The sequence below is a fragment of the Ambystoma mexicanum genome, chromosome 2p (genome assembly GCF_040938575.1).
Source record: "Ambystoma mexicanum isolate Mex_15411 chromosome 2p, UKY_AmexF1_1, whole genome shotgun sequence".
NCBI classification, from domain to species: domain Eukaryota; kingdom Metazoa; phylum Chordata; class Amphibia; order Caudata; family Ambystomatidae; genus Ambystoma; species Ambystoma mexicanum.
In genome coordinates, this window is record NC_090923.1 from 1,128,513,707 (window position 1) to 1,128,657,885 (window position 144,179).

A 144,179-nucleotide genomic window follows, 5' to 3' on the forward strand; every position below is an offset into this window, starting at 1 on the left:
AAGCCTAGTCACCATATGAGGGGTGCCGTGAGTCAGATGAGGTGCGGTTGAGGAGGAGCAGGGGGGCAGAAAGCACAGAAAGCAGTGGGCCAAAGAGGAAGAGGTGGGCCAGAGAGGGAACAGTGAGCCAAAGAGGGAGAGCTGTGACCCAGAAAGCATAGTGTGCAGTGGGCCAGAGGGGGAGCGGTGGGCCAGAGGAGGAGCGGTGGACCAGAAAGCAGTGAGGGGAAGCAGTGGACAAGAGAGTAGAGAGGTGTGGGCCAGAATGTGAGCACGGCAGGTGTGAGTTGAGAGCATGATTGAGTGTATCAGGGACTAGGCAGTGCGATGTGTGGCTTGGGCAGTGTGGCAGAGTAAGCATGCACATGTTGCGAGTGAGTGGTTTGGGAGTGTAAGTTCTGATGGATAATTGGTGAGTGTAAGGGTGCTGGTGAGTGGGGACGTGACAGTGCTTGTGGGATTGGAAAACATGTAAGGGAAATATTTGCTCCATTACAAATGAAATGATAACGATGAATAAAGTTATTAATATAAAACAGGCCTGTACAATAAACCAGACAAGTAGAAGTAGAGCAAAACAAACAATCATCAGCCAAGTCAGGGGTATCTGGGGCTCTATTACCTTGATAGCAGAAACTACATTGCCTCTATTGCAGCCTCACACACGACCTTTTTTGCAACCTAGTTCTCTAGCAGCTCCCATCAATACACCCCCTCTAAAATCGCCCTATACTACCCACCTATTTGTTAACCCACACACAGTCTTTCGCAGTCAATATTAGATTCCCCTTTAAATTAGTCTACTAAATTAGCCGACTTTAGGAGCCCACCTGGCCAGTTTGAACACCGACATCCATTGTCCCATCCAATGTGCCTTTCCTGTCACTTCATACCAGGGGCGCCGAGTGCGGGGGGCTCCGGGGCCCGGCCCCCCCGGCAAAATCAAGTCGGGGCTGAGCCCCCCCCGGGCTGGAGACAAGTGATGCAGTATCGATGGCCCTTTCCATCGATACTGCATCACTTCACTCTGGCCCGGGTAAAAGCGCGAGAATGTCCGATTAAGCCCTCCCCTCTAGGACTCATATTTGTGTATGGTCCTGCAGGGGAGGGCTTAGGGGCACTTAAGGTCAACATCCGACAGAGCGTGGGTAATAAAAGTGACACTAATTATGACAGTGCTTGGAACTGGAGGCCTCTGGCACGAGGAGCTATATAAATCCCCACATTATTACCAGACTTCATGGAGTGTGAGGAGCAAGGCAGCGAGAACGCACAGTAGTGCAAGTCTCTAGTGCTTACATAAAGGTGATGCTGAAGTAACAGGCAGCGCTGCAGGTCAAGACTGGGAGTGCTCTGTGAGATTACAGTAATTAAACAAGCATTGCCAATGCCAACAGTTTGAGCTTTTGTGTAAGCATGGGGAAAGCACTGCCGTATGCTTTTAACTGCCCATTGATGGTAGCAATTGCAAAATGGTGCGAGTATCTGGGCATCTAATAGCAGTGCCTGCCACATGCCTAATGCTTATACATAACTAATACTATAACTTTGCCAATGCTGTTTTTTAACAGGACTTCAGTGAAGGACGTAGTACTTCCAAATCAAGCAGCTCAAGGCAGACCAGATTACGATATTGGTATTATACCAATCGCAGGTTTAGAGCTGCAGTAGCAGCACGTTTAAAGCTCCAATTAAGTTGTTAACTCTCACAAGACTGCTTTGAAAAAACATTGGCAGGCACTTCAAGTGCAAACTTTGATAGGAAGGCTTGAATAAAGCAAGCTTAAAGAGTTATTATGAGGAGGTATTTTGGGCAGTGAGGGGCAGGCACTGGGTGGGAATGGCCACAGGATTAGCATGGCCATGGCTCGTCAATGGGTGGGCAAATAAACAAATAACACCTATCAGCTTTGTGCCCCTCCTCATATGCAATTTCTCCCTATCTATACTCTAATGCAATAGTTTCAGCTTATAGGTGGTGTAAGCACACACCTAACAGCCCAAACCAAAAACATATGATATTCGAAGAAAAGAGTGATGTGCATTGGAAGAGCTTTGTAAAATTCCAGCTATGAAATAAAAGGCGCTTCAGCAGGTCACGATTTGGGTGCACTGGACGAGCTATCAAGAGATTGCAGTACTGAAATCAAGCACCGTCGAAGGTTCACTGTAAAATCTCCCCTCTGCGCCCTTTCAGATCAGCCACAGCGCTTTCAGACCATGCAAATGACAGTTGTGTGTGGTATAAATCCCAGTAACACAACATAACATCAGAGGAGATGTTGCAGGTTAAATTTGAGGAGCACTGGAACAAAAAACAATGATGCATGTCAGGAATGAGGTACATTGGAAGAGCGATGCGAGATTCCAGTACTGGAATAACAATCAATGCTGCATGTCAGGAATGTTAGGTGGGCCATGGTTAAGGGGGTGGGCGGGAATGTCATGGGTGCAACCCCGGGGTGCATGTCAGTCCTGTTAGGTGGACCATGGTTCTTCAAAAGGGAGGCGAAGGATATATCCGGCAGTGTTGTGATGATTATTACACAATGTAATGTTGGATTCCCGAGGGACTCGAGAGTGTGCTTGGTTTCTCCTGGCAGTTTTGGGCTCATTTGCCTGGGCACCTCTACACTTTGTACCCCAGGTCAAACTACAGAATGTTAATTCTGTGACTGCGAAGCGTGAGCCATGAGTGGCAGAGTCCAGGACAGACTGTGTATAAAGGTGAATGATGTTGGTAACAGGAGGCACAGGAATGGAGTGGCCAAGTTAAAAAAAAAACAGGCACCTTGATGGTAGAAAGTTTATCAAGAGTGTGTTTATATCATGTTAGGCTGGTTATGTTGGTGGTACAGCACTCACACAGTGGTAGAGCAGTCTCATAGCTCTGAGGTGAAGGGTAAGAGAGGGTGCACAAGAGGGAGGATGAAAGCAACAGGGGAGGGATGGACTGAACCAAGAGAGGAGCGCTCTGCTTTCAAATGCTCCAAGAGACTGCATACATGCAGAACCCATGCACTCACATGGTGTAGAAGGACCGTTATTTTGTGTTCTTAGCAATTTGGATTACAAAAATGATCTGCCTCTTATTTTTGTATCACTTTATGTGGTTGATGAGTTCCGCTGAGCCCATGAAGATCGGACAGCTAGCGCTTGAATTGGGAACTTGTTTTTATGGTGGTGGTGGGACTCCACCTTGCAGCTGTACCTTCTGTTTAGCAAGCATTTCATTCTCCCATCCTAGTTGTGTTGCTCTGCCTTTTGAGGGAGGGCTACTACAACCTGGATGATTATAGAGGGGTGGAGTAGGGGCAGTGATGGCTTACTGGAATGCAACTCGAAGGCTTAAATCTCCTTCTTACTTGACTTTAGTATATGCAGTACATCCTAGCCAATTTGCGGTCATATAACTGCCAGTGATGTCACTTCCTGTATTTGCCCCCTCCCCCAAAATTCATAAGTCGGCTCCCCTGGTTCATACCTGTCACATTGAACAGATGAAGTGGATGCTGAAATATAATTTTCGCCCGGCTCCCCCTCTAGTGGCCAGCACGAGGCTTTGGCTTCCACGGGAATTCCCGATCTTCGGTAAAACAAGCCAATAAAAAAGCAGAGCCCGCGTAAAAGCACGCACGTTTCCGCTCCTGCTGCAGCCAGCAACTTCCCGCTCTACAGGACGCGATGACGGGTTACGCTACGCGCATGGCAGCGAACGCAACGTGCCTAAGTCACGTGAAGAAGAAGAGGCGGAGCGTCTTTCGGGTTCGTTTCTCGGATGGGAAGTAGATACTACCGACCTGGAAGAGGTGAGTTTCGGCACTCTGACAAACGTGGTTTGTGCTAAGTGAAGTGAAGTGAGGTGAGGGGGCGATTTAGTTGTAAGAGAAGATACTATGAAAGGGGAGATCGGAATTGAGGAAGTGGTACAGAGATGATGGGGGGGGGGTCATGACAGGAGATATAGAAAGGGGATCCCAAGAATGTGTTGGGGTGGATACCAAGTGTGCAGGCGAGGAGCTCTACGAACAAGGGTGACATCAAAACAGCATAGGGGCTAGCACTATGATGTTTGGGGGGATCGCGAAAGTGGGGCAGGGAAGCGCGTTACCCTCAAAGAGGGTGGAGGGCTCAATAGAGGTGAGCATGACTTGGGCATATGATATATGATTGGGTTGGGCCAGGAGGAAGAGGAGTTCCAAGGTTGGATACGAACAGCCAGTTGGTTACCTGTGGCAGGAGATCGAGAAGTGAGGTGCGACGGGCGTATTCGATACCAATTGAGTCACGTGAAAATTAACTGTAGTCCACCCCTCCACTGAGCATTTTTTATTTTGTTTTGGTGACCATCCAGGCCACCGAATTGGACAGTGTGGTTTGTTGATTTCTTTTGAACCTACCTCTTTGGCCCTCTTACGACCTTCTCACCCCATGAACCCCTCACTGAGGCGCATAGGTCACCAGAGTGAAGCTGCTAGTGTTATCAGCTGTCTGGAGTCTTATAACGTGGGCAGGGCCGCTCCTAGAATGTGCTGGCACCTGGGTAGTGAGAGATGTCCCCCGCCCCATTATTTGCTTATGAGTTGACATACATTTGACACAGATTGCGTCTTTAATATTCGTGGAGACCATAGGCAGTTAAGTTAAAACAAGCTGACAGGAGTAAACTAAGATATTAAAAGTGAGAAGTCGTATATAGGGCATCGCAGTTTTATTGTTGAGACTTCTAATATTGAATTGCAGATGAGGGATAGTGAGATTAAATGATTTACCCCTGGGTGCGCACACCTTTTTAAACTTCCTTCTCCCTCCTCACCACCATATTTGGCTTTCAGCAAATGTTTTTTTAATGAGTTGAAAAGTACACACAGCATAATAAAGTACAAACACAAATCTATAAATCCAAATGAAAGCAAAAAGACAGTACGATTGTGGCATAGTTTCCACCCATTTTTGAAAACTACAAATACCAGAATGCAATTCGGCAGATAGCTTGATATATTTTATTTATAGCACGCCTAAACACAAGTGTTTCAAGGTGCGACGAGGCAAGAGAGGGGAACAGGGGGACAAGACAACGATCTTACTAGGCCCAGTGACATTGAGATTGTGCAAGGAAGAGGAAAGGGCAGAAGTGATGGGGTAAGGGGAGGAGGAACAAGTGCAGGACATGGGATCGAAAAACAAGAAGTGCAGGTGGCAGTGCAGGTAGAGGGGGACTGTAGGGTTGCCAAGTGGCAGTGCAGGTGTACAACTGGGAGGACAGGGATCTGAGTCCGTGGTTCAGAGAGTAGCAGCCAGGTAACCAGTGCAATATCAGACCGGAGATCAGCAGGGAAGAGGAAGAGAAAAGGCAGAAGTAAAGGGGGAAAGCCTTGAGCTGCTTCCGGGAACCGGAGAGGGTTCTGCTGAAGTTTCAGAGAGGCAGGAGACTGTTCCCAGAGGGAGGCGCCAGCCTAAGAGATATATGCCTCCAGCTCGTTGCTTGAAAAAGCGACTGACCCTCAAGAAGTTGAAGTTGGAGGAGCAGGAGCAAAGAGTGCGAGTAGAAAGATACTTCAGAAGAGAAAGCTGAAGATATTATGGTCCCAGGCCCCAGATGGCCTTGTGGACTATGCAAAGGGTCTTTAACTTGATCCTTGCAGCCACAGGGAGCCAATGGAGAGATTTCAGTGATCCTATATTTGGGTGTGATCCCTCGTAAATGTTAATGACTTGACAATTCATACAGGTGTCAAACTGTTGTTGACCCAGGTACAGAATTTTCAAACAGAAGAATTGAATTTCCCACTTTTATTAAAATCGTGATCCTGGCAGATCACCTTCTCGCTTTGTATCTTCAACAACTTAAATGTCGAAATTGGGAATTCATAAAAGCAGTAACCACCTTAAAAGTGCTATATAACAGTAAAACTAGACATGGCAAAGCTACTAGTTCTGTATGAGCAGTGAGGCAATGAGGGGGGTATCGAGGGGAAAGCGGAGCAAAGAAAGAAGGATGGTGATTAGCGAGGGGAAAGAGTGGAGTTTTTATGTTGCTGTCTGCAGGTGTATGGTCGGGGGATCACGGCCGGATCAATTTATTGGGATAGACAAAAATCAACTCTACAACTATCTTCAAAGCAGTTCAGTAGATATACAAAACCATGTATGTTAGTTAGCCACTGGATCCAGTGTAAACAGAATGTGAAATAGTAAAGTGGAAAGCCCCTAGGTCAAAAACCTAAGACGACACCGTTTAGTTATGGGAGGGGTGCAGTATCCCAATTTGTTTTGTAAGCTGTAAGTAGTTTATGCTAGTAAACCTCTGATTAAAGTTTAAGAACTGATTTCCATTGGATCCGGTTAAAGCGCATGGGTTTTAACAATTCACCTGAATACAATAATTAGTATTTACAGTCACCCATTTATAAGCAAATGAATTAATTTGGAAATGGCTTCTGTTTACAGTGAATGTTGGAGACATGTAATCGTGTATAGTTCCCATCTGCCACTTGTGGTGGCCTTGCTCTGTAAGGGGAAGGTGCTAGAGGGTCATTAATGAAAACATTAGGAGAGTTGGATGTGAAACCTGTGGTGGTGTTGGGTACCGGCTGGAATTCCCTGCTTCCCGTTTGCCGGTCTGCTTTCTATGGGTTGGCGGAGACACCTCTGTCATTCATAGGGAAGAGCCCACGATCGGATAGAATACAGTGTTTTGGGTTTCATTAGCCACTGACATGCGAGGGGTACTGTGGGGCTAAAGAGGAGAGCTTAGTCATGGCTCTATTAATGTGCTAGCGGCCAGGCCTTTGGTGGTAGGAGAGCTTAGAGTAGAGACGTTTAGTTGGAGTTGGAGGAGTAGGCCTTACAAGGTCTATTTGGCACCCAAAATAGACTATTCATGGCTCTCAAGTGACCCTCTGTTGGGGATACAGTCCTAGTTACTTTTTTTTCTGGAAGCATTTAGTGGCATGTGGGTTTTTGGTCACCTGCACTACCATGGCAACATGAAGTTGATTTCCTCCTCAGAACTTACATAGGTACTTGATGGTGTCCATTAATTGACTGTAACTTGATTATTGCTGCAACACTGTCTTTGCTGTATTTGCAATTATAACAAATCAAATTCAGTTTTTCTCGCAAATGATGTTGGCACCACTGGGCCAGTGCAAAAAATAGTAAAGGGGGCCTCGCAAAATGTTTGGTTCCAGGTCTCGACTAATCATGTGAGGATAGCGGGGTGGAGAGTTAATATGCGAGTGTACTGAGGGGGTGCAGAGTGGGATGACAATTGGAATCAGTAGATATGAGGAAGGCAACAAGACTGAGGTTGAGAAGTACAATACATTACTAAAAGATGGAGACTAGAAGCCATAAATGGAGCATTTCAAGGATTTTTGGGAGAGCAAAGGAAAGCTATGTGGACTGGGTAGGAGTAGACCAAGGGAAGCTACTAAGGTGTAGAGAAATGGGAAGATGCCAAGTACATTTGGGACAGTGATGGAGCAAGTTTGATATACAGAAAAAAATGAATTGGGAGCTGATAATCATTTGTCGGTGGCAGAGAATTGAGAAAGAATTGTAGGTGAGAGTGGCCAAATAAGGCCAACTTGTCAAGAGACTTTTGTGTGGGGCAGAGGAAGTGAAGAAAATTAAGGAACCTAAAGGAGGGGGGAAATGCAGTTTGGAGGACGGTACTGAAATAAACTCGGGCAGGGTAAGTGAAGAGTAAGATCCCAAGAGAAATAATTGGGGCAGCAAAAAATTACAAAGCAGAATTGTGGTATTGCTATCTTGATTGAGAGAGCTGGGGGAAGGTCGAGTGACAGTTGGGTTCTGATCATGCATTTACCTTTTCTTCTCCACAGGTAGCAGGTACCATGGCGGAATTCTCTGCACTTGAGAGCCTGTTGGAGATGGGTTTCTCCCAGAACAGAGTGTAAGGAGGTTCTAGAAGCCAGCATGCCTAGTTTTTCCAACAATTGCCACTACAGCCAACCAAGAAAAGAAAGCGCCTCAACCACAGTATAGAAGTGCTATGAGAATGAGTTTTCCTACTATCCTCAGTATGGTCGATGATAACAGAAAGAAAGCTATTGTCCTATGCCCCCATCAGAGTAGACCTTCTTACACTCGAAAGCAGGGACGAAAAAATAGCAGAGTTGTCCGAAATGCTTGGATTAGCCCAAACTCTGAGCATTGTAGCCAAATATTAGTCCTTTTGGTTGACCTATTCCCTTGCAGATTATCTTGGGAGTTATTTTTGCACACGTTAATGTCTATGTAAGACGGGAATGGGGGGAAAATATATTAGAACCCATCTCGTTTTGTTAGGAAAAGTTGCATTTAAAATGGAAGAGAAGATTTCCTACACCATGTCTGGCATGTTCCATGGTAGCTATTTGCAGCTCCAAAAGCTAATATTTTCATGTTTCTGAACTTTAATGTAGCATTAAGGACTTTCATAAATAGCGGCACGAATGGATGATCGGAAGTGCGATATTTTGTGAATGTAGACAATGTAGAATGATAGGGTATTGTAGCATTAATATTAAGGAGCATGTTGGAAAACAAAAGGGGCACTGGAGCTTAGCTGGGGCAGGACATTTAAGAGGCACGGGGACATTGTTAGCTAGTTCTATTGGAATGCATAGCTAAAAAGATTAGGTAGTAAGAGCCTGACTAATATCTGCCCTGGCTTTCTGCATGTGCATACTTTCGCCTTTGGCACATGAAACGCCCACCATTTTATCACTGCTTTGTAATGTTCCTTTCCCCTTCTAATTGAGTGGGGGCTGAGAGTGCTGCAACTGACACAAGCACGTGGTCTGTTCTAGCTAGTTACATGCCTCTTTCCTCCCTTTGTTACAGAGAGAAAGCCTTGGCAGTAACAGGAAACCAGGGCATTGAACGGGCGATGGACTGGTATGTATGCCACATTAGTAGATGCTTAGTTTGATGCAGATTCCCTGATCTCTACCCTTCTTGCAACTCACTGCTGATCCACTGTCTGTGTGTCTCCTTCACCAGGCTAATGGAGCATGAGGCTGACCCTGACATTGATGAACCATATGTCCCGCCGCAGGGTAACGTCTTAGGAACTCAAGAACCCCCTGAAGGCCGGATTCCAGAATCTATGGGTTCTATTTCAGGTGAGCTGTCACTCCTAATGGGGCCACTGTCCATGGAATGGTCTTAAATAATTACTCCTACAGGAAAGTAGTGTGTCCAGAGGACGACTCTGAGATTAATGCTGCTGTTTCTGGCCTGCATCTCTATAGATCCTGCAGCGGGAGGGTCCGTGGATGAGTCTGCTGAAGCCAAACGGGTGCTGACAGAGAAGGAGCGGGAAGAACAAACCAGAAGGTACTTGGTTGAGTGATGAGGCAGAGGGGTTGAGTATATTGGGTCTGTTAGTCTGGGGTTCCCGGGATTCAGCCTTGCCTCTGGTACACTGTGTTGTGCTGAGCAGCATTTCATTGTGGTTCCCTAGGAGCCATGGAATTTCTAATTTCGTTTTATGCAGACACGCTTTGGGCAGGCTAGTTGGTCTGGTATTTATTTGCAGCTGCAACAGGATCCCTATCTTTGTGTAATTTGATCATTCGGGGCTCCAACTCTTTACTTTACATTCGATATTAAATAGACTTTTTGAATCTTTTGAGTTGCCAAGAGTTTTAACGCATTAAAAAATGACCTTTCAGTTTTATAGGCAAACATCTACTACTCCAGGGGATTAGAAATGATGAAACACAAATGTTAAAGGCATAAAATGTAAATGCCGGTTTAAAAACTAATTTTACCACCACAGGGAATTCTTTGTTGTGACTGGCTGTGTGATTGTGGGTAACACAATTAGTCTTCCATCTGTCAAAACCGAATGTTTTCTGCTACGATAAATGTTTCGTGCTGACTGCACACCATTGGATTCCTATGCTGGTAACCAACAAAACCCTTCTTTGGCCAACCGCTCCTCTTTGGCAGGGTAAATCCGAGCAAGCAATACAAAAATAGGTGCCTTTGTAATAATTGCAATTCCAATCTCTGGAATGGTCCGGAGTAACAACGTTTTATTACGGGTTAAAAAAATGGACAATTAGATTTTGATGTGGCACATGATGGGGGAAACTCTGGTTCAGGTTTTGTTTTGGTACTCGGCTCAGCCAGCAGTGCTTTCCTGCATCAGAACTTTGATCCACTTTTTGCACCAGGATTCGATTTTTGGTAGTAGAATTAGGCTGGTGAGCATGCAGGCAAGTCGGATCATCTCAGTTAAGGTTTTCTGATATGGTTGCATTCATGCTTGAAAGTAGGAGCAAAACCGAGCCTTCAGTGCCAAAGGTTGTAGTGTAAAATGCCAGCAAGTGGATGCGGGTTCGGCAGACCCTATGGGAAGCCTGAGAATGTGCAGCTACTAAAGTCTGCAGTTGGTGTTCTTCCAATACCGGAACTGCTTCCGCAGTGGTCTGTGCTTTCAAGGCACAGCAAGCATGCATTGCCATCAGGTGCCATTCAGATCAATTCATGATTTCTAACCCTGGTAGGTAGGGGACCTTCTTCCTGTTGTTGTCAGCATACCATTGATAAATAATGCTACCTGTCTTTATGACATTGTGAATTTCAGCGTCTGGCCCTACCTCATGCAAACCTTTCCCCTTTTTAGCCATTTATTGATCATTGGCAACTGCAGATATTCATCGGGAAAGAAACGGTCTGGCAACCGATGTAGGGCGACCATGGGTGGACATTAAAAATAAATACCCTTTTATTTTGTACTGCTAGGTGGTGCTTGCGCCACCTAGGAGTCAAAACTATTGCATTATAGTACAGCTGGGGAGAAATGGCAAATGAGCAGGGCTTTGTGTTTGGATATTTGACTGCCCATGCTAATACTTATGGCCATTCCCACCCAGTTCCTGCTCTTCCCTGCCCAAAACACCACCTCATGGTAACTCTTTGAGCTCGCTTTAATCGAGCTGTTCCATCAAACCTGGCAATGGAAGTACCTGCCAGGCATAGTAATGCAGCTGCTTGTCTTCCCCCTCCTCATCATTGTCTTGCACTATCTGAAATGTCGTCAGGCTGATAGTTATTTTTCACTTTGTGATTGTATCAAGGACTTGTAAGAATGTCACTGTATTCTCCCATGTTTCTCCCCTCCGTCCCCTGCCTTGAAGCGCTTTGAAACACATTGTGTATAGGCGCTATATAAACAGGGCCTTTTCAAAACGGTTTTCTGAGAGTTACTGAGCTCTAAACCCACTACTGGTGTAATTAAAAATTTCTTAACCAGGCCTGCCTTTAGTCATTTATTTTATAAGCACTATGCATGTCCTTCACTGATGTCCTGTTAAAAGCAAAGCCAACAGGGTTTCTGCTCGCCCACTGTTCCTATCGATCATCAACCATCCCACCCCTCTCCAGTCTCCACCCTCTCCCCCAACCCCCCTCCGCTGCAGCTCCGACACCAACCGCACCTACCGAAGTGAATTGCATCCTATTTAATGCCCGATCCGTAGCAAAAAACAGACACCGCATCTTTGACCTCCTCGCCTCTGACAAACCAGACCTGGTTTTCATCACCGAAACCTGGTTCTCTGACGACTTTGCCCCAATCTCCAATGAAGCCCCCCCCCACCCCCTGACTACTCCCTCATCCCACTGAACCGACCCTCTAGAGGAGGGGGATTAGCATTCGCCTTCAAGTCTCACTTCCACGCCTCCAATCATTGACAATCAACCTTCCATTCCTTCCTGAGAATCACTCCTCGTTAAACTATCCCTCTCCCCGTCGTTCTCACAGTTTCCTAATAATCTATAGACCCCCTGGCTACGATAGACAATTCTCAACCAACCTTTGCGACTCTATTGCCACCCTCCAACTAAACCATCCCAACCTCACCCTTCTTGGAGATTTCAACATATGGCTCGACATCCCCACCAACCCTATGACACACGCTCTGGTTGACGGTCTAGACGCAATTAACCTCCAACCTCACATAAACGGTCCGACTCACTATAAAGGACGCACCCTTGATGCTATCTTTAGCTCTCACAACCAGATACATCTAAATCCCCCCCCCCCCCCCAACCCCTATCTGGTCCGATCACTTCATTGTTTCTTTCACAATTCGCTCACCAGCCCCGCTTCCCGTACTCGAACCCAAACCTCCAAATCTACGCAAATGCTGGAAAAAACTAATAATCGTTCCTGACCTAGCCGACGCACTCATCCAGTCTCCTCTACCTACTTGCCAACTCGATAAACAACTAACCCCCAACGCCTTCGACTCATGGCTCAACACCTCACTAATGTGGCTCACACCCTCTTGCAAACCATCAGCCCGCCGTGGCCCGTTCCCTAGATGGTTCACAACTGGTTTGAAGACCACTAAACAACTATATAAATACCTAGAACGCAAATGGCAGAAAGACAAAACCCAAGAGAGCAGAGCCACCTTGGCCCGACACCTTGATCAATACAGGGCCGAAATCCGGAAAGCAAAAAAAGCCCACTACAACTCCTGAATCCTAAACTGCAAAAACCCCAGCAAAGAACTGCACAAAATCAACGAATTTACCAAACCGGCATGCACTACCACCGTCCCGACCCCCTCACAATCACTGTGCGACTCACTCTCTCCACTTTTACACCACAGCTCTCGATAGAACATGCGCTAACCACCACTGGCTCTCTTACATCCACCAGGCAACCCTTTCTCCCCCCCCTCCCCCATACCGGCCAACCCATCGCCTGCAACCTCTGTGCAACCAACGTTCGACTCCTTTAGTCTAATATCACCTGACCAATTTCTCAAACTTCTCTCTGCCCGCAAACCATCCGGCTGTCCGCTAGACCCTTGCCCGGCCACAACCCTCAAAGAAATTTTCGCCTCTACCTGCGCAGGAGAACATGCAAGATCCATCATAAATGACTCCCTTTCCTCGGGTATTTTTCCCGATGCATTCAAAACTGTTCATGTCAAACCCCTAATAAAAATAAAAAACCTTCCCTCGACCCTCTCGAGCCCAAAAACTACCGCCCATCTCAAACACCAGGTTCCTTGCCAAACTCATTGACCGAACCGCCTATACCCAACTAAATGCCTTTGTCGAAGCCAACAATCTCCTAGACCTGGCACAATCAGGTTTCAGAGCCTGACACAGAACTGAAACCACCCTAACCTCAATCTAGGATGACCTTAAAATCACGGCAGACTCTGCGGGATGCGCCGCATTAATCCTTCTCGACCTATCCGCCGCCTTCGACACAATCAATCACTCGATCCTCCTTGACCGCCTCCACTCCCTAGGAATTCGTGGAACCGCTCTCAAATGGATAGCTTCATTCCTCAAAGATAGGTACCAAATAACGACACTCTCCACCTATTCCTCCCAAGCCCGACCAGTCGACACAGGAGTTCCACAAGGAGCATGCCCATCTGCCCTCCTGTTCAATCTCTACTTGATCACCCTCCCACCAATAATTTGTTCACACAACATCCTGTGTTATAACTACGCTGATGACACTCAACTAATTCTACAACTCTTGAACTCAAAACCCAACCGGCAACCTGACCCTGCCTCCTCGACATAGAGCTCTGGATGACCCGAAGCCACCTCTTGTTAAACCCCTTCAAAACTGAAATCATGGTATGTGGCAACTCCGAACTTCTTCCACACCCACTACCCTGGCCATCTGCCATGGGAAACTCACCGACTCCCTCTAACTCAGTAAAAAAACCTTGGATGCACCCTTGACTCTGACCTAACACTCTCGCGCCAAGTCAACGTCGTCTCAAAGTCCTGGCACTACCACCTTAAAACTCTTAGGCGCATCTTTCCATATCTCTCCTTTCCCAACACTCTCCGCGGTCCAATCAATTGTTATATCAAGACTGGACTACGCTAACCCCCTCTACCTCTGAGTCCACGCTTACCAACTGAATAAACTTCAAAGAGCACAAAACGCTGCAGCCAAATTGCTACCAGCGCTCTGCCCGAGAGACCACATCTTCTCAGCCCTTAAAACTCTGCACTGGCTTCCAGTGGCCCGAAGGGTGACTTTCAGAACCTTATGCATTTCTCATCGAGCAGTGCATAAAACCAGACCTCCATAATTTCAAGACAAGCTAAAACACCATCACCCTCCTCGTACTCTAAGATCAAGCTCAGCCGGCCTCCTAGTCATACCTAAAACAAACTCAGTCAGGTTAGGTGGATCATCATTCTCAGCCTTGGCCCCCACGCTGTGGAACGCACATCCACCTCCACATCCGCCTAACTGAAGATCTAATGTCTTTCCGCAAACTACTGAAAACCTGGCTCTTCCCCTAAAACCAACCCGTACGCAAATTAACCCAAACTGAATAACAGCATCTCAATGACACCAACCCAACAAACTACTAGATCCTGAATAACAATTAAGACAAATAACAATACAACATCATGATCCATGCGAGGAAAAGACAACTAATAACCGCTAATGTAAAATAAAAGGACAAACGGAATAGAACGAGTAAAGTAGAGCAAAGCAGTGAAGTGGATAAAAAGAATAAAATCGTACGAAAACAGTAATGAGGTTTAAATTAATGAAATGGATGTAATGAGTGCAATGGATAAAATGAACAAAATGGTCGAAATGAATAAAGAAGAGGGTGGAAAGATGAATAGAAGAGACTGAGTACACACAGATGATCACACCGACTGTGAGTACATGGCATAAATGAAAAGTACAGAATAGACGACTCAAGTACATGAGACGGGTGTAGTGCATGAAACAGATAGAGAACACGGAACGGATCCAGTGCGTATGACAAGTGACATGGCCTGAATCGATAATGCATGATGAATGAACGAAGTGAATCGAGCGGATGAAATCGTTAGAATGGATGAAGCGCGTGGAACAGATGAGCGCTGAGCTGATGAATGCGTTGAGCAGATGAGTGTATAGAATGGATGAGTATGTTGAGCGGATGGGGTGTAGAGCGGACGAGTGTGTAGATCGGACGAGTGTAAGTGCGAGGAGTGTGTAGAACGCAGGAGTGCATAGAGCGGGTGAGTGTATCGAGAGCAGATGAGTGCGTATAACTTTGTAGAGCAAAGAATGTGAGTGCGTGCAAAGAACGAGTGCGGGGAGCGGAGGAGTGTGTGGAGTGGAGGAGTGCGTAGAACAGACTAATGGGTACAACGGACGAGTGTCAGACGAGTGCGTAAAGCGGGTGAGTGCGCCTTGAGCGGATGAGTGCGTAAGAACGGAGGAGTGTAGAGTGGATGAATGTGTAGAACAGATGAGTGGGTAGGGCGGACGAGTGCGTAGGGCGGACGAGTGTGCAGAGCATGTACAGCGGATGAGTGCCTAGAGCGGGCGGAACGGGTGAAGTATGTGGATGGATTGGATGAATGCAGAGCGGATGAGTGCTTACAGCAGATGAGTGCCTAGAGTGAATGAGCGCGTAGAGCGGATGAGTGCGTAGAGCGGACGGAACGGGTGACGTATGTGGATGGAACGGGTGACGTATGTGGATGGAACGGGTGACGTATGTGGATGGAATGGGTAACGTATGTGGGAGGTACTGGTGTAATATGTGAAAGTTACCGGGAAGTATATGGATGGTACGGGTGAAATGCATGGATGGAGCGCTTAAAACAACTTATAATACACGGAACGGATAAGAATACATGGAACAGATTTGAATACATGGAACGGACCGGAGTGCGTGGAGCGGACCAAAATGCATGGAACGGATTGGAACGCATAGATTTGCACTACTTACATGGAATAGTTTGGAGTGCACGGAACGTTGTAACCCATCATATTACATCACCAAGCTTACTCTCTTCTTTACACCACCATTCAACTAGAACACAGATACTATGACACCATTCGGTATAGCTGTTCTCATACCAACATCTGCCTCATACTTCCCATCACTCTAACTAAACACCGCTGGTTACACCCCCCCCAGCCAGGCGTTCTCCTCAGGCTTAGCGCAGCCACAGGCTTAGCGCAGCCACAATCGGTCTGGATACATCCTGCCAGAACGAACACATACACTCAACCACCACACCTACCGCTAAGAAGCAGCTGTTACATGAATGCCACACCAGCTGCACACATATCCGGTGCACACACGCACCTTTGACTCTCTACTGACTCGAACTTCGGTTCCCAAGGGCGTTCAACCTTCCAGCGCCTTCAGACCATACCAATGGTATATAAGGCGCTATATAAATGCAAAGTAACATAACATATACACATTGGGCCTTTGCCAGGCACTGTTACTAGATGCCCAGCTACTCACTATTTTGCGCCTGCTACCATATATGGCCAGTTAATACCACTATAGCAGTGCCTTTCCCGTACCTGCATAAAAGTGCCAACTGTTGGCATTGCCAGTGCTTGTTTCAACTGCAGTCTGCATTCAGCTTTTCTCCAAAGCCTTCATTTGCATCTCTGGCTAGACATTAATATGCATTGGCATTAAATGTACTTTACGCTGTATGGCTGTTCTTGAGACAGATTTCTTATGTTATAAGCCGTTGGAAGGATAACATCTGTAGGTTTTAGCCATTAAATCGGGTCTTTTACATCCAACAGTGATTTTCCCCGATTCACTTTTATGGCCGTGTCCTCTAACGTGGAACATCAGCATTTCTTTAGGGGTTATACTGGCTTGATCATAAAGATCATAGAGGTCAGTAGTTGATCCTCCAAAACTTTGAACAGGGTCATAAACCAGTGAACACTTCAGTTTGGATGCAGTGCAATCTTGGGACTGATCCACATTTTCTCATTAAGAAACGTTTCTGTATCTTAGTTCTTTGACACTTGCATTACCTTACCCCTAGGATGATGGAGCTCATCGCCCAGAAGCAAAAAGAGCGCGAGGAGCGAGAGAAGCGGGATCAGATTGAGCAAGAGAAGCAGCGGCGGAAACAGGGCCAGGAGCTATCCATGATCAAGCAAAAAATGCAAGAGGATGAGATGAAAAAACTGGCTGAGGACCGACGGCGAGAGAAGATGGAGGAGAAGATGGCAAAGTAAGATGGCTTCAGTGACCCTCTGCAGCAGGAGCCAACCTCTACGGCACCACGTTCAGGCCGCTGCTGTGTGGCCGGGGCCCGATTAACTCTAATCTCTTCCTCTCTTAGGCAGCGGGTACGTGAGAAAATTGAACGTGACAAAGCAGAAAGGGCTAAAAAGGTCAGTGTGAGTTTGTGGATGGGGTTGGGGGGGTAGCAAAGAAACTATTGTGGCTGAAGGCATGGCAATACAAAGGCTTGCCATCCTGCCCTTGCTTTGATTTTCTTATTTGAAGTTGTTCAGTAGGATGAGCTTACATCAGGTCCTACCTCTGGAGATAATTTACTTTTACTTGTTCACCATTTGTATGCTCAAACTAAATTGTTTCTTGGAGCACCCAGCTCTGTACACTGATCCATTGAACTACCTTTCCACTTTACTGCTCTCCTAAACTCTTGGCTCAAGGAGCCTATTGAATGACGGCTGTGTGTCTGACATTTTGTCTTTCAGTTTGGGAATGCGGCGGCAGTGCAGCCATCGCCGCCAGCGGAGCCAGCTCCTCCTCCGGCAGCGCCTTCCTCGCCTACCTTAGAGCCTCCAGTCAAGAGAGAGTATGACCAGTGCAGGATACAGGTACATTCTTGTACTGAGTAACTTGAAGAGCATTGTGGGATTAAAGTACATAGAAATATATGTTGAAGAAAGCAAATACTTGGTTTGCACCACCTGACCTTTGCCTGTTGATAGGTGCGGCTCCTTGATGGCAGTTCCCTCACTCAGACCTTCCGTGCCAAGGAGCAATTAGCAGCTGTGCGGCTCTATGTGGAGCTGCATCGCCAGGACAGCGCTGACCCTTTCATCCTCCTGACCAGCTTTCCTCGTCGGGTCTTCACAGAAGAGGATATGGAGAAGCCTCTGCAGGAGCTGGGTAAGTGTGCCCTCCCCCTGACCCCCACTTGAATGCCCAGCATAATCTTCGGCTCTACTTCATCCCAATGAGCAATGCAGCTGATCTCAGTTAGCTGAACCATTAATGTGGGCTCTCCTATAGAGAAAAGCAGCTGATGTTGAATTTGTATGCATGGCTTTATTTACTATGCAAACTCAAATTGTCTGTCCCAGCTGGCTAGCTCACAGCATTTTCCCCCCCGATGATGGCTTTATCGTCCCCCTCCTCTCTACCCCTCCCTAATAACTCTTCAGCAGAAACCCAGGTAAATATTATTGTCTTTCCTGAGGCTCATAGAAAAGTAGACTTCTTTTAGCACTAGCACAGAAGTCTGTAATAACGGGCAGAAACCTAAACATACACTGGTCCAGCTTGCAAAAAAAGCCAATGTCTCTTGTAGTTCATGCACACTATTCTGCTTGAGGCAGATTACATATAATGGGGGAAAACATCAAAAGCTGGACATTTGCTCTACAATATAAGTTAGCTACAAAAGATAATTTGCTATTGTGTAGATGCAGAGGCTCAGCAGACGTGAAATCTGCTTTACCAAAACAAACTGTTCACCTCTGCAAGGTTTGAAATTTAGATTCAACAAAGAGTTAAACGAGCTCCTGGGTGTTGGGCATCACCCTGAAGGCAGAAGCTACCGTAGGGGAACCAGGAGCTACCATAGATGCTCTTAACGTTTTTGTCCGTTTTGTATGAAACATTGTGTTTAAAGTGGTTATTAGATGTGTTCTACTTTTATTAACATTCTCAAGTACTCAGTTAATGTCACATTTACATGTTTGGGAGGCACCAGTTTGCCCTAGGAGCCAAAAGTAGCTCCTGGTAGCTGTTGGTTTCAAGCTAACCATGCTCTACTATGCTAGAACCAGGAGCTAAATAGCTCCCCTCGGTTTCGAACCCTCTTTTTGTTCTTTCACTCCGATCTGGGCTATTCCTTAGTCCTGTGTACTACCATTGTTAGTGCTGTACTGTTTGTATTCTCTACCGGTGAGAAGCTTCACAAAACTGGGCTTTACCAGCCCATTGTCTTCAGGCAGATTAATCTGCAAAGGCTATGTGGCGTAGTCATTTCACTGCCATTGGGCTGGTGTCCTCTAGAGTGTTCACCTTAAGTACAGGAAAGGTCATTACTCACACCTACCCTTTGGGTTACCTCGTTCCGGGGTACTGATTACAGGATATTGAGCTACTGAAGCTCAATATTCACACTTACTGGGTTTTTTTTCTCCTTACTATGCAAAGGTTTGACCAATACGTGTGGTGCATTAGTCTAATACTATTTATATTTCAGGGGTAAACCTTTCAAATTACCTGCCAGTCCTAAAGTCACTTGTCTCCTCCCCCCGCACCCCCCTAATTGTCGCATAGACACAGCGCTCTTTAGAAAAATAAATATATGTATTTTTTTTAATTGTATTATTCGGCTAGTGGCAAGTGTACATTTTGAGGCTTGGGTACTTTTGTGTAGGCTGTTTGAAGTTGTTGTAAAAATCCTCCCTTTTGTTTTTTTGATGGGTGGCCTATCTGTTTACATAAAATGTACATATTTCTTGATGCTTCACTCTTAGAACATATTTGTGTTTGCTTATATAACTGTGGACAGTACTACTTAGCCACAGCTACCTGTGTGAGTCCGAAATAACTTGTTGGGAAGCCCCTGCCTAAAACTACAAGTTAATCTTTCTGAGCCCTCACTAGAGACTGTTGAAAAATCTCTAACGAGTGTAAACCCTGTTTTCTCCCTCACTCTGGCCTTTGTGTTCAGTCATGTAATATAGGTAGACTGAGGTAGTAATCTGGGCCACTGCTTCGTCTACCGTTTCAGGAAAGACATAGGGCTGGATATCCTCCCATCCGTCACCTGGGCTTGTATCGGGACACCATTAAGGCAGCAAGGTGGCTGAGCCAAATAACATAAAGGGACAACCTTTTTGTTACCAATGTCTGTAGGTAAATCCTTTAACCTGCTTTCTGGATCATGTATGCACCATATCTGTCGACCGTCTCGATCAGGAGAACCGTTTACCATCTGTCCATAATGTTGCTTTTGGAGTATCTTACCTTTGCAGCAGACTTCTTCTCATAGTTGACGAAACCTCTCTAGGGGGATCTCCACACACCCCCGTGCCAGAAACCTGAAGAATACAGTTCTTGGTGGCAGTCCCTTTCCACAAAAGAACATTAAACAGTTTTTCGGAAGTGGTTTTGCTGATGCACTCATTCCTTTTGAAAAGAGCTGTCTGAATTTCGCATCAGCCAGGAAATTGTTGCTACTTTATTTGTGTGCAAACCCTCCTTTTGGAGGATGAAAAAGCTTGCTGCTTGATGCAAAGACCTCGGATCTATTGAGTGTGTGTGTGGTATACATTGTGCCCTCTAATCTGTGTGCATGAGCGCTTGCGCAGCTTCCATTTGGGTGCTGCTCAGAAGAGTTGGCTGTGCACATTGACCATTCCCACCTCCTCAATTAATAAAGCACAAGCCACATCAGTACATTTGCTTTCTCACTTAATAAAGCTAAATGATACTAACTAGCCTCGCTATTCTGGCTTGGCCAACTATTAATTGTTTATTTATTGGGCATTTGTATGGCACCTATACGCAAGTGTTTCCAGGCGCCACAAGACAAAAGGGGTGGGCATGGGTGGGGAGGGACAAGATGAAAAAAAAGGGAGGGGAGTGGGGGTGGGACCAACAGTAACATTCGTACTAGGCCTTGTGACATTTTTACTGTGCAAGTGCAGAGAAAAAAAGTTGCAAGTAAGGGAGGCAGTAGGGGGCCGTGCTGGGGATGGGACTGGAGGGGGCTTGGGGGCAGGAGTAGGGGACACAGGGGGCAGAGCACATGTTGAGGGGAACCGCAAGTGCAGTGGGAGAAGGGTGGGGGGGTGCAATGGATGGGGGACCATAATCTGGCTAGTCCAGGAAGGGTGCCCGAGGTCAAGTGCTGGTTGGGGGGACGGGTCAAGGAGGGCTTGGCCCCTGTAAGACATGTAGGGGACCAGTCGCAGAGGCACATTACTAAAGGAAAGTCTTGAAGAACAAGTTACTTAACCCTGGGGGGTGTGTGTATGTAAACTATTTAAAGCACCAAAAGGACGGTTGGAGTCAAAGGCTACCCTAGTCATGGGTGTTATGGGCAGGTCACCCAACTACTGGCCGTGGAGCTAGAGATAAGCTGGCCAAGAGCAATGGTAAAAGATCACCAAATGTTAAAAGGTCTGATAGTTTATCAACAGAAGTAGGGTTTTAATTCAACATAGCATGAAAGACATAAATTCATAAATAGGCAAGTGCCTTTAGGTAGCACATTTCGTATGCATATGGAAATACATTGCGATATGCTTAAGGGTGGGTTAGTAGCATAAGTGACAATTATTTCTTGTATTGCTGGACATCAATCATGTAGCAATACGTTAACATTGTCGACACATTGGTTGATGGTGTTTCTAGTTCGGTGCTTGATAGAAATGGAGCAGTGGCTGTTTAGGATGGAGCAGCGCTGCTGATGGGCCCCGAACTGTCTTCAGGACAGAGACTCTGTTGCAGAGGAAGTACGTGTGCCTAAGGGTTAAAAATCTGGAATTAAAAGACTTGGTGACCTACAAAGTACCAGCGAAGATGAGAATTGTAAAAAGAGGGTGACCTACCAGGGTTATTTTAATAAACGCCATGGCAAAGAGTTTGGTAAAGGACTGTCTGCTGGTAAGTAAGTGCGGCTTGGAGGCGGTCTGCGACGTCAGACAGCCAAATCTAAAATGAAAATGCCCATTAGGTACTGTTAGGTGCGTGATATTTTTGATCGAGATAGTGTCTAGTTATTTCGACTGGTGGACATTGAGACCTAGGTGGTAGCAGATGAGTGACCATTAAAGGATGTGCAAGGTCAATACACATAAGGTAAATATTTATAGGAGTGGTTAAAGTGTTGCCCAATCATTGTGGTGGATTTTAGTGACATCCGTAATAGATGCAGAGAAATTTAGCATAACATTTAAAACCAAGGTATTGTCCATTTTTCGTGGTAGATGATTCAAGCCATCCAAAATGGATGGAAACAAATGCGTGGTCAAAATGAGGCAGATCGTGTGAGCCGTGTGCTGTGCCTGGTAAGAATGGAAGCAAGCAAGCAAGGAAGGTGGCTGTTGGAGACGCGCACGCTTGTGTGCAACGTGACCAGGCAACTTGATGGCGGTCAGTACTGCCTTAGTGTGCATCACAGGATCCTGACTGAAGGTTCTATGCGTGGAGCCAGCGAAACGCTTACCTCTTGCTCGGAGCTCTAGCAGACGTGCTTGTGCGGATCAGATGTGCGCCTGCGTGTTGAAGTGCTTTTTTATTCTAAAATAAGGTGATCTAGTGCGCATGTGCCAGCGCGTAGTGTTTATAATATACGTGCTGTATTGCGGCATAGGAGCTGCTTCATTATGTCGGATGCCTGAGCCTCTGGGAACGTGGATAACAGGCAGCAAGTGAAAGTAAAGGTCTTAAAAATCTTAAAAGGACAGCCATACAAAGTAGTACCCTCACAGCACTGGTGAATGCTTGATAACAATTAAGGCATGAGTAGACTTGCTTGTAATTAATCAAAGTTGTGATGCACGAAAAAATGGCTCAAGGCTGTCTGGTGACATAGTTTAGTTTACATGAACATTTAGTTTTGAAAATTCTGATGTAACATTTTTGCACCATTTTTATAGGGGCACAGTGCACGATGAAAGCGGTTAATGCATTGTCAATGGTAGCTATAGATCACGCATAAAGTTGAATGGGAGCATAGTAAAGGCGATGCATTGTGATTGGTCACCATTATTCACGCATTTTGTTGTGGCTCGGAGTAAGTACGACCCACGTAGCAATTCAATTTTATACCTTCTGATGTGTCATTTTGAACATTATTTTCGAAAAATTGAGTCAAGGGCACAGTAAGAAATCAAAGCAGGCAATACATTCTAACGGTGAAATTGGTATTACATTCTGTGCTATGTCTTTGTTGGAAATAACTAGACAAATGGGCATAAACTGCAAAAAACACACACGCCGGGGGTGCACAGCTAGGTCAGTGTTCAGGACAATGTTGTATGATCCTTAATGGGTAAAAAACAGATTCCACTGGATGGAAATGTTTAGGCCGTGGTTGACGGAATTGAGGTGGTAAATCCACCTCTGCTCTAGTTTACGTAGAGCCAAGTCTTGCTTTTCCCCCCCTCAAAATGGATTTCTTGCTGCTTGTATTACTGCCCAGAAGATATCGTTATGAGTATTGTTTTTCGCCTTGAAATGGGCCACTAGGGGTTCTATCTGGTTTTTTACGCATGATCGGTGTTCGCAGATGCGTTGTCTATTCTCTTTTTTGTATTTTCCAACATATATAAGATTGCAAGGGCATCTTATAATGTACACGGACCATTTGGTCTTACAGTTCGTGAAGGAATCCAATGTCCAAGGTGTGCCTTTTTAGATAGATTGTTTTTATATTTTCAGTTAGGGAGCAAACGGAGCAATTGCCACATTTTAAAATGGCCTTTTACCGGATGGAGTTGCCATAGCGTAGTTTGATGTTTTTTTTGCAATTCAATGGCCACTTATGTGTGAACGAGACGGGTCTTTCAAGTTAAATGCAAATCTGGGTTTCTCAGGCTTAAGAGTCAGTGTGGAGTTTATCCCAGTGTTTGAGGACAACTTTCTTGATTGAGTTACTCATCGAGGTGAAGGTGGTGACGCAGATCAACTTGGAGGTGTGTTGTTCTCTCGGTGTTGGTGTTAGGCAAGAGTCTCTGTTTGTATGTTTTGCTCTTTTTCGTGCTTGACGTACAATGTGGCTGGGGTATCCTCGTTCTTGAAGTCTGGTGGCTAGTTCTTTGCTCTTGAGATCATAATCACTGATGGTTGAATAATTGCGTCTTACTTGAAGTATTGTCCGTAGGGTAGTAAATTCATTTTCAGGCCTGAAGGATGAAAGCTGGAAAACTAGAGCAGAGTATTTTTTGTTGTCGGTTTTCGGTATAGGGTTGTGCTCAATGAGTTGTCCAAGTTTTTGCATATTTCTAGGTCGAGGAATGTTATCCGGTCATGGTTGTGATCAATTGTGAATTTGATGCAGTTGTTGTGAGTTCAGCCAACTTAGGAATTCGTGGAGTGTTTTCCAAACCCTTCCAGATCATAAAGACGTTGTCAATATAGCGAAGTCCGCATCCGATTGAATCTTTGAAAGTGTTTGATTCATGGTAAACCGAGATTCTTTCAAAGGAGTCCATGAATAGATTTGCTACGTATGGGGCAAAAGTGGCCCCCATACTGGTTCCGTGGCATTGTTGGTAAAAGCTCTGTTTAAAGATTAAGTAATTCTCCATGAGGGCAATTCTTGTGCACTCTAGTAGGAATGCTGTCGGTAGTTCGAGAGAAGTTCTTCGATCTAGGTAGGATTTGAGGACATGTAGACATTCCATTTGTGGGATGCTTGTATATAGCGACTCAACGTCGAGGGTGACTAGATCTCCTGGATTGATTTGACATGGTCCTTAATTTTTTTTATCATGGACGTGGTGTCCTGTATGAAAGAGGGCATCTGGCAGATAAATGGCCGGAGAAAATGATCGATCTAAATTGACAAAGGTTCCAGAACGAATCCAATACCAGCCACAATCGGTCTTCCGGGCGGATTTTCAATGTTTTTGTGAATATTTGGAAGTAGGTCAAATGCTGGGGTAATCGGATGATGGTTGACTAAGAATGCCTTTTCGTCTTCGTCTATCCAGCATTCTTCGCATGCGTGGTACATAAGACTTTCAATTTCTGAAAGTATTCTGGATGTAGGATTGGTGGTTATCTGTCTGTAGAATTTTGTATTTGATAGTTGTCTGGTAACTTCTTTGTCATGTATATCATTGCTCCAGAGGATGATTTCCCCCCCCGCCTTTGTCTGCTGGTTTGATTAGGAACTCATGGTCACCTTCTAGTGATTTGAGTGCAATCCTTTGAGACTGGGATAAGTTGTTGTTCAAATGTTTTTTCTTGTCTAACCTACACTGTCGCCAGACTGCCTTGAGCCATTTTTTCGTGCTTCTCAACTTTGACATGTCTACTCATGCCTTAATTGCTATCAAGCATTCACCAGTGCTGTGAGGGTACTACTTTGTATGGCTGTCCTTTTAAGATTTTTAAGACCTTTACTTTCACTTGCTGTCTGTTATCCACGTTCCCAGAGGCTCAGGCATCCGACAGTGAAGCAGCTCCTATGCTGCAATACAGCACGTATATTATAAACACTACTCGCTGGCACATGCGCACTAGATCACCTTAATTTAGAATAAATAATCGCTTCTCCAACACGCATGCGTACATCTGATCCACACGCGCACTCGTATGCTATAGCTCCGAGCAAAAGGTAAGTGTTTCGCCGGCTCCACATACAGAACTTTCAGTCAGGATCCCGTGATGCACACTACGGCAGCACTGACCGCCATCAAGACGAGCTTTTCTTGTTGCCCGGTCACGTTGCACACACGCGTGCACGTCTCAACAGCCACCTTTCTTGCTTCCATTCTTACTAGGCACAGCACACAGCTCACATTATCTACCTCATTTTGACTGCGCGTTTGTTTCCATCCATTTTGGATGACTTGAATAATCTGCCATAAAAAATGGACAATACCTTTGTTTTAAAAGTTATGTTAAATTCCTCTGCATCCATTACGGATGTCACTAAAATCCACCACGATGATAGGCCAACACTTTTTAACCACTCCTAGAAATATATACCTTAAGAGTATTGACCTCACACATCCTTTAATGGTCACTCATTCGATAGCACCTAGGACTCAATGTCCACCAGTCAAAATAACTAGACACTATCTCTATCAAAAATGTCACGCACCTAACTGGCATTTTCATTTTAGATTTGGCTGTCTGACGTCGCAGACCGCCTTCCAGCCGCACTTACTTACCAGCAGCTGGTCCGTTACCAAATTCTTTGCCATGGCGTTTATTAAATAACCATGGTAGGTCACCCTCTTTACAATTCTCATTTTCGCTGGTACTTTGTAGGTCACCAAGTCTTTTAATTCCAGTTTTAATTCCAGCTTTTTAACCCTTAGGCACACGCTCTTCCTCTGCAACAGCGTCTCTGTCCTGGAGCAGTTCGGTGCCCATCAGCAGCGCTGCTGCATCCTAAACAGCCACTGCTCCATTTCTATCAAGCACCGAACTAGAAACACCATCAACCAATGTGTCGACAATGTTAGCATATTGCTACATGATTGATGTCCAGCAATACAAGAAATAATTGTCACTTATGCTACTAACCCACCCTTACGCATATAACAATGTATTTCCATATGCATACGAAACGTACTACCTAAAGGCACTTGCCTATTTATGAATTTATGTCTTTTCATGTTGAATTAAAACCCTACTTCTGTTGATAAACTGTATCAGACTTCTTTTAACGTTTGGTCTTTTACCATTGCTCTTGGCCAGCTAATCTCTAGCTCCACGGCCAGTAGTTGGGTGACCTGCCCATAACGCCCATGACTAGGGTAGCCTTTGACTCTAACCCTCCTTTTGCTACGTCTGTCTAACCCTCTGGAGTCGGGCCCCCTCACAAAAAAGGGTTTGCCCCCCATTGTATCAACTATTTATAAAGTGCCATGGGCCTCAGGGCGCATAAAAAGAATGAACAGGACAAACCATATAATGGCAACGTTCTTTCGACTAGATGTTCATCCCACGTATTCCTCATCTATGATCATTGCCAGCTTTAGCTGTTCGCAAAATATTTTCTCTCAGCAGAGGGTGCTGTGCGTCGAGACTGTCTATGTGCCTCGAGGGCTTCCATCTCAGCTGACGTCATAGTCGAGTACATATACCACGCGCAGTGCCCGTTGGCTTCAGTTCTGTTTTTTTTCACCACCATATGCAGAATTAACAGCCTTGATAAGTGCTTTTAATTTATAGTGCAAGGTCCAAAGCTCGGAAATTCTACAGTGGGGTAGGCTGGGAGGGCAATGAGGAATACGTGCAAGGAACATCCACACAAGAAATTTACCAGGGGTAAGAAACTTGTTCTTCGAATGGATTGTGTCCTCCCACGTATTCCTCATCTATGATGACTCCCAAAGCAGTATTATGTTCTTTTGGGGGAGAGAGTAAGAATTGAGTTTTCCCAAATCTTCCTTCATTGTTGGTGTCCAAACAGTAATGTTTTGTGGACCAGGTAGCTGCCTCGCAGATGTCCTTTATCGGAACTCCCCGATGAAGGACAGAGGAAGTTGCCATGCCACTAATGGAATGAGCCCTTAAACATTCTCGGGCATCTTTCCCTGCTAGCCTGTAGCACTCTGAAATGGGAATAGCCAGAATGATCCATCTGGAAAGGGTCTGTTTGGTGACCGACCTAGTTTGTGTCCTGTATATCCAATGGAAAGTTGGTCCTGCTGTCGCCACTTTGCCGTCCTCTCAATATAAAAGCTTACAGCTCTCCTCGGATCAAGTCTATGGAATTTTTCCTTCTTCCTTGCCAGGATGAGGTGGCGGATAGAAAGCCCGAAGCACAATTTTCTGTGCTAAATGGTAATCTGACGCAGTCTTCAGTAGAAAGAGTGTTTGATCTTGACAACTTATCCTTGTAAAAAGTGGTAAACTGAGGTTTACAGTATAATGCCTCACTCACCATGCGGGCTGATGTTATCGCTACTAACAATGTTTAAGTTGGCAGTCTTAAAGGGCAGGAATGGGGTGGCTCGAATGAGGGCACGCCGAACACTTGTTAAGGTCCCAAATTGGTACTTGGAATGGTGTAGGAGAAAACGCATCTGTGAGTCCTTTAAGAAATGTAATTATTATGGGTATTGTTGGAAACTCTCCCTTATCCTGGTCCCTTTGGCAGCACTGGAGCAGAAGACCACACTATGGGTTTCGCACCTCCGCAAGATGGCGGCAAATGGGTCCACTGATGTTAACCTACTCCAATCTCTAGTTCCACTAGACGGCAGTGCAGCCTGCTCAGACATCACTCCTCTTCATTAGCCATATAAGCCAGCATGAGTATTGAATTTATATTTTATTTCCTTGTGCTCGTACACAAGTGTTTCAGAGCGCGACAAGGCAAGGGAGGGGAACAGGGGAGAACAAAACCACTATCTTACTAGGCCCAGTCACATTGAGAACGCGCAAGTGCATAGGAGAGGGGGGCAAAGTGCATGCAATGGGGGAGAAGTGGAATGTGCAGAGAAACAGATTAATAATAATAAATAATAAAGGCAACAAACCGTGGTAGTGCAGCCAGCAAGTGTTGGGTTTAAGGCAGCAGACAGGGTAGGTCTGATAAGTGCAGGAAGAAAAAGGGGGACTGTATGAATAGATACAGACCCCAGTGCAAGGGGGTGGGCCGGAGGCAGTGCGGGAGGGTGAGCAGTTATCTGGGCCCGGAGGACAGAGGGTGGCCAGGTGCACGGTGCCAAGAGAGACCGGATTGGCAGGGGAGAGAGGATGCGAAGGCAGAAGCAAATAGGAAGGTCTTGAGGTGCTTCTGGAACTGGAGATGGTTCTCCAACTTTGAGTGGCAGGGAGGCTGTTCCAGAGGGAGGCCCCAGCCGAAGACAGTGATCTACACCCCAGCTTGTTTCTTTGAAAAACGACTGACCCTCAGGGAGTTAGAGGACCGAAGAGCTTGATAGGGGAGTTATTTGCAGAGGGATAGCGAGGTATTTTGGACCCAGGCCCCAGAAAGCCTTGTGGACAATGCAGAGGGTTTTGATTTTAATCCTTGTATCCAGGGAGCCAATGGAGAGATTTCAGAGCTGGTGAGATATGATCCCAGGGCTTGAGGCCAAGGACAAGTCTTGCAGTCCTGTTCTGGATTAGTTGCAGAGGGCGGAGAGTAGAGGCAGGTCGATTTAGAAAGAGGCTGTTACAATAGCCAACCTAGAGAGAACCAGAGCTTTGGAGACGGTGAGCTTCTGGGGGAAGGGGAGGAAAGGCAGAGTACCTCTCAGGAGGTGCAATAGGAAGTTTGACTTTTTAGAGACATCAGTGATGTGGGCAGAGAAGGAAATTGGGGCCAAGGGAGGCCGGCCAGAGAGTGAGGGGAAAGGATGGTGAAGGTGTGCCGATGAGGATATTATCCGTCTTGCTGGCATTCAAAGATCATTAGCGGCACACCAATCTTAGTTAGGCAATCAGAGATTAGGCAAGGAGAGGCGGTGGCTGAGGGCAGCCTGAAAATTATTTGGGTGTCGTCAGCGTAGCACTGGAAATTTGAGCAGAAAATGGCAATGCAGTGGGCGAGAGTTGCCAGGTATTGGTTGAAACGCCAGGGCGAGAAGTTAGACCCCTGGGGAACACCACGGGTAGAGAGGGAGATGGATGATAGGAAGGACCCAAATTGGACCTGGACGGGTCGATCAGAGAGGTGAGGTAAGCCAGACCAGAGCCTGATCGGTGATACCCAGGTTATCACAGAGACGGTTGATCAGGATGGTATGGCTGACTGTGTCGAAGAGAGATCGAGTAGGATGAGGACAGAGGGAATGCTAGTCAAGGTTGGAGAGCAGATCTTAAAGGATGTTCAGGAGAGCAGTTTCCGTGTTTCTGGCAGCTCTGAAGCCAGACTGGTGGTCATGGAGACAGCCAACAGTATCAGAATGAAGGTTAAGCTGAGATGGCCCGCTTTTCCAGGAGTTTGCCCAGAAAGAAAGTTATGAAAATTGGGCAATAGTTAGCCGGACAAGAAGGATCAGATGTGAGTTTCTTGAGAAGAGGGTGCACAAGGGAGTGCTGCTGAAGGGATCGGAAGGATCCTGAGGCGAAGGAGTGGTCGTAAAAATCAGCAAGGGCCGGTGCAAGGGTGTCAATGTGGTCCTTGATGGTTTTAGAGGAACAGGGATGAATCTGTTTTGACTAGGCTTTCATAGATTGGACTTACAAGAGAAAAGAGGCAAGGCCGAGAAGGAGGGTGGGTGGTGACTGAAGGTGGGTCAGCAAGCGGGGAGGGGAAGAGAGGGTGTACAGGATGGTCTGGGCTTTTGAGATCCGTGAGAGGCAAGGGCATTGCAAAGAGCCTGTGGGGCAACAGGATGGGTAGAGACTGCAGCAGGGTTGGGCAGCTCCTTGCAGATTTTAAAGAGTTCGGTCTAGTTGTTAGATGCCGCAGAAACACTGGCTTGAATGTGGACTCTTCTTGGTGAGGACAGAGACAGTATTGCTTTTGGAGCAGGCGACAGGCCAGTTTGTCAGAGAATAACAAGAAGCCATCCATTTCCTCTCAGCCACCCTACACTTAAGTGTAGCTAGGTCGGAGTCATACCAGGAATTGCACTTAACTTTGGACTTCAAACGGATCCTCATGACGGGGGCAAGAGCATCAAGCGTATCGGAAATTGAAGAGTAGAGCAGAGAGGGCTGTGTCAGGATGTGAGACAGCCAGAGGTGGAGGGGGGGGGGGGAGAATGTGGCGGCCAAGCCTCAACTGACACACGCTTCATGGGCCGGATGTCCGAGAAGGTAGGTGGCAACGTTGGGGTAGGCTTGAGGGGCAGGGGGGGGGAGAGGGAGAGATGGAGAGGAGGAAATGATCGCTCCAGGAGAGAGGAGTGGTCAGAGGGATGGGAAGGGGGAGGTCGGCGGAGATCAAGACATCATGTGTGCCCTGCAGAGTGAGTCGGCCAGAGGGGAGGATGGACAGGGAGAGGGAGTCGCAGAGGTCACGGAAGAGTACGGAGGAGGAACAAGGGCAGTCTAAATGGATATTGAGGTCACCAAGGAGGAGGAGTTGAGTGGTAGAGGCCAGAAGGTAGGAGCGGTCCGCCCCGCCCTTTAATAGAAATGAGGTGATTTGACCAGGAGGCTGGTAGATGGTAGCCACAGTAAGAGAATGGGTAGGAGAGAGAGAGAGGGCCTACAGACAAAGGCATTCAAAAGAGGAGTAGGTCTGAGTGGGAATGATGGAGGCAGGAATCCACTCGGGGAAAGATCAGAGCTACCTGCCCCCAACCCCACCCCCTCAAAACCTCCCACCCCGGACCGGGATGATCTGGGTGCAGAGAGGATCTTGTAGCCATCTGGGAGGAGAGTGTCAAAGCTCTTGACAGGTTGCCGTGAACCATGTCTGAGTAAGACCAAGGACATCAAGGTCTAGCTCTTCAAGGAGGTGGCAGATGTCAGAGGAGTGTTTGACAGCAGAGCGAGAGTTGAGAGTGGCAAGATGAAGAAGGTTGCCAGCCTTAAAGACCTTCTGGGGAGGGGTACAGATCAGAGATATGCCCTGCGGAGTAGAAAGGGCTCTAGGAGAGGAGGAGGAGAGAGAAAGGGCGAGGTAGCCATGGGGGAGAGGAGGGGACAGCAGGAGATGAGGAAATTGATGAGGGGAAGTGCCTATCAAAGAGGAGATTGGCCTGAGGGCCTTGGATCATGACCGTGCCATTAAGGTAGACATTAATGATGTCTTTAGAGGAGTCGAAGGAAGCCAAGAGAACTTCCAGCGAGTGCCACCATTAATGGGAGAGTAGGAGATGGGACGGAGCACAGAGATCATATGAAGAGTCCATAGATCTGGCAAAGGAACGACAGAGGATGTCGGTGAGGGCCTGTCTGGAGGAAGCATTGGAGTAGGTGTTGGCGATAGGAAGACCAGGCTTGGAGGCCAAGATATCCTTTTTGAACTTCTTCCTGCCAGACTTGGTGAGAAGGGAAGGATAGTCGGTGGAGAAACAGAAAGCGCCATGGGGGTGGAAGCGAGGAGAGGATGGAGAAGCTAGGGGGGCTAAGGCAGGTAAGCGTGGGACAAAAGAGTGGTGAGGTCACTGGGCTGGCAGGTTACAAAGAAGCAACAGCATACAAGCAAAATACAGAGAATTTAGCAATTGGGCAGCAAGCTTTGACTTTCACGCAAAAACTGCAAGATTTTACTTTCACGCAAAAACAGCACAATTTGATTTTTCCAATCAGGGATTCAGATGTTATCAAATGGTTTTAAGCAGCACTGCATCAGATTGACAACATTGGAGAAACCAGTAGAAAGAACAGTGATGGTCAAAGGTGGTAGGAGTGAGTTCAGAAGGAGGGAACTAACGCATAGTTCCGGAGGTGACAATGTCAAGGCAGTCCAGATTTCGTAGAGGAGTGAGGTGGCAGCATCATTGTGGTTAAGGAGCAGGTAGGACCCCAATTAGCGTTCCGGACAGGGGCCTTAGAAGTGGGCCTTTGCTGAGAGGGCTGGCTAAAGCCTGCCAGTCCCTGGTTGGATGGAAAAAAACTCAGCAACCAATGGGAGTGCTGCACAGGGGAAGGCTGCCTGCCTTCACAACAAAGAAAACAATGGCGGTCATCTTGGCAGGGCCAAAAATCAGTCCAATAACTCTTGCTTTCAAAATAGCAAGGCTGCTTCTGGTATTAAAAAGCTCACAAAATGGCAGCACAATGAAAATGCACAATAAAACAGTGCTTTTCCAACAATTTCAAGCAAATATTTTTCTTTTGTTTTCAATTTTCGATTTTTCAGGTTAAATAATTCACCTGGAGGTGCAGTATTGTACAGCAAGTGCACCTACTTATTGGAGGGGGGGCAGCAGCCAGGCACAAACTCCACATGTGCAGAAAACAGATGGCCAGGTGGGTGGAAACAGGACCTCCCTCGGGGAAAAGCAGATGAAAAGAAGAGCGTGTTCCTGTGTTTTCCTGTTCATAGCACAACGCTAGTTTTCCATTTCGCTGGGTAAGCTATCTCCATATTCTGCTACTCGCCCTTGCCTTCCTTAGCTTATATTCAGTGCATACTTCAGAATCTCTGCTCGCCTCCTTCATCCCTCTCCCCTGTTCTCGTCCTCGACACAGCAGCACCCTTTGCATCGGCGCTGCGAATTACCTTGCTCCTTCGGCTGCCCTTACATTTCGACAGCTCTGTTTTGATCATTCAAACAGCTTGTGTATTTCCACGACATTCTTTCCTCTGCCAAGCTTATCACTTCTGGACTGCTACCTTACCTACCACCACTGGGGTTGTATTAGATCACTGACCCTGCTACAAGAGGACATCCCGTTGTGGTTGCAGTACTGTCATCTACTGGGACATCACGCCAGCTACATAAAGAAGAGTAACACCTGCACAGGGTTTTCCCCTGGAATTTGGGCTTGGCCGCAGGAGCACCTCCTTTGTCCTTTCCATTGACAAGAAGCAGGAGAGGCTTCCTGGGCCTTGTGCCACTTACTCCAAGAGCACCAGATCTGTCGCCAGGAAGAACAGGCAAATTTATTGTGAATTGGATTGCTGTTCACCTGTGTACTGTAAATTGGGTACATGATTTAACAGGTATTTTGAAATGGGGTATGAGGCGCGCTTGAAAATGAAAGCTCTGCTAGATAACACTGGATTGTTACAATCTGGAGCCCTATATTTGCCAAATGTAGTAGACAAGTAGGTGTATCACATTGAAAAGGGTGCACATCCTGTTCCCTACACCAGCTGCAGAACTTGTTCAAACGGCAGCGCTATATTGGCCTTTACGTTATCTGGGAGGTCCCAATCCTTGTACCTTAGCCTCTCTGGAACTGTTGGGCAAGATTGTATGCAGTACCCTGTGCGAGACTGCACCAGCCTTGACCTCCTGGCAACCGGTAACCCAACCTTTGGTATAAGTCTGTCATACACTGGTTGGTAGTGTGGCTGAGCAGCCAGGCTTATCCCAAGAGGTGTCAATGTGAGCTGTAGGGTTATAACCTAGAGATTCAGTGACAATTATTCAAATAAGCTCTTGCACTCGAGGATTCTTTATTAAACAATTATTTATTAATTTAACCATCAGTTGAATAAGCCTTCTTTAGAAGGTAGCAAACATATGTAACACAATAATACACTTCAAAATACACTCTCAGGTTTAATAAATCAGTAGATACCAGTTTGGGATGGTACACAGACACTTCCTACACCCTCAGGTGACTTAAATAACTAGGACACTGTGGACATTGAGATCACTGATACATTTAGTGCAATACTGAGTTTGGTGTCAAAGAAAAGGTTTTTGGGAATAAAAGGTTAACAAATATTCTGAAGCAGGTAAGTACTTTTTTAACCCTCCAATGCAAAGTAAATTAACCCTTTCCTGGGGAAAAGGTAAAGCACAAGGTCAGAGGTAAGAGTCGGGGAGCCAGGACAGCCAATGTTAATTCGGAAAACGTCTAGGTGAGCTGAAGCACTAGGTAAAACGTCTTGCGCAATGGTTTAGAAGTCTTATAGAAAATGAAATCCATATAAGGCCACAAGCTGGGAGGCTTATGAGGGACAAAGCGGCAAGCAACTGTGCAAAAGCAACCAAGGCACGTCTCAACTGAGAGCCAGCAAGGTTACAACAAGAGGTAAGTCCCCTTAGTTTTACAGCACCTTTCGTTTGAAGAAATTGGTTCCAGCTGGCTTATGTTCCTGTGTAGGTCTGCAGATCCTGTTGTTCCTGGGCCTCCGTCGTGGGGACAAGAGGGAAGACGCCTGGGGACTCCTTCACTACGAATGAAGGTCAACGGCAGCAATGGGAAAACTTCAGCTTCTCGCGCCTCTTACAAATAGCATCACTGCGGTTCTCGGATACCACTATGGAAGGGATTGGTGCTCCTCCAATGATCGCTGCCTTAATGCCAGTAAGGCGGAGCTCCTTCTCTTTGAGACTCCCTGAACCACCCCACCCCACTCTGGCCACTCTTCTTCCTGTGAGACGAGAAAACATGGTGTCCTCTTCTACTCCACTCCCTCTTCCTCTCCCCACATTGTGTACCTTGCCAAGAAGGCCCACTTGCACCTCCACCTGAAGTTCCAGAAGCTGCTCAAGACATTGGTTTTCTCTCTGCCTTGGTTCTCTCTCACTTCCCTGCTAACTTACTCCTCCATGACCAGTCTTTGCACTGCTCCCCACCGCGCACCTTGGATCTGTAACTGTAACCCCAAAAGCCCCCCCCACCTTCTTGCACTTACCCAGAGCCATGCTGCCCTGATCTCACTTCTCCCCTGCACTTCTTCTCATTGTCGCACCTGCACGTTCCGAATGTCAGAAGGTCTAGTAGGATTGTTTGTCTTGTGGCTCCTATACTTGTGTACAGGTGTGCTATAAATATATAAAAGTACAACACCTGCTCCCTATCTTGCAAATGCCCCCCCCCCCTTGATGTTGGATCCAAAATGTATCTGTTCTGGAGGGCAACTAAGGGAGTATAGCTCAGCTGCAACGTGCGCTCCTTGGAAGCAAGACCACACGAAGCAACACCGGTTCGATCCCCGGGTCCGCGCTTAGAAACCTCTGGGTGTGTAAGCGCGTTATAAATACGCAACTAAGACGAAAACCATTATGCAACTAAAAAAACTGTTCCTGTAACAGCGCCTTGATGCCCGCAGGCTGTGTGAGCGCTTTAAAAATGATCTACTTCCCTCAGTTCTTCCCTCAGTGTTTAGCCCTTTCTCTGTCAAATTAGCAAATTGTAGTACTTCATACCTTGTGATTTGCAGTCATTTTGCGTTGGCTGCGGTTAGGACACCTGGGAGCAATAGGGACCCAAAGAAGGATGATGCTTTTGTAAACAGTGTATACACCTGCTGGAATAGCAGCTAGTTTGTCCGGTTGTTTTCTGGACCAGTAATTACTGTCCCTTCTCTTTGAGTTCAAAGATCCGGCTGGTCGTGTATGGACCCCCTGTTCAATGCTTTATTAGTGTGTAAATGTTCATCCACTAGTCCAGGATGATTGAACGGAATGAGTTCTGAGCATGGCAACACCAGGGCAGGGCTGTGTAGGTTGATGAGGGAACTGCGCCTCCCCAATCTAGAGGGTGCTGGTCGTATGCCTGGGTTGCGCATGGCCACCATTCGTCCATAATGACTGCAGTCCCGCTCCTTAGTGCTGGGATGCTCATCACTTTGGTGCATCCAGTATTTGTCCCCAAATATATTGAACCTGTGTATCTGAAACACAAGGCAAAGCGTGCAAGTTCCTTTATATGAAAAGGTTGTTGGAGCATGAACATGTTTATTCCGCACTGTTTTGCTTACATCTTTGAACCCTACCAGCCCTACATTGCAACATACATGCCCCGTAATGGAAGAACCCCTCAATTTGCATCAGTGGTGTTATGTGGCACCATGGAATGCCCCATTTCATTGTGACACTTTTATCTGCTGTGGGTTGTAAACAGTTGCTCCCCCTTCTTTAACATTCAGTGTTTTTTTTTAGTTTATTTATTTTTTTAGTTTTTTTTTGGGCCTGTTTTTCACTATTTGTGAGCTTCATATAATTGTCGGCATATACCTCTTCCCCCTCGTCTATCCATTGGGCAGTAACTGAGTTTTCCTGAAATGGGCCCCTAAATGCATCAAGCTCACCCTGCCCTCTTCCCCACCCCCTCCCCCATCTGCTGACACTTTTTGGGGGAGAAGGAGCTTGGGTGCCCCTGTAACATGTAGGAGAGCCCACCCGTGTCATTGGCCATCTCTCGCCTCGGCCCACACGTCTCATTTCGTCATACCATATGTTGCCAGACACAGTGCTGTGGCACTCCCAACGCCATCTTCAAACCTTTCAGAATTAAATTATTACTGCTAATAGGGGCAAGTTGACCCATTTCTATTTAAAACCAAATAAACCTAGAACCCAAAAACACTACACTACAACAACATATTTTATACAATGTCTTTCCTCCTCCTTCCACTTCGTGCAACTCCTTTGGCCCGCTCCCAGGTTTGCTATTCCGGTGAAAGGAAGAGGAAAAAAAGTCGGACATTTGTGTAATACTTACTGTCCGCTGCCCCCCTGGCCCCCTCTTCTGCGTCCCAGTAGTCGTCTGAGAGGTGAATCCATGGGCTCCTCGCATCTACCTTCACTGTTGTAGGAATGCAGTATGTGACCGTGAAGGGGGGCCAATGAAGATCTTGTGAAATTCATGATTACTTTTTCACCTGGTTAGAGGGGTGGCTGTGCTGTGAATGCCTCTTCTTGTGCTGATTCTATTTGAGGCTGGGTCGGCAAGCCTGCTTTAACGTGGTCGCACCTGATGTGTTATATAGGTGAGATCACTCAAATATACTTAAAACTAGTCAGCAAGGAGTTGGGCAGAACTGTTGGCGTCTGAAATTGTATGGGCAGGAGTGAGGTGCATGCATTCTCCTGCCAGTAACACTTTTGTGCAAGTCATACGATCCATGCCAGGAAAATTGTGTAATGCAAACAAAGCGAGCAGAAGACGGAGCCAATTCTTGCCAGGTGGCGCTGACTGCTTGGCAACACGCTCTATTGAGGCGCTCAACAAGTCATTTGGCCTGAGGATGGTATGCTGAACACAGCTTGTGCTTAATGCAGAGAAAGGACATTACCTCCTAGATTGTTGGCAAAGTGTTGTCCGTTATCTGACCTCAACACATCACATAGCCCCCCCCCCCCCCACCCTCACCCTCACCCTACCTTGAATACTTCGGACCAAAAATGTGGTGCCGGATTTTGCATCATTATGAGCACATGGGCCAGCCTCAAGCCAACGTGAAAAAGGACATGCAATGATGATCCATGTATTTATAAACAGTCAATATACAAATGCCGGAAGGGCCCCTCTGGGTGTGGTAGTGTGTGCCCTGCTATACATTTTTGTCGCATAAGTTGTTTACAAACTCAGTTGGCAGTGCTTGTAGGTTCTGCACAAACCACTGTTCGTTAATCTCTGCATCTACATGCTCTTTTGACATATGTGCTGGGCAATGCAGCTGGTCCAGGGCTGTTTGGAGCAGTTTCTGGGTCACTATCACTTTCCGTGTACTATTCTGTCTCCACACCAAATCTGTAGGTTACCGTGAGCAGCCACTCTTTTTCCAAAACTCCTGTTCTTGTTGCAGTGCACCTCCTCGCAACTCAATCACTTGGCCAATAGACAGTGTGTTGAATGGCTCTGGGAGTGTAGGGTGCTGCCTTTGCAGCAATGCCATCAAAACAAGTTTTCCCTTTTTAGAAGGCATGAACCGTGTTGTGTGTAATGGTAAACATGCTACTTCTTTTATTGCAGTCTCGGCTCATCATTGCCTTATAAAAATAGATCTGTGCAGCTGGTATGGCCGGTGCATTTTATGATTGCCAGTTCAGCTAGGAAGGACAGTACTTCTATTAACTGGGACAATAACTCTGCATGTCGTACAGAGGATCATCGCCCCTCCTGAGCCCTCCTTTCCTAGTGGGCCAATCCCGAATGCACTGTGGATGTGAGGTAGGTTGAACCTGAAAAAGGTTTGACTGCATGCCCCTGTGACACATTCACTGCCATTTATTGGGGTGGTCAGTTAAACTGCTTGTGCTGAGCAGTGTAATGGTAACCTCCTCTGAGCCTGTACCTGGAATTCTCCTTCATGATAACTAACAACTGCTGCACCCGTATGTCTGCAACCTTTTTTTAAATCCACCGTTGATGTCTCATCAATGAAGAGCATTTCTTCCCTTTTATGGGCTCTTCATGTACCTGGGGGTTGCCCCCTCCTGTCTATGTATGAGGCACAGTCATGCACATACTCCCCTACCTCCGCCGGCTATACTATGAATGTCAACCCAATACCTGTTGCTGGATTGGATACAATGACCTCATATCGTGACGATCGCCGAGTTGTCAATGTGGACTTTAACCTTTCTAATATTGCAAAAAGCAAATGCTCCACCTAGAGCGTGACTGCAAAGCCCACCGTTATGTTGCTGATTTTCCGATGGCAAATGCTGCTACAGCGAGTGCCTGTTTGCATGGGGAAGTGGTCTTGCATTACTAGGTTTAGGAGACCACTGTAGGTAGGCCAATGGCTTGTGTCCCTGTGGCGTTTTACTGTGCCATCAGAATGGGATAACGGTTTCTCTTTAAAATTTGGGGTTGCTAAAACGGGTGCATGTGCCAAGGATTCCTTCAATTCAGCAAATGTCTCATTCATTTCTGATGTCCATTTTATGGGGCCTTTTGTCATATGTCCGTTTAATCCCGGAAGGAGGGTCCTTGTAAATGTGGAATAATACAAGTCCCAGACCCTGCAACAATTGCACAGGCCTCAAAACCACTGCATTTGCTTGGCTGTGGTGTGCTGTGTATTGCTTCTGCTCTCTGCTGTCTACTCATATCTGTCCTAGGTAAACTAGTTATTTTTGGTAGTACTGCAATTTCTCCTCGTCTTCCTTGTACCATTTCTCCGCTAGCAATGTCAAAAGTGTAACAATCTTTACTGCACTCCCAGAGGTCGTCCACCTACTGAATGGCTGTGCTGTGCATTTGCAAGTTGCTTAAATCCATCTGGATCACCCTATTGATACACTAAGTGACAAGCAAAACCCTTGTGGTAAACTAGTATGTTGGAACCTCGTACTGCGATAAGTGAACATGGTGCACTACTGTGAATCTGGATGCAATGGGATGGAGAAGAATGCGTTCGTCAAATCAATGACTGAAGTATGTTGCTTCTGTAGGTATAGTGCATAATACATATTGTGGTTGGGTTTGGTACGAGTGAGAACCCCACCTCACCACGTTGTTCAAGGGACAGAGATCTTGAATGAATCTCCACGCCCACCTTTCCCTTTGCTTCATGTTATAATTTGTACTGTTTAACCCAGTTTTATGCGGACCACCCCAGCTCCCTTCTACAACCCTACATCATGGGGTGTGGGGGCGCTCTGGTACTTTTTTTCACATCTTCTCACAAGTGATTGAAAACCTTGCTCACTGTTTGGATCATGTGGGAGATCTGTCTCTCCCCCATCTCCCTGAGATGGGTTGCATATCTGAAATACTTTTCCCCGCCCTCATCCTCTGAAAACAGTTGTTCGTCCGAGTGTCGGATCCATGCAGCGGACCGTGCGCCATTCGGTTCATCTTCATTTGTCCCACATAAAATTACCATGTCCTTCCATGTATGTACTGCTTTTAAATGTATGGTGAGTGTTACAATTTCCTTTATGTACTGCTGGTCTGGAAAAATAATTTGTGTCGCCAATTGGAATTGTCTTTCATTCTGGGTACCCACCCTCACAATACTTGTACCCCATAAAGGAATACCTTAGGGTGGCGTGGTGACCCGTGTAAAGTGCTGTGTGAACAGAATGCTTCTGATTGCTGTGACCCTCCATGAAAGATACCAGGTGTTGAGCATACTATGCCCTTCTATGAAAATGAAATTGTCATATTTAACTTGCTCATTGTCTCTTCCTAATATGTTGATGGGAGTGTCTTTTGAATACAATAGGGGCGCTGCAATCTGCCTGTGCCTTTTGTGAGTGGTAAATCTTCAGTGATGGGAACAGTTACAACAGCCCCAGAAAATCCCTGTGTCCATTTCTTGTCTGACAGAGGAAAGACGCCGTCATTAATGCAGGATTTGGTAGCTGCCGTGTTGACCAAAAATGTGATCTTTTTGTCCAAGCTTCACTGCTACCTCATCAGGGATCTACAGTTACTGAAAGGATTGGGCACACGTGTCTTCTGTGGGCTGGCCTGTTGGGCCTTGTCATGGCAATGCGTTACCTCCAAGAATAGTCACTCCTGTCGATATAATGTACTGTAGCTGGAGCTAGAAATGTGCTATCTCCCTGTGTGTATATTTGTACTTGAGCCTGTAAGGCATTTTTTGGTACTATCTTTATTTTTGTGTATATATATATATCTACTTGCTCACTACCTTAGATGTAGTATCTCTTTATACTTCTATCCAACATCTTGATGGACTGTGAGCATGTGAATATTTCCTCCACACTCGGTCCATGAACTTTTTATCACACAGCAAAATGATATTGGATATGATTCATCTTTGCCTTACAAACAACTGTTTGCTGTTCAATAGAGAATTCTATGTGCAGCTTCAAGGCACAGCCATGGGCACTACATTTGCCCATTCCTACGCCAATTTGTTTATGGGCTGGTTGGAAAAATGTGTAGTTTGTGTCAGGTCCAATCTTGAGTTTTCCTGCAGGAGTGATGCTGGCCCACCAGACCCCCTAAGTCTGCCTGCCTAACAGTCTCTCAGCAGATAAAACTACCAAGCTGGCAAACCCAAGGGGAAAGGGGAATTGGAGAACAAAACAAAGACAGATCTTCACGGAACTGCACTGATGCCCTCTGGTACTGGATTGCTTGATTGCTCGCCTCAGTGCCTGTGAAATCTAGGAGGAACAATAACATATATGTTGATATTTATGTAATAAATATGAATACCTGTTCTTTAAATATTTTTGCTTTCTTTTTCCTGAAATACCTGTTGCCTATGCTTTAGTGCTGATGGGCTTTCTTTTCTTTTCAAAAGATGTCGAGCAGAAACTTCTGTAAAACTTGAATAACCTTTTTATGTCAGCTGATTTGTAATTCTCTTAACTGAATTGCCTTTTACTAAAAACTAAATTTATAGTACTTCAAAAGTCCGTGCACACGTCATTATAGTTGCGTGCACACAATACGAAGACTGTTGATTTGAATGGAATCCGTAGATGCCTTTGAAGCTTCACTTCGGAATTCACGAACCGCGCTTCCAACCGCCGCTCGATTTCTTGACAAGTACCGCGCATCCATCCGACGCTTGCTGAGATGTCAACGAGCCGCGCTTACAACCGCCGCTCAATTTCTTGACTGAAGTACCGCGCATCCATCCGACGCTTGCTGAAATGTCAACGAGCCACGCACAGCTTCCGAAAATGAAAAAACGTGTACGCGACGGCACGTAATGAAAGTTGGGTACTTTACTCTAACCTTACAATATCGGCGAATGCGAGACCAAGATAGGCTCGCGCACAAACTAACTAATTTAAAAACGCAAATACAACCCGAGCTTAACTGTATTTGTAAATGGAAAAAATATATATTTATACATGTTTCCGCGCAAGTGTTAGATAAACGTACGCAAGTAAACGTACGCAAGTAAAAACTGTATGAACACTCAAAAAATATATATTCGCAACATGCATAGATAATGGAATCAGTTCTAAAAATGGAAAGTTCCGTTTTCTTTTTTTAGATTCGCTTTAACTAATGTCTCTCTTAAAAGATAATAGGCAATTGAAAACCTCACTCCATTTCAGAAGTCTCAAAAAATTAATCACTTAGCTTGCTTCATCTGTATCGTCTCTGCTCTTGGGAAAGTCTTGAATTGAATGTCTTTTCTTCAGAAAAACCTTCGGAAATCTTTTAAGTACTTCTGGAAAAGGTTAACTATAAATATTTTAACAAATACTTTAGAGCTAAGTAGACTGCGACCTGCCACTAAGATAGCAAAAATGAAAGGCAGTTTAGAACCTTGAGCAACATTCCAAACTACCTCATAATCTATTTACACCAATCACTGCTGCAGAAAAGACTCTCCATCTTGCTTTGGGGAAATAAGCGAGTCCTGAATGTACATTAAGAAATCTTTGTACAAGTTCTATTTCTATTTCAAACATAACCCAAACTTCACACTATTAAGTAAAACTACACCCAAAAGGTTTGTGGCTAAATGATGTTTTCTTATTTAAGTGTGAGCAATTGAAAACTATGAAAATTATCTTGGAATGATAACAGTATGTCTTTTGAGGTTGTGAACCTTTGAAACCCTAGAAATGTACCATGGAATCCTGACAGTGTGGCGACTGGAGAACAATTGTTACACAGCCAAAATAATACTCTGGTTGAGGTATATAGATTTATTCATCATCTGGAATGGAACGAGTTCTGAATGGCTGGACTTTGTTCAGAAACTAAACGGCAATGAGGTAAACCTTCATTTCACCGAGAGTCGCAACAAGACTGCTATCGTCTATCTGGATATTCTTGTTAAAGTGGCTCAGGATGAACTTGAAACAGAACTATATAGGAAACCCACTAGTTCCAATATACCTCTTCATGCCAAGAGTAATCATCCCACCGCCCTGAAGTGGAGCATACCATATGGGGAATTTATCCGCATAAGGAGGAATTGCTCCAAGCTCGAGACTTTTGATGTTGAATGCTCAGGCATGGCCTTGAAGTTTAAACAACGAGGTTATCCCAAAAAAATATTGGAGAGAGCATATCATAAGGCCAGGGACCTAGACCGCTCCTCACTTTTAATATCTAAAGTTGGGCCATCTGGAGAAACATGCAGTAGTGAGACACGACTCATTCTCACTTACAGAAAAGCTTCATATCATATACAGCAGATCATGAGAAAGCACTGGCATGTTTTACAGCTGGATGAACACATGGGAGAAGCTTTGGGTGACAGAATGAACGTAAAATTTCGACGTTCTGTCTCCCTCAAAGATAATCTGGTCTCTAGCTTCATAAATCCACTGACTACAATTAAGGAACCCACCTGGCTTAATTAAGGAACCCACCTGGCTTAAAACATCAATTGCAGGTTTTCACAAGTGCAGGAAATGCAAAGCCTGTCAATATGCCAAAGACACATTGAGTTATGCACATCCCATCCTGGCCAGAAAAATTACAATAAGATCACGTATCACCTGTGACACTGAGTTTGTGGTGTACGTGCTCGTCTGTCCCTGTGACAAGTGGTATGTAGGGAGCACAATAGGGAAATTGAAGCTGCGTATTCTCCAGCATATTCGTGCTATTAAACATGTTGACCCTACGTACCCTATGGCTTTACATTTTAAACAAGCTCATGATGGGGAAACTTGATGGATTTGCATATTTTGGTATATATACTGTACCTAAGCACCCTAGGGGTGGCAACAGAGAATTGCTGCTCAGACAATTGGAAACAAAATGCATCCTAGACCTGGAAACAAAAAAAACCCAGGGGACACAATTTAGATGAGGAACATTATACCTTTTTGGGAACATAGACATGATAAATGATTCTCTTTATGTCTCCTCTGACTTTAAAGTTTGAATTTGTGCTATGCATCCTCATCGTTGATATACCCTGAAGGTACCAGTTTCAGCATTGCCAGAGTGGTTTTGCACAGAACAAGTCTCATGCATGAACTTTAGAAATTGAGTGCAGGATAATCAAGCGTTTGCCTTTTCTTCTTCTGCAGTTTTCTCTTGGTGTTTTTGTCTCCTGTTCACATTGACAACATTTGTGTCGAGTTTTTCTTGGCTCCGATTTAGCTTTTTAGGTCATAGAGGATGCTCATTGCTTGTGGTGTGTTTGGTTTGCTTGTGGTGTGTTTGGTTTTGTTTGTGTCTTTTTCCATCATGTAAGGGGAGTGCTCTTTAGGCCTTATTCTTTAAGTAGGTCTAATTGTTTAAACTATATATGTTGACTCCTGTTGCACCCCTGACATTCTTGGAGGAACTAGACCGGATATATTCTTCACAGCTTTTTAGAAGTAGAGATTTTCTCCTTTTATTTCTTCCTTTTTTCTTCTGTTTTGTTCCATTGGGAACGCTCGATATACGAGCGAATGTAGACATTGACTAGGGTTTCTTTTTGTAGCATATTCTTTTCTTCATGATGCATTTAGACAGGCGGGCATCCTTTCAATTTGCACATTAAATACAAATGCCCCGTTTGAGAAATTAGCGCTGCCCTCGTCTCCCCCCTTATCATAGGACCCTGTACATGACACTTTTTAAATGGGATTTTTTATGTGTAAGACATCTCAGAGTATGGGAGATTCCCAATAGGAGACCTATTCATACGGCACTTTATCCCTGAATAATAGCTGTTGATGTACACATTCAATATATTGGAGATAATGATTGCTTTGCTATTTTGCACGAGTCTATATGTTTACAGTTGAAATGTTCAGGCACTATGCACTTTACTCATTTGGCTAGATTATGTTAGAATAGACGCACTCTAGCCTACTGCTGCTCTGCTTATTTGCACTGAGAGATTTGTTTACAGCTGCACTATGCACTTTAGTATCGTATGCTAAAAGAGGTCCTTTGTCATCCCTGCACTTCCAAGCCTCTTAACCCAGCATTTTTGCACAGTACAAAAGGTAGTTAGATTTGAAAGTGCGAGTTTGAGAACGGATAAGGGCATTGGCGAGCGTAGTGCTTTGCTATATAGGTAGCTCTTTAGCACCAGGCACTTACTTTTTGAATTTGAGGAGATACATCTCATAAAGGAGAGAGGTTACTTTATATAAACAAGCCCCATCTCCAACATTTTAAGATATGCTAGCACAAGAATGTTTCATGAATACAATCATGATTTTGCTATACTTATATCTTTTATCGCCATATACGCAGCATATGATGGCAGTTTCTGGCTGTGACATATTTTCTCAACAAATGCATTAACTTATATAAAGATAAAATTGTATTTTTACATTTTACATTTTGTATTGGAAACGTGCCTTATATGAAAGGCTGTGCGAATGTGATTTTTTTAACAAATTTGGCAACCACAGTTGTTGATCTATATTTAAAGATGCCTGCCGCGCCTCTGCTAAGAACAGCATCTTGTTTTACAAAGAGACTTTCTATCATGTGGCAAAACCATAGAGACTACATAACTATTTAAAGTCACCTTTGCACTTGTCTACTTTCCCAACGTGATCAAGCGGTGAGAGCACCGCGAAACGTGTCGTTCTTTTGCTTTTTCCTGTCATTGACCTTTGAACATTAAAGTGATTTGTTTGACTAGAATCCGTACGGTGTCTTTGCCTTCATTGCAGAAAGCCATTCTGGCGTTTTCTGCTGCTTTTTGGGAGTGCACGCCGCCTCCTTTCTTTTGTCTTCATTGGGAACAGATTCTCCTGCAAAAAAAAAGAAAAAAATATATATAATCTCGCTACAAACCCTCAGGCATTTGAGCTTTGCTTATTTCCCACGGTGTGTGGTGCTCATTTATCGACCTCGGAAGGATGAAAGGCTGAGTTTGGCCGTGCCGGGATTCGAAACTGCATCGGCAGGCTTTGCACGGATATCAAAGCGAGTGCTCTACTCGCTGTGCTATCTGATAGTTTGCTGTTGTGTGCTTATCTGTGGTGTCAGGGTAGCTACAGGCCCTACAGGTTGTATTGTCTGTGTGAAGGGCGCCTGTATCTGTGGTGGTGGCATTTGTGCTTGGGGTGGCTTCATCTGTTCCTGCCATATCCTGGACCCACTCCCCCCTCCGCCCTGGCCATGCTGCTGTTGTCCGTGTGGACACATTCGTGCATAGTGTCCCCTCTGCCCACATATGAAACGTGGTCCTCCAAATCTGGCCCCGCTCTGCCATATCCAAACCCTCCTCCCGCTGTGAGTATCCTCTGCCCTGTTGGTAATATCCCATCTGTGGGTAATACCCCCTTGCTAATAATATCCTTGTTGCTGATACACTTCCTATTGGTGATACCCTTTGCTGAAAGGGGGCAACTTTGAGCTGTCCTGGAGTACAGCCTCTTCCATGGATATTTTTGCTAATTTCTTTTGCACCAATTCTGCCTCTACCGTAATTGCATTGTCTGCTATGTCATTTTCTTTTCTCTTAAAAGTGTACTAACGTGTTCTGTGATTCAGGCCATCCCTTCGTCTCAATCCTTACCACCTTTTTCTAGGGGTCTGGACTGAGTCCTTGAACCAGTACGTGATGGAATATGGGTATGCTCACGTACCATGATTGTCGTGTCTCTAATGTCCACATCTCCTGTGTCTGTATTCTGCAGGGTCCTCCCCGGGCCCAGGATGGCTGCAAATAAGCTCTTCATGTTGCCAATCGCCAGGGTAATACCAGTTGTCTTTCTCAAGCGTATGTGTTATGCGGCTATTTATATAGCACACGTTTACCTGGGGGCATCTTGGCGCTGAGGAGATAAAAGCCACAAGAACAAGAAGGCGCACAACAAAACCAATAGCTGGTTGCTCAGAAAAGATGAGTCTTCAGAGCCTTCCGGAAAGCCAGATCATTAGACGCATGTTATATCAGATGGAAGGCTGACCCACAGCTGCGCCGCTGTGATAGAAAAGGCACGACCCCGGCCCCCACCCGCCCCTCTCACCCTCCCAGCCAAGAACAGCGAAAGGAGGATACGCACAGTATGCCGGCAGATGCTAATCGCAGTATGCGGTTGGGAACGTATCACTAAAAACTGTACATGTAGAGCCCAGTGCAAAATACAGAGGGCCTTAAACTGAATACGCTGTGCCACAGGAAGCCAGTGGAGGGAGCGTAACACAGGAGATCTATGGGACCCATAAGGGGTACCTGTTGCCTCACTTGCTGCCAGATTCTGCAGGCGATATAGCCTGCCGACCAGCCCCTTATGCCAGGTACAGGGAATTAGAATAGTCCAGCCTGCCCAGAATCCTAGCTGCTACTACAGGTGGACGCAGTGTTGCTGGAATCAAATGGAGCACTTAAGATTTTAAGCTGAAAGTGGCCCTGCTGGCATACCGAGGACACTTGTGCCGTCAGAGAGAGATCAGCCGACATGATCACTCCAAGATTATTAACCTTGGAAGAAGGTAACGTAAGAGGATCAAGAGAGGAAGGCCAGATAGAAGAAATCCACAGTGAAGGGTCGGGAGGGGTCCATTTGCCTGCTCCCACTACAAGGGATGGCAAGCTATGCACGAGATCTCTGTCCATGCTCTACCATGGTACATACTGTGATCCGCCCCAGCCTTTCTGCAACAGGGGCAACTGTTTGTGACGCAGGGGCAGCCCTGCCTTTTGCAGCGCTTGCTACCACCATCCTACCTATCCAGTTTCTGAGAGTCTGGGGCCAATCTACTGCTCACCCAATATGTCTCCCATCTGTTCTCCCTCTTTCTTCAGTCTTCTCTTCATCTTTCTGTCTTCATCCCATTGCTCGTCATCCCAAATCTCCCCACTGCTTGGCCCTGCTCCTCTGTTCTCCTTGGTAGCCTTTGGGTCTGCTGCGGGCTCCTCAGCTTTCTTCCTCCTCCCTCTTCCAGGGTCTCGATCTAATTTAAACATTATCTTCCTGCCGCCCCTTGCTCCTCCTTTTTCTGGACCTCCTTTTCGGAGCCCTCGGCTGCTTTAAACAGTTCTAACTGCATCTGCAAATGTTTTTATTTTTTCAATGTCTGCCAAGCTGTTACTGGCAGCTGTTCTCTCAGTAGTAGTGACTCTAGTCTCTGGCTTTCCCTCATGGGTTTGTGTACCCCACTGCAGGCCTCCATGTAGGCTACAGCCCATAGGGAGGGGGCGGTGGGCGGTACCACCATGTCACTATCTTTCCTGCCCCCTTTGGCAGGTTTTTTTTTGGGTGGGGGGTTCTTCATGGAGCTTCCCTGGGCCGGAAATATTTTGTCTACATTTCAACTTGGCACCTTTTTTATGTTGCCAACTCCTGTCCATTCTTGAAACCACTGTCTAGTTGTGTCCTGCACCACTGGAGGTGGCATTCCAATAGGCGATACTGGGGTAATTTATTACATTAAAGGTCATGGGGCATGTCGATTATCCCACTAAACATCCTCCACCCAATAATCCACTCTGACATACCAAAAGTCGAGAGTTCCCTCCCCTTATTCTTGTACAATTTAGCTTCCCTCCCAATTGTATACAAATCCAATTTATTACATGCCAGTCCCAAATATTTGAACAAACCATACCCAATACACACACCCACTCAACACTCCCCTTACCTCACTCATTCACACCTTCTATTCCCATCAAAACAACGCTCAATGGCCACCTCCACAGGGCCACCCAACATTGGCTCTCTATACAGGCCCACACAATTGTAGCTACCTGCGACTCTATTGTTAGTGTACAGTTACCTGGCCCCTCCTCCTTTGACCACTATTATTTCATCAATCCACTAAGCACTACTATTTACAGATTCACAGCAACCATCTTCCGGCACCTCTTCCATCTCAGCCAACACAATATACCCCAACGTTTCTAATTACTGTGCGCTCAATACCAAATAATCAGCGATTAAACTTCTCTCAATCCCCATAAAGAATGATGCAACTATACAATTGCCTGCACTATGCACCACTCCCATCTAATGGGAGTCTGCCATAGTCTACATACTCATCGCTACAGATGTGCTCGCTGTCACCCTCTCCCTATCGTAGGGTCTGGGACTAATATCTACGACAACCAAGACTGTTCGTTCCCCCCCCCCCCCCCCCCCCCTTGAAGGATGTGTCCTATACACCATAAAAACCCCAGCCACGTGTGCACGTTGATGCGCGTTCATGCAAGGCTACACTCACATGTAGAGATATTTGATTTCAGGCTGCGCTCTGGACCAAGCAGACCTTGTGAACTCCACATCAGCTAGGCATCATCGTTGGTGCACTTAGAACTGATCTCAGCCCGCCTGCCCTGTGCTCCCATGATTGCAGCAAGAATACCCTCGGCTCACATAGGGAACTGAGAATCTCGCTAGGGCCTCCACAGTGTGTAACTCTGCTAGAAGCAAGTTCAGGGTCAGGAAAAGGTGTGTTAGTGCTAGGAGGATGCTAGCGCCTAGGTTTTCTGCCAAGTGAGGTTATCTAGGAGCTATAAGAAGTTTTTCCTTAGCAGTACTTTTTCAGCAATTGTCGCAACTAAAGATGGAGGACTTGTAGTGCAGCAGTGATTGGTGCAGTGGTGATTGTGAGGTAGTTTTGGAATCTTTAAGGAGATTCTAAACTGCCTTCCATTCCTGTCGAGCTCAAGGAAGGTCACAGTATCCAGAGTTCCAGAATGTTATTGAGTCAAAACCCAATAAGAAGATTTCTGATGTTTGTTAATCTGCTTAGAATCACATGCTGTGCATAGGTCCGACATCCAGTGGTCACTGCGGAGTATTGCATTTTGTTTTTCGTAGTCGAAAAGGGGACGTCGACAAGGCGTGTCTGTAACACTATCCCTATAGTGACGTGCGCTGTACCCACAATCCCTCACGCGTCGAGGTCCCTCAGATTGGTTTTTTCCGCCCAGCGGAGCTCCTAGAGAGACATTGCTAAACAATTACTACGGACCTCGGTCCTTAATATATACTTATTGTTAAAGATCCCTCCCCTCGACGTTAGCTGTGAAGCTGTTTCTCCGCCGAGCAAGTTTTCGACGGAGGAGAAGAGACGGAGGAGATCCTTCGGCGCTGCCGAACACGTGGCCAGGCCTCGCCGGCCAACATACAGTAGGGAGAGTGGGGGTTTCAAACTTTTACCTTCTCGTCGAGAATGTCTTTCTTTCTCCCCTATCTTTCCCTTGGGGTTGTTATCACCAGTTTTTATTGCCTCAGCTATGGAGAGGACACCTTTTAAGTTTTGCCCACGCTGTAGGGGCAAATACACTTGGAAGGACAAACACAAGCTCTGTAATCGTTGCTTGCCCCTCGATCATAAAGAGGACAGCTGCGCGGCCTGTAAGCTCTTGAAACCAAGAACTCTTAAAGAACGGAAAGTTAAGAGGTGGGCAGACTACGCTATGTCGAAGTCAGTTTCCTCACCCGCCGCCGCTGTTACAGAAAGTGACGAGGAGGGTGATAACTCGACGTCCGTTACGGAGGTCATTAACCCCCAGAAGGAGCGCTCGCGCTCCTCAACGTCCGTCCCCGGCCCCGACTGGCTCGGCTCACGCCCTGCTTATGGGGATGAACACCCCGGCGACAAGGACGCACACAGACCCCATAGGCCTAAGCACACAACCCACGGCTCTTCTTCGTCCAAGACGAAGGATCCACCAGCGCCGAAGGGGACGCAGGGCACTCCGGCGTCGACCTCAGACCGAAAGGGTCTCAAGCCCCACCCGCAAACGCAGCCGCGACCAGCGATTGGGCTTTCATCTAATACGGGCGCTACCTCAAAAACATCCGACGTAACGCTCCATAGAGCGGCCGTCGAAAAACAACGCGCAACGCAGGCAACGCTGACTCCAGAACCCTCGACTGACGAACTCGTCGTCGAGAGTCTGGCGAGAATTGTTTCCGAGGACAAACGTAAACGGACGACGAAACAGACGTCGAATACCGCACCCAAGGAAATAGAAACGCCGGAAAAGCACAAGAGTAGCCAGGAACTGCCCCATCCATCTAAAGGCACTTCTGAACTACCGGAAGGCTTTTCTGAGGGCGACGGAAACCTTTCGTCGACGTTGTGGGAGCGTTCGAAGCGTTTTGAAGGTGAAAACACTGATTTCCCCCCTCTAGACTATTCAGGGGTTCCCCGTGAGACCCTGGAAAGACTCCATTCTTGTATGGAAAAGATGGAGAGGTTTTTGGGTAGCCAAAACCCACCCACACCCAAAAGACCAAGAGAATGGACCCAGGATGACCCTAGGGTCAAGATTCCTAGGCTGTTTCCCCCTTCTACAGATACATATGACCTCACTGAAGAGGAGCATTACCTCCAGGAAGATGAGGAGTGTTTAGGTGGAGAGGAAGAACTTGAGGAGGAGAGGTTTGAGGAAGACCCTTAGACTAGCGCAGGAGCTTTTGAAGAAGATACAGCTACCTCACAGCCCTGGCACTCCCCATCAGTGCAGCCTTGGCAATCCCCATCAGTGCACTCAGACCCTGATGTCTTTCATCCTTCTCCTCCCAAGGACTCACCTATTGGGAAGACCTCCCCCATAGATGACCAGCCTTCACTTAATGCACTATTGCGCAAGGCAGCAGCGCATTTTGAAATAGACACAGGGGAGACTCTTCCGGACATAGACTTTGTAGAAAAAGTTATTAAAGAAAAAGCCCCGGTCAGCCAGTCCATTCCGCTCCTGGCTTCTATAAAGAGAATAACTCCTTCCCTTTCCAATCCGGCCTTAGTCAGAGGGGTCAACCCTCGGATAGAAAAGCTCTTCAGCCCTTCGTCTTCTGACCCTTTGTACATCAGGGGACATTCTATTCCGGACTCTCTGGTAGTGACTAACACAAGAAAGAGAGCGGGGGTACCACTATCTACTAGTGAGGCACCACCTGACAAAGAGGGCAAAAAGCTCTATGCACTTGGGAAGAGAATCACGACCTCCGCCGCCTTCTCAACCAGGATCGCGAATAACAATTCCCTACTAGCTAGCTACGCAGATGCACAGTGGAGCAAGCTGCGCAGCGAAGCAGAGGACGCACCAGAACCCCTGCGTTCACGCCTGTTGGCTACTATATCAGAGGGAACTCTTGTAAACCAGGGCATCGTAAAGAACTCCTTAGATGCCGCAGAGACAGCTGGCCGCTCCCTGGTTCAGGGAATACTTCTCAAACGCCATGTCTGGCTGCGCAATTCGGGATTTAAGCCAGAAACTCAGGCTTCCCTAATAAATAAGCCCATAGAGCAAACACATCTGTTTGGGAAAGCAGTTGATGAGGCCCTAGAACATGCAAAGAAGGAGTTTGATACCATCAAGACTCTTGACCAAATTTCTAGGCCACCTAACAGACGCAGCTATGGCAATAGACGCTCCTTTCGTGGCCAACGCCAGCAGCAAAGCCAACAACAATTTTACTCTGCTACCAACTGGCCCTCTAACCAAAGCACCCAGTTCAGTCAAAGAGGCCAACGTCGTGGCAAAGGAAGAGGGCGCGGCTCCAATCCAAAAGGCCCCACGCCCAATACCAACAAATGACCCAAATATTCGGGTCCCCTCCCATGCATCACCGGTCGGGGGCCGGCTAACATCGTTCCTTTCAGCATGGGAGGGAATAACGTCAGACCGCTGGGTATTATCCACCATAGCCCATGGATACTGCATCGAATTCAACGGTTCCCCGAAATACAGACCCCCACGGAACCGACGCATGACACCGGAACACCTCACTATTCTTCTTCAAGAAGTAGAAGAGCTACTGAAAAAAGAAGCTATAGAGGCTGTCCCCCTATCTCAGGTAACAGAAGGTATTTATTCTATCACAGGGGGATTACATGACAACACTAGACATGAAAGATGCATACTTTCATATTTTAATGTTGCCAGCGCACAGAAAATACCTCAGGTTCAAGATAGAGAACAAACACTATCAGTTCAGAGTACTACCCTTCGGGATAGCATCTGCACCAAGGGTATTTACGAAAGTACTGGCAGTGGCAGCGGCCCACCTGCGCAGATTATCCATCCCGGTTTACCCGTACCTCGACGACTGGCTCATAACAGGGGATTCTTACGAAACATGCTTCTCCAATACCCAAAGGACCCGTAGACCCTTTGTCCCAACTGGGCTTCTCCATCAATGAAAAGAAGTCCAGCTTAGACCCCAGCCAAATCAAACAATTCCTAGGGGCTCTAATTCGAACAAAGGACGGCCTCGTCTTCCCCTCCAACGAGAGGGTCCAAAACATGCTGTTTCAGATCCCCCAATATGTGGCAGGTCAAGAGGTGACGGTACGCAAAGCAATGCGCTTGCTAGGGATGATGGCGTCATGTATTTATTTGGTACCTCACGCGCGCGCCTGCGCATAATGCAAGAGTGGCTCTACAGCCAGTGGTGTCAGGCCAGCGGACAATGGGACGATCTGGTGGTGGTCTCGCAGGCCTTGGTTCTCTCGCTACGGTGGTGGACAAAGGAAAACCTGTTATTAGGGAAAACTTTTGCCACACCCGCAGTGGAAGCCACTCTAACCACAGACGCATCCCTTACAGGATGGGGGGCTCACCTATCCCATCAGACTGCTCACGGAGTGTGGACTCCGAGCTTAGCATCCAAGCATATAAACCTGCTGGAACTATTAGCAGTGTTCAAAGCACTGAAAGCCTTTCAGGAACACTTACAAGGAAAGACAGTGATGGTCCTCACAGACAGCACCACAGCCATGCACTTTCTCAACAAGCAAGGGGGCACTCACTCTCCAGGACTGTCCAAGCTGTCCCAGAATATATGGAAGTGGGCTCTCAAACACAACATGTTCCTACTATCACAACATGTACCAGGGGAACTCAATCTGCTAGCAGACAAACTCAGCAGAGACTTCCCCCTACCCAAAGAGTACGAATGGCAATTACACGAAAACATCGTCTCAGACGTCTTCACGCAATGGGGTTTCCCGGAAATAGACCTGTTCGCAACCCTGGAGAACTCACAATGCCAAAGTTAGAGAACTCACAATGCCAAAGTTACGCCTCCAGGTACCCCCAGAACCAGTCCAAGGGGAACGGTCTGTTGATTCAATGGTCAGGGAAATTTGTTTACGCCTTTCCCCCGACTCCCCTCCTCAACAAAGTGGTGCACAAGATGCACCAAGAGCAGGTTACCATGATACTAGTAGCCCCAATGTGGGCCCGGCAGCCATGGTTCGCTCACTTGATGGAGATGTCCCTATCTCCCCCAATGAAACTTCCCTGCCCGTACAACATGCTGTCACAAGACAAGGGCAGGACTCTGCATCCATGCCCTCAGACCATGAACTTAGCAGCCTGGCTCCTGAGATCATAGAATTTGGACATTTACATCTCCCTCAGAGATGTATGGACATCCTCAGGGAAGCCAGACAACCTAATACTCGCCACTGCTATTCTAGCAAGTGGAAACGATTTGTCATCTGGTGTAGAAGTAAGAACATCAACCCGGTTAACTGCTCTGCCACTAACATTATTCTGTACTTCACCCATTTACTGGATTCAGATCTAGTGTTTAATTCCATTAAAGTCCACCTAACGGCACTTTCTGCATACACCACTTCCCAACTTAAAGTGTCGTGGTGGAAGATACCAGTTATCAAGGCCTTTATGGAAGGGGTAAAGAGAATACACCCCCCGATAGCTAACCCAGCTCCCGGATGGGACTTAAACGTGGTACTTTCTAGACTCATGGGCACTCCTTTCGAACCCATGCACAAGGCAACTCTTAAATACCTCACTCTTAAGACTGCTTTCCTAATAGCTATCACCTCCATTAGGAGAGTAAGTGAACTACAGGCTCTTTCTGTACTAGACCCCTTCGTATCAGTTCACAAGGATAAGGTGGTTCTTCGCACACACCCAAGGTTTGCACCAAAATTCATCTCGAAATTTCATGTAAACCAATCTATAGAACTACCAACGTTCTTTCAAAACCCTTCCAGCTTGTGAGAAAAAAGTCTGCATACACTAGATGTACGCAGAGCTGTCATGTTCTACATGGAAAGAACCAGATCACTGAGAAAGACTAATCAGTTCTTTGTCTCGGTGGCAGCAGGAAGAGAAGGAGATGCCGTCTCTAAGTCCACTATATCTAGATGGATTGTACAATGCATCACTCTCTGTTACACTCTTGCTAAGAGAGAACTACCCTTCAAGCCAAGAGCACATTCCACTCGAGGCACGGGGGCTTCCATAGCATTCATTGCAAATGTTCCCCTTGAGTCCATCTGCAAAGCGGCTACCTGGAGTTCTGTGCACACCTTTACAAAACACTACTGTCTAGATGCACACTCTAGATCTGACTCCCAGGTGGGGCAGGCAGTATTAAGACATCTTTTCTCTACTGTTCCTTCTCATAACCCACCGCCAACTCCGGGTACTGCTCGCTAGTCTATGCACAGCATGTGATTCTAAGCAGATTAACAAACATCAGAAGACAATGCATTACTTAGCGTAAAAGCATTTCTGATGGTTGTATCTGCTTAGATTCACATGCGCCCGCCCTTCCTCCCCGCTCGGATGGAAGGAACATAGACATCCTCTACTATATTTCTCTCTTTTCTGTACTCACTCACGTCTAGAAGGCTCCCTCAGGGCAGAAAAATACAAGCAGAGGGACCTCGACGCGTGAGGGATTGTGGGTACAGCGCACGTCACTATAGGCATAGTGTTACAGACACGCCTTGTCGACGTCCCCTTTTCGACTACAAAAAACAAAATGCAATACTCCGCAGTGACCACTGGGTGTCGGACCTATGCACAGCATGTGAATCTAAGCAGATACAACCATCAGAAATGCTTTTACGGTAAGTAATGCATTGTCATTCAAGCTAAGCTGAAGTTGATCACTAGTTGCCAACCAAGTAGTTGAACTCTGATGAGTGCCAAAACAAAGTTGAGAACTAACATTCTATGAAAACCACTTGCACAGAATGCTTGGATGTATAGTTTTTTTTTAATAACCCTAGAAGTATATGCAAGGCGGTTTGCAATACTGTAAAGCGCAACTGTAGCAGAATGTGCGCAGATCGAAAAATAATTCAACTTTATATAATGCAGCGCGGCCTCAAGAGTCGGTTACAACTGAAGGGACCTCCAATTGGGTGCACGTGTCCCTTGAGTGTTACTGAAGGCCAAGGTTACTTGGTGTACGCGCAGGGTACTGGGCGGTTCAAGTACATCCGCTGTGGGCTGACGGGGCGCATCTCCTCCTAGAAGGACGGTGGAGACAGTGAATTCCCTTTAATGCGCGGAGTCTGCGATCCACGTTGTGCATTGCGACGATATTATAGGAGCAGCTCATGAGAAGAACGCAGCAAAGTGAGTGACTAGTCACTCAGCCGTCATTAATAGAAATGGTTTAAAACTCTCAAGGCAGACAATAATCCGTCCAGTTAATGTAAATAATACTGCTTAAAACTGTCAAAGCAGCATTCAGCACAGAGGCAATCGGCCGCTCAACCTAGGAATAAATGATAGTTAAAAACTGAGGCTGCATACAGCACAGGGACAATTGCATTTTTTGCCATTTTAGTTCTGAACTATCAGCTAAACCAAAGGAGAAAACACATTTGAGACAAAATTCAACACAGTTCAAAAGGCACCTCCAAGCTTTGGCAGTGGGAATAACGGGTAATTTGGGGAAAGTGGTAGAGCATTGTAGAGACTCAGTAATGTAACCAAGATGCGTTCATTTGCAGGTCTCCAGGAGGCGTGAGGTTCAGCAGTTCGGGGGCAAGCAGCAGGGACTTTTTTTTTTTTTCTTCTCCTTTCTCCCCGAGCTGGTCATCTCAGCAATTGTGATTTAAAGATTGTTGGGAGGGCCAGACGAAGGGGCCTGGTGGACTCATTTGCTCCTGCAAGATTTAGAGCTGGGACCTCACAGAATGAAGGGCCTGCGTGAATGAGACCTGCCCAAGTAGAGATGGAGTCAGATTTGGCTTTGAGCACCTTGGGAAAGATGTTAATGGAGATGAGGGAGGAATTGAAGCCCAGGAGGAGGAAAAAAAGATTCCTGTGCTTGGTCTTTAAATGCATTTATGGCCTTGCTCCCAAGTACCATGGGTGGGGCGGGGGGGGCTATTTGCCTACAAACCAAAAAGGAGCCCCTGTTCCAATCATGGTATTATCTTGACTTCCATTAAGTAGGGACACATTCTCCATCACTGCCCCCGGGTTCTGCATTGCTCTTCCAGCTTATTATCTGGAGTTAACCTGGTTTCAAAAGGCTTGACAACCTTTTATCCTGTCTCCCTCCTGTGTCTTTTTTTTTTTTTTTTTTGTAAACTCTTTTGTGCCTAATTGTTGCGTCTGCCCCGAATTGCATGTTAACAAATGGAGAAAACAGGCAGTCCACCTTTCCCAATAGTGCTTTCTAGCAGATCCAAGCTTACCTACCAAGAGGGCTGTCATGCAATATCCATTGTGACCATTCAGAGTTGTTTCCTTGTGTCCTGATGACAGTTGGGGTGGATGTTAAAAGCCCACTGCATGTTGGCATTTTTTTATCACCCTTTTCCCCATAGTTGGGTGACCATGATATCCTGCAATTATTGTACTGGGCTTTACAGTGGGCTTTACAGTATGCAATGTAGAGCCACATCTGGGATACTACCGACACCCAATGCCAACAACCAGTAGTGCACTCTCAGCCAGTTATGCAAGTCTATTTGCACAGGAGAAAACTGGGTACTTAGTGCGCCTGTATCGTAAGGGGCTTAAGATCGCTCTGGGGCACATAACCAAATGTGCATCCTGATGAGACCTCTATCAGAAGGGTGTCATGCCAGAGTCACACTTTGGCCTTCCACAAAACTACCATCACTCAAGGGATAGTGCATTGTATTTCTGAAGCTCCCTTCTCCCAAGGACCATTTTTAGTGTGTGCCAAAGCTGCCTCTGTGGCCATGGAGAGCTGTGCCTTCACCTAGGCCTGCTATTTGGACGTTCTGCAGACATTACTGCCTTGATTCCAGCTCAAATTCTGATTCTCAGTTTGGATAGGTGGCACCTAAAGGTTTAGTGATTTAGTCTCTCTAGCCGTGAGATAACATTGGTTTGGCATAAGTCGCATAATTATGGAGTAATGGGACAGAAGTAATTGTTACTTACTGTAGTGACCCCCATGTATTACTCCACTGTCTCCTCCAACGTAGCTTCTAGGCAACTTCTATCCAAAGCTGGAGGGTAGATCTGGTCACGGCTTGGTTCATGGACTCCACATTATATAAAAACAATATCTATTGGTTGTGGAATTGTAATGGTAAGATTTTCAAGTCGGTTTGGGACGTGCATCTCATAAGCATAGAATGGGCTATTGATTAGCAGGAAGTCTGCCACTCCAGTGGCTCACTATTAATGTTTCCTTTAAATGTTCTTTGTCTCACTTGGTGTTGATTGTGGCGCAATATAGGGGTGGATTCATGCACTTACAACATTAAACCAGAGAATGGCCACATATGTTAATACAAGTATACCTGTTAGTCGCTGAAGGCATGTAACCTGGTTTTAAAAAGTCTTTTCAGATGTCGCAGTCGTGACACTTCGCAATGTCCAGTCAAACAGATCCTTAGCATTTCAAGTTTTTCTGGCATCTCAGTGAAGGACTGGAATCTGTCATTGCAGACATCCAGCATTGTAGTCTTCAAACATCCTGGCGAAGCCCTCCTACTCTGCTGATCGTCAGAAGGCCTTAATTGGTGCTTTCCCCTGACTCCTGGGCCGTAGAGAAACGGTCTCTACTTCAGCTGGAGGATCCGGCCCTTGGAAGCCTTTGGAGGTGTCCCGGAACCATCCTGTGGGCTGATCAGCTTCCCCATGGACTACCTCTCTGCATCGTCTATTTGCCAGACCAGCTTATTTGTTTCCACCATGAGGGCTGACTTCCATCATCAGTGGCTATTGCTGATTTGCATCATGTCCCGAGAGTCCTCTTGAGGTCATTGACAACACAGTGGTCCTTTCTTCAACATACCGGACCTCCATCTGCTGAAAGTGACCTTTGCACCCGCAACCCCTAGACCCCCTCGAACGAACAAAGACGTGTGGCACTCTGGGTCAGTGAGTTTCAGGAACACCCGAAGTGGTCCTTCAGTGAATCCGAGTACAGGGTGTGAGTAAAACTAAAAGTTCCTATCTCCAATGGGTTTAATGGGCATAAAATCCTAGCCCTACCTCTCCCTTTTCTGACTGTGATTGGTGGAGTTCTGGGTAAAGATCCCCCCTGGTCTTCCTCTAAGGTGGATGTATTGGGAGAGGGTCCCCTAAGAACTTTAATTGTCAAACTACTTGTTGCAACACTTGTTCAGACCACTTTAAAGCCGCCTGACCTCCTGCAAAGAGTTCTACTGAGACTTGTGACTCTAGGGGCATCGGGCCCCATCTCGATTAGCAAAGGAAGGACTTTTTAGCATGGACTCTTCTACGTATAAGGTTGTGTATTGTGTACACCTTTCTTCCTTACAGATTACTTCTCCAACTTACCTTGTTCTGTCTTCAAGTTACTTGCTACATTAGTGTTCTAATCTTGATCTGTGTTCAAAAGTGAGTGTTATGATATGACGTTTATAAAGCGCCTATACACCAGTGTTTCAAGGTGAGACGAGAGAAGTGAGGGGGAACAGAGGAAAGACAGACCATGCTCTTACTAGGCCAAGTGACCTTGAGATTGCGCAAGTGCAAGTGCAGGGGAAGGGGAAAAGTGCGGGTTGGGGAGGGGGCAGTGCAGTACATGGGATCGACAGTAAAAAAAATTTTTTAAAAACAGAGCCCCCTAAAAGTGATGTCTTTTGTAGTAGTTGTGTATATTTAATATAATACTGTTTATTTATTGCTAACAGTTGACGAGGCCTAAATACTTTTTATCATTCTGCCACACTTGTATTGGTAGGAGTGCGCCATGTGTGCTTGGCTGCACCCTTCATCACACGCACTAAGTCTGAGCCTTACTGCTCCGTCACACTACCTTGAGAGTTTTGATAGATGTTGGTGTCTCTGTTCACTGGAATGGGTGGCCTCTTGGAATCTGGCCATAGGGCTGATTCTACAAATCTATCCTAATAGGTCTCTGCTCTTCAGAATGTAGGTAGGCCCAGGGTCTAGATTCTTGAGGGCTCTTGTTCATCTAGCGTGCATCTGGCCTTCAGAGTTCTCCATACTTAGCCCCTTCTGAGCCATAACCATTTTGTCTGCTTTCTAAAAGACAATTTTTCTTGTAGCTACAATCCTGGCTTCTCCAGTCTTCCTTTTGATTCTTGTCATCCTTTATTTCCCCTCCTGGCCATTGGTGACTCTCCTGCTCATAACACCTGCCTAACTCATTTAGCATTGGCCCTATTTGTTTTGTAGGTCCTGCCTCCTCCCTCTTTTGCTACCCCTCCATAGTGCTAGGTTATGCATGGTAATCCTCTGTAAGGCATCTTTGTAGTGGTTGTGTGGGAAAATGTCATCTTCTCAAGCTGCATGTATTTTCCCAACCAATTGAACGGGCAGGGTGGCCATTTTGACACCTAGCAGAAGTTAATGGCTTGGCTTGTACCTGCCTGATATCTCCCAGGGGCTGGCTAGCATGAGGCATCTCCCAAATGCTTGTGCTTTTCCCTGCTGCTGCTCTCTCTGGTCCCTCGTTCGATGGTAAACTCTTGGCTCCAGTGCACATTGTTTCAGGTTCCTGTGTTGGAGCCAGCACTGCACCACAATCTCTTGCTGGAGGTCAATCATCAAGGATGGCTCCATTGCTGGACTCTTGGTTTGTGCAGAGCTTGTGATGCTGATGTCTAACCGAAATCAACCCCCCCCCCCCCCCCCACCCCCTGCCCTCCTTGCATGGGACTGACGTTTTCAGGAAGATTCTTAAATGTGCAGAGTGATTATTCCTATGGGTCTTGGATTCTGTAGTTCTCTCTATGGTTCACTGCCAAAACCTGCATACTGGCATTCGAGTCCAGATAGTAAAGGGACAATGGGTTCCTGGGGGTTTTAGAGATGTCATTCAAGTTGGGGCATGGACCTGGAGAGGGTCTCTGCCGAATACAGTGCCTCCAGGAACCTCAGGTCTTTTACTTTGTTGCCTTGTTTGGCATTCTACCTTGGGCTACAGAGAACCCTCCGGGTCTGTTGACAAGTGGCAATCTGATGTTGCCCTATTTCACCCAATCCCTGAGGAGCTGTCACATAATACAAACTTCCAAAGGTGAGGTTATGCCCCAATTTTACACCTCTGGTTATTTGTAGAACTTCAGGGGAGGGGTGGGAAGATTTTGAGCGTGAACACTTGCGCACACATGCAGTACAGAGTGCAACAGCTATCCTTTGTTCTCATGATTGTGGGTGAGGGTGGGGTGTGGTAGGGGTGATTTAGCAGATCATGACAATGGCTGGGTGATTGAGATTGTTGTCTGAAAGCCTTAAGAAGCCTGTGAAAGTTTGTATGTGATTGGGGCTCAGGGCAATTGTGTGTATGTTAAAGAAACCTAGTTTTGGGGTGGAGGGAGGGGTGGAAGAGCCCCATGCTCTGAAGGGAACCCAGTTCCTCAGCATTGTTGAATAATACGTCCAAAGACCAGGACTATTGGTAAGTTGTCCCCAGTGTCCTGCTTTGCTCTGACCACTTGTACGGTCCATCATTCATATCAACATGGGTATATATGTATTTATTATTTGGATTTTCCTTGTGCCCACACATTCTTTGCCTTTTAGGAGAGACTTGTTCAGCGACAATGGACCAAAAGAATAACGGAAACTAGTGTATCACTGATGCTTTAACCCAGTATTCTCTCTCCCAGCTCTTCAAACCACCCCTTCACCCTGACCCCAAGGCCCACATGTTCTCTACGCTGTACCCTCGGTGCAATATTACAGCCGCAGGTTCACTGTGAAGTCCGATCTGGGCTTTGGACCTTCCATACTTGAAATGGCTTTTAATGCTTTCGTCTTGTAATCTGCATTCAACTGTTGATATGATCACAGCTGTAGGGGGTGTGTGGGGCTTCATAGGGTTTTGGTTTTAAGAAAGCAGCGGGAATGGATGCAGTGGGAGGTGTACAGGATTCCTTGTTCTGTATCCAGTTTGTGCACCTCTATTAGGCACCTGGAAACATTAAAGGAAGTATGTATATGGCATAAAAGACTATCACAATTGTCTCCTTTAGGGGTGTCAGTGGGTCAGGAGCACTTCTTGAATTTCGGTAGCCCCTCATGGGGGTGGAGAATGGTTGTGCCAGTGGTGTCCTAGTCTCGCATGCGAGGCAAGAAAGGGCCCAGAGCTGGCATTCAACACATTGTGTGTGGCTCTTGCTCGCACTGTCACTTTGCCACTCAGAGTGCCTGGGGGCTGGGGGGGGGGGGAATTGGTCTCCCCTTCTCCACCTCCCCATTCCCCTCGTTTCCCAGGACGGCTGGTTTGCACTTTGTATGTTGCCAAAACATACTTTTAGAATTCTCATATGGGAGTCGGTAGCATTTATCCCCTTCTCTGTAACTGCTCAATGTCTAAAATGTGTGTCCCCACCCCCTGTGTAGCGTATGCACCAATGTATCCTGTTGGACCTAGCTTCTGTGACCATGGGTTGAGACCTGTCTGGTTGGGACACACAAAGGTTATTGGTTAGTGTCTTTTACACTGAGATTTCTGATGAATCCTGCTGATGACTTCAGATACTAGATAATATGTGCTGTTATGAATACATTTTTTAAATGTGAAGAGGTCTGGGATGCTCTAGCGCATTTTTTATTTATTTATTTTAGTGGCTAGAACTTTTAGGAACTCACCCATCGCAATTAGTCTTTCAAATTTTTTTGTTTTGCTTTGCATTGTGTGGCTGGATTGCACTCTTTAGGATCTTCAATGCAGTGATGCGCCCCGTGCTGCAAACCCAATTCTGAGGGGTCATCGATGCTCCGTGCCAAGCTGTAGTGTGAAAGGATGCAAAATTGATTCGAATGTCGACGCACTGACATTACTTGCACATCACTATAGACCTCTCACCTTGTCTTTTTCCCCTGCAGCTGAAGGTCAGGAAGATGGTCCTGAGTCAGGAAGTAGAAAATGCAAGGATGTGGTTCAGGGGCTGCTCTTACTAGGTGTGGTATGCTGGTCACTAACCTCTGAATTAAACTCTGGTCTTCTCTTTCTGCAGGTTTGGTGCCATCGGCTGTGCTGATTGTTGCCAAGAAATAACACTAAGCCACCCTCACAAAGGAAACGGGGGGGGGGGGGGGGGGAGGATAGACACATGGCTATATTGTCCCCCCATCCTGCAAACAAAATCCTAATGCAAGACTGCTGCGGGGACCAGGTGACCTCTGCCGCCATGGCAATCTCCCAGGATGTGCAGAGACAGACTTTGAGATTACTGCAGGAGGGACTTGGAACGGATGCAGCTTCTCGACAGCAGCTGTCTGGGCAGAGACCTGAATTGTCCTGGCATTGGCAGTCTTATTTCTTACAGACACTTTTGTTTCTTGGAAGTTAACTTTATTTGCCTTGGTTTGGAATTTAGAGAATTTCTGGTTTTTATGGTCTTGGCCCAGGGAGGACACTCGCTGCTGGGTAAATAAATGATGCCCTTTCTTGGACATTTTTCATGGATACTGGCTGTTTATTTCTGGGTCGGTCTTAATCTTTTCTGTGGGAGAGGACTTGCCACATTGTGTATGTGCCGTTCCTTAATGGACGGATACCTTGTGCTTTTGGCTGTGGGGTGCATCTATAGGCTTTTGCGCCTTAATGCTTCTAAGATCCATCAGGTCACTGTCTCCTGTAGCATTCTATGTGCAACACATGCTACGTAGGTCCGAATAGCATTAAAGTTAGGCTAATTATAGCCTTTCATCTTCATAAGGCCAATACAGTTGAGTCTGGCTAATACGAACACCTGCTGTTTTTTAAATGCTATGAGATGGGTAGCAAGAAGAGTACCTTTAAGACAGCAATTTCGTTAAGGCCGCATATTACCCTGGTGTTTCCTTCACAGGAGATGTACATTTTGTGAAACTGCTAAAATAATTGTTACGTTGGACACTAGCATCTACGCATGACTAGGCTTGAGTCAGTGATTGTTTTTCAGTCTTAATACTGAATCCTACTGCCCCTCCAAACCATCCCACTCCCAATATGTCAGCACTATTTATTGGCTCCCTTTTTTGTAATGGAAGAGGTCTGTGTGCTCTGTCAGCTAGGCTCCAGAACAGCACTTTCTGATTTGCTGGATCGCATAATGGGGGTGGAGCTTCCTGAAGACCAAGGGGAAAATTGTTGCATAGGGACCCAACGCCACATGCTCCAACCAGCACAGCCGTGGCTGAAGGATAGTCTCTGAACATTAAAACCCTTTGATCGATTTGTAGTTTTTTAAGGATCTAATGATGTCAAGTTTGACCATTCACTTGTAAGATGCTTGCACTGTACAGATGCTGGAGTCCTGTGCTACACTTAATATTTAAAAAAAAAAAAATGATTTTATGTATTGCCATCAGGTTGCAATGTTTTTCTCCTTTAAATCTGGTTATGAATGATGAATACATGCTGCCTTTTTACCATTCTTAACACATACCTGTTTTGTAATCCCTCCTTCAGAGGTTCTTTTGTAGGTATGCCGTCCTGTACAAGTGTAAATGCAGTGTGTATGCACGGAGTGCTTGCTTTTGACCTAAATCGAGACCCCTTCCCCCGATAAAAGGTAGACTGTAAAATGTTGACCTGCTACAAATGGTTGACGTGTCTTTTTAAAATTGTTTGTTTTCAACAGTAAAACACTGTCTGGTTAACAGATTCCTCTATTCAACTATGGCAAGTTTCACCTCTATACCCCTCTTGACTTCTACGCCTTTACCCATATGACGCTAATAACCTGAGAAATAAACGCTTTTATTCAATTTGTTTCTATTCACCATTTCCCCCACCTGTCTTTCATGCTCGTTCACACCCATCCTTCTTTGGCTTTTCCCATCTAACTAATATATGCACGTCAACCTTAAAATGTCTATTTTGTGCATGTCCATCTTTTATAGGTCTGCTACATCTAAAGATCCTCATGTCAAAAGATGGACAGTAAAAGGCTGACCTGCCTACTGTTCACCTTCTATGTACACTAGCCCTTCCTTCACATCCGTTTTTTGCCTCATGGGTCGCCATGAACCGTGAACTCACAAGTCTTATTAAGATCTGTTCCGTCACCTGTTTGTTGAAAATAAACCAATTGTTTGCTTGTGCACTATTTCATTCTGTCTCTTAAACCGATCAGCAGGAAAAAGTCAGTGCAGCCCCAGGGGAGGTTTGACTATCAAGGCAATGGCGTTGCACTGGGTCAGTTAAGGGGCTGTGGTGAAATGTAAGATGGGGCTGTAGTTATGTGGGTATTTCTTGTGGGTGCAACATGTCGGTGGTCAAGGTATAATTGCCTCTCCCACAGTTGTCCTACCACTCGTATAGTTATATTATCCGGCGCGGACGTTGGGGGCAGTCTGCAGCAGCAAGGACGCACAGAGATCGGAGCTGATGCGTAGGCTGCGGGCCCACTACCAGCGACTTGGATTCCATGAAACAACACCTACCCAGGCAGCTCCCATTGGTCTGGTGTTGTGTAACACCCCCCCCCCCCTTAACCGCACCCACACTCTAGAACTACCCAAGGTGCAGCGCACCTCAAAGGACGACAAAGGACTGTTTACTGTTCATTGTTAACAGTTAGCTACACCACGATAGTCATTTTTTTTCAGCTGAACATCTTTTCAAGGAACATAGATCGAGGCTAACTGTCAGGTTTTCACATTTTGTACCTCACATTAGTAAGGTTCATTGGAGAATAGGGGGTTCCAAATACATTTCCAGAAAGGTAAAGAGGAGTTTGTTGAAGTATTAAATGAAATCTGTTTTGAGAGTAGTAAATTTCCTTTTTAGTTTGTTCATATTTCCCTTAACTCACTTTCATTTAGACAGATGAAACACTCCCAAGCCAAGATGGTGGAACACAGCCTCAGCAATGATTGCTGCCTTCAGTAAAATCAACCAATGTGTTGTCATTTAGAATTTTCATGACTGTTCTAAACTGCCTTTCATTAAAGTTGTCAACTGGTTAGGTCACGTTATTGATAGCTCCAGTAAATTAAAGCTATAGTTACAAGTTTAAAAGTATTGAGTCTCTTGTAGTTTTTTAAAAATATAATTCTTTTAAGCAAAGATTCAAGAAAGAAGTTTTAGAACGCTACGTTGAAGACTTTCTTCTAGCACCAGTTTGCTGAGCAATGAATCGTTTAAGAGAAGAACAAGAAACTAAGCTAAGTGTATTTTTTTGTAAAAAGGAAGATAATTTCCAAGACTTATCTTCATAAGACTTTGTACTCTCTTCTTTTAAAAGAAAAAGAATTTATTTAAAGAAAAGACAATTGTAAATTTGCAAAAGAATTCAAGTACGCATCTTTTTATTGTATTAAGGTTATTTTTTGGCATTAACTTTGCGTGCAAACTTTATTCGCCGAATTACTAATTCTAACTGTTATTTCCTAACTCTTAACTAATATTTGAAGATTTAGTTGGTTGCGTTCGCGCTATTCGTATTTTTTCGTTAGCGCGGTTTTGAGTAAAGGACCTAGCGACGTGACGCTGCGACGCGGCCATTTTGGATTATTTTTTGGATGCGTCGCGTATTCCTACAGACATCATTTCTTCAAGACATTTGTCGAATGATAACGCTTCGGATTACTAAGCATGTCAGTTTTGTAACGTTCAAGTGAGCTTAATTCCAATTTTTATATTTTCAAGACAAATATTTTATTTAAGAAGTTTCAAGTTAAGAATCCTTGCAGAATTGGATTTATCTGCGGAATATAAAGAGACATCAGATCAGAAGGTATTTGATTTACATATTTAGTGTAATAGTTACACAGAAGCAAGTACTCAGTCACAATAGTAAAAAACTACATTGTTGGGTATCCTTTATTGTTTATATAACAGCCAAATGTTTTAGAAAAGAAAAGAAAACAGACTATTGAAGAGAAGTTATACTGACCACCTACAGTAGCAGCAGCATTCTGTCCAAGGCGGCCTAAGGGCAAACATAGCTTAGGCAACGGGTAATTAGAAAAAATAATTTCATTAAGAAAGAAATGGTCTGAAAGAAAGAATTATAATATTGATTAAGGTTGTATTTTCCTTTTAGGAACTCGACTGACTAAAAACCCATCCACAGAGGACAATCTGAAGTACCTGCAGTGGGAGTTCTTTTCTTTTTGTTATTTTCTCCATTCCCCTTTCCCCTTAGGTTTGCCTGGCCAATAGTTTTATTGAAGTAGGATTGTTGAGCAGGCAGGCTTTGGGGGTTTGGTGGGCCAGCTTCACTCCTGCAGGATCCAACTACTTCAGCCCGTGACACTAACACAGGTAATAAAGAGGTAACTACGGATTACGGGTGTTAAAAGTTGACTTCTTTTGACAAAAAAAGGGAATTGTAATTATGAAAAACAAAAGATCTAAACTCCCAACTGTCATGAAAGACCCACGGGCGGACTACTTTGCGGCAGTATCCACGCGCACAGCCAGTTTAGCGCGAGCTGCTGCCTTACCACTCCCTCCGCAACAATCTGATGAAGAGGCATTAATAGAATGTGCGATTAACTGTTCAAATAATCTGAAAGCAAGCAAAGATAAGGGAATTGAAGAGTTACAATTGAATGTTAACTCGCAGTCCCTATTTGCTGAAGAACTAACTGACCTTCCTCAAAAAGAGGCTTTGAAAGGTTTGTGGAACGAGTTAGCCAACACACAAAGGGAAGTAGATACAATTGAACAACAGTATGACGACACCCCTAATGTATTCAGAACAGCTGAATTGGACACATTTCAACCGAATGATACCTCTGTCTCAGAAACCTACAATGGAAGGGACTCTAATAATGAGCTATTTTTGGATAAAACAGATAATACAGATATCTGCACTTTGATGGGGATTTTCAACCGCCTAATCTTGAGTGAATTAATAAGACAAACTGAGCTATTATTACAAATTAACATATCGGTACAGCATCAAATGATAAAAAAACAGGAGAATCCTAGGAATTCAGAAAAAATATCTATTCCTATAGCAATTTTCATAGAAGACTCGCAGACACAAGGTAATCCAATCGAAATAAACTTACCAGGGACCAAGACATCGGTCCAGACTCAGGAACATGGCTTACCGTCAAACGGTGAAAAACCTAATATATCGAAAAAAGAAAGGAAAAAAAGCTATTACAGATGCAAAATAAAAACAAAAACAAGCATTTTGCTAAGACATTGCGTAAATTCCTAAGAGATGTGAACTTTAAAAATGATAGAAACGGAACGGCAAGATCTAACCAATCCGGACAAGACAGAACACACAAAAAAAGATATGGAAGAGGCCGCAAATGTAAGGGGTGATGTGTTTAATGCTACCCAGTAGGGGCAGCAGGAAAAATACTACGCCTCTGAAAAAACCATCTCTGAAACGATGAAAAGAAAAAAGGAATCCTTAGATATCGCTTCACAGCTGTCCTCATTAAAATCTGGCATAACCAACATCTTTTGAAATGTTTAAAGCCAATGCCACAAAACCAATAGCAATGTCGATCTAAAAACATGGCAACTGAGACTGATGATTCTCTGGGAGGCATTGCTGTAGGCCCAATCACGATTTTAGAAGACCATTACGTCAAACAAGTCTCAAACTTGAATCTAAGTCCCAAGATTAAACCGTCTGGCCCAATTATTTCGGCCAATTCTGGACGTATGCAACAGCAAAAAGATATACGAGAAAATATTAGCCCGAAACAAAACACTAGCAATGATAGAACTAGCGAGGACAATACCTTGATGCAAAATGAAACGCGAATTTCTGATGGTGAAATCCTGAACGCACTATTAGAATATATCAGTGACAATCTAGAACCAAAGATCGAATGTGCTAATGGTAAATGTGAAAATGAGGCTGAAAAGACTCTTAATCAACAAGATATTACTAAGATAGTAAGAAAAATTCTTGAAGAACAAAATTATAACAAAAATCCAGTTGATGATATTAAACCTTACTTAGAAGTGAGAAATACACAAAAGTTGTATGAAAATTACGAAGACAACGATGAAGTACTAGATTTAAAAAACCCAGCCAAGGCTGACTTACCAAGTCTAATACTCACTACATTATTTCCAGAGGGTAGAATGTTAACCTTGAACCGCCCCTATATCATGTCCTTATTTGCTATGATCCCGACACTGGAGATGATATCCCCTGCTGAAATTGTTTTGGTAGACTTCATTCATAGAAAAAGATTTGACTACGTTCGATTGGTAATTCCATCAGCGTTAGTCAGAATGCAGTTGCTGAAAGAAGCCGAAACTTTGCAATGCAAAGGCTTTGACATATATCAATATAATTGTCCTGACCGTAAGCAAGGTCGTAATAATTCGACTCAGGGGAGAAACGCTTATTCCAACTCAGAAATAAATAAAACATCGGAAATGGTTGATGTACGCTCTGACAAGGTGGAACTAAGAGGCTTGACCCTTGCTTTAAAAAATGCAATTGAATCCCTAAAGACTCTGGCGAAGCCACTTTATCGATAATGGTAAAGCCTTGATAGCATCCTGTAATTCAAGAGGTCATTCACAGCTGTTGCATAACACAGAAGTAACTGATTTTTTGAGTAACGATGATGTTGTGTTCTTTCAAGAAACGTGGGCAACTACACAACTGTCCTGAGAGAACTATTACACTTGGCAGATACACGCGGTAAAAGGCGATAAAGGAAGACCTATGGATGGCCTACTTACTGCGTGTAAATTCACTTTGGATCCGGTGAATGTAGATGTATGGGCAGAACTAGAAATCTTCCTTGCTGTGACGTGTAACATCAGATTAGGAAATACTCGTACTAATGTATGTACTATTAATATTTACTGGAACCCTCTTAAATACACTGAAATTCAATTGTTGAAAGAAATTAACACTCTTACAAACAAAATGGAGGGAAACTATGTCGAATAATTTTGTGTTACTTGCTGGGGACCTAAAAGCTGATTGCAATCTCAACAAGGCGGAGATTGATGAGTTGTTATGGGATATAGACGCGGCAGACAATAAATCAAGATCCATGTTACCTAGCAGTAAACGAAGAGGTGCGATTTGTTTTAACATTTTGAAAATTATGGGTTTAACCAAAATACACAACGACAAACAGACATGGCATGCGAGGGGTTTTGGCTCTATAGTAGATTACCTTTTTGTAACTCAAGGTTTGGAATGCTTTGTTACAGCTAACTGTGGTAGAAATGCCTACAAGTGACCATAACTTACTTGCAATTGAAATTCCACACACTGAAAATTTAAATAAATATTCAGTCTATGATGAAGAAATACTTACCAATATCAAAGGTACGAGGATTCGATGGTCTTACAACAAAACAAAAAAATTCACTTCGGCATTGTATAAAGACTGGGGATACATGTCGAATGAAGAGAAAATAATAAATCTGTCAGCTAATGGCTTTACTCATTATATAAATACAATTACACAAAAATCATGTATAAACAAAATGAGCAACTCTAAGAAAAAGACATATACATGTGTTTGACAATCAGACCTTATCTAAAAAAAAAGAGTTGAGACAAGAAATTCGTAAGCTAAAAAATGGATCTGACCCAATAGCAAAGAAAAGTATTCAAATTAAAAAATTGAAACAAGCATACAAAAACTGGCAAATTGCTCGTAAAGTGTACAGAGATCAAATGGATGGCGAAAAAATGTTGGCGATATGTAAAAATACTTCCAATTTCTGGTTATTGCTAAATGACACTTTGATTACGCAAAAAGAGATCCTGTTTGCGCAAATAAGCGAAGATATGTGGAAAAGGCACTTTGTAGCTTTATATGAGGTATCCTGTGATGAAAATATACTGAATACTAACACTATATACAAAAAAAGGAAACGGTTAAATGGGATTTGGATGTCTCGCCTCACAATATATCGAAGTTGATTGGGAAAACTAAAAAATTGGGAGCCCCGGGGCCAAATAATTTATCAAGTTTGATAATTAAAACTGATATTCATCTGTGGGGAGAAATTTTATATATACTGTTTACTGACATAATTACTAACAAATTAATACCAGAATCATGGAAGCTCGCCATAGTGATTCCTATATATAAAAAAAGGCCTGAGGTCTGCTCCTGAAAGTTATAGGCCTATAGCAATATCCGACCCTGACTATAAGATTTTTACGTCCATTATGTTAAAAGAATTGGACGATTGGATTAGCAGATGTAAAGTCCTTTATATTAAGGCACAGATTGTGGTGGTTTGGTATTGAAAAGTCTGCAATCTAAAGCTCTCAAAACACAAGGTGCCACAATTTTTGTGGCGGCAATGGACCTGTCTAAAGCGTTCGACCTGGTGGACCGACACACGCTATGGGAAATGTTAAGAGACTTAGCGATTCCTGCACATCTCCTTGAAATGATTATAGAGCTATACTCTAACACTAAAATTAAAATCAGACTAAATTCAGAAGTGAAGTTATCTTCTGAACAAGTAATTCCAAATGGGCTGAGACAGGGATGTAAACTCGCTGCCACTTTATTTAACCTTTATGTTTGCAGAGCGGGTTATGAAATGAAAGGGAAAGGTTTGATAGCACCCAAATTAGGTGGTATCACTATAGAATGGCTAGCTTATGCTGATGATTTTTTACTTCTTGATTGCACTAAGGTCGGTTTGCAGAGTCTCATAAATGCTTTTGTACTGTTTATCGCTAGCATTCGGTTAAAAATCAATGCGGATAAAACAATGATTATGTGTCTAGGTAAGTGTTGTAAAAATCTTTCACGTTTATCATGGTATTGTCAAGGGAAAAAAATTACTTGTCAAGTCTTTTAAATACTTAGGATACCATTTTACAGGCAATGGTTCCATGGCAATTGTGAAAAGACAGTTAAGAACTAAAGCTGACATGATTTTAAGACATGCGTAAATTTGATGCGAAATTTGGTAGTTTTACAGCTATACGGCTAAAACAGTTTTTCACCATGTCTGGTATTCCTAAATTAGTATATGGTCTAGAATTCTATGACCTGGAAAAAACTGACCTGATGGAAAATATTAGAAAGTGTAATTTGGAAAGGGGTGTTATACTTTATTCCCAAGAGTATATCGATTGAAATAATCAGATACGAATTTGGCTTACAGTCATTGAAATCTATTATTGTGTGGAAGAAAATACTATTATGGAGGAAATGTTCATTGATCAATATAAATTCACTCTATACGCTAGCAGGGAAAGATGCAACAAATGTGTTTTGTACAAATTTGAAAGAGGAAATTGAAGAAATCCTGGGGGATGCAGGTATATCTCTTGAACTGCTCGCTAATAATCCTCTGAAAGTAAAAAACATCTTGAAATGTAATGATTGGCAACAGACTCTGGACGCAGTAGCGCAATCTAAAACTGCGAATCGAGCCTATTCATGCTGGAAATTTCAACCCCGGTTGGAGTATTACTTGGAAAAATACCCGTCAAGAAATTTTAGAAATACTTATGAGAATCCGCTTTGATGTGCTTAAAACTAACTATGTCTTAAAAAGATGGAATATGCTAAAAGATGAATGGTGCTGGTGTAAATACTGTAAAAAAGAAGGGGTGGAAGAAACTTTGAAGCACCTTATTTTGTTCTGTCCAGCACTCCTGAAAGAACGAATACGATATTTTGAGCAATTTATAAGTTACTTACATTGTGTAGATACTGAGTTGTTATGGTTCCAGATTCGACATAACAATTCAACGGTCCTGAAATTAAGAAGTATTGGCTTTTTAAAGAATTTTTGTGCACTTTCATGATATGTTATACTATGAAATTTTAAATTCATAAAATTATATTAGGTTTGTTTTTAGAAAAATCAGATGACAATGTATTACCGTAGTTTTAAAATGATTGCTTATGTAATATTTATTGTGTTTTTCTTTGTTTTCTATGTGATCTCTTTTTGTAAAGGTTTAAACAAACCATACACAAATAAATAAATATTATCACTAGGCCCCCGAAATGGTTTCTATAAGCAGAAAGGTTGGGTGAAGCTACAGGCACTTGGAAGGTTGTCTTAACTGTGGCTCAGGGAGCTGGTTGTGAGTTCTACTACCCTCTTAAAGGGATGGTTATAGTGGCGTGAGATCCCCTTGGGCTGACCTGGGTGGTACCTGCTTAATCAACTTTTCCAGCAGTGTTCCTTCTACTGTTAACATGAGTTATCTTGGGGCCTGCAGGGGCAACAGTTTGCTTTGCAGTGGTGACAGTGAGAAAGTGGTACTAGATGCTCCATTAACTGCTGGTCAGCCAGCATGTTGTGGTGGTTGGCGCGGGGTGATGAGGACCTCCTGTTTGGTGAAGGTCCCTGCCGGGCTATAATGGTAAAGATGAGATCACCATGGAACCAGGTACTATCTGTTAAGTGATGCAAGTTCTGCCTGGAGATGGTGTCAGAATGATTTCCCACCTATGCCTCCCAATTTACCATAGATATGGGAACCACCAACAAACTCTGTCCCTTTTAAGGCAATTGTCCATCACCAGTTTAACGTTTTAGCTTTGCAAATATGCTCCCTCAGAGAACAGACAGACTCTACTTCGCTAAAATCTGGTGAGTACAGAGCATGGGGAAACATGCTCATGGTCGTGGGGCCTTGAACCCTGAAAGATTTTCTGAGTCCTTAGCTGCTCTTGCAGGACCACTAGTGTACCTGTGCAAAGGATTACAGGATGAATCTGCCCCACATATTGACTCTGCTCGGGGAAGCTGGCAATACGGTCATACAACTGGTTTGTTTGAATTGTCAGGGTGATGTTTGGAGGGGAGAGCAGAAAGCTGGTCTGGAGGAGAGGTGAGGTGTTTATTTGGAGAGGGGTAAGGGGAGATGGGAAACAGATGGCAGAGTTGGAGCAATATGGAGGTGATGAGGGATGTGGTAAGATGGCGTGAGGTGGTGAATCCACAGGATGATGTGGAAAGATCTCAACGGGAGGAAGTAGTAACAGACCAGGAAGAGTAGATGGTATTGAGAATAACTTTACAAGGCTGAAAGAAGGAAGGTATGCTATACGCCTGGCAGAACAACCCGAGCAGACAGGAACTAAGAGTGAGGGTCAGAATAACCGCAGCAGTAGGGGGAATGGAAAGGGCTCCAAGAGGAATGAGATCATTGTGGAGGCATTCATTGAGCAGGTGAAGCTAGAAATTGGGCAAGGTCCCCCAAAGCAAGATGAGTCTCCGTCCTGTCAGACTGATTAGCCAAAAACCGAGAAGAAAACCTGGACTAAGTAACCACCAGCATCTTCCCGGTGGTTGTTCAGGTCTGGCCTGAGGAAGCATGCAAACCTTTAGAGCAGTATGATACTGAGAAGGTTTGAGGTTTTTCAGAATTGGCACTGGTGTAGGGGCTAGAGAAAGCTAAATCAGTGGACCTGCAAAGGTTTTCACACTAAAGGCCATCCCATTGGCTCACTTGGTGACATAGCTGAGGATGTAATTGGTTTGCGGTACAACTGCGCTCAGATTGACAAATATTCGATTGTCCACACAATGGTATATTAAAAATATACAATGTATTAAAAGCACATCATCGAGACCCTACAAACTAAGCATACCTATACACAATTGGTAACATTAAATGGGTTACACGCCACTGTAGGTATGAAGTTATATGGCAAGACACTGTTGGAGTGCAGAAGTGTGGGAAAAAGAGATGATCATCGAAGTATAGGTCACACCAACTTCAATTGCCCAACTTAAGCAAACCAAACCCTTTCCTAAATAATGGAGCCCAGTGCTGCAGGTAAGCATCCCCTTCCTTATGATTGTGATTGGGCAGTTTGAACGACTTGACATATGGCTTGGCTTGCTCAGCCCAGGGAGTCATCGGCTGAAAGTGGCATGAAAAGTTTAGCCAGTTTTCCAATGTTGGCAGGGTGTGGGAGGGGGAGAATTCAGAACATGTCCATAAAGTCGGATTTCCTGAGTTGGAAAATGTAGACTACTAGTCCTTCCTGGGGGATAGTAGAAAGAGCCCCTAGCCCAGAATGTGCAGTCTCCGATCGTGTTAAGGTAGGTACTTTTTAAAAGGTGCTTTATGACAAATATTTTCCCATGCAGTAATTTTCTTTTTTTGATTCCTCATGTGGGGGTCCCTTCCAAAACAAACCAGTGCATTAGCTATGAAGGTGTGAGTGGAGCACTGCTGTGACAGAAAAACTAGGATCAGGCTCCTGCTCAGCATTGCAGGGATTCGTCCCTTCTGCCCAAGGGGTCCCCCCTGTGAGTCTACGGAGGTGAGCCTGTTCGGCAGAACCCTCCCTTGGGGTTGAGACAATTAGATCCTCACCAGGAGAGACTCCCAATTTGGGGACAAGGACTCGCGTTCCTATGAGGAACTCCCTAAACCAACTACCATAGCCAGATACATGGGACTGTCTGTAAAAGAAAATGGTGGTGTCTTTCTTTGGCTGGAAGCAATGCAAAAAGAAACCCAACTGTGCAAGAAAATGAAGATGTCTCTTTAAGAAGAGACACATATTTAACTATGATGAATACGAGAGGAAGAAGCAAGCCTTGTGTGCAGGGGAATCCCCCTGACGTCACGCCTAGTGACGCAAAAGCAAACTGCGGAGCTTGTGACTTTCAACTAGGCAGAGAACGCCAGTACGAGATGCTGAGACGTATGCAAATGCGAGGAGAGCATTGAGGAGGAAAGGGGAATGAACTACCTGGTGGTGGTGTGACCACGAGTAGTGTAGTGGGCCAGACTGCCGATCACCAGTACAGGAAGCATGTGCAGCTTCCAATCTCCAGCACCCGTGCAGAGCAGGAACTGGACGAGGACCCAAGAAGTGCAAGCGCAGCACTGCCTCTGTCCACAGCACCAAGAGGTACTGGGGAACCCAGGAGAAGTTGGAGTCTGCCGGGACACAATTATAGATCAGAAGACACTTGTCCCAGTCCTAAGGAAGGGAAAAACATTTTTAACCTGTTGTAATTGGAGTTGTAAAAGAATAAAGTATAAACCGGCTAAGGACGAGGGTTATTATATGAAGGGAGACATTCATCCTAGTCCACAGAATGAGATATCAAGTAGGAAACTAAGATGGATAAGAAGTGAAAAGCCTAGAAGAGAAGGTTAAGCAACCCAGGTGGGGAACTAACAGACTGGAAACAAGTTCCCTGGGAGGAAGGGAAGAAGCTACCTTCCTTTCTCAACTATCCATGGAGATTTATATCAAATATCTGTATCGCAGTGAAACATCTAAATACAGAGACTAATCAAGGAATTGAAGAGACCTGGCAAAGCAAAACATTCCCTTGGTCTATTTAAGTTTGCTGTAGTGGTAAGGTCAGATTGGGTTCGTTTGGACGGAGGATATATTTACTTTGGATTTACTGACGTGCCCCTTTTTAGGTTCTTTACATAGGTAGGGTATTTACTCTAGTAATAGGGAAAATTAGGCCTTCTACTTATAGTTTCATTATATAATTTGAATTGTGTCTTCAGAGTATCGGTCTCCTACCAACCCACCACAGCACCCATAACCAGTACCTGGTTGAACTGCTTTAGGATTGTAGCAGGCACCCAGTTGACCGGAGGTGTGCTGCTCTTAAAGGTCAGACTCATCCCTGCTCTCTTCAATGCAGTGCTTGTGGCCAGGAGCGCTACCACACAACTCAACTTTGTGGCGCCTGATTGGGAACAGGGATGCTACACCCACACAATTGCTGCGAGCTGGGCCGCATCTGTCACTACTGGGTGTTCCCCAGTGATTAAGTGGAGAGCATGCAGGATTGCCACTGGGCTTTCCCCTACATAGGTAGGCCTCTGCTAAATCCCAGGACCACTCTGGCTATGCTGCCAGGGCAAAAGGATTGTAATGGGGACCCCTGCTGCTGTAAATGGTGCTAGGCAGCTCCTGACATACATGGCCTGGCTAGGGAGGAATGAAAGGGGACCTCCCACACAATCAGGACTGTCTTTTTGCTTATGTGAAATGTTAAGTGGCCCGATTCTGTTTGGGAAACTCAGTGAGTTCCAATCTGGAATACCCCTTGAGGGTAGTCACTTTTGGAAGATTTGCAGAGGCTCGGGGGTCCGTGATTCATATGGATAATTGTCCCAAGTAGATGCTTTGTCGTCGTGCATTGAAGTCGTCTTCTATGGCATAGCTGCCTCTTTCTGTGGTATGCTCTTCTAGATGCTGTATAGCTGAGACCGCATCCTGCCAGGTCTGTAAGGATTTTGTCTGTTCCCTGGAGAGCATTTGTTTAGGCTTTCCAGTTGTGCAGCTATTGTGATGGGAATCCATTTACTGGATGAACTCATGTGTTAATGTCATGTATTACAGAGCTTAACTTTGCATGCTTCACAATTGATTGGCAATGCTTCCGCATTGAGATTGCAAAGGTTTCTGAAGTGTTGTGTGGACCCCAAGCTCTGTAAGGACCAATAATGGATCTAAATCTCATTTTATTGCACTCATTGAATTTACCCTATGTTGCTAACATACCTGAAGCATAGTTAATGTGTCGTCTACCACTGAGCATGGTTTCCTTTACTTTCTTTTCATCCCAGAACTTGCGCTCTTTGGCTTCCCAATTTGGGTAAAAGGATATGTTCTCGCTACAAGTTGTTTAAAAGTGAGTATAATTTAACCCTTTAAGTGCCATGGGTTTTTCTCCCCAGTGCCAAGGCCTTTTTTGGTGATTTCGGTATGTCTCCATTCAATGCCTTGTAACTTTTTTGTTACATGAGATATCTCGGCCAAATTTGGCCCCTTTTTCCCCCACATGTAGGCGGTCGTAACGCCACCCAGGAATCCTATTTTGCTGTAGGGGAGTGAGAAAATAACCAAAAAGGGCGAAAACATTGTTTTTTCAAAAAATGCCAATAAAATGGTGTACAAAGAAGCCTGTGGTTTTTTTCCTAGTAAGAGCTAGGAACAAATGGTTTGCTGTGCTGAATTTCCCAATTTCCTGGCTTTCTAGAACAGGTTGAGTGGAAACAAAAAAAAAAAAAATTTGATGTGGTTGTGGTGATCAACCGTTTTGTGAGAGGTAGGCGATTTTGGCCATTTTTGCCAATTGGACATCCATGAATGGAGGAAAAGGGTGGGAAAGCCGAATTGGAGGACAGAAAGGCATACATTTCTGAAAACTAGACAAAATTCCAAGTTTAGGGAAGGGTGATTTGTGCAGGTCGGGCAACAACTAGGTTGGGGAAAATGCCATGTTTGGGGGGGGGGGAAAGCGGGAAAATTACCGAAAAAAAGATGTGGTGGACATGGTTGGCTTGGTACGGCAATGGCTTCTATGCATTTTGAGAACAACAATGCTCCGCTACATTCCCGACTCTTGCAGTTAGGAAAGCACACATTTTTTGTAGTGTTTCACAAAACAAGCAATACCACAAGCCAAACACTGAGCCATGGTACACAGGAGTTTTATGCTTACGGCCTGAACAGACGTACTTAGCCTGTGTAAATCAGGAAAACCAATGTGGTGAGGAACGGCAAGCATATATTTTTTGAAAGAGTACAGGCAGACCTTTTCAAGGGTAGGTGACTTGTGCAGGTTACAAAAGTGTATGGTGCCTAAAGCAGTGACTAAATGTAGGGCACGCTTGGGAAATGAAAGGGTTGTGCGACAAAGGGCACCAGCAAATGGGTCGAAACGTTATGAAAACCACACAAACACATCAAATGTCATACATTTCCACAGGTGTCCCGATGAAAATTGCTTATGTGTGGGTGCACCTACCTGGGCACCAAGGGGAAAGCCTAAAACACGGTTAACCCAAAGTCTTTCGGCACACCCATCATTTCAGGAATTCTGCTCATGCGCACACCACCCTACAGATTTGGGCCTTGGGTGTCGAAGCCAGCAAGGAAAACGGGGCACCCCATGCATTTCCCAAAAGAGGACACCCGTGGGAATGCACAGAGGTCTGACTTAAGCGAAGCGGCCCAGAATTTATTACCCAGAACCCCAGACAAAGTGAACATTGTGTTTTTTCCCCACCAAATATCATACTTTGTCAGGGATTGTGGCTAATAAAAACTTGGGCAATTTGCGCAAGGCAGATCTCTGTAGATTCCCACGGGTGTCCTCTTTTTGGAAATGCATGGGGTTCCCTGTTTTCCTTGCTGGCTTTGACACCCTATGCCCAAATCTTTATGTTGCCCACATGAACAAAATGTGCTGTGCCGAAAGGCTGGGGTTTAACAGTGGTTTACCCTTTTCCTTTTGCGCCCCAGGTAGGTGCACCCACAAGTGCGATACCGTTTTCATCGGGACACGTGTGGGGACGTGGGAAGGTAGGCCATGTGGTGTTGGCCGTGTGTTTCAGTGGGTGGCCAGAGCGAAATGTCTGAGAATTGTCTTTAATTCCAGCCAATTTCAGAGACATTTCCCTCTGTCCACACAACGAAACATGTCTCCAACAACAGATGTCATACTTTCCCGCGTTCCCACATGTGTCCCGACAAAAACGGTACCTCACATGTGTGGGTGCCCCTACTAGGAGGCAAAAGGAAAAGGGTAACCCACTGGTAACCCGAAGCCTTTCGCACAGCAGATTTTGTTCGTGTGGGCAACCTACATATTGAGGGTTACTGCGTGGGGGGATTTACTATTTGGTGTCTGTCTAATTTAAGATGCAAGATTGAAAGGATTGAATTTAATAACCCTGATCTGTTTTTAATTTAGATGGTAACTTGCAATGTATACTGTGCAAGCTCTATATTGAAGACTGTATATATGAGTTGTAGATTTTAGCCCTTTTAAATGCTTTTTAAATCTCTTCTAATCTGTGATTCAGTGCTAACCTATTATTCAGAGCTTGCAACAAAAAATAGTTGGTGATTTCAATACTCCCATTTAAACCTGTATTTCCTTTTTTTTTTTTTTTTTTTTTTTGTGTTAACCACTTGGTTTTTACAAAAGTCAATCTTCCAACTTGGGACACCACTTTGGTCTCGTGTGCTGAGCCATTATCGGGCTTGAAGGCACTTAATTCTAAGTTCGCTTGGAGGACACTTGCGACGGGAGTGTTGGCCCTTCTAAGGGCAACGTCCAAGAATTTAGCAATCATCCTGGACCATCTGGGGGGAGTCTCCAGCAATTAGCCGATACCAGCGAGTTTCTTCATCCAGAGCGGTTTTGTTAGATGTGAGTGGTGCCAAGTATGTTTGTCTTTCTGTAGCTAAGGCTGAGCATGACATGAGAAGATGGTAGATCGTTTCAACTTGAGTTGGATCTTCACATAAGCGACAGTGGGCGTCCGGGACACAAGCTCTTGAAGCTAGGATTTCCCTTGTATTGAGTAAATTCAGTCTTGCTCTCATAAAGGTTTTCCTCAGCTTCTTCTCTGGGGATCTTTCACAATATTTTAGGGGGACCCTCGGTCGATTGTGCGTAGGTGGAAGATGCTCTAGGGATTTGTATTGCAGGATCCTCTCACTAGTATTGATCCAATCCTGATCCTCTAGTTTCTTTTTTACTCTCTCGGGGTTATTTAAGAGCGTTTCACTCGAGCAGGCCACTTCTTCCAGTTTTTCGTGTATTTTTTTTTTCCCAATCAAGTAGTGGTTTACAGGTGCCTTTAGTGATTTCAATTTCCATAAGTTGGAAAATCGGCAGTGAACTGGGAGACAAAATTTTTCTGTAAAGTTGTACCGCACTTTGGGTTACCACTGAGGCTATAGACGGAAGGCCTAGGTCCCGTCGAATGGCTGGCGTAGGTGCGGATTTCAGTAGCGCCAAGACTGACTTCCAAAGGTAGCCTTCAAGCTTGGTCCAAGTTTCCGATGGCAGGGACAGGTTTGCTGCCATTCCGTAGGTTAGTGCTGGTATAACCTTTGATTTATAAAACTGGAGAGCTGGAGACCACAAGAATTTTCCGAATTTCGTATCCACAGCACGAGTTTGAGCTGTGAGACTGTGGATTTTTTCCCACAGCGAATTCAGAAGGGAGTTGTCTTTCAGAGTATTGTCGATCATAACACCAAGGTATTTGAATTCTTTCACTGATTCAATTTTAGTCTTATTCAGATACCAATAGTGGGCTGTCTTTAATTCCTTATTGGTTTTGCAGAAAGAGATGATTTTGGTTTACTTTGAGTTGATCTTTAGGTTATTGAGATCCATGTAAGCTGATAGGTTGGCAATCTGTCTTTGGAGTCCGATGGCCGTTTGATCCAGCAGGATCAGATCGTCCGCATACCATAGCCTAGATATTTTCACTTCTCCCAGTTTTGGAGGGAAAGCTCGGACCTGGTCTTCTGTTTCTTGGAAGTCGCCAATAAAAGCGATAAAGAGTGCTGGAGCGAGCGGGCAGCCTTGCTTGACACCTCTTTCTGTGGTAATCTTATCGGATAAAGTTCCCTGTTGGCATAGTCGCACTCTGAGTGATGTTTTCTTGTGCACGGCCTTGATTGGGCCAAGAATTGACATTGGGCAATTCCACTTTTCTAGTTTCGACCATAATTTACCATGGTCCACTGTGTCGAAGGCCTGCGATAGATCAATCATGGCCATATGGACTCCAGGGGCGCCACCTTTAACTCTTGCCTTGATGGTGTTCAGGATCAGGATGTTTATCGCTGTTCCAGCTCCTTTTTGGAAGCCAGTCTGGAAAATGTCGAGGGCCGGAGATTTCCTGGCCCACTCTTTGAAGTGGTTGAGTGTTAGTGAGGCAAATATTTTTCCGATAATGTCCAGTAAAACAATTGGTCTGTAGTTGGATGGGTCCGTTCTGATCCCCTTTTTATAGATTGGTACGAGGACCGCCTCTGTCCAAGTCTTCGGGATTTGCTTTTGTTTTAGGCATTGGTCGAACAACTCACAGATCAAACCCGCCCAGGCTTTGGGATGCTGTTTCAGATCAGAGTTGGTAAATCCATCGGGACTTGGGGCCCTAGAGGTTTTTAAGCGTGTAATTACGCTCAGAATATCTTCCAAGACAGCCACGTTGATCCAAGGATCTTTTAGACCTCCGTGTTGTTGTAGTGGCACCATCTGCGAGATGTTGTGCGGTGGTAAGGCATAGAATTCAGTAAAGTATGCGATCCACTGTTGTTCTGTAACGTTACTAAGGATCTGCGAGGAATTCTGGTCCTTAATTGATTTTAATAGGGACCAGAAGTCACGGCTGCTTTTGGAGGCCCCAATTTTCAGCATGGCCTCAGCGTCGTTCTGATATAAATTTTGACGTTCTTGTTTGAGCCATGCTTTGTAAATTGCTTTCCCCCTTTGGTAAGCTTTCCAGGATTCTTCGCTGATGCTTTTTGACGCTAGTCTTTTCAGTTTTCTGATTTCTTTGAGTTTGGCTACCAATGCTGCATTGAACATGTGAATGTGTGTGGGTTTGTGTCGATTTTTCCCACCAAAGTCCACTTTATGCGGTATCAATAGCGACACGTATTCTGGCCGTTGGTGTTCTGAACCTTTGTGCGAACTGGGTTGTTTTTTGGAAAGGTTTTTCCTTACTTCGTTGATGGTTTCCGATGTGAGGCGAATTCGGTTTTGCTGCATGTTGGTGTCTATCTCAAAGGGGTAGGATAGGATAGTCCTCCATGATAGGTGAAGGAGATTGTGGTCGCTTTCGGTCGTTCTTTTTACTTTAAATTCCTTGAAGTAAGGGATTAGACCTTCTGAGATGAAAATATAGTCTAAGTTAGCAATTGAGGACTCTCTTTCCCATGTGGGGATTTGCACGCCGCCATCTTGAAGTGTTGCGGCATTGTAGAGTTGTCTGGACTTCATCAAGGACAGCCATGCTTGGCCTCTAACATCTGTTTTTCTCAGGGCTGGGGGCACCATCTTGTCTTCCAAGTGTGTTCCACATTTTGCATTCAAGTCCCCACAGATGATGATGTTGGGGGTATCATGATTAATTCTGATATCGTCGATGGAGTTGGCCACTTGTTTACAGAAATCTTTCGTTGATGTTTTATCAGGATTCCAATATAGGTTTATTATGGCGAGATCAGAGCTAGACTCCCCATTTCCCACCTGATCTTGGTGGTGCCATCGCGCCAGGATGGTTAACGTGCCATAATCCTCACTGATTTTGCTTTTCATTACGATTCCTGACCCCAATCGTACTGCTGTGAGTAGTCCCGCTGAAGGTCTTCCCGCGGTGGGCTTCTGAGCTGGGGAAACTTCAATTGTGAATCCCTCGAGAGAAGGTTTGTCTACTAGCCATGTTTCTTGGAAACAGATTAGGTCGAATTTGTTCCAGTTTGTGTCGCTGGGTTTGGTTAAATGTATATAACCTCTTGTGTTCCATGACGCCATCTGTAATACGGTTTCTTTCCAGCGTTGGTCCACGTTAGTTGTGAGATTCTTCAAAATGACGGCGTCATGGGTTAACTGCTAGTCCTTCTTGATACGACCAAAGGTGGTGGAGATCCATTTCTAAGATTTTGATGACGTCGCTGGCGTTGGGGCTGGATTAGACTGAATAGTCTGTTCATTCTTTAAGCGGTAGGTCTTTGGACTTCCCTCCCGGCGTCTAGAGTAGTTGTCATGTGGTTCGTTTTAAGTCCTTTAGGAGGGTAGTCGCTTTGTTTATCCCTCGCTTCGTTTCCACGTTCCGGCGCGACATCTCGTCTTCTGTTTTCCTCCATGGAGGGTGCTGCTTTCGCCTCAACATCATGTTTTGCTGAGAAATTCCGTTCGGTCCTTTCCCCCCTCTTCTCGCTCCTTTCTCCCGGTCTGGAGTTTTTCTAATTTCAGGCCCAAGCGATGAAGATCTTTTGATATTTCTAAAGGCCATTATTTTAGGGCATTTGATCTTACATGTAGGTATGCTTTGGCTCTGTGGTCCCTGTGATATGGTTCCACCAAGACCAGGTCATTAGTTGATAGGTGTCGTAATTTTCCGACTTTCGCCGTTATCTTTAGAACAGTTCTTCTATTCAGTACCATGTAGCTGTCTCTGGCCGAAGTTTGCTCCAGCTTGAAAAGGGTCGTTTCAGTGAGTTTTAGGTCTTTTTTTGCTATGGGTTTTATGCGTCTGAGATCTTCTTTATGTGAGTACCTTCGGTGTTTTCTTCGGTCTTGTTTTTGCGTCTGCCATGAATGCCTCGAGCGGTTCTTTTCTTTATTTTTTAAAGCTTCTATGGCTTCCAATCCGGTACTGGGCGTGCTCGAGCGGGGTCTTTCAGGTCGACTTGTCCGTCCTTGGCCTTCATTGGATTCTTTCGGAGGTAGAGGCTGACCCACTTTTTTCCGGGCACCTGTCGTTATCTGCCTCGGTTCTTCTGTTTGGAGTTCTGTGGTTGCCGTGATCATTTTGACACAATCCGAGAGCTGGGAGCAGTTTGAAGAATCTAGACCGGGGCTTGAGGCAGAGGGCCCTTGTTGAGGCATCACGCCGGTCTTGCTCTTTCTGGATACTGGCCTTGTCTGGGCCACTGCTTCCTTTGTTTTCACTTACTTTGGTAGGCCTGGAATCTAGGGAGTTTTCACGCCCTGTTTGGGAACTAGTTGCCGCTCTGGCTGAATGGTCTAGTGACCCCTTTGTAGGGATGCACAGTAGCGGACCTTCTGCCGAATTTTTTTGGTACTGGTTGAGTTTTTTGAGACTCGTTTGGCGCCAGGTCGAGATACTGGTGATTTGACCAGTCCTTTTGCGAAGATCGAAGCTATATCCTTTTTTGGAACGGCATCTTCCGTCTGGGTACTTCTATTGGTCAATATGTTAGTATACTGTGCTCGTGGATTGATGTTTGACGGTTCTTTCCCCAGATTTAATATTCTGTCTGCGAGAGTCGGTTGCATATTTTTTGAGTTCTGTTCAACAGCCGTTACGTAACCTTCTATGAAAGTCAGTTTGTCCTTCAATGAAGCAATCATCGACTTATTGTCCTTTAGTGCCTCATGGATCGATTCGTATGGCTTACTAAAGGGATTTAGCGCTATCGTAAGGGCCAACATGATGGATAGGAGTCCGTTTTTTTTTGTTGATTATGGCGTTTCTTTATCAGACAATCCAGAAATGTCACTTTGCCTTCTCAGTTTGTTAGGAGTGTGTAAACCTTTCATTTTGATGCTGAAGCAGTCTCTCCGAAAGGTTTTTTTCTGCAGCTATAAAGGTCTCTTGGGTGTTTGCTGATGTTTCAGCCCAGGTTCTGTTACTCTTTGTATGTGTGGGCGTGGCCAAGCATATTGGTCTTCCCCCTGCGAGAGTCTCGTTCTGACTTTAGGTCTGTCTCGTGCCTCTATGCTCACACTATGTACAGGCACTAGGTCCTGTGGTTGTGTGGTTCGTTCTTTCTCAGACTCTATGATCTGGGTGCTGTTCATAGGACCCTTCTGCAGGTGATTAAGATCTTGGGGTCTTGGTGCTGGCGATGGTTCGTCTAGAGGGTAGGGGACAGAGCTAATTTCTTCCGTGTTCGGCCCTTCTGTTAGTTTCAGAGGTGATGTCAGCTTTGGAATTTCTGATAGTGGTGTAGGTTTGTGAAGGATACTTGCCGGGCGAGGTACAGCCCTTGCTCCTTCCGAGTCTCTGTCCACAATGGGTGGGTTGCATGCATGCCATTTGATTCTGGGCGCTGGGTTTCCCTGGTTTGGGTCCGTTTTGCGGGCTTTGTTCACTGGAGGTGGTTCTTCTATCGCCTCCAATATTTCAGCGTCTGACATCTCGTGGTCAGAACACAGTTTCCTCTTACTATGCTTTATGAAGTAGTCCTTCAGGGAGGCCGATAGCAGCGGTGCTGATAGACCCTTAGCGCCTCCTGATGCTTTTGGACCAGCTTTCCAACCTTTTTTTGCAAAGGCCTTCCCGTCTATGGCCTTTCCTTTCGCTTTGTCTTTCATCGTTTTTTTGAAAATGTTTGGTCTCGTGGCGACTTCTTTAATTTTTTTTGTCTCTCCCCTCCTGGGCAGAGCACGATTCAGGGGATGAAATGGATTCATGGTTTGGTAATGACATGTCGAGTTCCAAGGCTTCGGCGTTCTTTGCAGGTAAATTTTCGTTGTGTTCCTGACTCTTTGGTCGTCGGTATCTTGTGGGTAGTTTGCCGGACTCTGTTATTTCAGTGGGAGATGCTTGGATGGAAACGTTCGGTCCTTCTGGTGCTTCGAAGACCGAGTCATCATTATTTCCCTTCTCGTGCGAGTCTGCCACGTCTTTTGTTACTGTAGGGCCGGGTTCAATAAGGCTCCACTTGGTCAATGCCAGTGTCTTTTCCCGGCCAGTGATCAGTGCGTCTTGAATAGAGTTGTTGTGGATTGTGGCTATAGTCGCCAGGCCCTTTTCAGACCTTGGTGTTTGTTTCCCTGCCTCGCCACCATACTTTTCCACTGCGGCCACTTGCTTTCCTGGCAGTGTGGAATGAGGCTGCCTCTGGTCGATGGGCTCTTCCACCTCAGGCTCCCCCTGCCATGCAGACCCCCTGCCGGGGCCGTCCTCCGACGGCCTCAGGCCGGATGTCACTTGTCGAAACGGTGTGCTGGCAGGGGGTTTGAGGTGTGATAAAAGGAGACATTGTCCGTTCTGGAGTGCTGGAAAAGTTGGATGCTTTTTTCTGTTTTTCCCCTTCCATCGCAAACTGTTTTGACGGCTGCATGGCATTTAGAGCCGCGAGTTCCCCTGTGCCTTGAAGGGGGCAGGAGGTTGCGTGGATCAGGCTGCCCTCGCTCGCCATTCTGGAATCCTGGGAGGGGAGAGAGAGCGGGCTCTAAGCCCTTCGCGCGGCCTCTGCCTCGCTTATGTTGGCATCAGCTTCAGTGCTGTTAAAGCGCGAGCCCGGCTTTCTCCTGGCGAGTTCAGGCTGAGATTTTTTGCTGCGCATCCAGCGGCCCGGGTCCGCTTCGGTTGGAGATGCCGGCGCCGTCATGCCGTGTACACCGAGAGCGCCAGCCGTGTCGGTATGAAATTTAATTTTCAGCAACAATCCGTAGAGGTTCGTGAATATAAGTACGTGTGTGGAATCGGCTGGTAACTGCAGGAGGCGAGGGATCAGAAACGGTGAGAACGGGGGGAAAAGGGAGGAGGGTAAGGAGGGGCACGGGGAGGGAGGGAGGGAGGGAGGTAGGGAGATCGCAGGGGAGGGAATGGAAGGGGAGGGAGGTAGGAAAGGTTACCTTGAGGGCTCGTCTCACCTCCCGTCACCAGCCACTGGACACCAGACACACTGTGCCACACACCGCGCCGCGCTCCGCGCCTGCATGGTGTTTTTATGGAAAGTTCAAAGTTCCCAGCAGCAGTTGTAGAAGCTGAAGGACGACAACCACAGTAGTCGGAATCACGAGGAAAACACACAGCGGTCTGCCTCCTGACTCCACCAGACACACTGTGCCACACACCGCCATTATAGATTAAATGTTAGGAGGGTATGGTGTGGGATATTTTAGCCTTAACATCCATGCCAAGTAAACATTACTATAGATATCCTGATAAAGTAGTACGTGGAATTGGGCTTAAGAGCTGGCAATGTGTGTCTACAAGGAGGCTCTTCTGTTTTGCCAACTTTTTGTTTAGAGTGTCTGCATCTATGTTCGGAGTTGGTTGGTGAAGCCAGATTATTGATATTTTATTTCCTATCGTGCTCGTACACAAGTGTTTCAGAGCACGACAGGGCAAGGGAGGAGAACAGGGGAGAACAAAACGGCGATCTTACTAGGCCCAGTGACAGTGAGAACGCGCAAGTGCATGGGGGAGGGGAAATGTGCATGGAAGGGGGAGAAGTGGAAAGTGCGAAGCAGAGGAGAAACAGATAAATAACAATAAAGCAATGTATTCTGATCCTCTGGTGGTACAAATCTCTCGCTTTTATGGAAAATACATCCCAGTAAAACTGAAAATGCAGACCTCAATTGATGGCACTACACATAGAACTATGGGGGTCAATATGGACTTTGATCATATTTTACATTCTATCTAATTAGAATTGATACCGATCCTAGATGATTTTAATATGTAATTAAAATATAATGTTGATGTAAAATAGGGTTCATGAAGCTATATCGATGGGGTGTTGTCCCATTCTATACCAGTAATTCTCAACTTACTAAAAGGGGTCCTTCATGGTTTGATGTATGTAGGCGGGCTAAAATGAACTTAAAAGAAAAACAAACGCTCCAGGGTGATATTGGTCGTAAGAAATATCAAGTTTAAGGCAAGATTATAACTGATGGGGAGAAAAAAAAGATTGACTGTTAATTATTTGAGTCTCCTAGGGAAGCGGTAAAAAACAACTGGCCTTTTGGAGGATCGTCGCAAATGGTAAGGATTCATAGGCTTAAAATCTTCTGTCTGATGTTATTCAAGCACAAGCCTGGTATAAACATTTTAAGGTCCTATATAGCGATGCTAGCATTGGTTATATTTGGGGTGGGGGGGTGAAGGATTGGACAAGGATTTAGGTAAAATGATGGGTGACCTTAATTTCACTGAAGAAGCTAGGGTGGCACTGTTTTCGCAAAAGCAAGGTTTTGGTACAATTCCCGTGAATCTATTTCTGGATGAACCCTTAATCTTGATCTCCATTTTGGTACAGTTTTTCAATGCTGTAAACCAAACATGTATGGTCCGTACCAGTTGGTTAAAAGCAGAAATAGTACCAATTTGGTGATAGAAATCTCTCTAAAAATGATTGTGCAATATCGGTAATAGATGGCATGGCTAAGATTTATTGTAAGACCCTGCTAATGAGCTTTGAAAATTGTAAGGGGGTTTTCGAAAAAGTGGTATGGTGTAGCAATGTTTTTTAATTTGTGCCCTGATGGAAAAATACTGTACTCAAGGATAACTATAAAATCTGCTTTAGACAGAGTTGATAGGAATACATTGTGGCTCATACACTTCCATGCCACAAGAGATTTAAAAAGAAAGTCTCCTTTAAATGTAAGTTTGGAGCCAATTTAACCAGGCGATCAATTTGACTTCTTAGGAAGTCTAATGCTAATGGCTACTGCAGTAGTCCAGTTGATCGCAATAGCTGTGTACTTGGACAGCATGATGGTGCTACCTTGAATGTCTCAAGATAATTTGGAGATAGAGCAATTTTATAAACCAAAGAAATGTATATATTGCAAGCACACCCCACTGCAACATATGGGGAAGACCTAAGGGGTTTTGTCTACTAACAGACAATTGAGCTGCGTCAGTGGGCTTCTTAGAGTCTTTCTTTACCCGATACAGTATGAAATGTGGTCCAGGATTATTTGTTTGGTTGCACATTAAGTCAAGGGCCAGCTGAGACTGCAAAGATAAGCTATGTGGGAATTGTGCAGGCAAAATGACGGCTGCTTATGGAAATGGCTAAAGTTTATATGATCACTTTTAAATGATTTTGGACCAATTTGTGGGAAGAGGATAGTTTGATAGCAAGTACAATGTATAGCAGTATTCTATACAGAAACTGTATGAGAAATGGTCTGTGTCATTTTATTTATGACCCAGGGCTAGGACCCATGACTAAGCCACCTGGAGCTGTGCGCAATATCTGAGTTGGACTCTTTGCCCTCTTTGCCTGAGGAAGCGTGCCTGGTTTAAGAAATTTAGGTTCAATCTTTTGCCTTTAGCGTCCATTACTGCTAGATGAAATAAGTCAACATCTGACTTTTGCAAAACTGTAAATGAAACACTATTGCCTTTTATTTTTTATTTTTCTGCCCTATGCCCAATTTATAGTGAGTAAAGGATGACATTTTTCCTACCATATTTTATCCGAAATGGTCTTAATGAATTCTAAAACTGTTATGGTATTTCTTTCACGTGCCGAATGTACAGGAAATGGTTATGGCATTTTTAGAAGACTGATTTTAATAATTTCATCTTATTGATTAATTGTTTTTCATGCCTATATTTTGAGGTGGGTACACATTGTGTTGCTTTTATGGATTTTTTTTTTTAAATCCAAATCAAGCCATTTTGATTTTCTTTAACACAATTGTATACACTTTTTGGATGAGATCCCAGTGAGAGATGGGGCCAACTGAAAGTGAATCTGAAAATGGAACTGCACAATGCTTCCAGTGGTTCTAGTATCTCTTCCATATCATCGTCCGGATTTTGGAGGGCTCCATGGCTAAAAGTCTCTGGTCTAGCTCTAATATCCTATATACTTCTGAAATGGGGACAATAGGATAACACATGTTTTACTCATTTCCTTGATCATGTGTGCCTGAATTAGCATGGTAGGTCCATTATATGTTATATATTGTTTTACCCAGAACTGATCCAAAGGAAGTTGTGAATGTTGATGGTTGCATGGTCTCTAGCCTTCACATCCTTTTGTGTAGTGAGTGAGGTAGAGTGGTATCAAGTTAGACTGCTAGCAGAGTATTTTCCTGCAGGTGTCAAAAATGGTCCTGTGGTTAAAAACGAGAGGGACAGCAAAATGTAAGCGCTACAGTCCCAACAATGGTCTCCTTCCTCTGTTTCATGATTGGCTGCTGGTGGTATATGCACATCTTTGGTCTTTGTCTAGGACTGGTAAAGTGTGTCAGACGGCCAGAATTGGATGTTTCTTTAGTCTTGCTAATCATTAATTTCTGTCCACATCTCTTTTTCTAGTTTGTTCAAGAGGAAAGTTTTTCTCTTTTGGGTTGTAGTGATACACAAAATTGCAAATTTGCCAATCAGGGCTTTAGATGACAGCATTAGCCGCTGAAAGCAAATAGTTTATTCAAAGTATGTGCCAAAAATGCTGACAGTAGTCTGTTGTAGCACTTCCATTACGCAGTAGTGAGATACAAGGAATATGCAGGCCTAGTAAGGGTGGTAGGTCACATTATGCATTGTAGATAGACAGGCAGGGCGAAGGCCCCAGCTCTGTAGCTAATAGACATTATTGGAGTGTTTGGAACATTATGGCACCTATATAGCGCTTAGCCAATCTTAAGCGCTATGAACACTAAGCTATGAGTGCATGCCTTTTAGAGCTTGCTCACATGGGGTTAATTCATCTCGGCTTCTCTTAGAATATTCTGCCTTTCTAACTGTAGCCCTGCATGGCTTCGTAAACTAATCTTCCTTTCTCTGGGAAGGCACTGATAAGACATTCCTGAGCTTTCGCGCAGATGGGCTCCAAGCAGGGAGGGGCACAGAAAAGGAGCACAGTGGAAATTCAGAGTTGGGTTTTTCCATGAGCAAGCCTATATTTTGCACAGGGAAAGTTCTGGAACTGTGCATCATGGACCGACAGCACAAGTTTATAAAAATGCATGCCCACATGACTCAGGTGGGAGATCGATCTGTGGACTTGGTTCGAGCAAGATCAAGTGTCCGGAATCTGTGGCTCTGTCGGCACCCTACAGCGCTGTCCTCTGAGCGGGGCTTGTTACAGCTAGCATATGAGGGCCAGGGTCTCTCAGTGCTGATTGAAGGGGCGTAAGACTGTGTTTCTCTATGTTTCTCTCTATTTTGCATTTCTCTAAGTTTTGTGCTTTGTAATCTTCTCTAACTTGAATCCCAAAATGTTGCTGAAATTCACTGTTTAGAATAAATACTAAAACGTTTTGAAGGTGTCATTTGTCACTAGCATGAGTTCACTGCTCGGCACAATAGAACCTGTATTTTGGGCTGAATTGGGTAATTTTTCCTCCCAAGGGCTGGTCCCGAGGAAGATTTGCCCAATATCAAGACATTTGGTGGCAGCTTGGGGATTTGTGCAGAGCAGTGCCTTGCTGTGAAATGACAAATTGTGTGAGAGAACACAGTGCAGAGTGAGGAGCAGGCTGTCGCATTTCCTTGGTGGTCTCACTGCAGCTCTGAGACACAAAAGACAGCAATGTTGTGTCGGCTTGCCGTGGCCGATAGCTTGTGTGGTTAAGACTCCCTTCAGTAAATCAGTCCTGGCTGACTTATTTCTTGGGAATGGAGCAAGGGAGCACAAGGCGATAAACAAGCGGGAAATGGCTATGTTTAAAGCGCTCCGATGAATGGTCAAGAAAGATTTATGTTCAATTAGGAAAGAATTTTATCATGCGGTTTCCCCAGTTTAAAGTTGTAATTTGAAATGCAAAGTGAGACGGAGTTCTGAACTCTATTCTGTCATGAGGGCAGGAAAATAGTTGCGAGGATTTGACATGCAAATTGTGAATAGTAATTCAACCATTGATTCAGCCCCAGTGTGCTAGCGTGTGGGGGGCTGTAATGTACGGAGGTGAAGGTTCGCTTTTTTAAATGTATGCTTTTGAAGTGTTGACATTCCTGAAGATAACATGGGAATGAGCCGTATTTAGGAGAAAGAGTAACATCTGTGTTGAGAGCCTAAAGGGTTTGTTTTTCTTTTGGCAACTGTAAATTCCATGTGCTGGCGGCGCATTCTGTTTAAAGGAAACACACTAAAATGGCTACATTGCATTTTAGCTGTGCCATGTTTACAATGGGTGAGAGACTCGCTTAAAAAAGAAAGTGAGTGAATGGTATTTGGATTTTCGATTTTTGTGTATTGATTTGGAATTGCAGAATCAGTTTGATATGGTTTTGGGGGAAAAAACTATTTATATTTTTCTAAATTGCCCCTGGAGTATTTTTTGACTGTTCCCACGCTATGCCATGGATTTGTACTGTTGCGTTATAAGTGATGTATGTTTTGGAAATAGTGACCTGTTAACTGTGATACATGGTAAAAAATGTTGTTGACACATTAACAGCCCACAAGCAATATAGAGTGTGGGTTGCTCTTGCAGGAAAAAAAAAACGTGCAGGGAGCTGCACTACACATGGCATGTTTTAAATGCACTGAAATAAGTGGTTATATTCTGGCAATGGTACAACAGAATGAAAAATCTGTGTGTGATAAGACAGCACAAAGATTTAGTGGGTTTTTAAAGATTGCACATTGCATTGGAGTGAGTTTGTGAAGCCAAACTACAAGGTTACGAGGAAATAAAAATGTATGCCTTTAAATGGGACATTGATAAGTTTAAAACAGGCTAAAAGACGCTTTGACATTTTGGCAAAATTACATGGAGTAGAATCTGATGACAAGAATGTGCCTCTTTTGAAAATAAGAGTCTTGCTGTGCAGAGCTTGTGCCTTGAAGATAACTTGCATTGTCTTGGGCGAGGTGCGCGAAGAAAAAAAAAAACTGTTGGAGGAAGGCAGAAAAGCAGAATACTGCGCTCCTGTTCAGTGAAATGGTGTTTACAGAAGCTGGCAGATATGGGAGCTTTTCTGAGTTGCTGAAAGCAGTGCAGGAAACAGTTAATCTGAATGAACTGTCTGAACCGAGTGCCTTCCATTGAAGCCGCCACAGTTTAAGAGTTATAGGCAAAGAGATAAGTTTGCAAGATGCTTAGGCAAGCCATATATTGTCAGGGCAGCGTCAACATTTGTCCAAACTTGGCAGAACGAGGGGGGCGCTGTTGAGCAGCTGACAAAATGGCTGCCTAGCTCAACTGCTCCGTGCATCGGTGCACTATATCCTTTAACATCTGCAGTATTCTACGCCATCCGGCATTGGCATCAGTTCCCCTGCACGGCTGATACTTTGGGCTACCTATGAGTGCAATCTGTTTTCAATTTGGTGAACTGAGGCCATCTCTCGGCCCATCTTGTCTTTTCCCTGGGGCTGGGCTGGCCCTGTCACTGTTGTTGCTGAGGGGGCGCCCGGCGGGTTGCTGGGAGCCGCCCCCTGCTTGGACGAAGACTCCTATTGGGCCGCTCACATCGGAGCTGGGACCGTGTGCCTGCCGCTGCTGCTCAACTGCTTATTACCCGCCCCCTTGCCGGGGACCTGCGCCGGGGAGCGGCGCCACCCGTCCCGGACTGTGACTGCTCGCACTCCTTCGGGCGACCGGAGACCCGTGTTTGAGCCACATCGGGTGGCTGCGCGGCCGCGGGCCTCCCTGGTTGCTGCGGCCCGCCTTCCTACTCGCCCGCCCCGGACTGCCCCTTCCTCCCGGCGGGCGCGCCTCTTGTTCCCGGTGGGGGCTGTGCTCGTTGGAGCGGGGCGTGGCACCCCGGCCTTTCCTGACCCTGCCTCGCTGCCGGCGTGCTCCCCACGGGCATCTGCGGGCCATCTACAATCGTGAGGATGTTCGTGTCGGACTCATCAGGTGAGGAGGCTGTGGGGGGGGTGTGCACACGGAGGGCCTTCGCCGCCCCCCCATACTGCATCTTCACTTTCCTGCGGCGCCTGGCTCCCATATTCACGGGCCCTGTTCCCTGTTTTCCACGTCATGCTGTACATGCTACAGCAGTGCTATAGAGCCAGCTGGGCTGCGGTCTCTCCTGGCTTGCTTGTTCTGGCCGTCAATACTCTTACCTCCACCATTTGCGACCTACAGCTGAGGAGCGGAGGGCCCTTGCGCTGCCTCGCCCCCGTAACCCACAGGCCCTGAAAACTCTCATCCACACTGTGCCCTGTATACTGCAGCAGTGATATAGAGCCGGCTGGCCTGCTGTCTCTCCTGGCTCGCCTGTTACGGCCATTCGATACATTTACCGTCACCATTGTCAACCTACATTCGATGAGCTGGGTATCCCCGCTGCCAACTGCACTGATAGAACTCATCTACTCTTTGTGACAACCCTCTATGCTCTAGCAGCCTGCTTTCTCTTCTGCAATTTACCCGTGACACCGTTGTGGGCCCTCCGCTCACCTGAATGATCAGTGGTCTGTCTCCATCTTCATCTCCCTGCGCCACAAGACCATTCTCCCGCTTGTTACCTCACCCCTGCAGCGAAGGGACCAGTTCTGCATGACGTCGAACAGATCCAGGAACGTTAAGTCCGGCGCAATGGACAAATTTGCCAAGGCGACCCCGAGGCTGGAGGCGGCCCAAACACCCGGCGAGCAATCGGACGACGCGATCCCTGCTGAGGCACCAACTTCGGAGCTAACTGGTATGATGGAGTCCATGGCCAGGAATTTTGCGTCCTTCCATGAAAAATTGGATGACATTAATGCAAATGTTGCATCCCTCAAAGCCAAACTGGACCATCATGGCTCGAGAATCACTGAGGCTGAAACCAGGATAGGCGCCAACGAGGACAGCATAGCCACGCTACAGGACACAAACCCACTGACGCGGGATATGAAGTCTGTCAAGGCCAAGTGCATCTTGAATCCAGGTCTCGAAGGAATAATATACGTATTATTGGTGTTCCCGAAAATGCGCTTAAGGGCCGGCTCGAACTGGCAAGCGAAGACCTTCTAAAGGAACTTTTGGGCAACCCCGACCTATCCCCCTTCTTTGCTGTTGAGAGAGCTCATAGAGCACTTGCACCACGCCCCAAACCTGGAGACTTAACGCGGCCCATCATCGCGAAAATCCTAAGCTTCAGAGACCGGGATCAGATCCTCCGGATGGCGCGAGAGAGGGGTGAGCTCAGACTGGAATCGCAGGTGATCAGGATATTCCCGGACTTTTCCACTGGAGTGCAACAGGAGCGCTGTCAATTCCTGGGGGTCAAACGATTGCTCAGAGAAAGGAATATTCCCTACGCCATACTGTTCCCGGCACGACTGAAGTTTACTTTCAATAACGAACTTTATTTCTTCACGGTGCCTGCAGAGGCGGTTCAATTCGTAGAGGCGCATATTCCCTTACATGCCCCTGCTGATGGCCGCATGGACAATGATTGAGCTCCTTTCTCCTCTTGTACCTTGAATTCCTTACTCATGTGGTGTCCGGACATTTTTTTAATTTTGACTGGCACTAACCCAGCGGCTGGCCTCTGCTACGCTATGCACCTTGCTTCCCTGATCCTGTTGCTAACACTGCATAAATCCCTTGGGGTGCTGGCTGCTGTGCTCATGCTGCATCGGCCTATTCCACGAATATTCTGGCAATTCGCTACTGGCTAGGTTGCACTATCTTGTGCTTCAGCTCTCCTGGTGCCCTATTTACTTGTGTACTAAAAATCTGCCCGAGTACAGGCCTCGCTCCCACTTGACTTTGTTCCCTCATTTGCCTCGCTACATGGCCTTGGCAATGCGCATGTCGCTTACCTCATCTGGTACATACACTGTTGTATCTGCATAATGCTGAATGTTTACACTGTTCATGTCTATGTTCATCCGTGCTCAAATTCCTACGCTCAAATTCCATTCTCAAATCCTTGCATCTCACCTAGAAATGCAGGGCCTTACACTTCATGACCGCATGCACTGCTCGTTCTGTAACGGAACTTTTGGGTTCCAAGCGTCCTGGTACACGGCAATGGCGCACCCCATTGCGATGGCACTGATCTTTGATGCACTGTTGTTAAGGGTTAGCCCCAGTTGGGCTTTTGTACATGCTGGGCCAAGTTGGGGGCGGCCCAGCTTGGTTTTGTTCAGGGAGGTGGAGGATTACACTGCTACTTTCGGGTTAGTGGTGAGGGTGGTGGGAGGGAATGGGGTGTTACTAAAAATGGGCACACAAGGTTGCACGGCGCACGCATTTCGCTGGATCTGGGACGTTCACTAAACGCACATTATGGATTTAGATTTCTGTTATTGAAATGTCTACCAACATAATGTCCTGGAACATCCGGGGATTAAGCAATCATACCAAGGCCTGTAAAATGATGGCCTATGCCAATAGGCATACCTGCAAGATACTATTTCTACAAGAAACACACTCTCAAGGTTATATGTCCAGGACTATGGCCCCAGCATGGGGCCCCGCTAGATACTTCACTTCCTACTCCACCCAATCCAGGGGCGTCCTCACAATGATTCATAAATCTGTCAAATTTGTGTTTCTCAAAAGTTACATCGACCCTGAAGGTCGCTATGTTATATTACACTGTATGCTGGTTAATAGGGAATATCTTCTTGTCAATACCTACTGTCCTAATGTTGACTCCCTCGAGTTCTTTGACACCGTCGCAACCATATTGTTGGGCTATGTTGGAGTTCAGGTTATATGGGGTGGGAGACCTGAATCTTATCCTGGACACTGTCCTGGACAGAACTGGTACTGCTTCCTGAGCCCTGTCCAGTGCTTCACGCAGGTTAAATGGCCACATGAAGTCCCTCAACATCTGTGATGTCTGGAGAGCGCTACACCCCCAGCGCCGAGAGTATACATACCACTCTTCTGTACATGACAGCTCCTCCAGGTTAGACTTGTTCTTGGTGTCAAGCAAGATCATGGGCAGGGTGGAGGAGTCCCAGATCCTACCCCGCACATTGCCAGACCATTCCCCGATCACATTAGCTGTGGGGCTGGGAATACCTATTCCGACATTCAGCACCTGGTGCTTTAAATCTGAGGCCCTCAAGGATATTGTGTTCAAGGCTGAAATACTGGCTGACATCGAATCCTTTTTTGAGCACAATTCCCTTCAGGACACGTCAGCTCGGGTTAGGTCGGACGCCTTCAAGGTGTTTATCAGGGGAATGTCTATCTCCCGTGAGGCTGGGGTCCTGAGGGCAATCGGAGCTGCCCTAGATCGCTCCAAAGCCAAACGGAAAAAACTGGAGCTGCAGTGCTCCACTGGTGCTGACCCCACCACACTTGCCCAAATTAGTGATGAACTCCAGTCATATAATACACTTGCTGCCAATGAGGTCCGGTACTTTAGCCGCCCACAGGCCGCCAGGAAATACAGTGAGGGTGGCAGACCGGGGGAAAACGTTGGTGGCACTTGTTAGAGGAGAGTCTGGCCGGACCCAGATTGCTTCTATCAAAAATGAGCACGGCGAAGCACAGTGGCCGGACCAACAAATCCTAAATACTTTCACTGAGTTTTACAAATCCCTCTACTCCCAGCCTGCCGAGCACAATGATCGTCGCATGCGTGAGCTTCTTGACCAGATTCCCACCACGGAAATTTCCCCCTCTACTCGGGACCGGCTCGATTCCCCAATAACATTAGACGAAATCGTAACGGCCATCTCAGACCTGCCCGAAGGTAAAGCGCCGGGCCCTGACGGGCTTACCTCCGTATTCTACCAGGAACACATCGCCATTTTAGCCCCCAGATTGCTTGAGGTATGGGACGAATCACTCCGGGTCTCTATCCTTCCCCCTTCCATGCATGAGGCTGTCATTACGGTTCTGCTCAAGCCTGACAAACCTGAGAACGAGTGTGGGTCCTATAGACCTCTCTCCCTGATGAACCTCGACACGAAAATCTTTGCTAAAATCCTAGCGAATCGCTTCCTGCCTATTATGACATACTTAGTTCATGAGGACCAGGCGGGATTCGTCCCAGGAAGATCCACCTCCCATGATATTAGAAGACTGTTCAATGTTATGTCCCGTATAGACCAGGATGTCCAAGCCGTGGCGGTCACACTGGATGCTCAGAAGGCCTTCGATATGGTCTTCTGGAGGTGGATCTGGTTGGTTCTGGAGGTAATGGGCGTTGGCCCAAACATGATCAGGTTCATTAAACTCCTATACACCTCACCTGTGGCGCGAGTAAGGGCTAATTCATTGACATCTGATCTCTTCACACTCTTCAGGGGCACTCAGCAAGGATGCCCCTTCTCCCCAATCCTTTTTGCCCTAGCAATAGAGCCGATGGCGGATTATGTCCGTGCATGTCACGCCTGCAAGGGAATCGGGCTAAAAGATAACCCTGAAATCATATCCCTGTATGCGGACGACGTGCTATTATATATTAGAGACCCGGCTGCCCATCTGGACCCTATACTGAGAGACATCACTCGTATTGGCACTCACTCCGGATTCACAATTAACTACTCAAAATCGGACATCTTCCCGCTTACTCGATCTACCCTACAACCCGCCACTGAATATCCTCTTCGCTGGACTCCGGACGGTGTCAGATATCTGGGCGTTCAGATATTGTCATGATCTCTGCTTCCAAAAGGTCAGGGTTTTCCCAACTCCCTTGGACGCAGATCCATAACCCAGGTTCCGAGTGCCAACCAGTCCCAATTGGGACCTTTTGGACCCAGTCCTGGCGCCAGTGGCACCAGGCTCATAAATATGCCCAGTCCCAGCGCTGGAAGCGCCGGGCTCATAATGCTTGGGTGGACTTACCCGCAGCAGACCATGCTGCTTACTTGCCTGCCAGTTGAGCCTCTGATCCTCTTCTGTTTGGAACTACTTTTCCTGTTGGGTGGGGCAGGAGCCACTCCCTAGATTCAGAACACGAACTCTTCTGGAAAGCAGGAACTCTTTTCTTACCTAGGCGTGGCTGTGGAAGGAGACACCTAAGCACTACAGGAAGCTATTTAAACCACACCCGATGGATGAATCTTGCTTTGCGTTATTCTGCATCCTCTGCAGCAGAACGCTCATCGTGTCTTCTGCATCTGATCCTGGGCCTAAGGAAAAAGGCTTACCATCCTGAATCCAGTCTTCAGCAACACCTATAAAGACCAGAAAGAACAGGTTAGCATTACGGTCTTCAGTGACAGCTCTTCACTTACCTGGTCCATCGGCTGTCACCAACGCCTCGCGCTGCATTCCGGCATCTGAAAGTCAAAGGCTTACCTACTCTTCGTGCGCTCCGGAGGTCTTCACACTGCATTCCGGCATCTGAAAGACAAAAGCTTACCAACTCTTCGCACGCTCCGGAGGCCTTCGGCGCTGCATCCCGCATCTGAAAGACAAAACAAGGTGTGTTTAAAGACATTGGGGAACTTTAATACTCACGTGCCATTACTCCTTTCCACATCTAACCCAGTGGGTATTCCGGCACCCTGCAGCCGCTCCGAACTTGTACCTGCAAAATAAAAAGACAGTTAGAGCGCATCGTGAAGCAGGCAACAAGCGCTTACTTACGTGCTTCCAGGCGCTTCTATTCATCACACGGGCTCCATCTTCAACTCACTTCAGCCCGTCATCCGCCATCGCCGGAACCCTGCAAAACAAGAAACATCATTACTAAAGACTTTAAAGACATTAGAATTACTCGAAACTTACCGTTCGTGCAGTAAACGACGGACAGCAGTCCTCTGAAGTCAAGAGGCCTGCTCCCCTTATCCAGTGAAGAAACTGGTTACAGCACCCTGCCCCGAGGCAGATGGAGAGCACAGCGTTCACTTACCTAAGGTGAGAGCGTTAACCTTTGGGGTTCTACAGGAGAAGAGAAAGGGAAGAAGAGAGAGACATTCAATAACCCAGTTCCTTAATCCCATATTTTCTATCTGCAGACATCTTACCCTTCGAGTCAGACATACAGTGCACAGAGGTCCAGCCCAAAGAGCCAGCCGTGTGTTACACATCACCTTTGAAGATACGGTATACGCCCAGTCAAGACCGGCGCCTCTATGGGAATCAGGTGAGCGTTACAGATATCCCTAACCAAATCCACCTTGCTTGCAGATAACTATTCCGCGGTCGCGCAATTAGTCGAGACTAAAACCTCTCAGTGGTGTACTCTTCCATTATCCATGGCTGGCCGGCTGTCCCTCATTAAAATACTACTCCCCAAGCTCCTTTATACTTTTAGCAATGTACCCGTCTGGCCTGGGAGGGAATACTTTGTGAAACTACATATGTTATGTGCACAGTTCCTATGGCACTCTGGCGCGGTTTGCAAGAAGTGGACCGACATGGCGCTTCCATACAGACAAGGGGGTCTCACGGCTCCTGATCTATCAGATTACTGGATCGCGGCCCAAGCCCAACATGCCACTCATTGGTACCCTGGTTCCCAGGCGCGTCCGCATGTTAAATTGGAGCGTTTAGCAGCCGCTGGCACTAATATAATGTCCCTTATACTGCATCAACATTATACACCCGACTCTCCCATTGACCCCATAGCCACAACCCTTCATGCCTGGTCACGCCTGCTTTACCCGACAGCTGAATCCTCCCCATACTACAAATGGCTTCCGGTGTGGGCCTTCCCTGGTCTGGAGCCCACGCACGATACCGCTCTGGCCTGCTATTGGGGGGCGCTGGGATACCAGGCACTATCTGACTTCTAACCCAAGGCAGGTTTATCGACCCCCAAACATGGAAACAAGGGCACACCAGATCTGCTCTAGAGACTCTCCAATATTATCGACTCCGGGCCGCATTCCGTACTAAATGGCCATCCTTTCCAGATGAGCCCCCAGATAACCCAGCTATCGCATACATTGCTAACTCTGGTGGCGCTCGGGGCTTCATATCCTCATTGTATAAGATTATACAGGACACTGCCCCGATACAAGCCCCTAAGGCACGCGATGAATGGGCTGCTGAAATGGGCCTAGAAATAACCGACGAGGTCTGGGGGAAGATGTGCCAACACACTAAGAGGGTCTCCCTTAACTTTCGTTACCGAGCCATTCAATACAAGCTCCTAAACAGGCTATACTACACTCCTCATAGGACCTCGAAGTTCAATCACGCCACATTGCACCCCTGCCCCCGCTGCGGAGCGGAAGAAGCCAATCACTTACATATGTTCTGGGCCTGCAATAAATTGTTTGAATTCTGGAATAGCGTTCTAGAGACCCTCACTACAATTACGGAAACTGTGGTTGACCCCGACCCTCTGGCAGTTCTGTTTGGGGCCTGGACAACGGATGACACCAAACGGCTGGCTAAATTCTTAAACTTGAGTTGCATGATAGCTAAATAATGTATACTCCAGAATTGGAAGTGCTCTTTCCCACCGGCCCATCAGAAATGGTTGTGCTTGCTTACATGGTCGCCCAACTGTGAGGAGGAATATCTGGTTATGCTTCCGGCTCAATCTCGTCCCAAGAATATATGGGCTGAGTTCAACACGTATCTAAACAATAAAGGTGAGGGTTCAACCAGGTCTGGCTTGTCCCCGGTTCCGTCAGGACCTATTCCTACGCCATAGGTTTTGGTATCTTCTCCTCTCATGTTCCGATCTGTTGATATTATTGTAACTAATGTACTATGATCACTGTCCTATTACAGAACGTTTCCTGTTATATTTAATGGTTACCATGATGTATGTGCTTACTGCAAACCTCTGCCACCAAAAATAAATGTTTTAAAAAAAAAAAACTCGGCAGAACTGGGTGGACACATTTAATAATATTAGCCATCTACATGCTGGCTTCCAGTTAGGAGGAAGTTCAATTGATCAAAGCTTTCGCTTATAGCTAGTATTGTCAAAATATTAGACCCTAAGAAATTGTAATATCTATAAAATGTTCATAGATCTAAAGGCTGCCTTTGATGGTGTGCCCAGTCTTGTGTAAGAGGGGGATACCTGCCAATCTGTTGGAAATAATTATATACTTCAATAAGGCATTGGTGCGTATGGGACCCAGAGGTGAAACGGCAAGCCCAATAGATGTAGAAACAGTTGTGATGCAGTGGTGTGTCCTTGCCCTGCTAATTTTCTCCATGCCTATAAATGAGGTAATAAAAGAACTGGTTGCTCACTGTCTGGGTGAAGAAGGATACCTGCTTTTTTGCGGACTATGCCATCCTATTAGAAACCTCGCCTATGTGGTTCAGGCGTGCTTTGGACTGCTCTACAGTTAAATGTAAGCAGTTGAGATTTGAAATCAATAAGGGGAAGACAGTCAGTGGTTTTCAGGCCTAGGGTCTCTAAACATCCCAGCTTGAATAGAACAATTGATGGCCAGAAATTGGAGCAGGTTTCATTCTATGATTATTTAGGAATCTGGTTTACTGCAAATGGATTATGGATTGCTCGGGTGGCAAAGGCCTGCACAGTGATGGATAAAAATAGCAGGGCCATAAGGAAGTTTGCTGCCAGTAATGGGGCGAGGGGGATGGAGGTGGTGGTAGCCCAGCCTTCGAGATTTAAAAATACAAGCTACAGCCTACATTGTTTACGGAGCCGAGCTCTGGGGATATGCTATCCCTGATGCACTCGCTGAAGTTCTAAAAGTTGCTGCTTTTGCATTAGTCTATATGGAGACCTGAGACCCATAACCGATACAGGGAGTTTAACACTGCTCATGTATTGGACCAGGGTTTAGGGGACTCCAGGATTAGTACAGAGAAGCCCTTCAGCACATAATGTTGCTAGTGGGAGATGTGGCACATTAGCCTGGTTCAAGCATGTAAAGCAGGAGCTAACTGCATTGAATCTTGAAACCTTATGGCAAACCCCATCAGAGATTAGTAGTGAAAGTAAAGGAAGAATACAAAATGCAGCACTAATCTTAGTAAGGAAGAACATGGAGAATGCCTGTAGTCTTCTGAATACGGGCATTCAATATTTAAGGAATGCATCGGATTTTGGATTTGAGGCCTACCTCAGTAGAATTTCCCCACCACTTGCAACAGCGCTATACCTAGAGTATAGGTTGAACACGCTTAAGGTGGCAAAATTCACTAAGATAGGCATGGCTCTAACTCTGCCATCTGCCCGGTGTGCGGCAAGGGTGATGAATCTACTGTGCATTTCATATTTATTGTGTGTAGGGTATAAAGCTATGAGGTGAACATAACTGTTGCCACTTCTCGCAGAGTCGGGCATAAGACACTTGGAGGAAACTTTAGTTTATTGTAAATCTACCACTGATCTAAATGTTGTTCATTTTATAGCCAAATATATTCCTTGTGCATGGCTGAGGAGAGTGAGGTTGATTAAATCCCAGCCTTCATGAGCTAGTTTATCAAGGGATGAAGCAATAACAAAGTACTGGAGATAGTTGTATGGTGATGCAAAAGGGAATATTACATGTGTATATGTTTTAACTATTTATGCAAATCTTATATTTATTGGTTGCTCTGAATGTATAAGATTTATGATGGAATAAATGTGTTGCTTTCATGGTTTAAACCGAAATAAAGCCGATGATGGATTTCTTAAAACTGGCCTGATGGACAGATTTCAGGACGCCACCCCAGTTATAGTGAACATGGTCACTGGGGGGTTAGCCAAACCCAACCGCGGTAAGCGTGGATAGTGGTCAAGGCTCAGTTTCAGGAGGGGTGAGTGGGGTCAGGGACCCACGATGAGACAACCGTGATATACATTGATTCTGCTTAGACAGGTAAGTACAAAAATACTGTATTTATTATAGGCCCCAAAACACACTAGAAAAATGAATGAAGCAGGTAATCTTATCACACAACACACTAAATATAAAACCTATACAGTCTTCTTTGGTTATAGAAATGCACAAACAATTCACCTAAACACCTGAAAGGAAGGTTAGTCATTATGCAATAGGAAAACCAGTTCACAAGAATAGAAGTCCTAACTTTATAAGTCCAATCCCTAAATTGAATGGGCATTGGCCCCAAAAAGCCAATGTTCCTTTAGGAGAGGCTACAACATTCTGAGATGTTCCTGTGGTGGTGAAACATGTGCCAGAAGACTTCTCAAGGCTTTTATAGTTAAATAAGGCACTTTGTCTCTTTTTAAAACAGCTTTTTAAGTAAACTGTTAAAAAGCGAAGGAATGGAGTTAATCCAAGTTCTTTACAAACATTTGGAATGGAGGAGATGGGGGCAGCTGTAAGTATTGTGATTACTCGCTGCCTTTACCTTGATTTTCCCAAGTGACTTGGTAGGTCAACTGGGAGTCACTGGAGGTTGGTTTACCTGCCCTTGGATCAAGTAGAAGATGCCCAGGAGCTGCGGGTGCAAGGAAGATTCAGGTTGGGTACATGAGCTGTGTGTTCCCCTTTCTGAAGATGAAATGCAGCAGGCACTGCTGCAGGCTTCTTCGGGACACTATATCAGACAGAGGGGAGCAGATTCCAGTGACAGTCACCTGCACATGGGTGACACTAGCCATCCCTACAGTCGCAAACAAAGATGGTCAGGATCCCTTGATGCTCGGGAGCTGAAACTTTGCAGGAAAGGTCACGAGGCCCCTTCAGGAGTCGTCCATGGGTCTTCAGTTGGCTTCATGGCTACACAGGATCCTGTGCTCCATTTCTGATCCACCTGACTTACTGGCACCAGTTTTGGATTAAGACCAGACAGACCCAACCCACTTCCTGGGTCCACACACAAATGGCATGCACTAGTCCACGAAAGCAGCAGCTTTCCTGGGCAAATGCAGAACAATAGGTATTTCCTGACCTGGGACGGCAGGAAGACCACCAAACAACAAAATGGCCAAAGAACAAGCAAAATATCTTGTGGCACGGCCATTTTCGGATACTAGCCACTGTTGGTAGACAAACATGGTAGTGCCAACTATAAATATAGCAAATATTGTAACCATGTATCTGCTGCCACTAGCTTGTCTTTAGGCACATTTAAAAGTAACCAAAAATTCTGTAGCTAAAAGGTTAGGGTGATACAAAAGTAACCCCATTGCACTGCATTGAAAGATGTTGTGTGCAATGTTAAAAAGTTACCAAGGAAGGTAGAAAGACCAAAGGGAAACCTAGTTTTCCAGTACTGACAGTCGGTTTCCCCTTTAACAAAATGTCAGACTGTCAGCAAAATGTTTTGGGGTCCATAGAAGATGGAGGGAAAGTTGCTTTAAAAAAAAGGATGTTGCCTAACGGTGATTATTACTGTAATGTCTTTCAGACAGTAGGTGTACGCTGTGAGGAATGCATGGTATCAACAGTAAGACAGAGACATGTGACCACAGTTCAAGGGTGTTTATTGCACTTCAAAAAGGGTTTGAAAAAAACGCCTATTTAATCCTAAATCTAAAGATGGGAGCAAGCTGCGACCATCAAATAATAACGGTCTTAGTGGTTTCTTGTCAAAATAAAAGGGCCTGTATTAATAAACCTATTACCAATCCTACCTCTAAATAAAAATAGTGTGGGGAAACAATGTTATGCAAAAGAAAAGTATTCAAGAAATTATGTATCAGGATATGTAGGCCGTTGGCCTCCTTTCCCCACGTTTTCAGCACGGGACAAGGCAGCACACTTGAGCTTAAGTCTCTGGCTTCTCTAGCACAAGGGTACAGTTCAAACATTAGCATCAGGGCTTTCTGTGCCCAAGTCACTTTGCCTTTCAAAGTCTCTTCTTTCAGAGGACCTAATGCGCGTTCTTTTCCTCTTAGGATTTCACACATACTCAATTTCTCAGATTCACTATTCACCCCGGATCCCCCTCAGATGGGTTCAGATCCATTTGAACACAATGTTCAATCGGTCTCTCTCCACCGGGCTCGGACCAATTTAAAGCACTCTTAACACTAACTTGCTTTAACCCAAAGCTTTCAATTGATCTCCCTCGTTCGGGCTTGGACCAACTTTATCTACTTTTCATCAACTTTCTTGGCAGTATCAACATTGAAGACTTTCAATTGTGCACCGGATGTTGCCTGACCCGCCGCAGGACCACTTCAGTGCACAGTTCTTTGCCACTCTTTCACCTTTGTCAACTCTCAGTTGGATACCTTACAGAGAACTTCAAATGAGCATGCACGTACTGCCGGATCACTGTCAAAAGGTATTGTATCTTGGTTTCAAAGTCCAATCACTCATCTGTTCAATTTTACTTGTGTTGGTTATCACATGCGTTTCATACACTGTTCGCTACAGCGCTCACCATACAATGTTGTGCTTGCAAAATTGGCTTCAACACAGACCGGCCTGGTATTGGTCTCCCCCAAATCACTGGGTGTGTTGATTTTCACTGGCACTGCTTTGTTGTAGGAGCCAATAGGAGCCAAGGACAGTACCATGGCAGCAGGCGATTCTCCCTGCCTTGACTATCGATGCTGAAGGGCCCCGGGTACCTCTGACATACAATGCAGGATTCTTCAGCCTGGTTTCCTGGTCTTACGCCTTCTATTCTCGAGGTTTCGTGAAAGTAACTGTTCCTTGTTGAAAAGGTCCAGGGCACTTCCCTCCTTGCAATCCCCTTCTGTTTCACCATCTTTCTCCTCATGTTAAAATGCAATCTTGGAACTGCTCTTTCCTAGTGTGCTTTGCCTCGCGCACAGTGTGCTCTCGTGCTCTGCTGTTGATCTGTGTGGGGAAGTGTAAAGGAAGTCAGGTGTGCGTGATGGTCAGTAATTGCCTGACCCTGCCTGACCATTGTATTGGGACATGTCAGATATACGGCTCGGGTGTTAGTCCGTTTTCTCTCATAGCAAGCTGTCTGTGAGAAAGTGTTTGTGTTGTGAATATGTGTGGGGTGGGGGGGTTGATTTCCTAAGTATCCTACCTGGTAGGATGGGGTAATGGTGTTACAGGAAAGGGGATACAGCGTCTCGCCATCTGGTGTCCCACTCCCCCTGCCCCCCTGACCCAGGTGATTTCTCACCCCCCCTTGCACTGGTTCACCCTCAGGAACTGGATCCAAAAGCGATGGTCCCGTCCTGGCCACCTTGATGACAGATCCGTGGGGACTAGCGGGTGAGACACTTTCAGGTTTCTCACAATGTCCTAGGGAATCTTTTCAGGTTAGCATGGTTTACATCAATGTAGGTTTTAATGTACTCCTCTAAGTAAATTGGAACATGTGAAAGCTGCTACCACAAATCCTGTTTGCTATCTAGTGGACAGGTCTACTACTGTATTAACAGCGCTATGCACAGAACGCGTTCTATGTGCTTTGTCTATTAACCAAATCTAGAGGATTAGCCTCTTTGATGTTCCAAACCTTCTGCCGAAGCTGTTCCCTTACCACTGTACTCCTGTTGTATCCCAGGACTATGTATTCTGAATCAGAGACAAAGTGTGGGCTTGTGAGGAACAACCTGCTATGGCCTCATTAGAATACCATGTTACTTAGCTGTCTGGGCTGATGCATCTTCCAATTGCTTTGTTTTGCTGGCTAGACATTCAAAGATATTATGGTTGAAATAACCCTTAACATAAGAAGCATGTGCCGCCCAAGTAACTAGGTCTTGTCTCAAACGTATGCAAACATCTAGGATGGAATGTTTGGTAGCGCTACTTGTGTATGTAAGGAGCATTCGAGATCACAGATTTGCTTCAATGCTGATTTGCCATTGGTACTGTACATTAGGTGCAGCACAATAACAGCTCACTGAAGCCATTTAGTTTGTAGTGCTTTAGAATTCTAAATGCTTGAGCATGTTGCTGCTTCCAGCTTAACCAGTGGAGTATTCAGGTGTATAGTTTTATTGGCTACTACCTTTCTTTCTGTACTGCTGTTTAGTTCTTTCCTTCTGGAGTGAAAGTGTGTTTTGTTATTGTATAAACATGGGAGCTACATACTATTGGTTTGACCTCCCCATAGTTGCAGACTGCATGTAAAAGCATTTTGAACAGGAAGTAATGTTACTGCTACATCTTTATCAGTGTTTCTGTCTTGAAGATGAGCGCTTTACTAATTTGCTTGTGAATGTGTTGTAGAATGTTTGTGTCTGATGGATGGAAAATCACTTGCGCTAATGCATAATGTTTTTTAAATTTATTTCTTTATTTGGTTCATTAAAAACTTTTAAAAAGAAGCACAAGAGAAAATACAAACACATTCAGGCATCTATATCATATGAAAGGCGACTCTTGTTTTTAAAACCTTGTACATGCAGTGTGTGGCGTTGAAGTGGTTTTTAGTAATGCTGCATAGTTGGGCTCGTATGTACATGCATCCGTAGTTTAGTGAACTCGAAGCTGTGGAAGGGTTTTGTAAGTTTGCTACGTTGTCTAGAAATTGTGAGGAGAGTTCCCCCTGCACCTCCCATTAGTAAAAGGAAAACCTCAAAAATGTAACTTCTTTCACTTGGAAACAACAACTTGGAGAAATGCACAAATGCTTTCGAAGCCAATTTGTTTTTGATTAAAAGCACTTTTCTAAATGGGCATTTACATTTTCATCTGTACACTAGATGTCCTCTATGCACGAACAACAATGTGGAATGCTTAAAAGGCGATGTATTCCGCAGGAGGATACTCCTGTGCTGTTTTTGTAGCCCTGTGGAATTAGTTTGAAACAGTTATGTTTCCCTTGGAAGGTGAATGCAGTGTGTGTGAAATCTCTGGGTGGTAGGGTTGTGTGTAGAATCCATTACGCTAATCTAACATTGGTTTTAATGGTCCATATACCTGCATTAAGCATTGTATAGTCCATAACCAAATAAGTAGCAGCATCTTGTTTGCCCACTGGAAGAATGGGCCCATCGTATGAACTTCCCTGTTGTATTACGTCTGTTTTTCTCCAACAGTGGTTATACTATCGATTTTATGTAAGGCCAGGGATAGGTTGTACTTTAATGTGGTAGTGTTTTTGAGGGCTAGGTTTGAGCACACTGGCATTTTGTGCAGTGGCCGTTGTCATGACCGGCCATGATTCTTGAATAGCTGAACTGCTCCTAGAGCAGCCCAAGATTCAGCATATGCATTTCTGGAGCTTGTGAATCTGCATAGATTCACATGCTATGCATACTCTTATCCAGCCGCCAGATGGCAGACTATTACATCTTTTTAGAATTTGAAAAACTAGGTGTCGACAAGGGTGTTTCTGTAACACTAGCCCTGTCCTATGTGTGGAATGACTCCTTAACGTGCGGTTGGCAGCAACTTCGAGATGGGGAGACATTTTCGTTGTCCTTTTAGATGCGAGGTCAAAAGATTCAAGACCGAACAATGCCGAAGAAGGTGGCGGCTAGTGCATCTAGGTGTACAGTCGGAGTGTGAGTGGGGGGCGGAGGGGGGGGGGCGGCGGCGAGGGTTTGGGACTTTATATATATCAATAGCACATATTCTATACATTTCCCATTAGACCATACATGGCGCCCTCGTGGTTCCCATCACTGGCCTTGCTGAGACCTTGATTCCCTTCTGGAGAAACAACCATTTAAGTTCTGCCCACGTTCCCATTCTAAATTTCCCTGGTAGGGTATACACACAAGGTGTACAATAATTCCTGACCCCGAAACCACACTTACTGTCGTGCTGAAAACGCAGACCAAAAAGTTGGGCAACCTACTCCATGCAGTATGAACAGGGCAAGATCGCAGCGAAACTTTCAGCACTCGCGGTTTTAAATGCAGGGGTCGATTCCGACTTTCCAACAGCCACACGGAGGCACCAGTAGGAGAGGGCCTTGCATCCGATCCCCCAGCACTGACGGGTCGTAGAAACAAACACTACGGCAGTTGAAAAAAGAGCACCAAGAAGCCCTCATAGACGCCGAGAGACATTTCCCAGACGTCACACAATGACACCGAAATGTGAAAACCTGCACACAAGGCGAAGGCATGAAGCCACACTACACCAAAAGTGATCTACATAGAAGGGTCGAGCTCAATTTGCAACACTATGAAAAAGAAGGCGTTAGTGGGCCTCTCCAACACAGATGAGGACTGGAGGATGAGGAAGGTGGGAGCCCACGCACGGAGATGTTCAACGCTGAAAATCTAATACCAGTTACTCTTGATGTCGGAGGACACCCCTCAACATCAAAAGGAGGGGTCCATGAGTGAGATTAGGGAGACTGTGGCAAAAATGGTCTCCTTCATGGAGAGCTGGGACCACTACAAAAAGGGTAGACTCCTGCAAAGAAGGCAAGGTTCCAGGACCAGACAATCTCCAATAGGAAACTTGCTCAACTCATGAGTTACAGGAACTCACAAATGACTCTTGACTTGCACCTAGATCCTCAAGAGTACATGGACCCACATGATTATAATGGTCTCCCCACATGAGGAAGAGCCAGCCGTGTCGTCATCCCCTTCAGAGGACTCCTACCTATATACAGACCTAGTTGCAAGATCAGCATATCGATTTGGGATTCTGCCAGAAGAACCTACCTAGGGGGTAGGTTCCATAGAGGATATAGACCAGTTCCTCATTATATACCCCCTATGTTGTAAGAAGAGGATTCGCCCCTCCTTGAAACCTGCCACTGCTAAAGCAGTTAATCCAAGGGTAGAAAAGAAATGCAAACTCTTGCCCACACCCTCCTTCATAAGGGGCCAAGCCCTCCCAGACTATTTCTTCCTAGCTACAGCACATAAGAGAGCAACCCTATGTATGGCAATTTTGAGTATCCACCAGACAAGGAGAGGAGATGCATGCAGGCTCTGAGGAAAGGAGCAGCCACAGCTGCTTACAGTGCAAGAATTGCCAACGCAATGGCGCTCGTGGCCAGAGGGAACGGATTCCAATGGGATGACATGGAGGGACTGGCCAAGCATATACGGGAGGAGATGCAGGGAGCTTTTCGGAAGATAATCACGCAGGGTAAACACTCGGGGAATGCTATTAAAAACTGCCTGGACGCAGCAGGCCGGCAGATAACTGGTGCAACTGTTGTCAAGACATGCTTGATTTAGGATTATGGGGTTAAAGCCAGAGACGGAGGCTACCCTTCTAGAGGAGCCAACGTAGGAAGCAGACATAGATGAGGATCTAGAGAGCTAAACAAGATCACAACACCCTATAGACTTTAGGTCAAATCTCTAGGAGAGCTGTTGAAAACTGAGTTTTCCCAACAAACAGTCCTTGTGGTCTGCAACATATATGCAGCCAAACCCCCACCGAACCCAAAAGAGGCGTAGTTGGTTCACAGGACCCAAGAGTCGGCAGAACAAATAGCCTGAACCCTCAAAATATGTGGTACAAGAGTCCTCCTCCACTCAAACTGTCTCCAGAGATTGGGTCCTCTCCCATGCATCCCTAGTAGGACGCCTCCTAAAATGTTTCACCCACTAATGGGAGGGCATGACATCGGACCAGTGGGCGTTTGCTCAATGCATTACCCCTGGGACACTTTCTACTAAAGCTTCCATGTATCCTACCACTGCAGAACAGGAAAATGCCAAGAGAACTATTGCAGAAGCAGGTTGAGGCCTTAATAAAGAACACCATCAAACCAGTACCTCAACATCAGGTAAAAAAGGGTATTTACTCCCTTCCTTTTCTAGTCCCCCAAAAGACCGTACTAGTATTCATGCCAAGCAAACCACAATGTAAAACCCAACATATTTTGAATGACCACCCTCCAAAAAGCCCTCCCCTTACTGAAAAGAGGAATATGCATGAACACATTGGACATGAAAGTTGCTTACTTTCATATTTCCATGTCCCACCCCCCTCCTGCCCCCCCCCCCCCCCCCCCCCCGAGTTACAGAAGATTCCAGATTAGATGCACACAACTTTCAGTTCAAAGATCTACCTTTCGGAATAGCATCGGCACCATGTGTGTTCATGGAAGTTCTTGCTGTAGTGGCAGTGCACCTACGCAGAGAGAACGTACTAGCCTATCTAGACAAATGGCTCAGAACAGGCGAGAGAAAATAGTCATGCCTCGAGAACACACAAAAAGCGGTAAACTGATTTCACGCACTATGGTTCACCATCAACGTGACGAAATCAAGTACAAGCTCAGAAAAAAACTTTCTTGGTGCAATAACAGACTGAGCAAGCACTGCCTTAACCATCGGAGGAAAGAGTGCAGGTGATTCTAGCAGAGATTGACATACCCGATGGGAGGAGGAGAAATGAAATTGCTAGGCATGAATTATTTTATTTATTTTTTGGGTATTTATAATATGCCTATACACAAATTGTGTTTCATGGCGCAACAAGACAAAAGGGGGTTGGGGTGAACGGGGATGAAAAATAACAGAAAAATGGCCCTACGAAGTCTTGTGAACATTTGCATCGTGCAAGTGCAGTAACAAGAAGGGGGAGAAGTGCCGGTCGGAGCGGAGCACGCTAATGCTATTTATTTTAGCATTCATAGTAACGCCCACGACCCCAAGGTACTGCAGCGCTGGTTACATCAGCTGCAATTGACAAGTTAAAGGAAGCATGTTTTGGCAGGTGTGTGGGGGGGGGCTACATCAATCTACAGGTAGAAATGGGTATTACAGTGCAGGGCTGAGAGTCATTCTGGTGGATATAGGTAATGGTAGGTAAAAAGCCACATTGGACTGCTTCACCCTATGGGCTACATCAACAAAGCAGGAAAAAATAAGTAAATGTATATTGCATCCTGCATATACTCTTTCCCATATGCACGTTGTACACTACAGCAATGGCTCTCAAGCCAGTGGTCTTGGATGGCGATTGGGACGATCAAGTGGTTATAACAAAAGAGTTCATCGGGACTCTGCAATGGTTGAACAAGACAAAACGTATTTAAAGGGAAGACCTTTCAGAGGACTACCAATCCAGATAAACCGGAATATGGACGCATCACTGCTGGGGGTGGGGCGCACAACTGTCGAGATCTTACTGCCCAAAGAGCATGGTCATAAAAGGAATAAGAGAACCACCTAAACGGATTTTAACTCCTAGCAATCAGAATGACACTATCTTTCCAAACCAGATCAACCAACCGTCTGCTACTGACAACATCACAGCAGTGGCCTAAATAAACAAGCGGGGGGGAGGGAGCAGACTCTGTAGTTCTATCCCTTCTGGCACAGAATATGGGCCAGAACACATGGAGTCTGCATCAACAAAATTATTTATATCCAAGTACAAGATGTATCTGGGGAGAACTGCCTGGCCGACATGAGAGTCCAAAAAGAGGCTACCGCAACGAAATGGAAAACTCCAGTCATGAGGCCAAAGAACAACGTTTATTTCGGTTGTACAAACATGTCTCGTCGCCCGTGATGCTGTGCACAGACACCGGAAAGAGCGAGAGAGTGATTCAGAGGCGAGAAGCACATATCTACATTTTGGATAGCATACAACAGACATGGTCAGCCCCTTCATGTGATAGGGTTCATGACCTCTCTGCATAGGTGGAATTACCATGATAACATATTTGCACAGTACACCCACCTCCCCCTGCCCCCACCCCTGTCCTCTCGCAGACAATTTACTGTCTGGGAACAGAGCAAAGTGGAGTGTGGGAGTATATCTTGTTCTCTAGTACAAGGTACCATTCCTCGCACAACTTATCTCTGTTGCTCCTGGAGCCTAAGGTCAGTATGCTCTTTAGCTTAGCAATACGGTTTCTCTGGAGGAGCATGTTCAGAGGCACATTATTATAATTAACGGTGGAGAGGAAACATTCTTAGACACGTCACTATAGGGAAATTGGCTTACGATTTCCCCTGACTCCATTCCTACGCAAGGTGGCACACAAACTGTAACACACAAACCACTCTGATACTTAAATCACCAATGTGGGTATGATAGATATTGTATACACATATCCTGAAGATGGTTATGCAGGCCCCCATCCCATCATGTTACAGAACAAACACAACTTGTTATCACAACACTGGCAACTAACACATCTCTGCCTGCATGCTCAGAAATCAAGTTTGCCCACTAAATTCTTCCAAAAAGATGTATGGAAATTCTAAGGAGAGCAAGGAAACCAAACCCAAAGCATTGCTACTCCAACAAATGGAAGCTTTTTGTCATTTGGTGTAAAACAAAGCAGATTGGCCCCATCAACTGCACGCCAATAGATATTGTAATATCTCAATTACATTTATTGGCTTCAGAATTGGTCTACAGCTCTATCAAGGTACATCAGGCAGCACTAGCGGTCTGTCCTACAGCCAGACGGGAAGGTACTGGTTGTTTAACCAGAAGGCGTTAAAGGCGTCTAGCCCCAGTGGCTAATCGGCCATCAGGATGGGACCTTAATACAGTTCTTTAGAACTCATGGGAGTGCCTTTCAAACCTATGCAAAAAGCTTTCCTAAGGGATCTAACTTAATAGCTGTAGCTTCTGTTAGTGCTTGGAGTTTGCTTACTCTTCCATTGGTTACAGAACCGCCTGTAGCAATTCATAAACATAAGGTAGTATTAAGAACACATCCACGGTTCGCACCCAAATGTATATAGACATTCCATGTTGGCCAATCCATCGAACTACCTTGTTTCTCCACCAACCTGGTCATGGAAAAATAACCACGCTCTTCCAGTGGATTGGTGAATATCTTTTAATAGCAGCCAGCAAATGCAGGACAACAGCAACCCCATGACAAACTAGACTTAAAGCAGCAACCCCCCCACCCCCACCCTACCCTCACTCAAAGAACAGAGCTTTCATACAGGAGAGCACACATTCAATGGAAAGGGAGGTTTCTGACCTACAATGATTCTAGTCCAGCAACAATGTTTCAGGTGAGTGTTCACGGATGCAGCATACAAGTCTTAGGCAGAGGCTATGTTCTCATGCTCAGGAAGGCACAATCAAGATTGGATACACTTAGTGATCCATTTCCATTCTTGCTGTGCAAGCTACTTCTACCTATCCCACATGGTTTGGGGCATACTGGCCTGCTTACTATATGGCAACCCTGTCTGCTAAAGCCGCCTTGCCTAGGAAATCGGCTCTCTAAAAAATGCTTACATATGCCAAAAGGAAAACTCGTTGAGCGAGAACTTTGGAAGCAAGCACTGCTAGTTACTAGGCAGTGAAGACCTTGAGATTAGGACATGCGCATTAGAACATAGGACTTACACAGCAAGGCACTGTTAAACATGGCAGTAAGCATTGTCTGATCATTAGAAGGCAGCCACGTGTTTGAGGAGTTCATTAAAACCTTTAAAAACGTTTTTCCCCCACAACCCTCGAGAGCAGCGGAGAAAGGGCATTAAACACACTAGATGTGCACAGAGCAGTTGTGTTCTGGTTTCACAAGATAAACCAATAAGAAAGACGAGCCAGTTCTTTGTTTCATTTGCAACATGCTGGGAGGAGGGATCCCATTATAAGGGCAAGATGTATTGTCAAATGTATCAAACTATGCTACACAGTTGCAAATAAAGCACTACTGTTTACTCCAAGAGCTCACCCTACACACAGCACCAACCTTTGTTTCCAATGTACCTTTAGAAGCAATTTGTAAGGCTGCAACTTGTAGCTCGCTACTTACTTTTACACACTATTGTGTAGACACAGGCAAGAACAGATTCACAAGTAGGACAAGCAATTCTTAAAACCACCTACTTCAGATACTGCTTGCCAATCTATGCATAGCCTGTGACTTTAAGCAGATCCACATGCTCCAGAAGATCAATATTACTTATCCAGTAATTGTCTTTCTGTGCCTTGTATCTTCTTGGTGTCACATGCACCCACCATTCCTACTCGCAAGAGAGAAGTGGAGCAGTGAGTTTAAAAAAAACATGAATCATTTACAGTTCAAATAAGATACTCTGAACCGGAAAACCAATCTGGAGATGTCGATGTGTGAAGGATTGCGGGACCCCTCTACATGCAGGATGGTGATAGTGTTAAAGGACTGCCCTTGTCGACGCCCCCAGACATTTGATTTTGAAAAATATGTAACTCTCTGAGCCAACCAATATACATAGCATGTGACTCTAAGCAGATACAAGTTGTAGAAAGATGATTACTGGGTAAGTGTTGCTCAGTGTCTTTTGAAAAAAATGGTTTTAATAATCTTCTGCCATAAGACGTTATGTTAACTAAATTTATTCAAGCTCACGTACACCCGGAGGCATCATGGCGCTGTAGGCATGAGGCACACTTGTGTGATATTGTTTCTAAAATAGCATTGTTTTCAATTGCTGATGAAAGGCAAGGTGGTCAGTGATTTCCTGAAAAGCATGAGGGAGGTCATTCCAGGCTTTGGCGGCTGCCACTGAGAGAGCACGCTCCCCTTTTCGAGCTAACCTGAACTGGGGGACCGATCTCCGCAGAGTCGCCTGGGATCGAAGAGAGCGAGTGGGCACGTAGCGGATAAATTTGGCTTGCAGATATTCCGCCCCCATACCGTCGAAGGCCCGATGCACATGGATGAAAAGGAGCAGCAGTCAACAGCATGGGTCCTCCCCTGCATACTGAATCAAGCCCCACTGGGTGGCGATGTAGAGCAAGTGGGAGAGTACAGCCTATGGTAGTGAGGTGGCTGCAGGGACAGGCCCAGGGAGGACCGCACCACATGGTGGCCTCCCCAGGGCACCGCACTCCAGAAGACTGCAGTCAGGCGGTGCATCAGCCGCAATAGTAGACTAAGGCAGAGTGGGTGATGTGAGGCGCCAGAAGCATTGAGGCACAAAAGAAAGGAGCATTCTTCTGAGGATTTCCAAACAACATATCCAGATTGGTGCACTCCGCCAGACCCCAGCATCCGTGCCTTGGACTACAGGAAATCTAACCACACTCAGTTTGTTTAATGAAGATTGTGCACATAGTAGGATCTCATGCCAGCGGACCATCCAGCGGATTGGTGGCAAAGGCAATGTTCTTGTAGACCCCGGACCCGGTAGCAAGTATGGCTAAACTAAGCGCAGTGGAAGTATTCCCCCCCCCCCCCCCACCTGCTGCATAGGGACTTTCCTGGTCTTGGGGGGGAAAGGGGGAGTGGGGGGGGTGAGAAGGGCTCTCAGGCGTCCCCTGCCCTGTGTGAATGGGGGTTGCACCAGTTAGTGCGCCGACAAACCACGGAATGAAAAAGGGATCTCGGGTACAGGTGGGCATTCTGTTTCCCTACAGTTTGAGCGGGATGGAATGGATTATCGATTACATCGGCGGAAGAACCACAACTGGCTTTGAGCCACCTGACCTCGAACGCTGATGTGTTATACCGGCAGGCGAGCCGGGCCAAAAAGAGAAGGAAGCGGGAGTCCCAGCCGAACCTCCCTATATGACGGAGAGGACAAAGCAGGCACAAATACATGCGTCTCAATGGCCCGTCCCCACGAAAGACCTCATGAGTGTACTGGCGAAGGGGTAGTGGAAATTAGTATGTTCAGCCACTGATGAGAAGCTACATAGAGGGCGGACTGTCTGGTTTTTGTTAGGATGCTGGAGGGGAGGTGTTTGACTCCCTAATTTGGTGGCCCTCAATGAAGGAGGTGTCTCATAAGCAGTTACGGCCATTTGCAGTTTAGTTTATACAGTTCATGATTTGGGCGAGTAGGGTAGTTTTCCAGGTATAAGTGGTGGACTCCGTCAAGGGAGGCACCACGTCTTTACAGCAAAGCAATGGGGGGGGAGTGAGGGGGAGGCACTAGGTATAAACACTGGATGGCTGGCGCAGGATGGGATATAAGATGATGGGGACTAGCATGGGGGGAGGAGTCTGGCCGTGGTGACCCTGAATGTTAAAGGACTGAACGCGCCCACAAAGAGGTCCCTAGTAGCGTGTGAATTTCGCAATGCAGCCCATGACCTATTGTTCTTACAAGAAACCTGGTGTGGTGGAAGGGAGGAGAGGGGGTTATGGGTTGCTGGACTTGGGCAAGTTCACTGGGCATACACTTGTTGGGCATCAGGGTCAGCAAAGCTGGGAGATGTGGGAATAATACTGCATAAGCAGTGGCTGATGGAGAAGTGTGCAATTGCGAAACTGATGGCGGGGTGCTTGCTTATAATACAGGGTATTCCGGACGGGGTGAGTGTTGTGCTGGTGGCACTCTATGCCCCTAACAATGGCTAAGCAGTATTCATCCAAAGGTCCCAAGATGCAATAATCGCCACTGTGGGGACCTGTTTATTATAGGTGGGTGCTTTAATTCATGGGTGGATGAAAGGTTGGACAGGAGATCTACAAGGGACTCGCCCATCTCTGGTGGGGAGCGGTGGCAGGGGCAACTGCGTCACGATATTGTGGCAGGAGGTGTTACTCCGTCACTTACCTGGGGCGGGGGGCGCGCCTGTCGGACCCGGCGCCCTCCGTCCTGACGCTTATATCCCCAAGTCCGGCTTGGAGGACCGCGGCATTCGCCGCTTCCGGGTCTACTGGGCAGCAGGATTTGCGCACGCGCGGATGGCCGTGTTTCTCCCTCCGCGCATGCGCTGTCCACAGAGTGCTTGGGAAGCCGTAGCTTGCTTCCCAAGCCTCGGTCTGGGCACGGCGGCACCCGGGAACCGCACGGCTTGCGTTCCAAGCCTCCCGGGTGCTGTCGGCCCTATTTAAGGGCCAACTTCCTGGAAATTCACCGCGTCTCAACGCGGTTGTTTTGGATCGCGCCTTCGCCCCTCGTTGCTCCTGCAGCCTCACCTAGCCTGCCTTCCTTCCCCTGGCCCTCTTTGGTCTTTGTCCTGGTTCCAGTGGGAGGGGTTCTCCTTCTCCCTCCTTCCTTGTTAGTACTCCCTGGGTTCCCCTCCCTTCCTACTGGGTTCCCTTTTTTGCAGCATGGGTTTCCTTCTTGCCCAGCCTCTCAGCCTGTGCTTCTGCCCCTGTGCTGCCTCTGCCTTCTGCCATTCCTGGAGTCTACCCTGCAACCAGCTCAGCACCTTCTACAAGGAATTTGCTCATTGCCAGCTGCCATTCCTGGAACTGTAACTACATTCTCCTCAAGACATCCAGCCCTTGTCTCAGCCTTTTGTCTGCTACTGTTTCCAAGAGTCATTGCAGTTCTTCATTGTGGACAACCTCCTCAAGCTTCTGCCTTCCTCCAGTTTCCGTTTCTGGAAGTCATCGCAGTAATATCTAGTTGTGGACTGTCATCTTTGTATCCAGACCCACCTTCCCAGACAGTCCTTGAACTGTTCCTACGACACGAAAACTTGGGAAGCGCACTCCCGTGGCGTTGGGAGCCGGACCACTTCTGACCCTGTCTATTCCAGGGTGAGGTTTGTGCTGGTTCCTCGCGTCTCACTCTCAGCATTCTTCATTCGGACAGCCTGGCGACCTCACCACGATCAACATCCGGAAGTTCAGGTATTCAGCGCCCTCGAGACGCTTTCCTTAACAGATTGAGACGCCTGCCTTCCGACTCTGAGATGGATGAGGCTCAGGAACTTCGGGAAGAGATGCGAGTTCTTCGAGCTGAGATGACTGTGCTCCGTCAAGAGAATATTGGCCTAAGACAGATGGTGACTCAAGGGTCTGCTCCTCTGGGTGAAGGAGCTATGTCTCATACCGCACCTATCAAGTTTGATGGAGATTCAAGACGCGTGGCTGAGTTTTGCAATCATTGCAAAATACATTTCCTTTTTAGAGCCTCTTATTTCAATTCAGACAAGGCCAAGATTGGATATATTCTGGGGAACTTGACCGGAAATGCCCTTGCGTGGGCAGCCCCCTTGGTATCTGCCAATAGCCCCATTCTAAACGACTTTGCTGCCTTCGAAAAAGCTTTTTTTGGAGGTTTTTCAATCACCAAACCTGGCCTCCGGAGCACAGAATCAATTGATGGACCTCAAACAAGGATCTATGGACATTATTGCCTGCATTGGTCGCTTTCGCCAATTGGCGACTGATTCTCAGTGGCCTGAAATAACCCAGAAAACTTTATTTCGAAGAGGATTGAGAGATGAGTATAAGGACGAGCTATTGCATATCGCAGAGCCTGACACTCTCCAACAACTAGTGGAACAAGTTTTGCGCATAGACCATAGACTGGCAGAACGGAAAGGAGAGAGACGCCGCGCAGAACGAATCTTCTCAAGATCACCTCATACTTCGACCGGAGCTTCCGGGTCTTTGGACCCCAGCCCAGAACCTATGCAGTTAGGAGCCGTTAGGGGGCCCCTGTCAGAAGCAGAACGGAAACGTAGAAGAAGTCTGAGGCTTTGTTTGTACTGTGGGGCCGCCGGCCATTACTTGGGTTCCTGTCCTTTACGCCCCCAAAGGAAGTCGGAAAACTAGGTGACCTGTCGTCTATAGGAGAGGCAACGACAGGTCCTAATTCATATTCAGGCCTTTCCGATTCCAATTTCTTGTTTCAGCCCATGCAACCGGCTGTCTTACTGGTTTTTAAGATCAAGTTGACATGGTTGGACAAAATGACAGAAGTCCTTGGCTTATTAGACTGTGGGGCCTCCGGAAACTACATTGATGAAACTTTCGCAGCATGTCATGGCATACCTTTGTTTGCCCGGAGAAGCGTCCTGCCCGTAGAGGTGATTGATGGAACTCCCTTATCTTCAGGGCCAATACGTCAACAAACTATGTGCTTATGTATCCAGATCGAGGAGCATCGGGAGAGAATTGCCCTGGATGTCATCAGGTCACCCACCTATCCAGTGGTTTTGGGATTACCCTGACTTCTTCACCATAACCCAACCATCAATTGGGAGGCCCGTACTTTGGACTTCTCATCCGCTCATTGCCTCCGCAATTGTTGTCCACCCAGCGCGCCTCAGAATGGCATCACCTCCATACCTCTTACGAGGAGTACTGGTCCATCCGGGCTCTGCTCGTTGTTGCCAATTCCCCTGGAATACTCCAAATTTCAGATCGTGTTTTCCGAACCTGGGGGCATACCTCTGCCACCTCACAGAACCTTTGATTGTTCTATAGATCTGGTACCTGGATCTGAAATACCACATGGGAAAGTGTATGCCTTGTCCCTGGCCGAGAAGACTGTACTACAGGAATACCTCTCTGATTGCATCAAGAAGGGATACATTGTACCTTCAAAGTCACCTGCCGGTTTTCCTTTATTTTTTGTAAAGAAGAAAGAAGGTACCCTACCTCCCTGTATCGACTATCGTCAATTGAATGACATCACACAGAAGGACAGATACCCTCTTCCCTTAATCCGGAACATCATGGAATCTCTTCGTACCGCCCAGATTTTTACTAAGTTGGATCTGCGTGGCGCCTATCATTTGATTCGAATAAAAGAAGGAGATGAATGGAAGACGGCGTTCAAGACTCCTTTTGGGCATTACGAATACCGGGTAATGCCATTCGGGTTATGTAATGCCCCGGCTGTTTTCCAGCGCTTTATGGACAACATTTTTTGTGATCTGATTGGCATCTCGGTGTGGGTATACCTTGATGATATTCTCGTTTTTTCCGCTTCCTTGGAACAACATGTGGAACACGTTCGGGAGGTGCTTCGACGGCTGTCCCGGAAACAGCTGTATGCTAAAGCAAAGAAGTGTTCCTTTCACCAAAGAAGCATGGAATTTCTGGGATATGTGATCAGTGGCAGCGGTATCTGCATGGATCCATCCAAGGTGCAAGCTATTCAAAACTGGACTCAACCTTCCAATCTGAAAGCCCTTCAAAGATTTCTGGGATTTGCCAATTTTTATCGGCAATTCATACCCCATTTTTCACAACTCACGGTTCCTTTGACTCAACTAACCAGCTGCAAGGTACCTTTTCTTTGGAATTCACAGGCTACCCAAGCTTTTGACGCCTTGAAGCAAGCTTTCTGCTCTGAACCCATTTTGCATCATCCCAATGACGAGATGCCATTCATCTTCGAGGCAGACGCTTCCGACTTTGCTATTGGTGCCGTTCTTCTACAGAGGGAATCGGGACCGGACATGGAACACCCAGTGGGTTATTTCTCCCGCAAACTCGCGTCTAGTGAACGGAATTATGCAGTAATTGAAAAAGAGCTGTTTGGTATAAAAGCAGCGTTTGAGGAATGGCGGCATCATCTTCTTGGGGGACGGCATTCCGTGGAAGTTCGTACAGATCATCGAAACCTACAGTATTTGTGGTCTCTGCACTGCCGAACCTCTCGTCAAGCCCGGTGGGCCTTCTTCTTCTCTCACTATGATTTCCATATTACCTACATTCCCAGCGCTCTGAATGTGAAAGCTGATGCTTTGTCCCGGTCTTTGGAGGAGGACGTAAGAAGTGAATGTAAGAATATGCCACTAATATCTCCCAAGCATTTTCTATTCACCCTCTCATCTCATCTCCAGACAATTCTTCAGGATACAATTTCGGACCCAGCAAGGGAAAGCCTCCTAAAACAATCTCAGATTACTGAACGTAATGGGTTGCTTTTCTTTCAAAACAGGTTATATATTCCCACTACCTCACTTCGAACTCTTGTACTTCGTGGGTTCCATGATTCCCTTGTGGGTGGACATCGTGGGGTAAGAGCCACCCAGGAATTAATATCCAGACAGTTCTGGTGGCCAGGATGGGCCGACGAAGTTGACCGATATGTCAGGAGCTGTCCTGTGTGTGCCCAGGTTAAGACACCTAGGAGGAGACCACTGGGGTTGCTTCATCCCACAGAGATACCTCCTTATCCATGGCACACCATTGCAGTGGACTTTATAGTTGAGCTTCCCCCATCGGAAGGCTATACCTGTATCATGGTCGTTGTGGACTGTTTTACCAAAGCGGCCCATTTCGTTCCGTTTCCCAAGATACCCACTGCATCTCAAATGGCCTTGGCATTTCTTCAAGATGTATACAGGATACATGGACTACCAGAGAAGATCATATCCGATCGTGGATCCCAGTTCTTGTCATCTTTCTGGCGCCAGTTTTGTGGTCATCTCGGCATTCACCGAGCACTTAGTTCGGGTTATCATCCTCACACCAACGGACAGACTGAAAGAACTAACCAGACTCTGGAGCAGTACCTTCAGTGTTTTGCCAATGCCACCCAATCCAACTGGAAGACACATCTGTTTTTTGCTGAAGTCTCCAATAACAACTCGGTACATTCAGCTACCGGTCTGAGCCCGTTCTTCTGTTCTTCTGGTCTACATCCTAGGTTGGTGCCTTTTCGTCCCGTGCTTCCCAGCGCGGTTCCCTCTGCTGATCATCTTGTCACTTCCATCCGAGATCTACAATCCTTGGCACGCAGAACTCTGGCAGAGGCACAGGAACGTATGAAGCAGCGGGCTGATAAAGGGTGCACACCAGAACCCGCTTTCTGGGTGGGAGATTTGGTTTGGTTGTCCTCCACAAATCTACCGGAGCGTAACTTGCCAACCAAGCTGGCTCCCCGCTATTTTGGCTCATTCAGGTTAACTAGATGTTTATCTTCAGTAGCTTTTCATTTACGTTTGCCCCAGGCCTGGCGGGTCCATCCCGTCTTCCACGTTTCCCTTTTGAAACCCTACGTGGTAGATACTTTTGGGCGGTCTCCTCCTTGTCCGGCCTCAGTTGTTGTCCGGGGTACCCCAGAATTTGAAGTTCAGGAGATTTGCGATTCGTGCATTAGACGGGGAGTTCTTTAGTATTTAGTGGACTGGAAGGGCTACCCTGCCTGTGATCGCACTTGGGAACCTCGCAGTTATGTGCATGCCCCCCGTCTGGTCCGTGAGTTCTATCACCGTTTCCCTTGGAAACCTGGGGCACCTGGCCTTCCTGGGAGGGGACGTAGTGTTACTCTGTCACTTACCTGGGGCAGGTGGCGCGCCTGTCGGACCCGGCGCCCCCCGTCCTGGTGCTTATATCCCCAAGTCCGGCTTGGAGGACCGCGGCCTTTTGCGGCATTCGCCGCTTCCGGGTCTACTGGGCAGCAGGATTTGCGCACGCGCGGAGGGCCGTGTTTCTCCCTCCGCGCATGCGCTGTCCACAGAGTGCTTGGGAAGCCGTAGCTTGCTTCCCAAGCCTCGGTCTGGGCACGGCGGCACCCGGGAACCGCACGGCTTGCGTTCCAAGCCTCCCGGGTGCTGTCGGCCCTATTTAAGGGCCAACTTCCTGGAAATTCACAGCGTCTCAACGCGGTTGTTTTGGATCGCGCCTTCGCCCCTCGTTGCTCCTGCAGCCTCACCTAGCCTGCCTTCCTTCCCCTGGCCCTCTTTGGTCTTTGTCCTGGTTCCAGTGGGAGGGGTTCTCCTTCTCCCTCCTTCCTTGTTAGTACTCCCTGGGTTCCCCTTCCTTCCTACTGGGTTCCCTTTTTTGCAGCATGGGTTTCCTTCTTGCCCAGCCTCTCAGCCTGTGCTTCTGCCCCTGTGCTGCCTCTGCCTTCTGCCATTCCTGGAGTCTACCTTGCAACCAGCTCAGCACCTTCTACAAGGAATTTGCTCATTGCCAGCTGCCATTCCTGGAACTGTAACTACATTCTCCTCAAGACATCCAGCCCTTGTCTCAGCCTTTTGTCTGCTACTGTTTCCAAGAGTCATTGCAGTTCTTCATTGTGGATAACCTCCTCAAGCTTCTGCCTTCCTCCAGTTTCCGTTTCTGGAAGTCTTCGCAGTAATATCTAGTTGTGGACTGTCATCTTTGAATCCAGATCCACCTTCCCAGACAGTCCTTGAACTGTTCCTACGACACGAAAACCTGGGAAGCGCGCTCCCGTGGCGTTGGGAGCGGGACCACTTCTGACCCTGTCTATTCCAGGGTGAGGTTTGTGCTGGTTCCTCGCGTCTCACTCTGAGCATTCTTCATTCGGACAGCCTGGCGACCTCACCACGATCAACATCCGGAAGTTCAGGTATTCAGCGCCCTCGAGACGCTTTCCTTAACAGGAGGGTTGATAGATGTGTTGAGAGAAGGATGCACCTCGAGATTGAAGAATATACTTTCTTTTCCGCCACCACCGCCCCCCAACCACCACCACCTATACTAGAATTGATTTACTGCTCCTGAACAAGGACCAAAGTGGGAGGGTGCTCTGACCGCGTTCAGGTAGTAATGAAAGTAGATATAGGAGGGCTTAGCAGAGCTGATAGGCGATGGAGTTGTAAAGGAGCCTTATGGCAGGAGCCACTCTTTGCTGAGAAACTCGTGGAAGACATTGTTGCATACTTTGAGATTAATGGCACAGGGGAGGTGAATGTCAATATGGTTTGGGATGCGGGGAAGGCCACCTGGAGGGGGCTCCTAATGCGGGAGGGGCCGCTCAAGAAGAGGGAACGGGGACTGTGGGAGGATGTGCTTAGAGCAGAAACATTCGAAGGGGAATTACGGATGCACATGGAGGGGCAGTATGATGATGGGTTAGATGCAGTACAGAAGTAGTGGGCTGAATTGAAGGGGCTGTGATTGGGGGATACCCAAAAATTCTATGAGAAAGGAGATAAAGCGGATGGACTGTTGGCTGCGAGGCTCAGAGCGCAGAGGGCAGAGAGGTGTGTTGAGGAGCTGAAGGATGAGGAGGGAATGTCTCGCGGTGGTCACCCCCGAGGGGATAGCGGAAAGCTTTGCGTGCTATTATGAGGGTCTGTATGATAAAGAGTGTTCGAGGGCAGGACAGAGTCCGAGGAATATCTCTGAGGTGTGGAAATGTTAGAGCTCATTGGCCCAGAGACCGAACTCCTGGAGAGCCCAATAACTGCTGGAGGTGATCCAATGGCTCCACAATGATAAGGTTGCATGACGGTATTTTATAAATTCGGGGGTACTTCTGAGGCACATGACCAAGGTGTACAATAAAATACTTGACAAGGACTGCCTCTGTGTCCTTTTAGTAATGTGCTTATCACCGTGATGCCTAAAGAGGGGCAGGACCGGAACTGGTGCCTCTCCTACCATCCAATATCATTACTTGAAATATTTACATGCATATTGGCCACCCGCCTGGAGGGAAAGATGCCCCAGTTGGTACTCGGATCAGGTGGGTTTTATTATATTGTAAACTATTAGCCGTATAGTGGAGCAACTCATCAAACTTGCCTGCATTAGCCAAAAATATGGCCCGCTTTGACCAAAAAAACTGGCCCACACCAACATTTTGCATTTTTCGTTCAGCCATGGGGCTTTTGATCTATAAGCCAGTCCGAGCATGTGCAGAACTACTGGAAGGAGGTCCTGGGGTGGATAAAATCCCTGAATGGCATAGAGACACCTCAGCCCCAGGTTGGTGTTTGGAGAGGAGGTGCTTGATGGGGGAAGTAGGAGGCTTCCATATATGGTCCACTTTCTTCTGCTAGCTGCTTGTGCCTGCCTGGCGGGGGGTTGTAAGAGGGTGTTGCTCCCTACTGAGTGACAATGGGCCATAAAAGCCCGGGACATATGAGACGGAACTGCTGACTGGGTTGCTACATGAACAGAGGCCAACGTGCATTGGAGTGGGTGTCCTTTCTTGGGAAGTATGGTCCCGACCTAGGACTGCCTAGGAAAATGTGAAGAAAGGAATGTAAGAGGTGTGAGAGAGGGCATGAGTGGGTGTTCATAGGGAGGCAGATAGTATAGGTGAATGGCAGATTCGGACTGGACTCCTGACCTGGTAGAAGAGTGCAGGCCCCATTGCAAAAGTCAGGTTGTTGTGCTGTGGTGTATTGTGCTTAGAATTCCTAAACCGCTCTACCTAGCTACCCAGGCGGCAGGCGGGTGAGTGTGAGTTTACTTGCTTTTGTTGGGGGGGGGGGGAACGTAAAATGGGCAAATTGTTGAATGTGAAAATATATGGATTTGTTATTTAAATTTTATTGGCAGTTGTCACAACACAAAAATGCATAAGACACAAAAAATCGACTTTATCATTATCACAACAGACAGCTATAGCACACTATGAAATACAACCCAGACTGTAAATAAATGCAGAGGACAGACCGTTTCAAAGAAGGAAAAGGGTTGCACTCTGGAAACTGACAGAAGGGTAGTCGGTATAGTAAGTTAATGCACTTGTTCAAGGATACTTGGTTTCAACACAAAAGGAGCAATGGGTTGTAAAATGTCACTAAGGGTCTTCGGAGAAGGACCTGGGGGGACAGAACAATGTACCCTGTGCTGTAGGAGTTCTTGCTGCTGGACAGGGTCGAGTCGACTTCAGGGTGCTTTGCAGCTTCTGCGACAGAGTACAAGATGGGAGACGGCTGTGGGTATCAGGTGGCAGGCAGTTTGGCGAGTGAGGCTGGATGGACGGCTGCAGGCTGGCCTTCATGGCGGCTCGGGGTCAGGAATCGTCTCAGTGCTGGTCAGTGGTTCTGAAGCACTGGTTGAGGCTTCTCGGACAGCTTTAGTGACTGGGGTGTAACAGCCAGCCGTGCCGTTGGTTGCAGCTCGAGGGGCTGTAAAAATGTCATTTAAGGCGAATGTCGGTAGATGCTTGTCAATGCACTCCTCCTTCCTTCTTTATTGGGCTTGTCGTTATTTAAGGCGGATGGCCCAAAGCTGAGGAAAGTGTTGCAGGCAGCTGCTTTGTCCTTGGTTTGGTTCAGAGACTCTCTGGCACTTGCAGGGCACTTGCAGTGCTGGCTGAGTAATGGTACTGGAGCTGCCTGGGTATCCGGTAATGTCCCTATATATATATATATATATATATATATATATATATATATATATATGGTCGCTGTACATAATGTTGCCTGGAAAATTTTGTGGAGACATTATATAGGTGACCATATACATAGGGACAGGGGGAGCGTGGTTTGTGGGGTTGGCCCCTGCTCTCTTTAGAAAAAAAAGGTTTGGGGACTACGGAGGTGACCCCCCCCCCCGCATGTTCCATGTAATAATGTATCCGCAAAAACAGTAATCTTAAAGCAAGTTTTGCATGGCGACATTTGTGCGGGGACATTATCACATTGAACCGCTGCCTGAGGGTTCTCTGAATTCAGTATCTCCCTATGATCCATGGGAGATGGATCTTGCATCCCTCTTGGAGGTCCTGGTCTTCCTTCACTGGCAGATGTAAGGCAGACTGTGCCTTCATCCATGGTCCAATGATGAGTTATTTTGCTACTCCTTGCAAAGTCTTCAGATCTGCCTAAAAGAGGGTTGCAGCCCTCTTTTGAAGCCAAATTGACCACAGGGATTGGTGTAGGCTAAGCCTACGTTAATGAACCAATTCTGTGTCCCCACCAACCATCCCCTGTATGGACAAGGTCATAACCAGAGTGCTTTGCAACAGAAAAGATAAAGGGGTGAAAACATGTTATACTAAGTCCCATCCATCTTCCTGTCTGTTGTGGATCAAAGGGTATCTCTGGTCAAAGGAGCTCTCTGTGGTCCCTGTTTAAAGCAGCAGGTCTTCTTGAAGGTGCAGCAACCAGACTTTGGTGCTGTCAGACAACATACTCGTACCTTCTGAATGGGGTCTCCCTGCGGGGTTGACCTCTGTAATACACGCAGTCCCAGACATGACATTTCATTGTCAATTGATACTAAGGGTTGGAGCTGGCTCCAGGTTAGTACAGTGCATATGAAAGGGTGTTGGGGTTTCTTGTCTCTTTTTTTTTTGTTAGCCTCTGCAGCCAGGACCCATATGGGCCTGTTTGAATTAGACTCTGATTAGTGTGCAGCTGCCACCAGCTACAGAGCTAAACAAAAGGACAGGGCAGATTCATGGAGCCTTTTAGTTAATTAGGCTGGCCATGGCTGGGTGAAGGCCCCCCCTTCTGTGAAGACATGGTGTTCCCATGGCTGTCATATCCCAACTAAATTTGACAGTGGGGCCTGCACCTGTACGCTGTGTCCACCTGGAGTACACAGGTCTATATGCATGTTGTGTGGTGAGCATAGGAACATTTTGTGGGTTAGCCCCACACATTTTCCAGAGGTTGATCTACCATCATTCAAATTCATATAAAATTTCCAAAAAGCCCATGTGAGCGCACACCAACCGTGCGGATGGTCAAATTCTTTACAGTCTGCCCAAGTGCACTCTACGTAGAAACCTACATGTGGCAGATACTATGCATCCAAATTGTAGTTTCCTCACTCCTTCATTGGTAAGTAAAGCCAGCCCCCTTGCCACATTTAATCTTGCAGATTTCCATTTAAGGAATGTCATTGCCGCTTCTACCATGGGATAGTTGCCCCCAGCTATGGCTGAACCTAAGCTCGTTGCTACGCTTGCCCCTTGGGTGTTATTATCCATAGGATATTGGTACGTGAGGTAATTGATGGAATACCTGCGAGTGCCAAATAGAACCAAAAAAAACAAACCTAGCTATCATTTTTCCAGTGGTGGATTAAAACCAGCCAGCATGCTCATGGCTATTGATCCATGCCTTTTTTTGTGGAATGACTTGAGGAAATGCTGACACGAGTTAATTCAATTTAGTGGAGTAACATCTGGGTATCGCCTCCTGCCTTTTTGGCCAGGAACCCAGCTGAGTTTTGAGGGAACAAAATGAGACGTCCCCGCTCTTCACTAACTGAAGCATGACCTAGTAGTGGAGCTGCTCCTAGAGCTGCTATCTCCATAACACATGCTCTGATTATGTCCATGTCTCTTCAAGATTATATAGTGTTGTCTAGTGTAAAGATCAGTGTGCTTTCTGTTTTGGTGATATGAGGCAGTGTTCTAGTGTTAATCACCTTGATGGTAAGGGCCCAGATCTAGCAGCACTGTCAAGATATCCTAAATTGCCCCAAAGCCGATTTTGATGGCCTGTTTTCTATGGCTGTTACAGAATACCTGTATGGTGCATATTGTACATGGTCTATATCCTTCTTTATGCAAAGGGTTTTAAATACACCCCTTACCTTTGCAGCAGGTGTTTCCATGAATTTGAAAAGTGCACCCTTGGCAGATCACCTAGTTTTGCCACTGCTGCAGTACAATTATTGTTATATTTGCTAACTCTGCCCTTCAGCCATTTATTGGCTGTGATGGCATTCAAAAGGTATTGGAACATAAACATTTTGTAGGTTAGCTATTCAAGTGTATTTTTACTAGCTATATTCCTTTTATTGTAAGTATTGAAATCCCAATACTACTTGTTGAGTCACTTATGGAGAGTTTACAAAAGAACAGGTCGTTTTTTTTTATTCCCTCAAAAAGAAAATTGCTGTTTTAGATTTTAAATCTAGAGATGTATCTAGATGCTAGGAGCTAACTGTTATGGCTACCCAGTTCCCATTAAGGGGGTGATTGTCTTGGTGACCTAGATCTTAGATTTAATGTGTGCCTTGTAATTTAATGGGTGCCTTGTGTCATTGCTAATGGGACCTGTTATTTTAAGGTTCTGTGTCAACTATTATGGCTTCCCAAGAACTAAAATGGCTTTTAAATGTATGGGTGCCAACTGATATGGTTCCCAATGACCCATACATGTTATGTGGGCAAAATGTCACATCATACCTTGTATGCCAGAGTCTAACCGCCACCCCAAAGGCAGTCTAAATGCTGTAAAACCTGAACACAAGCCCAGGTGGGCATAGAATGGTGCTGTACCCATAGCAATGCTCTCTGTACTTTAGTGCAAGGGAAACTACTACCTCTGAGCATTTGACAAGCTTACTATTGGCCAGCAATATTGTTTTGAGTCTACCTTTTGGGTGAATCTGCATATCCATGCTTGTTACACTTATATCCATAAAATAATTAGATGCTAACAAGTGTTTTCACTTGCAATATAATCTTTTATATGCTCCTAAATGGAAACACATTTATAATTAACTCACTGTCTTGGTTAGCATTTATGTATATTTATTATCTTGCAGAGATAATGACCATTACAAATGGAATAGTCACAGTTCATAGTATTAGATTAAAGTAATTAAGTAGATACCCAGCACCCCATTTCTTCTATTCACTTCTAAAACATTAATACCTACAACCAATCAACAATGTGGGTGAAGCATTGTGGCCAGTAAAACATAAAATCATGCTCCTAATTGTGATTCTGTTGCTTGGAAAGCCAGGGGACAGGGGAGGTTATACAGATCAACCTCTGGATAGCCCATTAGGTGTCCACAATCCCCGGCTTTTGGACAACTAAAAACCACCTACATGCGATCTGCTGCCAGGGCTATAAAAAGATTACAGGTAAAGCATTTTAAATCTTTTCCTGCAAAGGATTCCTCTTGCTTCATCTACTTTGATGGCATCACTTATCCTGGCAAATGTAGTACTAGAGTCAACTCTGGTTAAATATGGACATTATGCTGACACTATGTTAAAACTCTATGAAAGTTGAAAAGCTAACCTAACGATGGTCTCTCTTAATGGTTCACCCATGAAAAAGAAATATATGTGGGAAAGAATTGATAAAAAATGGTTTATTTCAGCCCCCAAAATAATGAAACAGTAAAAAAGTTAGAATTTGGAAAAATTGGCAAAGTGACCGTTTATAGTCCCATGAGCAATTTACAGTCGGGTGAATAAAGCGAAACCAAAGTATGATGGCTGGAAGGTTGTGAACAAATCGTAGCCACGGGCACATCTATGGACAACCCTCCGGACCATCATTGTTTAGCCTGCCAAGCCATTACAGAAGGGGAAAGACCGCATGCAAATCGGGGGCAGTCCAGCCCGAACGGCTAGCTCACATCCCTTCTGCAGTCTGGGTAAAGGCATCTGAAAGCGATGCTTGTGTTCAAGGCAGTTCTGCTTTGGAAAAATGTTAGGCTCCTAGACTAGATTTACCATGTTGGCCAAGTCATCAGTTTCTACTTGCTTGCTTAATCAGGCAGGTCAAATTTATATGGGTCAGTAGTTGTGATAATCTTGTTTACATTTGAAATTGGACAACGTTGTCATTCTCGATAATGTACATAGAAACTGGCATGTGTTTGAAAAAAAAAAGGACCTTTGTCTAATGGTACAAGACGTCTGTGCTTTATCCACAACATTTTTGGCAATCATTTTGGCCCAATTAAGCTTGCTCGCTTGGTTGGTATTTTATTTATGAGCTTGGACCTCTGTTTTTTTTTGTTGACCTACATACTTGTGTCCCTTTTCGCTGGCAATTGAGGACTATCAACAACATTATTTAATTTATTTGCATACAGTAATAAAACTTTTACAAATTTCAGTTCTTAAATTCAATTAAAATTCATATGCAAAAGCATTAACAATTAACAAACAACATATCACTAAATGTATACATATATAAACCAGTTAAAAAAAAATAATACTCTTCCAGGTAATAACACAATACCTTAGTATATTAATTTCATAAATTGCAAACTCATCCAGTCTGGAAGCACATCATATCCACATCAATAAGACTTCAGCACTATGTTTAATAAAATCATCGAAAATTCATAGAATTAATTAAACAATCTAATTCTTCTTGTTAATCCTAATTTAATAATAAAACTGTATAACTGAAATTATCAGTTTACATGTTAAAACACAAAACTGGGAACTAAGGCTAATAGTATATACTCCCCAAACCCCAGATGGAAGATCCAAAACTATCCCGTGTTTACCCTAAGGCAATACAATCGGCAACAATTTCTGGATCATTTTCCATAATCTGTACAAGCCAAGGTGCATCATTCGACTCTCTGTATTAATACAATAAACCCAGAAAAAGTCTGTTTGGATATACTCAAGTTTGTACACAAAGCACCCGAGAATCTTGACAATTGCAGGTGCTAATCACAGGCATTCCCTGAACAGGTTTCTAGCAGATTCTATTACTTTTGCATACACGGCATGTGCACTCGTTACGAAGGATATTGTAACTGGGCCCTACCTTCATGGGAGTAGCTGGTTAGTCCTTCGCCTGAGTCCTTAGTCTGAGAAAAACATTCTCAGAGCTGGGCTTGGACAGCACTTAATGTGTCTTTGCACCCTAAGATACATATGAGTGACACTCGCTGCTTCAACATACGATCTTACGCTATGCAAGTGATCATAATTATTGATCCAGTCCCACAAGCTTAGCTTCTTGTTGAATATTCGTTTTAAGACTTTAAAGCTAGTGCCACTTCTAAAATCAGGACTCCGAGCAATTGTAATGCATCGACCTTGGAAGGTTTGGAACCGATGGAAGTACACCTAACATGGATGCTGGAAACTTCGTGTTGCGGTCTATGCATCATCCAAGATGGCCACCAGCACGTATTTACGCACAACACACCAGTGCTCCGATGCGTTGTATCTAAGTACTTTCGTATTTTACCAGTGCTGTGTTTCTGAATATCTCGCTACCTATTATTGCTTCCTGTTGCTTTTACCTCTCTCTTCTTCCACTATCTTACACAGAGGTAAACGTTTTATTTTGGGTAGCTTTTCTTTATACTGTTTGATTCCTGTTAATCGCACTTTGAGGTCAATTCTTAAACTCCTCAGTTCCTGTATCTATCCTTCCTGTTAGTACCTTGTTTAACTTTCTTCCTGACTACCGTTTCTTTTCAACTTACTCCGTTTCTTCCGCCTAGAGTTTCTTCTCTCTAGTTAAAGTCTAACCTTCTAGGCTACTAATCATCAGTTTGTTGGATCGCTGCCTTGGCGGTCTTCTACCTTCCGGCCAGTTTCCTGTGTTCCTATTGTGCCTCAGTTCCTTCGGCACCACCGGCTACTATAAACTGCTTTTTTGACAGGAATTCTCAATTCCCTCGATCATTCTACACCGAAGAAGGAACTGGACTCGCTTCTACTCTTCTATCGAACCTGAAGAAGACCATTCACACAGGGTTTTTTCAGCTTACGGCTTTTTCCCTGGAACAGCGGGTTGGCTCCTGGGATTTGGTTCCTATCCAGTCACGTTGGCCTCTGGGGAGTCACGCCCGTACTTGCATCAAAGAAGGAGTAAAGAAATCAGAAAGACACGAAGGAAAGAGAAGACAGAACTCTGAGAAGATTCCGCCGGAGATTCAGGTGAGGAGGAGTTGGAAAGGGGAACCAGGGTTGCAAGTTTTGACAGTTTACAACGCCCAAGGACAAAGAGAAAGGCTACTCCAGAACAGGTTCAAGAAATGTGTAACACCATTCAAGCGTTACGAGTCGATATGGAGAATCTACAGGCTGAAAATCAAGCTCTTCGTCAGCAAGTAGCAACTCGAGATGAAGGAAGAGGTGAACTACCACCGATGCCCCTGTCCATTAACAAATATGATGGTGACCCTAAAGGAATGAAGGAATTTCTCGATGCTTGTACTGTGTATTTCTCTTTCAGAAGGAGGAATTTTGAGTCAGGTAGATCACGGGTTGGATTCCTGATAGCTAACCTAACAGGTAGCGCATTAAAATGGGCAACACCTCTAGTTACCTCTGATGATCCTTCGGTAAATGATTACGACTTATTTGTTCGCAATTTCAAGATGAGGTTCGAAAGTCCTGAGGTTCAGTATTCTACATATGAGGCCCTTATGGACGTAAAGCAAGGGAACCAAGACGTACAGACTTATGTCTCACTTCCAAGGTTTGGCAAGCTTAGCAGGATGGTCAGACACTGCGCAACAGACCATATTTCGAAGAGGGTTGCACGAAGATATAAAGGATGAGTTGGCACAGGTCAAAAGACCCGAGACGTTCTCCGGTCTGGTTTCCTTGGTACTCCGGATAAATTTCAGGTTGCATGAGAGACGCCAGGAGAAACGGAAGGGTCGAGGACTCCAATGGAACCACCAAGCTGGTGCACAACTTAAGGGTCGTGTTTCTGCAGAGGTACCAATGCAGATTGGTGCAACCAGAGGACCCCTGTCTTCTAATGAGAGAAGACGAAGGAGAGAACACAATTTGTGCATCTTCAGATCATCAGTTGAAAGATTGTACAGTGATTCCATCTTGGCGTTCGAGAAACGCGCAACCCCGAGTCTACGCAAGGGAGACTACGGGGAAGGTGGCACAAACCCTTGCAACACCACTAACACAGGAGAAGACAACCGACTGATGATATTTCAAGTATCATTGAACTCTACTAATGGAACCTTGATTCCGGTATTAGCCATGTGGGACTGCGGTGCTGCAGGCAACTTTATAGACTCCTCATGGGCACAAGACAAGAGTATTCCGCTCAGGCAGAAGAGGAAGCCCATTCCTGTGGAAGGCGTTGATGGACGTCCATTGTTGTCAGGACCTGTTACTATGGAAACATTACCCTTACAGATAACCATGAAGAATCATACTGAAGAGATAATCTTTGACACAATCAGGGCTGCTCATTTTCCAGTAATACTTGGAATTTCTTGGTTGAGACTTCACAACCCTTCTATTGACTGGAGTGCTAATCGACTGAGTTTTAACTCAGATTTCTGTGGAAGGAATTGCATCAAGGAGCAACGGGTTGAAGTATCTGCTTGCCCTATCAACCAGTCTACAGTTTCTATTTATGCCATTCCCGTCCAGTATCAAGAGTACAAAAAGGTTTTTGAAGATGTTGTTCCCAAACTCCTCCCACCTCACCGACGTGAAGATTGCAGGATAGACTTAAAGGAAGAAGTCTCACTACCTTTCGGTAGGATGTATCTGTTGTCCCAGCAGGAAAGGACTGTCTTGAAAGAATATCTGGACTCCAATCTTCAGAACAGTCTGATTCGGAAGTCAAGATCCTCTGGAGGTTCATCACTTTTCTTTGTAGCAAAGAAGGGGATGAAAGAACTACGTCCATGTATAGACTATCGAGAACTAAACAGAATTACTGTCTGGGATTGTTATCCCATGCCCTTGATAAGGGACATACTTGAAGCTGTTAAGGACTCCAAGATCTTCACTAAGATCGATCTACGCGGGGCCTACCACCTACTCAGGATCCATGCAGGTGTAACGCTCACCTGATTCCCATGGAGGCGCTGATCCTGGCTGGGCTGCTATTGTTTCTTCAATTGAGAAGCGTAGAGCTCGGACGACTCTCGGGACTGGGCTTCCTCTTATCGAATGTCTGACTTGCAGGGTAAGTTTTCTGCAGGTGGAAGAAAAAGGGTTAATCACCGTTTGATGGGATTCCTTCTCCCACCAATCGCCAGTTTCTCCCACAGCCTAGCTTTCTACTTGTCTCGGCGAGCTCTCACCTTAGGCGTATAAATGCTGAGCTCTCCATCCTGCGCCTGGTGCAGGGGTGCGTGGATTCCAGTTACGTCACTGGATGAGTTCAGTGTTGAGGCTCAAGTCTTTTGCTGCCTTAGTTGTGGCACTGGTGCTGGGATGCCGAAGAGCGATGCCGCCGTTACTGCACGAGCGGATGCCTGTAAGTATACTGTAGTCTTTAGGCTTTAAAAGATGGGCACCTCAATAATGTCCCTTTTCCTTTGTTTCTGGCCTCGGGATGCTGTGGGCGTAGTTTTCCGCTGCACGTGCCGATGCACGTAAGTATAATGATCGTTGGCCGCTTTTAATGGCACCTCAAATAATGTCTTTTTCCTGTTTTTCAGGTGCCAGGATGCTGAGGTTGATGCGGCCGCTACTGCGCGTGCAAAAACTGGTAAGTTAAGATGAATGCGACTGCCTTCACCCGAACCCTTTTTAAATTATGTCCTTTACCTTTTAGGTGCAGAGAAGCTGCCGAAGAGAAGGCCGCGGTTAGCTCCGTTGCAATCACGGATGGATCAGGTAAGCGGGCGCGGCTGCGAGCGAGTTGCACATTTCTAACCTTATGTTAATTCTTTGCAGGTTTTGCCTGTGACTGGATTCCGGGATCTGGTAAGTATTGTTCTGTGTCTTTCTTCATCCACAGGTTGCTGCGCGGAAGCTGAAGATGACTCTGGACCTGGAATGCAGGAGCCGACTCGGTGAGCGTCCTCCTGCTGCTGCAGAATAACGCGAAGCACGTGTTTTCCATCGGGCGTGGTTTAAATAGCAGAGAAGTGCTTCCAGTGTGTGTTCTTCCACCGGTTCCACCCAGGTAAGAAAAGAGTTCCTGAATGGAGGGAATAGTTCCTCCCAACCCTGATGGCTGGGGACTTCAACCAGACTGGTTTGTTCTGGGTAAATATGCAGCATGGTCTGCCTCAGGTAAGTCCACCCAAGCATTATTACACTGTTTATCAATATGAGCTATGGCGTCGGGACTGAAACCCTTCATGAGCCTGGCGCCAAAGGCGCCAGGACACGGTCCAAAGGGCCCCTGTAGGGGTCTGCTGGGTTCGGAGTAGTGGAAGACGGGTCTGCTTCCGAGGGCGCTGGGCCAGTCCTGGCCCCTCGGGAGTAGCGCCCATGACAGCACCCCCTGCACCCGCCCCCCTCCCCCCCCCCTCCCCCCCCCCCCCCCCAGCCCCCCCCCCCCCCCCCCCCCCCCCCCCACTTGAATGGGCTCTGGAGGATTGGTCAATCTGGTTCCAGGTTGCATGGGTTTCAAAAGAGATACAGGATGTATTCTCATATGGGTTGGCAATTCTAATTTAACGGCCACTGGATTAATTATGGCCGTAATTGGATATGGTCCCAGGTATTTGGGGTTGAAGGTGCGAGGCCCTTTAAGCGATAAATGTTTGGTGGACAGCCAGACTTGATCCCCAACCTGGTATTGAAGGGCATTGCTTCGGTGTTGATCTGCTCCTTTTTTGTACCTCTCCTTAGCTTGTTGTAGATGTGCAGTCGCTTCCTTAAAAGCTTGGGTAATAACGGTGTGCAATTGATCCACGGCGGGTGTTCCAAGATCTTGAGGTGGATCAAGGTTGGAGGTTCGAGGATGAATCCCATACAAGATGTAGAAGGGACTCTTCCCGGTACCCGAATTAACTGAATTGTTGTAAGCATATTCAGCTATCCAAAGGATGTCCTTCCAGTTACTCTCCGACTGTTGTAGCATGCATCGTAAATATTGCTCGAGAGTCTGGTTTGTTCTCTCGGTTTGCCCGTCGGTCTGGGGATGATGGCTGGTCGAAAGTCCTACATCGATTTGAGCTAATCGACAACAGCTATGCCAAAAGTGGGAAATAAACTGGCTCCCCCTATCTGAGATTAGTAGAGACTGGAAGCTGTGTAGCCGGACGATGTTTTCAAGAAATACTTTGGCTAGGACTGATGCTGAAGGTAAGCCTTTTAGCGGAATGAAGTGGGCCATTTTAGAAAACAGGTCCACAATAACAAGAATGGTGTTGTACCCGGAACAGGAGGGTAAGTCTGTGATGAAGTCCATGGAAAGGGTATGCCAGGGACACAGTGGGATGTCTAATGGTTGCAGAAGACCAGCCGGCCTCTTCTTCTGACCCTTGTTTTGAGCGCACACACCGCAGGACATCACGAATTCCTTTGTCTTTTCTCCACGAAGGCCACCAGAAGTGTCTCTTCACCTTTTCTGTGGTTTTGGCAATGCCAGGGTGACACTCAATTAATGAATCATGATAGCAGGAGATTACCTGTCTTTGTAAATCGGCGTGTGGTAGGAACAATCGTCCTTTGAAATAAGGCAAGTCATTGCTTATGGTGAAATCTTTTCCTTTTTGTAACCAGTTCAGTAAGTCTGGTGAGGTTACAAGTTGTTTAGTTTTTTCTTCAATATCCTCAATGGATTGTGAAGAAATCAGACCCACGATCCTTTGTTCAGGAATTATTGGTACAGGTTCTGGATTGGCAACGTTATCTCCCATTCCAATTCGGGAAAGAGCATCCGCTTTGCCGTTTTTGTTGCCGGGGCGCTGAGTGATCACGAAGTCAAATTCAGCAAAGAATTAGAGCCCAGCGAAGCTGTCTGGAGGATTGAGCCTTGGTGGTTTTCAGATACTGCAGATTTCGATGATCGGTGATCACTGTGACGGTGTGTCTGGCCCCGAGGAGATAATGCCGCCATGCCTTAGAGGCTGATTTAATCGCTAGAAGCTCTTTGTCTGTGATGATGTAGTTGATTTCAGGCGCCGAGAACTTCCGAGACCAGAATGCCACAGGATGCAGTTGGTTAGTCTCTGGATCTCTTTGTGATAGGACTGCTCCCATTGCTAAGCTGGAAGCGTCGGTTTCAACGATGTAAGGGAGGTCCGGGCGTGGGTGTTTCAGTATTGGCGCCCAGGTGAATTTAGCTTTTAGCTCTTGGAAGGCTTGTTCTGCTTCTGTGGACCATTCAAAGCGTTTATTTTTTCTTAAGAGGGCGGTGATGGGTTGTACCACTCGTGAAAACTCTGGAATAAATCTACGGTAAAAATTGGCAAAGCCTAGCATGCTTTGAACGCCTTTCACGGAAGTAGGAGACGGCCATTTGAGGATAGCGTCTACTTTTCTCGAGTCCATGTGGACTCCTTTGGGTGTCAGAATAAATCCCAAAAATTCGACCTCAGTGACATGAAAAACGCATTTTTCGAGCTTGGCAAAAAGTTTATGTTGGCGAAGTTTTTCAAGGACCGCCCTAACATGATTTCGATGGTCATCTTCTGAAGATGAGTACACAAGAATGTCATCTATGTAGACGACAACGCAGACATCAATGAGCTCTCTGAGGACATCATTCATAAAATATTGGAAGGCGGCCGGTGCATTGCATAGTCCAAAGGGCATCACTTGGTATTCAAATAGCCCATACTTAGTGCGAAAGGCCGTCTTCCATTCATCTCCTTCCTTGACCCGTACCAAGTGATAAGCTCCCCGGAGATCAAGCTTAGTATAAATACAGGCGTTTTTTACCTGGTCAAGGAGTTCCGGGATCAGAGGTAAGGAGTTCCGGTTTTTTACTGTTATCTGTTTCAGAGCACGATAATCTATACAGGTTCTGAGGTCACCTTCTTTTTTTGGTACGAAGAACAGAGCCGAGGATGCAGGGGACTTCGACGGACAGATAAAGCCATTGGCCAGGTACTGGTCTAAATACTGTCACAGATGAAGGTTCTCGGGCTCGGTAAGGGCGTAAATCCTACTGCAAGGGGGAGTTGCACCGGGTAGCAAATCTATCTGACAATCGTATGATCTGTGGGGTGGCAAGGTGTTAGCCTTTTCTTTTTGAAAAACATCTTGGAACTCTCGATACTCTAGAGGTAATTGTGGACCGTCAGCCGTTACTGATGCTAGGCCAATGTTGGGTCGTGGATAACAAGTTGGTGTGCACTCTGGGAACTTTATCGTCTTTGCTCGCCCAATCAATCTGAGGATTGTGTTTCTCCAACCAAGGAATCCCTAGAATTACTTGGAATTGAGGAGCCTTGATCACGTCGAACACAATTACCTCCTGATGCCCGTCTTGGCCTAGTATCGTCACTTCAGTAGTGGTATGGGTCACTGGTCCGGAGGCGATTTCCGTCCCATCCACCGTGGTAATGACGTCTTTAACCACCTTTGGACAAAGGTAAGTTCATCCTGGAAGCCAATTTGCGGTCCACATAATTTCCAACTGCTCCGCTATCCATGTATGCCTTAATTGCATGCAAACGATCCGGTTGCTCTGGGTTTACGAGGACCATTGGCATTATGAAGTGCGAGGTCAAAGAACTGGTTTTTACGCTCGGCAAGCGGACCTCTACACTTGTCGGGCGAGGTCGTTTCCCGGCTCAGGTTTTTCAGAACTCTTATCAGAAGCTCCCACTGTCTTCTTAGGTGGTTTCACCGGGCAATCTCGAAGAAAATGTCCTGAATTTCCACAATAGAGACATAGTTGCATTTGTCGTCGCCTGTCGCGTTCTTTCTGGGTTAGGGGACCCTTTACAACCCCAATTTGCAACTCCTTTGGTGTGACTTTGAGGCTTAGGGAACACTCGTGTTTCATACCTGGATCGATCCTCCTTTCTGTTTTGTAGTCTGTGATCCAATTGGACCACCAAATCAATGTACTCTGAACAATCCTGAGGAGGATTCACTACCTGGGCAAGGACGTCTTTGAGTTCGCCACGCAAACCCCGGTGAAAAAGCGTGATTCTTTTGTCCTCAGGCCATCTGGTTTCCACGATTAGCCTATTGAATGATTCAATGTAGGCCAAAAGATCTTGATTGCCCTGTCGTAGGGAAAGGAGTTCGTTGTCCAGGGCCTGCCCCTGGGAATGCCTTGCAAAAAGTCTTTCCATATTTGCCTGGAAGGTTGGGAAATCACGAAGGATCGAGTCATCCTGTGTAACCAGAGGGATCGACCAATCAGCGGCACTGCCGCTAAGATACGAAAGCACAAAGGCTACCTTAGTCTGGTCAGTCGGAAAGGCTGCAGGTCTACAAAGAAAGTGCAATCGGCATTGATTTATAAACACTGCAAACCTTTTAGGGTCACCAGAGAAGCATTCAGGCGGTGCCAATGGCACATTTCCGGGTAGGTTGATTTGAACAGGATTGGCTGAAGCCGCTGGGATATAGCTCCCTCCTGAATTAGGTAGTGGGGTTTGCCCCGCTTGTGTCTGTAATAACTGTCTGGCGAGATCATCAGTTCGTTCTTTTGATATTATCAATTCCCTCCTAAGGGCATTCGTTTCCTGGCGGGCAGCATGAACTTCAGCTCTTAATTCCCCTAATAACTGGGTCTGTGTCGGAAGTTTCCATAGCGCCTGGGTAGGAGGTTATTGGTGGGCTTCGCGTTCTGTAACGCTCACCTGATTCCCACGGAGGCGCTGATCCCGGCTGGGCTGCTATCGTTTCTTCAATTGAGAAGCGTAGAGCTCGGACGACTCTCAGGACTGGGCTTCCTCTTATCGAATGTCTGACTTGCAGGGTAAGTTTTCTGCAGGTGGAAGAAAAAGGGTTAATCACCGTTTGATGGGATTCCTTCTCCCACCAATCGCCAGTTTCTCCCACAGCCTAGCTTTCTACTTGTCTCGGCGAGCTCTCACCTTAGGCGTATAAATGCTGAGCTCTCCATCCTGCGTCTGGTGCAGTGGTGCGTGGATTCCAGTTACGTCACTGGATGAGTTCAGTGTTGAGGCTCAAGTCTTTTGCGGCCTTAGTTGTGGCACTGGTGCTGGGATGCCGAAGAGCGATGCCGCCGTTACTGCACGAGCGGATGCCTGTAAGTATACTGTAGTCTTTAGGCTTTAAAAGATGGGCACCTCAATAATGTCCCTTTTCCTTTGTTTCAGGCCTCGGGATGCTGTGGGCGTAGTTTTCCGTTGCCGCTGCACGTGCCGATGCACGTAAGTATAATGTTCATTGGCCACTTTTAATGGCACCTCTAATAATGTCCTTTTTCTAGTTTTCAGGTGCAGGGATGCTGCGGGCTTTATATCCGTTGACACTGCACGTGCCGATGCACGTAAGTATAATGATCGTTGGCCGCTTTTAATGGCACCTCAAATAATGTCTTTTTCCTGTTTTTTCAGGTGCCGGGATGCTGAGGTTGATGCGGCCGCTACTGCTGGTAAGTTAAGATGAATGCGACTGCCTTCACCCGAACCCCTTTTAAATTATGTCCTTTGCCTTTCAGGTGCAGAGAAGCTGCCGAAGAGAAGGCCGGGGTTAGCTCCGTTGCAATCACGGATGGATCAGGTAAGCGGGCGCGGCTGCGAGCGAGTTGCACTTTTCTAACCTTATGTTTATTCTTTGCAGGTTTTGCCGGTGACTGGATTCCGGGATCTGGTAAGTATTGTTCTGTGTCTTTCTTCATCCACAGGTTGCTGCGCGGAAGCTGAAGATGACTCTGGACCTGGAATGCAGGGGCCGACTCGGTGAGCGTCCTGCTGCTGCTGCAGAATAACACGAAGCACGTGTTTTCCATCGGGCGTGGTTTAAATAGCAGAGAAGTGCTTCCAGTGTGTGTTCTTCCACCGGTTCCACCCAGGTAAGAAAATAGTTCCTGAATGGAGGGAATAGTTCCTCCCAGCCCTGATGGCTGGGGACTTCAACCAGACTGGTTTCTTCTGGGTAAATATGCAGCATGGTCTGCCTCAGGTAAGTCCACCCAAGCATTATTACACTGTTTATCAATATGAGCCCGGCGCCTATGGCGCCGGGACTGAAACCCTTCATGAGCCTGGCGCCAAAGGCGCCAGGACACGGTCCAAAGGGCCCCTGTAGGGGTCTGCTGGGTCCGGAGTAGTGGAAGACGGGTCTGCTTCCGAGGGCGCTGGGCCAGTCCTGGTCCCTCGGGAGTAGCGCCCATGACAGCAGGCGATAAATGGAAGACCGCTTTCCCAACACCGTTGGGGTTGTTCGAGTATTGTGTGATGCCGTTTGGATTAGTCAACGCCCCATCGGTGTTCCAGCGGTTCATGGACCACATTTTCGGTGATATGCTAGGAACTTCCGTAGTAGTGTACTTAGATGATACTTTGGTCTACTCCTCCACTGTAACTGAACATCGAACCCTTGTTAAGGAAGTACTGCAGAGACTCGAGGACAATCGTCTGTACACTAAGGTCGAAAAGTGTATCTTTGAGGCTACCGAAGTACCTTACCTCGGCTTCATCTCATCCTCTAATGGAACACGGATGGATCCGGATAAGGTAAAGGCCATTCTCAGGTGGCCTGAACCATCTTCCCCTAAGGATATTCAAAGATTTCTTGGCCTGGCTAATTTCTACCGTTGTTTCATTCCTCACTTCTCGGAGATGGTACTTCCTCTGACATTGCTTCTCAAGAAGGGAAGTGTTTTCGAATGGAATCCTACCGCACAATCAGCCTTTTCGGACCTCAAGAGACTGTTTACCACAGCTCCGGTACTTATTCAACCGGATCAGTCAAAGCCCTTTATCGTGGAAGCCGATGCTTCAGGCGGAGCCCTCGGAGCTGTGTTGTTACAAGAAGATAATGAAGGAGTAGAACATCCCATCGCCTACTACTCACGTACTCTTACAGTCAGTGAACAAAACTATTCTGTACTTGAGAACTTTTAGCAATGAGAAGAACTTGCGAGGAGTGGAGACATTTACTACAAGGGGCCACACATCCATTTCTGATTCGCACTGACCACAGGAATCTGCGGGTTCTCCAGCAGATGGAATGCCGCAATTTCCGTCATGCCAGATGGGCATACTATTTCTCCAACTTTGATTTCCAGATAACACATATACCAGGCTCACAAAATGGAGTAGCTGACGCCCTTTCTAGAAGCTGGTCGGGAGATCAAGGTATGGAGGTCAAACCTACTGAGAAGGAAAGGATGTTGCCTACCACAAGATTTATAGCAGTGATCAACTGCTTTCTTCAGAAGGTTAGGAAGGAATACAAGACATGGACTAGACAGAAGCTAATGTTTAAAGGTCTTCAAGAAAGAGGTGGATTATGGTTCTACAATTCGTCTCTCTTTCTCCCTTCTTCACAACTTCAAGCCAAGGCGCAACATTTTTGTCATGATCTCCCATTAGCTGGTCATAGGGGACAAAAGGCCACCTACGAACTATTGGCCAGAGGTTTTTGGTGGCCTTCGATGAGAGCTGATGTTAACTCATACGTTAACTCCTGTTTGGTATGTGCTAGTGCAAAGGTCTCTAGACAGAGGCCGTTAGGACTTCTCCAGCAAGCTGATTTACCTTCTCGACCCTGGGAGAATCTATGGACTTTATTGTAGATCTACCTCCTTCCCAAGGGAAGGCAGCTATTATGGTTACGGTTGATTCCTTTTCCAAGCAGGCTCATTTTACCTCTTGAACAGGAGTG

General features: G+C 45.9%; 1 protein-coding gene across 1 annotated transcript; it reads left to right on the forward strand.

Annotated features, from left to right (window-relative positions):
- Positions 1-3,660: 3,660 nt before the first annotated feature.
- On the forward strand, positions 3,661-63,438 carry UBXN1 (UBX domain protein 1). Its single transcript, XM_069645178.1, has 10 exons — positions 3,661-3,809; positions 7,851-7,921; positions 8,854-8,907; positions 9,013-9,134; positions 9,264-9,348; positions 16,834-17,025; positions 17,137-17,188; positions 17,519-17,641; positions 17,756-17,936; positions 63,000-63,438. Exons 2-10 carry the CDS (start codon positions 7,863-7,865, stop codon positions 63,038-63,040), a joined length of 909 nt encoding a protein of 302 aa, XP_069501279.1. The 5' UTR covers positions 3,661-3,809; positions 7,851-7,862; the 3' UTR covers positions 63,041-63,438.
- The last annotated feature ends 80,741 nt before the right edge of the window (positions 63,439-144,179 follow it).

Excerpts from the sequence above, each read along its gene's own strand:
- UBXN1 (XM_069645178.1), top strand. The coding sequence starts at position 7,863 with ATGGCGGAATTCTCTGCACTTGAGAGCCTGTTGGAGATGGGTTTCTCC. Across the intron at positions 8,908-9,012 it reads ATTGAACGGGCGATGGACTG|GCTAATGGAGCATGAGGCTG; the intron begins GTATGTATGCCA and ends CTCCTTCACCAG. Across the intron at positions 17,937-62,999 it reads GAAGCCTCTGCAGGAGCTGG|GTTTGGTGCCATCGGCTGTG; the intron begins GTAAGTGTGCCC and ends CTCTTTCTGCAG.